Raw genomic sequence first — 106019 nt, forward strand, 5'->3', positions numbered from 1 at the left:
TTAAAGCCTGGACTCCAGAATTAGACAGAGTCTCCAGTAATGGCCTCACTAACGCTGTATACAGTATCCTACTCGCTATTCCCCTGCTTATGCACCCAAGGATGGCCAAAGGTCTGTTAGTCTTGCAATAAAGGGACCTGCCACCAAGGTCGATATGCCTTGATTATAGACAATAACCAGCGTGGATCTTGCTGGGTGACAGAATTCTTTCCAGCTAGTAAATCACTGATCTGAAGGATTCCTTTAGAGAGGAACAGGGAGGTGAAGTTGTTCTTGTGGTCTCCGATGTGAAGTGGCAATGACCAGAAGTAGTTTTATTTTACTGGGATCTTTCGGCAGAATGGGGAAACAATTCTGTATCTGCCTATTGTATTTTTATGGTCTCCATTACTGTAATATCTGAGCACCTCTCCCCCTTTTATGTACTCCTGGAAGTGCAATAACTAGGGCCAGTTACTACTAGAGAGCAGAGCAGACAAACCCACATTCTCATTAACGCAGCTTTTGGGGATTCCTACTATAACTCTGCAGACTGGGCAGACGCTCCTGCTTTTTAGTGTCTGCACGAGAAGTTTGCTGTCTGGATTTGACTTTTCATAGCATTTTTGTCACTCTGCTAGAGATGCTAGTTTTCCTGACTTGATGAAAATGGTGGATTCTTAGAGTTTTGTGGCCTCTAGTTCCGCTGCAGGATTGAGGTAGGCAGGCTGGGGCTATGCTTTGTTTTCTGAGCAGAGAACATGTGGAGGGGAAGGCGTAGACGAGGGTCTTCAGGTCATTCAAGTTCCTGGTGTTCTTCTATGGCTGCAGGACCCAAACAGGAAGCTACAGGCTGCATCCACGCTCCAGCATGAACTTGCATGATCCAGCGTCGAGGTGCTTCCCCTGGGGTTAGTCTCTCATGAAGAAGAGCAGCCACACTGCAAAATAGCAAGTCCTGTGTCCACACTGGCATTCTGCTCAATCATGTGTGGCTCCAGGAATGCTGGGAGCACACAGCAAGGGTGGCATCTGTCCCCAGAGGCACCCTGCAAAGCTCAATTCCAGGGCCCCTAGCTGTGCCTTGCATACACCAGGTGTGCACCGCATGGAGGGTGGTATCTTCCACCCAGGTAGGGTGTGTTCCAGCTCCACAACTGTGTTTGTCCCCAGGGATGAGTAACCGAGTCACCATCTCAGGGGGGCCCCTGCAATAGCATGGTTGCAGGTGCCCAAAGCTGCCATTTCCCTGGCCTCACTGGCTGAGCTGCAGCAGGCCGTACTCCCAACTCAGCAGCGTTTCGGTGTTGGTCTGTCTGCATGTAACATGGTAACTTTTCAACACTGCAAAATGTCAGGGAATGTTCCAGCCATCCATGGGCGGAGCCCTATTGATTTGGAGGAAATTGGAAAATGGAAACGGGTAGGGGTGGCCTGTCCATATAGGCGAACTAGGCAGTCGCCTAGGGTGCCAAGTTAAATGGGGCACCAAATTGGAGGGGAAAAATCAAATGAAAAAGAAAAATGAAAAAAAAAATGAAAAAGATGAAAAAAATTACAAATAAAATAACGAAGATGTCATTGTTTCAATTCCTGTGCATGTACGGAGGCAATATTAATTATAATTCATTTCTCTGCATTTCTGAGAATTTATTAAATATGTCAAATCTTTTGTTTACTGCAAAAATAAATAATATTTTAGCAAATTTTTTTTTCAATTTGCGACATAGGGTCAAGATGACCCACTGCGCAATTTTGATAAGCAATAACTCAGCCACAGTGACACACGTCCACCAGCAGCAAGCGCTGCAATGCTAGTGACACCTCGAATATAAAGGTCACATAGCCGGAAATTCATGTAGAACAGAGATATCCTGAGTAGATACATGTCAAACGGTCATTTTAACACATGTCACAGGTAGATGGTTAAGAATCAAGTGAATACTGTGGAAAATTGTGTTTCTTGGTGCCAAAGAATAAAGAATAACGTCTTTCAGCATTATAAATCCAAAATGTGAGCATCTTTAAGCGTTATTAAACCTTAGCATTATTATCGGGCTGTATAATTATGAACTCTTCTTTGTTATAACTGGTTCACATATAATAAATAAGGTCCATAAAAGAAAAGTAACAGCGTTAATGCTTAATAGACTGATGATGTCACACTCCAAGCGGGTAACCATGAAGAAGGGGATTACTTTCCAAACAACCGCTGTCGGGTTATAACGTCGAAAAAGGTCATTTTGTTTCCATGTAAACGCTGTAACTAACTGTTTTAATAGGTAAGTTAGTGTATGTTACTAATCATTGAACCTTTAGGCAGTGAAAAGACGTGTTGGGATGGCTGCAATGTGGTTTAAATCACCAATCACCAACCATGTCGTGAGCACAGTACATAACAATATTCAAATGCCCCATAGCAGAAAGAGGAAAAAGAAACCCCTCGGGAGCTGAGTATCGTAAACGAAAGGCTGAGAAAGAAAAGGACCAAGCAAAACAACAGGGATCCTTCCTGAAATATCTTCTCTTTAATCCAAATAAAGATGGAAGCAGTTCACAGCATCCAGATGAAGGAATTTTACTTGGAGGGGAGGTTAGCTCACATCCACATGGAAGCAGTTTGGAACATCAAGATGATGGAAATTTACTTCTAGATGAAGGCAGCTCACAGCATCAGACTGATATGGAAGTGGAGAAAATTTATTCACCTTCAGAGACACATGCATAAATTGAAGTAAATGAAGTAGAAGGAAGAAAGGATGAGGAAGTTACAAACAAATTACAGGATGGGGACCCAGCTTCATGGCCCAGATGTGATGACAGTGTGCAGCAAATTCTTGTGGAACATGGACCCGAAGAAGTTCATGAATTTCCCTTCCCTAAGGATGGAAATAAAAGAAAATTCTCTGCTCAGCATTACAAGAGGAAACTCATTAATGGGGAAGAAATTCATTGAAACTGGTTACAATATTCAGTGTCAAAGGACTCTGTGTTTTGCTTTTGCTGCAAGTTGTTTAGAAATCAAACAGTTGGTACATCACTTACTGACAATGGTTTGAAGGACTGGGAAAACAGATCTTCAATTCTCTCTTCACAGGAAAGAAGTACAGAACATTTGGAATGTTTTCAAAATTGGAAAGAACTTGAATTATGATTGAAAAAAAGGAAAAACTATCGATGAAGAAAGTGTACGTGTGATCAAGGAAAAAGAAGAATATTGGCAACAAACATTAGAGCGTCTGATTGCTTTAGTGAGAGTTCTCAGTGGGCAAAATTTAGCATTCCGCGGCCGCAGTAGAAATGAAAAATGATACACTCTCCAGGTAATGGAAACTTTTTAAAATGTGTTGAATACCTCGCTCTGTTTGATCCAGTCATGAAGGAGCAGCTACGTAAAATAACTGATCATGAAACACGGGTTCATTACTTAGGAAGAAACAAGCAGAATGACCTGATTCAAATCCTAGCACATGCCATTAAAAGAAAATTGTAGAAGCTGCCCATTCTGCAAAATGCTTTTCAATAACACTGGGCTGTACATCCGGTGTTGAACAAATGACGACGATCATTCGTTTAGTGGACATGGAAAAGTCTGCAGATGAAGATAATGCTGAAGTGCTCATAAAGGAACATTTTTTGGGTTGCGTACCACTGAAGGAGACGACTGGAGAATTTATGACTGAAACTATTCTACAAGAACTTGAAACAATGTCATTATCTGTTGAAAACTTACGTGGCCAAGGCTATGATAATGGCAGTAATGTGAAGGATAAAGACAATGGTGTGCAAAGGAGAATGATGGAAATCAATCCTAGGGCCTTTTTCGTTCCTTGCAGTGCGCATTCTCTGAATTTGGTTGTCAATGATGCTGCTAGATGCTATTTGGAGGCAAGCAGTTTCTTTGGCCTGGTGCAATGTGTTTATGTGTTTTTCTCAGGATCAACACGCCACTGGGAAATTCTGACTTGCCATGTGAATTCTCTAACTGTGAAACCACTTAGTCAGACAAGATGGGAGAGTCCCATTGATGCTTTGAAGCCTCTTCGCTATGAACTTGGAAACATTTATGATGCCCTAATTGAAATTTCTGATGACACTACCTTTACTGGATCATCTGGCAATACGGCACGTTGAGATGCAGAAGCTCTTGCAAATGGCCTTTCCAAGTTCAAATTTGTGACTTCACTCATTTTATGGTATAATATCCTTTTTGAGATTAACCTCACTAGTAAGCAGCTTCAGGAAAAGAACTTGAACATACATTCTGCTATTCAAAAACTGCAGCAAACTAAAAATATTCTGGAGGAATTCAGAAGTGATGAAGGGTTCAAAAGAACACTGGTAGATTCTCTCAAGCTTAAGAACAAAGAACATAAGTACATAAAAATGGCTATACTGGGTCAGACCAAAGATCCATCCAGCCCAGTCTCCCAACAGTGGCCAATGCCAGGTGCCCTAGAGGGAGTGAACCAAACAGGTAATGATCAAGTGATCTCTCTCCTGCCATCCATCTCCACCCTCTGACAAACAGAGGCTAGGGACACCATTCCTTACCCATCCTGGCTAATAGCCATTAATGGATTTAACCTCCATGAATTTGTCCAGTTCGCTTTTAAACCCTGTTATAGTCCTAGCCTCCACAACCTCCTCAGGCAAGGAGTTCCACAGGTTGACTGTGGGCTGAGTGAAGAACTTCCTTTTATTTGTTTTAAACCTGCTACACATTAATTTCATTTGGTGGCCCCTAGTTCTTATATTATGGGAAAAAGTAAAGAACTTTTCCTTATTCACTTTCTTCACACCACTCATGATTTTATATACCTCTATCATATTACCCCTTAGTCTCCTCTTTTCCAAGCTGAAAAGTCCTAGCCTCTTAATCTCTCCTCATATGGGATCTGTTCCAAACCCCTAATCATTTTAGTTGCCCTTCTCTGAACCTTTTCTAATGCCAGTGTATCTTTTTTGAGATGAGGGGACCACATCTGTACGCAGTACTCAAGATGTGGGCGTACCATGGATTTATATAAGGGCAATAAGATATTCTCCATCTTATTCTCTATCCCTTTTTTAATGATTCCTAACATCCGTTTGCTTTTTTGACTGCCGCTGCACACTGCATGGACATCTTCAGAGAACTATCCACGATGACTCCAAGATCTTTCTCCTGATTAAAAAGAAAAGGAGTACTTGTGGCACCTTAGAGACTAACCAATTTATTTGAGCATAAGCTTTCGTGAGCTACAGCTGAAGTGAGCTGTAGCTCACGAAAGCTTATACTCAAATAAATTGGTTAGTCTCTAAGATGCCACAAGTACTCCTTTTCTTTTTGCGAATACAGACTAACACGGCTGTTACTCTGAAACTTCTCCTGATTAGTTGTAGCTAAATTAGCCCCCATCATATTGTATGTATAGTTGGGGTTATTTTTTTCAATGTGCATTACTTTACATTTATCCACATTAAATTTCATTTGCCATTTTGTTGCCCAATCACTTAGTTTTGTGAGATCTTTTTGAAATTCTTCACAGTCTGCTTTGTTCGTATCTATCTTGAGCAGTTTAGTATCGTCTGCAAACTTTGCCACCTCACTGTTTACCCCTTTCTCCAGATCATTTATGAATAAGTTGAATAGGATTGGTCCGAGGACTGACCCTTGGGGAACACCACTAGTTACCTCTCTCCATTCTGAAAATTTACCATTTATTACTACCCTTTGTTCCCTGTCTTTTAACCAGTTCTCAATCCATGAAAGGATCTTCCCTCTTATCCCATGACAACTTAAATTACGTTGGAGCCTTTGGTGAGGGACCTTGTGAAAGGCTTTCTGGAAATCTAAGTACACTATGTCCACTGGATCCCCAGCTATGTAGGGAGAGGGCAAGGTGGGGAACACGGGCTTGGGGGGACTGGGGTCACACAGAGCCCCTGTCATGGAAGGGAATGGAGGGCACGGGTGAGGTGGGAATGGGGGTGCACACAGAACCATTGGTTTGGGGGGAGGATGAGGGACCCTGATATGGTAGGAGGGGAACATGGAGGTGCACAGAGCCCCTGGCATGGGGGAGGTCCACCAGAGGAAGCTGGGAAGGTGGCCAGGGAGCTGGCGGGGCGGGGGGGGCGGCAGGGGAATGGAGGGATACAAGGGGCCCTGGGTTTGTGCAATAAGCTCAGTCAACACAGGTGACAACATGTGCACTCCCTGGTAGAGGTGACCAAGAAAGGGGGCCTCCCAGGCTCCTAGTGCATGTGGGAAGTTGTTATTTCGGCTGCTCTGTTTGAAATGGCCTTTGATTGCAGAGAGTGTGTTGCCTGCGTTTGACTGCAGCTGGGAGCAGTATGGCTGAAATCCTTGGGGCTCGGCCCCGCCCATAGCCACTCCCATAACCCCCCTGAAGTTACCCTGAAGTTAACCCAGGTGCTGGAATGAGCAGTGTCGATTCTGGGGAGGACCCCAGGCTCACTCCTGCTCTCAGGCCACGTCTACGCTGCGGGGGCAATTGCGGCATTGCTGTAGGAACGCTGTCTCCCTGAACGTCAGTATCTCGGCTGGCAGAAGCATTCATCCCTCAGCCCTGCTGTGTCTCCTGCCGGGGTAGGCTGGCCCAGCCATAGCACACGGGGACCGGGGTGGATCTTTCACACATGCCAGAACTACTCCCCAGGTTTATGTGACCGGGTTCCAGGGGAGCCAACGGATGTCACTCCATTAGGGTGAACTGCAAAGAATGGGACCAACAATCTCCAAAGCTGGTGGATATTCCAATACTTAGATTTACCAAGCCAGCACAATACAGCTTCTGTTATACCTTACTGGCTACCCAGAAGCCAACAACACAGTTCCCTTAAAGCAACCCAGCCTTAGGCCTCCACCCAGACACCCAAGTGAAATATGATGAGGATTACTGAAAATCTTATTCATCATATGAAAAAGTTCTACCAGTCCCAAAGGATCAGACACATTACCTCCCAGGTTAATGAATATTCCAGATCTTACCCAAATACACGCTTACAATCAATCCTTATTAACTAAACTAAAATGTATTTAAAAAAGGAAAGAGAGAGAGCATAGGTTAAAAGATCAGTATACATATAGACATGAGTTCAATCTTGAGATTCAGATTCCTAGCAGAGATGGTGAGCTTTGGAGTTGCAAAGAGTTCTTTCAGAATTGGTCCATAGGTTATAGTCCAAATTGTATTCAGGATAGTCCAGTCAGAGTTGGGATCTCAATCTTGTGGTTTAAGCTTCCCCTGCATTGAAGCGTCAAGCAAAGTTTAGGAGGGCCGGTGTTGGTCAAGCAGATCTGAGATAAAAAGGATTGGGACCCTGTCATAAATATAAAGGGAAGGATAACCACTTTTCTGCATACAGTGCTATAAAATCCCTCCTGGCCAGAGGCAAAGTCCTTTTACCTGTAAAGGTTTAAGAAGCTCAGGTAACCTGGCTGGCACCTGACCCAAAATGACCAATGAGGGGACAAGATACTTTCAAATCTGGAGGGGGGGAAAAGGCTTTTGTCTGTCCGTGTGATACCTTTGCCAGGAACAGATCAAGGATGCAAGCCCTCCAACTCCTGTAAAGTTAGTAAGTAATCTAGCTAGAAAATGCATCAGGTTTTCTTTGTTTTGGCTTGTGAAATTCGCTGTGCTAGAGGAAATGTGTATTCCTGTTTTCGTGTCTTTTTGTAACTTAAGGTTTTGCCTAGAGGGACTCTCTATGTTTTGAATCTGACGGCCTGTAAGATTATCTTCCATTCTGATCTTACAGAGTTGTTCTCTTCTCTTTTTTTGTTCTTCTAATAAAGTTCTGTTTTTTAAGAATCTGATTGGGTTTTTTGGGTCTTAAAAATCCAAGGCTGGTTTGTGCTCATCTTGTTTATTCTCAAGCCTCCCCAGGAAAGGGGGTGTATGGGCTTGGGGGGATATTTTGGGGAAATAGGAACTCCAAGTGGTCCTTTCCCTGATTGTTTGTTAAATCACTTGGTGGTGGCAGCATACTGTTCCAGGACAAGGCGAAATTTGTGCCTTGGGAAAGTGTTTAACCAGAGCTGATAAAAATAAGCTTAGGGGGTCTTTTATGCAGGTCCCCACATCTGTACCCTCGAGTTCAGAGTGGAGAGGGAACCCTGACAGACCCAAACATCTTTATACAGTTTCAGGCCTTCTTTGACAGGTCTGTCTGTTGGCGAACAATAGGCAATTATGGAGACCTATTTCCTAAGCACCACCAGTAATTAGTTACACAAATTAACATACGGCAATTTATCCATTAGGCAGTCTATCACAAACTTCAAAGAGACATATAGACAATGACATTATTTCACCCAAGATTCATCTAAATCAGGGGTTGGCAACCTTTCAGAAGTGGTGTGCCGAGTCTTCATTTACTCACTCTAATTTAAGCTTTCGCGTGCCAGACATACATTCTGACATTTTTTAGAAGGTCTGTCTCTATAAGTCTATATATTATATAACTAAACTATTGTCGTACGTAAAGTAAACAAGGTTTTCAAAATGTTTAAGAAGCTTCATTTAAAATTAAATTAAAATGTTGATCTTACGCCGCCGGCCCGCTCAGCCCGTCGCCGGCCTGGGGTTCCGTTCACCTAGGCCGGCAGTGGGCTGAGTGGGGCCGGCGGCCGGGACCCCAGACTGGCAGTGGGCTGAGCAGCTCAGCCCGCTGCCACTCAGCCTGCTGCCGGTCTGGGGCTCCGTCTGCCGGCTCCTGCCAGCCAGGGTCCCGGTTGCCGGCCGTGCTCAGCACGCTGCCGGTCTGGGATCCCAGCCCTGCCCACATGGAGTGGGTACCTACCTTCTCCCTGGTTCTAGCCCATTCTCTTCCTCTCTCTCTGCACTGAGCTGAGGGTGGGAGTGCACTGAGCACAGGGCTGGGGGTGAAGGAGCAGGCTGGGGGTTAGGGTGCAGGGTCTGGCCAGGAGCTAGAATGAGGGACGGGGCTCAGGGTTGGGGCAGGAGGTTTGGGTGTGGAGCACTCACCTGGGCAGCTCCCATTTGGTGCGAGGGGTGCAGGTAGGAAGGGGGAGGTGCAGGAGCTCCCATTTGGTGCTCACAGTGGGGGTGAGAATGTGGGGGGTGCTAGAGTCAGGGCATGGGGTGTGGGGGGGCTGGATATGTGTGGGGGTGCAGGAGTCAGGGCAGGGGGCTGGGGGTGTGTGAGGAGGGTGCAGGAGTCAGGGCATGGGGGGCTGGGTATGTGTGGGGGTGCTGGAGTCAAGGCTGGGGTCGTGGGGGGTGGAGAGGTCAGGGCAGAGGACTGGGAGTGTGTGAGGAGGGTGCAGGAATCAGGGCAGAGGGCGTGTGAGGGGGGTGCAGGAGTCAGGGCATGGGGTGTGGGGGGATACAGGGGTCAGGGCAGGAGGCTGGGGGGGGTGCAGGGGTCAGGGTAGAGGGCTGGGTGTGTGTGAGGGGGTGCAAGGATCAGGGCAGAGAGCTGGGGTGTGGGGGGGGGGGTGCAGAGATCAGGGCAGAGGGCTGGGGGTGTGGGCTGGAGTCATGGGGGTGCTCCCAGCCCCCTGCCCAGAGCAGCTCATGGCAGGGGGCTGGAAGGGATATGCCCTGATTCCACCCTCACGGCCCCGTCCCCACCTCGTCTCCGCCTCCTCCCCGGAGCAGCGAGAGCGCTCTGGCTCCGCTTCTCCCCCTCCCTCGCAAGGGCCATCAGCTGATCGGCGGCAGGAAGGGAGAGGAGGGGCAGGAACCCAGCACGCTGGGGGAAGAGGTGGGGGAGGCGGGAGCTCGCCTGCCCTGCAGCAGCAGCCAGCAGGACCAAGCTTCTTCACCCTGCCCCCACGTGGGGGGTCGGAGAAGAGCGGGGCGGGGTGGGCAGGATTTTTAATGGCATGCTGTTGCCTGCTGGGGTCCTGGCCTGGGTTCAGCAGCAGGAGCTGAGCGGGCCGGCGGCTGGGACCCGGCAGGCAGCAGCGTGCCATTAAAAGTCGGCTGGCGTGCCATCTTACGCATGCCATAGGTTGCCGACCCCTGATCTAAATGTTAATATTTCCCTTTGATCTCTGAATCAATAGCTACAGTGACAGACAGGAACTGTCTGTTTACATGACTTGCATCTATAAGTAAACACACACAATTAGTATCACCTCTTATTCTCTGACAATAGAGGTTTGCACTTCAAAGTTGTAGCCTATCTAGGATAGAATGGCCAGAATTACCATTTGCATCTAATGGTTGAATCTGGGTCAATTAGTCTGCAAGCTGCTTAACCCTTTCCAGCCATGTGTCATGCTTTGTATAAGATTTGTTGCAATTATATAACAGTGGTAGCAACAGTGGTTTGCATGGTCATATTTTAATCAGATAACGTCACAGTTTAATTCAGCCCTGGGCCATTCAGAGCCATAATGTGGCATTTTAGTGCCCAGGGCAAGCAAGCGTATTTGCACACCCTACCTTTTTTTTCTGTTATTTTTCCACCCTATTCATAGACAACACGTGGGCACATGACCGCCCCTCAGAGGCTTTCAAAATGTGGGGCACACCTCCCTAGGGGGTGCAGAGGAACGTTCAGGGGGCAAGTGGCGATGCCAGGCAGCTCAGGTCAGCAACACCAGGTGGGGCTTGGTCAGGCAGGCCTGCATGACAGGGACTCGGGGTGGGGGTGCCACCTCCACCCCCCGATTCACCGCAGGTTAGGGGGGCACAACCAAAAATCGGGGGGGGCACATGAGCCACCATGACCCCCACCACGCATAGCCTCTGGCCCCATTTTTCTGCCCCCATGGTTTTGCGCCCCCCACACCCCGAGGGGGCTGGCCTGCTCACCCTGCACTGGTTATGGCCCTGGGGTGATTCCAGGTTCATTTCACCGATATTGCCCTGTGATAAAACGGGCGCAGGGCCAGATGTAACAATGCCCAGTGTCCAGCTTTGTGTGAAACTAGGACTGTCAGCCACTTCCTTTCCCGCTTTAAAGTTTCCAAATTAGTTCCTGGCCAGTTGCAGCCCGTGAGTGCAGTAGTGCTCCAAGTGGGTTCTAAACCCCAGGTGTGGACATGCTGAGACCATTCCCCTTCCATCCCGGAGCCTAGCCATGGGGGAGTCAACACAACAGGCCACTAGCCAGTCTTTAACAGGCAGGCAAGGCAACGAACCCTGGATTCAAAAATATTACATCTGCCTTACCCACTAAGCCAAAATCTTCCTACCACCCACTGGGCTGGCCCCAGTGCATGAAGCAGGTCCAGCGCCAGAGCAGATGCTCCCATTTGGCCAAGGGCGGATGTGAGAGCGCACGTGTGACCCAGGCTGGCCCTAGACCAAATGGCACCCCAGTCGAGGAGTGTTTTCAGTGCCCCCCACCCCTCCATTTGTTAAACTTTTGAATACCTTGTCTTATTGCATTTGTAGCCCATTTCACGACTTTGATGCACGATTTACATGCATGATTTATCCCTGTTATATAAGTCAATAAATGTGCATGCTAGGATCTATAAATTTGTATTTATTCATGCCATATATAAGTAAATAGAAAAATTGTTTCCTCTAAGCTTATGGAAATGTTTTAATTTTAAGAATAACTGAAATGTACTAACATCAAGAAATTGAACTGTGCACCAACATTGGTGACCCAGTATTAAATAGTGTTACTCTAGGTGACATTCATGTCGAATGTTTCAGAGTAACAGCCGTGTTAGTCTGTATTCGCAAAAAGAAAAGGAGTACTTGTGGCACCTTAGAGACCAACCAATTTATTTGAGCATAAGCTTGCGTGAGCTACAGCTCACTTCATCGGATGCATAATATATTTTGCAAGAAAACCAGAACACTTTGTCAGTTGATTTTGACAAAACTGGTGAATGCCAATTCAGTTTCTTACCATTCTCGAGTACTCTTTCGCAGTGTGACATTAAGAAGTGTCGATTCTGCTCATTTGCTGGAAATGTCATATTCTCAATTTTTCCCGGCCCGTTCAAAATTGTACGATCAAATATGGGCAGAGTTTAGGAGGGCCGGCCATAGAGCAGGATCTGATGTATCGAGTTATGGTGTGCAATTTTTCTCACTGCTGTTTCTGTCATCATGCGAGGCTGATTCTTCTTGATCATTACTCTCCTTTCCATGTAAGCCACATCCTTCTTTATCATCTCTCTCCTTCACACCGCCAGGAAAACAGGACGATTCTCCATCACTTTCGTCACATTTCCATTCCTTATCTTCAGGTAAATTTGCTAATTCCTTAGTAATAGGACTTTCGTCATTTACACTTCACTCCTCAATTTCTTCTGCACTGGGACAATTGCTACTGCCTAAAGCCCGGTCTATGTGGTTCTGTTTCAGATATTTTCCCATCAGATTTGCCTCTTTTGCAGTTGAGCTTTTCACTTCCTATTCTGAGCTCCTGAAGGCTTCTTTGGAGGCATCTTCTATTTTCTACAGGGGGAAAACAGACATTATTAGGGAGAGCAAAAGTCTATGTTCCACAGTCTTAGAAATTCATCACACATTACGTGTTAAGCATAGCAAAAGAAGTAACAGTATTTCTTTTATATTGTTGTCAGGGGTGAAAGTAACTTAAAGGACTTACTGCTATGCCGGAGTCCTGAGCAGGGGGCATGGCCTCAACAGGAAGAGGCGGGGCCTCAACAGGAAGAGGCGGGTCCTTTAAATACCCAGGCCCCTTAAATCAAGATTTAAAGGCCCCGGGGCTCCGGCTGCGGTAGTGGCGGCTGGGAGCCCCGGGCCCTTTGAATCACCCAGCTGCAGAGGCGGCTGGGAGCCCCGGAGCTCAGGGGCGATTTAAAGGACCCAGGGCTCCAGCCGCCACTACTGCAGCGGAGCTCCAGGCCCTTTAAATCGCCGACGGAGCCCTGTCGCTGCCACCCCAGGGCTCCAGCAGCAGGGCTTGGGAGGTGATTTAAGGGGCCCGGGGCTCCGGCCATTGCAGGGAGCCCCGGGCCCCTTAAATTGCTCTTGCCGGTATGCCGGACCAGACCGGACCGGACCGTCTTACTTTCACCTCTGATTGTTGTGTAGATAGGGGTTCGATGGATATCTCTTGCGTCTCATTAAATATGTCCTTTGTTAGTCACTACTGACACTCTTCAAGTCTTAAAACTCAAGTACGCTGTCACAATTACACAATAAAACAAGGTTCACAATATCACAGCTGGGCTTCCACTTCACTTTGTTCTTATATCTCACTGACTGACTGGCGACGCCCTGCCCTTAATATGCCTGCAAGGTTCTAGGAGGTTCAAGGAAAGTGTAGTTCTCAGAAAGTCTGGAAGGTTCCACAAGATTCTACAAAGGCCCAGAACATTCTAGGAGGTTAGTGAAAAATGAATCCACAAACGGAATATCTGCAACATTTTACTTCAAACATTTTATTTTCCCTTTGGTCACTAATAACAAAACAGCACCTTGAGCCCAGTGCCCCCAAGTCTGGCACCCCAGGTGGTCCCTTGTGTCACCTGCCCGTAAATCCAGCCCTGCGCGTGACATCTCCCACCCCTCTGGCGAGTGAGAGCCCTGGGGAGTCAGGGCAGACTGAGTCAGTCAAGAAGGGCAGGAAATGCGAGCTGCCAGAGCTGGGGACTGTGGTTCCTGGGAGAAGGCTGAAGGCAGGAGAGCAGTTTGCTGGCTGGTGCCCCCAGGCCAGCGAGCTGAGGCTGGGGAGGGCTGAAGGCAGGAAGAGCAGCAAAGGACCTCACTCACTAGTGGCTCCAGAGAACCCAGGGGAGTAAGATGCTCCCCTGGCAAGGAGGGTCTCCCAGCAGAGAAGCTGTGGGGTTGCTGCTGGAATACTGGCATTTTCAGGGCTCTGTACATTGGGGGTGATAAGGGCTATGGCTTGGGACTTTTGTTATAGACTATTTGCATTGTGTTTGGTAACAAACTGGTCCCCAGGAGGGCATTGTTTAAGGAAGAGAGCCTGAAGTGGCCGAGAGGGGAAACTGAGGTAGGTTCACATCATGCTGCAGCCTGTCACAGGAGGATGTTCCAGGTGGGGGCTGTCGGTTTTGTTCAATATCTTCATAAATGATCTGGAGGATGGTGTGGATTGCACTCTCAGCAAATTTGCGGATGATACTAAACTAGGAGGAGTGGTAGATACGTTGAAGGGCAGAGATAGGATACAGAGGGACCTAGACAAATTGGAGGATTGGGCCAAAAGAAACCTGATGAGGTTCAATAAGGATAAGTGCAGGGTCCTGCATTTAGGACGGAAGAACCCAATGCACAGCTACAGACTAGGGACCGAATGGCTAGGCAGCAGTTCTGCGGAAAAGGACCTAGGGGTTACAGTGGACGAGAAGCTGGATATGAGTCAACGGTGTGCCCTTGTTGCCAAGAAGGCCAATGGCATTTTGGGATGTATAAGTAGGGGCATAGCCAGCAGATCGAGGGACGTGATCGTTCCCCTCTATTCGACATTGGTGAGGCCTCATCTGGAGTACTGTGTCCAGTTTTGGGCCCCACACTACAAGAAGGATGTGGATAAATTGGAGAGAGTCCAGCGAAGGGCAACAAAAATGATTAGGGGTCTGGAACACATGACTTATGAGGAGAGGCTGAGGGAACTGGGGATGTTTAGTCTACGGAAGAGAAGAATGAGGGGGAATTTGATAGCTGCTTTCAACTACCTGAAAAGTGTTTCCAAAGAGGATGGCTCTAGACTGTTCTCAGTGGTAGCAGATGACAGAACAAGGAGTAATGGTCTCAAGTTGCAGTGGGGGAGGTTTAGATTGGATATTAGGAAAAACTTTTTCACTAGGAGGGTGGTGAAACACTGGAATGCGTTACCTAGGGAGGTGGTAGAATCTCCTTCCTTAGAAGTTTTTAAGGTCAGGCTTGACAAAGCCCTGGCTGGGATGATTTAATTGGGGATTGGTCCTGATTTGAGCAGGGGGTTGGACTAGATGACCTCCTGAGGTCCCTTCCAACCCTGATATTCTATGATTCTATGATTCTATGATTCTCACACACCCTCATTCAGTCCTGAAGGCATCCCAAATGACTACCCAAGGACACTACTTCAAAGAAAATTAGACTACTGGTGTATTTGGCAGAGGTGAGAATTTTTCATACCATGTTTCATCACTGGGTACTGGGAGGGCAGAAAGTGAACATCCTACCCCCAGTAGAGCAGCTGTGCTGCAAAGGGTCTGATCCAGCCCCTTTTGGAGTTAACAGGTGTCTTTCTATTGACTTCAGTGGGAGCTGGATTGGGCCCCAAATGGCTCCAGACACATGCCCACAGGGCTGGCTGGCTCACTGTGGCCTCTGCCCAGAATATGAAGAGGCACCAATGGAGGGATATGTGAATGCCGAACCCCAATGGTTTGTAAATAGTGGCAAGAACTTTTAATTGGCCCAGGATGTTACTGGGAGAAAATCTTGCTCTATTCCGCCACCCAGGCTGGCTGCACTGGGCAAAGAACCCCAGCTGTATCCCTGGAGTTTGGGGTTACCGGATGGTTCAGGGCATTGATCATGGAATACAGAACCCTACGCATTCAACAGTTTGAATTTAAATTGATCAGTCGCGACTGAGAGTTGGAACCCTGAGCTGGCTGTTTGGCACCTTCTTTAATAAGTGACTTGAATGGCATCAGTTAAAGTCCAGACCCCTAGCTGAAGTCATGGGGAGCTGCAGGTGCTCAAGCTCCAACAATCAGGCCCAAGTCTCCAGTTAACCACCCAAAACCTGAGGCACACATCACTAGTTGCTGATTCTGAATCTGGTGCCGTGTGTCCACTTCCCGGAACTCACTCAATACCATGTTGGAGAGACCAAGGCCTTAATGGGACACCGAGACTGAGCTATCTTCTCAACCCTACAGACAATGGCAGGACAGTGGGAGGAAACCTCTACCCACTGTGCACCACTCATTCAGTGGATCAGGGGAGGCCTACAGACTCCACGGCAAGCTGTCCAGCACTTTCCACCAGGCCAAATCCACTTCATGCAATGGGAATGTACACTGGGAGGGGAGTTTGGTCTCTGCTGTCCATCCAATCCTTAGTCTCTCAGCTGAGATTGCCAACAAGAGGCTGATTAATGGTGATGACTTTGTAACATGGACACTTGTCCACTTGAGACCTCTAAGATAGCACTAATGGTTGTTTTGCGCAGTTAGATGCCTATCGCACCCTCGCATTGTGGCTGCTCAGCGATTAGGTTCCTGATGCAGTGGTCTCTTTAACTGCCCCTCAGTGGCATGCTCCTCAGCTGGGAGTTATGACTCTGTATAAACACCCTGTTTCCCCATAATATTCTGCCTGTGTAATCCAGGCATCAGTCTCCTTTCCAAGGTAATCATCATTCATACCAACTATCACTCAGCATAGCGTGGGTGTATCAAATGAAAGCAAATACAAGCAAGGTGGACGAAATACCAGAACCCTTTGGAATTTTGATGACAGAAATGTTTCTTTAGTGTCTCAGTTTCTGAAGAATATAAACCAGGGGTCAGCAACCTATGGCATGTGTGTCAAAGGCGGCACACGAGCTGATTTTCAGTGGCACTCTGCTGCCCGCTTGGGGTACCGGCTGCCAACCCCCTGCCAGCTGGGGTTCCGTACAGGCCCCGCTCAGCCCGCTGCTGGCCTCGGGTCCCGGCCACCAGCCCGGGGCTCTGCTCCTGCCTCGGCCTGGTGCTCTGCAGCTGCGGCCCACTGGCCCCGGCCTGGGGCAGTGAGGGGTGCAGACAGGGGCAAGGGGGGGCGCAGCTCAGCACCCCCACCTTAAAAATTGTTCCAGCACCCCTGGGATATTTTTAAGTCCTGATTTGCTGCTTATACCACATCACGTGGAACAGCGCACTGCGTTTGACATTGTGCGTGCAGTCTGTCACAATTTTTTTCCCCGCTGTGAGTTGCGGAGTACATTTGACAAAATGTCAGCTCCTAAGAAAGCAAAGTCAGATGTCCGTTCATTTTAGCCTTCTTGGACAGACACATCTGGTTTTATTCAAAAGATGGACCATGCTGTTTGTGCTTTCTGTTGTGAAAGTGTTGTTTGTCGCACATCAAGTGTTCAACGATATTTTGAAACAAAGCACGAGAAAACCTTTCTTGATGACGCAGACAAGACTGAATCAATCAAAAAGGCAGTAGCAGGATATGAGAAGCAAAGCAGTGTTTTTAAATGCTTAATGTGATGGGGCAAGGCCAGAGGGCTATAGAAAAGTAGTGGGACATAGATATATTAGCTCCAGGCTAAACAAATCCCTGGTACCAGGATAAGTGAAATGGCAGCTGCTCCAGGTCAATTAAGACACCTGGGGCCAATTAAGAACTTTCCAGAAGGCAGGCAGAAGGCTAGGTTGATTGGGACACCTGAAGCCAATCAGGGGCTGGCTGAAACTAGTTAAAAGCCTCCCAGTCGGTCAGGTGGGTGCGGATGTCAGGAGCTGTGGGAGGAAGTTGAGCTGTTGGAGAGGCTGAGTAGTACACACCATATCAGGCACAAGGAAGGAGGCCCTGAGGTAAGGGTGAAGTGGAGCTTGAGGAAGTGAGGGCTGCTGTGGGGGAAGTAGCCCAGGGAATTGTACATGTCATGTTTCTAAAAGGTCAGCTACCATAGCTGATACTATTAGGGTCCCTGGGCTGGAGCCCGGAGTAGAGAGTGGGCCCGGGCTCCCCACACCCCCACCTTTGCCTCCTGATTAATCACTGAGACTGGGAGACAACAGAGGCTATGCAAGGAAGGATAATGTCTCCTCACCTCCCTTGCTGGCGTATGATGAAAATGGCTCAGTGGACTGTGACCCTTGTCTCCAGAGAGAGAAGAGTTACGTGGAGGGTCACAGTAAGCCTCTGAGGCTAGCGAAATCCGCCAGGAAACGCGGGACCCACGGAGGCAAGAAGAGAGCTTTGTCACATTAAGTGTAAGTAAAAGTCAAGCTACACTCGTAACTAGAATAAAACAACTGCCTGTCTCTGCCAGAACAGTTGAGAGACGCATAAGTGAAATGGCAGAAAACATTAACAAAAAGCAGACGACTGCATTAAAAGACACAGCAGTGTTTAGCGTTGCAGTTGATGAGAGCGTGGACATAAACGACGTTCCACGTTTGGCAGTTGTTGCAAGATATTGTGCTTCCGATGAAATCCAAGAGGAACTTTGTTGCCTAAAACCCCTGCATGGCACAACAAAGTGGGAAGATATAGTGCAAAGTTTTGTAGACCATTTTGAAAAACGAGGAGTTGACATCAGAAAAATACTTTGTGTGACAACAGATGGTGCTCCTGCCATGGTCGGAAAACAGAAGGGATTTGTAAAGTTACTTGAAGATCAGATTGGCTGCCCGACAGTCAAATTTCACTGTATCATCCATCAAGAAAACCTGTGTGCTAAAATTTCTAATTCAGAGCTTAATAATGTGATGAATACAGTGGCACAAATTTTGAATTTCCTTGTTGCTCGACCTGCTTTGACTCACAGACAGTTTCAAGCACTGCTAGACGAGATGGACAGTGCTTATAACGCCATTCGACTTCACAGCAACATTCGGTGGCTGAGTCGTGGCCAGGTTTTGGTGTGCTTTGTAAACTGTTTTGATGCAATCAAGGCCTTTTTTCGGAAAAAGCACAAAACTACCCCAAACTGGATGATGACAAATGGCTGTGTAAGCTCATGTTTCTAACGGACATCACTGCTCACCTAAACTCAACCTCTGTCTCCAGGGTGCAGGGCAAATGGTTCTGGATCTTTATGAAGCCTGGAAGGCACTTATTGTAAAACTAGCAGTTTTTTCTTGGGATAGTCGAACTTCAACTTTCTGCTACTTCCAACACATAGAAGAGCTATCGACATGTTGCACGGTCAGTGCTGATGAGATTGGAATGTACATGCAAGAACTGGAATCAGAATTTTCTGACAGATTTCAAGATTTCCAGCAATTTGGCCCAATGCTTTCTTTTCTAATTAAACCTGAAAAGTTCAACGAAAGCAACTTGGATTTGTCTGTATTTCAGTGGATGGGTGTTGAAGATTTTGAAATGCAGCTCATTCAGTTAAAAAGCTCAGAATTTTGGGCATCAAAATTTGGTGATCTGCAGAGTGAACTTGAAGTTACTGAGAGAGATCATGGGGCCTCTATTCTGACCTGCTAGATGTCCCTGCCAGTGAAATTTAACTGTTTGAAGAAAATTGTGTTTGCAGTGCTTTCAGCATTTGGATCCACATACCTGTGTGAACAGGTATTTTCACACATGAAATCTGTCCTCTGTTCCTCTCGGAGCCGGTTAACAACTGATTACTCAGAAGCCTGTGTGCAGCTTAAAGTATCCAAATATGTGCCAGACGTTGGAAAACTCAGCAAGAAAAAGCAAGGGCAAGGATCACACTAAACTGATAAGATCTGCGTTTTAATTTAATTTTAAATGAAGCTTCTTAAACGTTTTAAAAACCTTATTTACTTTACTACAACAATAGTTTAGTTATATAATATAGACTTATAGAGCGAGACCTTCTAAAAACGTTAACATGTATAACTGGCACGCGAAACCTTAAATTACAGTGAATAAATGAAGACTTGGCACACCGCTTCTGAAAGATTGCCGACCCCTGATATAAACCATTCCCCCCTTCCTCTCCCACACTGCCTTGGCTGATTTTGCTGAAGGGGTGGGGGTTCAGGTGGGTCAAAGGGCAAAACTCAATGTGCAGTTCATACTGCAGTAGCACCCACTGGTGCCAATCAAAGATCTGGGTGCTCTGACTCTCCCTTAGGAGTTATGTTAGCTGCCTATGGTTTGCAGCCGAAGGAAGCAAGTGTTAAGGACATTGTCGTACTCTCACTTCCTTCCCGTGAAACTTCCATTAGAGCTGGTTAAAAAAAGGTCAGTGGAAGTTTTAAATGCAGCTTTTTCACAATTTAAATGGTTTGCGGGAACATGCTGATTTTGATGAATTTTAGATGAAATGTTTCATTTTGACAGTCAAAACATTCAGACTTTTATAAGATTATACATAATCTATATTAGGAATACACAATCTCTATTATATTTAATATTTCAGTATAATATACAAGATTAAATGAATCAAAACAACATTATCAAAGCAAAGCGTTTTGGAATTTTTGTTTTGCAGGAAATTTTGTCTTTTTGTTTGGAATTGGAAGGGAATTTTTCCCAGATGTTGGCATTTGCTGTGGAATGGAAATTCTGGTTCATGACCAGCTCTCGTTAACATCATAGCTATAGTGTAGCTGGGCTGCGACACCACTTGCCCTCACTACTAGGTAAGACTTCCTCATATCTAACCTCTGTTTTTCCTGGTTCAATTTCCAGCCACCACGTATGCTTCCAACCCTGATAGTTTCACACAGTTTCTCTGGTCCCATCGCTCCTGACCTCTGCATATTAAGTTTCTTCTGATCCTTTAATTGCTTTCCCACCCTTCTTGGGATTCTCTCTGTAGCAAAATGCCCCAGCCTCTGCTCACTGATAACTGGAGGGGAAGCTGAGAATCCAGGGGATTATTAAAACATGATCTCAAGGTGCACATTTGGCTTGGATTTAGGGACCCCAGAGAGGGGTCCATGCCCACTTCTCCAACCGCAGCGTGCGGCTAGAGCCATGACCTGGGGGCACAATTACTTATTTATCTCTAACACAGCAGTTCTGGATGACAGGGATATTAAAATGCTGACTGATCTGAATGTGAGCTTGTGCTCTGCTGTGGCCAAAAGAGCTAATGCAATCCTTGGACACATAAGCAGGAGTAGGGAGATGGCTATTACCTCTCTGCAGCACTGGGGAGACTAGGACGGAAATACGGTGTCCAGTTCAGGTGTCCACACTTTAAAAAGGACGTTTTAAAAAATGGGAGAGGGTTCAAACAGCAAAGCGAGACTTACTGAAGAGGCAACTTGATCATTCTGTGAGAAACCTTTCTGGGAGCAGAGATCTGATACTAAGGGGTATTTTCATCTAACAGACCCAGAACAAGATCCGATGGCTCAAGGTTGAAGCTAGAAAAACTCCAACTGAAAATAAGCCTCAACTTGTTCCCTTGTTAACCCCTGGAACAGCAAAAACAATGAGAAGTCCTTATAACACCTTAGAGACTAACAATTTATTTGGGCATAAGCTTTCGTGGGCTAAAACCCACTTCATCGGATGCAGGTTACAGGGGAAGTGGTGGAGTCACCGTCATGCCAAGTCCTTAAACCAGGATTGGGCGTCTCTTTCTAAAGATACATTCTAGTTCAACCAGAAATGGGTGGGCTCACTGCGGGAATTGCTGGACGTCCTCTGGCCTTTGTTATAAGGGAGAGCAGACTAGATAGTCACTGCGGTCCCTTCTAGGCTTAGAATGTATGAATCTGCCTAAAACGCAGACACAGACACCACCACTAAGGCTAGAACACAGGACCTTAGGCTTAGAATCATAGAATCATAGAATATCAGGGTTGGAAGGGACCCCAGAAGGTCATCTAGTCCAACCCCCTGCTCGAAGCAGGACCAACCCCCAACTGAATCATCCCAGCCAGGGCTTTGTCAAGTCTGACCTTAAAAACCTCTAAGGAAGGAGATTCTACCACCTCCCTAGGTAACGCATTCCAGTGTTTCACCACCCTCCTAGTGAAAAAGTTTTTCCTAATATCCAATCTAAACCTCCCCCATTGCAACTTGAGACCATTACTCCTCGTTCTGTCATCTGCTACCATTGAGAACAGTCTAGAGCCATCCTCTTTGGAACCCCCTTTCAGGTAGTTGAAAGCAGCTATCAAATCCCCCCTCACTCTTCTCTTCTGCAGACTAAACAATCCCAGCTCCCTCAGCCTCTCCTCATAAGTCATGTGCTCTAGACCCCTAATCATTTTTGTTGCCCTTCGCTGGACTCTCTCCAATTTATCCACATCCTTCTTGTAGTGTGGGGCCCAAAACTGGACACAATACTCCAGATGAGGCCTCACCAGTGTCGAATAGAGGGGAACGATCACATCCCTCGATCTGCTCGCTATGCCCCTACTTATACATCCCAAAATGCCATTGGCCTTCTTGGCAACAAGGGCACACTGCTGACTCATATCCAGCTTCTCGTCCACTGTCACCCCTAGGTCCTTTTCCGCAGAACTGCTGCCTAGCCATTCGGTCCCTAGTCTGTAGCGGTGCATTGGATTCTTCCATCCTAAGTGTAGGACCCTGCACTTATCCTTATTGAACCTCATCAGGTTTCTTTTGGCCCAATCCTCCAATTTGTCTAGGTCCTTCTGTATCCTATCCCTCCCCTCCAGCCTATCTACCACTCCTCCCAGTTTAGTATCATCCGCAAATTTGCTGAGAGTGCAATCCACACCATCCTCCAGATCATTTATGAAGATATTGAACAAAACCGGCCCCAGGACTGACCCCTGGGGCACTCCACTTGACACCGGCTGCCAACTAGACATGGAGCCATTGATCACTACCCGTTGAGCCCGACAATCTAGCCAGCTTTCTACCCACCTTATAGTGCATTCATCTAGCCCATACTTCCTTAACTTGCTGACAAGAATACTGTGGGAGACCGTGTCAAAAGCTTTGCTAAAGTCAAGAAACAATACATCCACTGCTTTCCCTTCATCCACAGAACCAGTAATCTCATCATAAAAGGCGATTAGATTAGTCAGGCATGACCTTCCCTTGGTGAATCCATGCTGACTGTTCCTGATCACTTTCCTCTCATGTAAGTGCTTCAGGATTGATTCTTTGAGGACCTGCTCCATGATTTTTCCAGGGACTGAGGTGAGGCTGACTGGCCTGTAGTTCCCAGGATCCTCCTTCTTCCCTTTTTTAAAGATTGGCACTACATTAGCCTTTTTCCAGTCATCCGGGACTTCCCCCGTTCGCCACGAGTTTTCAAAGATAATGGCCAAGGGCTCTGCAATCACAGCCGCCAATTCCTTCAGCACACTCGGATGCAACTCGTCCGGCCCCATGGACTTGTGCACGTCCAGCTTTTCTAAATAGTCCCTAACCACCTCTATCTCCACAGAGGGCTGGCCATCTCTTCCCCATTTTGTGATGCCCAGCGCAGCAGTCTGGGAGCTGACCTTGTTAGTGAAAACAGAGGCAAAAAAAGCATTGAGTACATTAGCTTTTTCCACATCCTCTGTCACTAGGTTGCCTCCCTCATTCAGTAAGGGGCCCACACTTTCCTTGGCTTTCTTCTTGTTGCCAACATACCTGAAGAAACCCTTCTTGTTACTCTTGACATCTCTTGCTAGCTGCAGCTCCAGGTGCGATTTGGCCCTCCTGATATCTTTCCTACATGCCCGAGCAATATTTTTATACTCTTCCCTGGTCATATGTCCAACCTTCCACTTCTTGTAAGCTTCTTTTTTATGTTTAAGATCCGCTAGGATTTCACCATTAAGCCAAGCTGGTCGCCTGCCATGCTTCAGAAACCAAAGCCCCTACCTCCTGAATGAAAGAAATCTCTCAGCAGAAGTAGAATTTATATGAACTCTAACCACTGGAGGGTGACACGGATATACATGGGCAGATGGTACGGCTGGTCAAAACAATTTCCATCAATTTGTTTTAACAGAAAAGTGTCTTTGACTAAATGATTTTTTTGTGAAAAGTGGCTGCTTTCCATGGAAAATGTTGAATGTCTAAAAAGCAAATGCCTGAAATTATCAGTTTTTAGGGGTTAGGCAAAACTTTTCAGTATTTGAACTTTTGACAAAAAATTGAAATGTTCCATAGATAATTTAGATGAAAACTTTTTTTTGTTTGTTTTTCATCAAAATTTTCTACGAGTTGAGGGATATTTTCTGAGCAGCTCTAATATGGACTACACAAAGTGCCCTCAGATGCACTGAACAAATGAATAAATAGAATGAATTAATAATTGTTTCCAGTTACATTGGTTTTAAAGGAAATTTATAACCAGAATTGGTAAAATGTTTTCAGACAGGAAAATAACTATAAAGCTGATGGTGTGTTTTTAAGCTTGTCTATACTTACAAGTTAATTTGAATTAGGGCTGTTGATTAATCGCAGTTAACTCATGTGATTAACTCAAAAAAATTAATCGTGATTATTCGCAGTTTTAATCGCACTGTTAAACAATAGAATACCAATTGAAATGTATTAAATATTTTTGGATTTTTTTTTACATTTTCAAATATATTGATTTCAATTACAACACAGAATACAAAGTGTACAGTGCTCACTTTATATTATTATTTTTATTACAAATATTTGCACTGTAAAAATGACAAACAAAAGAAATTGTATTTTTCAATTTACCTCATACAAGTACTGTAGTGCAATCTCTTTATCATGAAAGTGCAATTTACAAATGTAGATTTTTTTTGTTACATAACTGCACTCAAAAACAAAACAATGTAAAACTTTAGCACCTACAAGTCCACTCAGTCCTACTTCTTGTTCAGCCACGCTAAGAGAAACAAGTTTGTTTACATTTATGGGAGATAATGCTGCCTGCTTCTTATTTACAATGTCACCTGAAAGTGAGAACAGGCATTTGCATGGCACTTTTGTAGCCGGCATTGCAAGGTATTTACATGCCAGATATGCTTAACATTCGTATGTCCCTTCATGCTTCGGCCACCATTCCAGAGGACATGCTTCCATGTTGATGATGCTCGTTAAAAAAAATGCATTAATTAAATTAGTAACTGAACTCCTTGGGGGAGAATTCTATGTCTCATGCTCTGTTTTACCCACATTCTGCCATATATTTCATGTTCTAGCAGTCTCGGATGATGACCCAGCACATGTTGTTCATTTTAAGAACACTTTAACTGCAGATTTGACAAAATGCAAAGCAGGGACCAATGTGAGATTTCTAAAGATAGTGACAGCACTCGACCCAAGGTTTAAGAATCTGAAGGTGAGGAAAATGAACATGTGTCGGTCTGTACTGCTTTGGATCATTATCAAGCAGAACCTGTCATCAGCATGGATATATGTCCTCTGGAATGGTGGCTGAAACATGAAGTGAATATGAATCCTTAAAAAGAAAAGGAGTACTTGTGGCACCTTAGAGACTAACCAATTTATTTGAGCATAAGCTTTCGTGAGCTACAGCTCACTTCATCGAAAGCTTATGCTCAAATAAATTGGTTAGTCTCTAAAGTGCCACAAGTACTCCTTTTCTTTTTGCGAATACAGACTAACACGGCTGTTACTCTGAAACATATGAATCTTTAGTGCATCTGACATGTAAATATCTTGCGACGCCGGCTACAACAGTGCCTGAGAATGCCTGTTCTCACTTCCAGGTGACACTGTAAACAAGAAGAGGCAGCATTATCTCTTGCACATATAAACAAACTTGTTTGTCTGAGCAATTGGCTGAACAAGAAGTAGGACTGAGTGGACTTGTAGATGCTACAGTTTTACATTGTTTTATTTTTGAATGCAGTTTTTTGTATATAATTCTACATTTGTAAGTTCAACTTTCATGATAAAGAGATTGCACTACAGTGCTTGTAATGGGGGAATTGAAATATACTATTTTGTTTGTTTTTTACAGTGCAAATATTTGTAATAAAAATAAATATAAACTGAGCACTGTACACTTTGTATTCTGTGTTGTAATTGAAATCAATATATTTGAAAATGTAGAAAACATCCAAAAATATTTAAATAAATAATATTCTGTTATTGTTTAACAGCATGATTAATTGTACAATTAATCATGATTAATTTTTTTAATCGCTTGACAGCCCTAATTTTGAATTAAGGTAGGGTGTGAATTTGATGCGCAGTGGCTATGCTGGAATAACACCAGGTGTGGACAAGCCCCAACATTAGTAACAGTAAATGACTTGGATAATGGAGCGGAAAGTATGCTTACAAAATCTGCTTATTATACCAACCTGTGAGGGGTTGCCAGCACTTTGGGGGACAAGACTAGAATTAAAAACAACCTTGACAAATTGGAGAATTGGTCTGAAATCAACAAGATGAAATTCAATAAAGACAAGTGCGAAGTTCTTCACTTAGGGTGGAAAAATCAAATGCAGGGATGGTCTAGGTTTACTTAGTCCAGCCCCTGGGACACACTCACCTGGCAGGTAGGAGAGTATTATTATCACCATTTTACAGATGGGGAAACTGAGACAGAGAGGGAGATGGGACTTGCCACCATCACATGGTGAGTCCGTGACAGCTCTGGAGATCCTGGCACCTGAACTCCGGATTGCTACCCCTTCCTGCTTCTCCACATGGGCACCAATGATACTGCCAAGAATGACCTTGAGCGGATCACTGCAGACTATGTGGCTCTGGGAAGAAGGATAAAGGAGTTTGAGGCACAAGTGGTGTTCTGGTCCGTCCTCCCCTTGGAAGGAAAAGGCCTGGGTAGAGACCGTCGAATCGTGGAAGTCAACGAATGGCTACGCAGGTGGTGTCGGAGAGAAGGCTTTGGATTCTTTGACCATGGGATGGTGTTCCAAGAAGGAGGAGTGCTAGGCAGAGACGGGCTCCACCTAATGAAGAGAGGAAAGAGCATCTTTGCAAGCAGGCTGGCTAACCTAGTGAGGAGGGCTTTAAACTAGGTTCACCGGGGGAAGGAGACCAAAGCCCTGAGGTAAGTGGGGAAGTGGGATACCGGGAGGAAGCACGAGCAGGAGAGCGTGAGAGGGGAGGGCTCCTGCCTCATACTGAGAAAGAGGGGCGATCAGCGGGTTATCTCAAGTACCTATACACAAATGGACGAAGCCTGGGAAACAAGCAGGGAGAACTGGAGGTCCTGGTGATTTCAAGGAATTATGATGTGATTGGAATAACAGAGACTTGGTGGGATAACTCACATGACTGGAGTACGGTCATGGATGGATATAAGCTGTTCAGGAAGGACAGGCAGGGCAGAAAAGGTGGGAGAGCTGCACTGTATGTAAGGGAGCAGTATGACTGCTCAGAGCTCAAGTATGAAACTGCAGAAAAACCTGAGAGTCTCTGGATTAAGTTTAGAAGTGTGAGCAACAAGGGTGATGTCGTGGTGGGAGTCTACTATACACCACCGGATCAGGGGGATGAGGTGGACGAGGCTTTCTTCCGGCAACTCGCAGAAGTTACTAGATCGCAGGCCCTGGTTCTCATGGGCGACTTCAATCATCCTGATATCTGCTGGGAGAGCAAGACAGCAGTGCACAGACAATCCAGGAAGTTTTTGGAAAGTGTAGGGGACAATTTCCTGGTGCAAGTGCTGGAGGAACCAACTAGGGGCAGAGCTCTTCTTGACCTGCTGCTCACAAACCGGGAAGAATTAGTAGGGGAAGCAAAAGTGGATGGGAACCTGGGAGGCAGTGACCATGAGATGGTCGAGTTCAGGATCCTGACACAAGGAAGAAAGGAAAGCAGCAGAATACGGACCCTGGACTTCAGAAAAGCAGACTTTGACTCCCTTAGGGAACTGATGGGCAAGATCCCCTGGGAGAATAACATGAGGGGGAAAGGAGTCCAGGAGAGCTGGCTGTATTTTAAAGAATCCTTATTGACGTTACAGGGGCAAACCATCCCGATGTGTAGAAAGAATAGTAAATATGGCAGGCGACCAGCTTGGCTTAACAGTGAAATCCTTGCTGCTCTTAAATACAAAAAAGAAGCTTACAAGAAGTGACAGATTGCACAAATGACCAGGGAGAAGTATAAAAATATTGCTTGGGCATGCAGGAGTGAAATCAGGAAGGTCAAATCACACCTGGAGTTGCAGCTAGCAAGAGATCTTAAGAGTAACAAGAAGGGTTTCTTCAGGTATGCTAGCAACAAGAAGAAAGTCAAGGAAAGTGCGGGCCCCTTACTGAATGAGGGAGGCAACTTAGTGACAGAGGATGTGGAAAAAGCTAATGTACTCAATGCTTTTTTTGCCTCTGTCTTCACGAACAAGGTCAGCTCCCAGACTACTGCACAGGGCAGCACAGCATGGGGAGGAGGTGACCAGCCCTCTGTGGAGAAAGAAGTGGTTTGGGACTATTTAGAAAAGGTGGACGTGCACAAGCGTTGCATCCGAGAGTGCTAAAGGAGTTGGCGGATGTGATTGCAGAGCCATTGGCCATTATCTTTGAAAACTCATGGAGATCGGGGGAGGTCCCGGACGACTGGAAAAAGGCTAATGTAGTGCCCATCTTTAAAAAAGGGAAAAAGGAGGATCCTGGGAACTACAGGCCAGTCAGCCTCACCTCAGTCCCTGGAAAAATCATGGAGCAGGTCCTCAAGGAATCAATTCTGAAGCACTTAGAGGAGACGAAAGTGATCAGGAACAGTCAGCATGGATTCACTAAGGGCAAGTCATGCCTGACTAATCTAATTGCCTTCTATGACGAGATAACTGGCTCTGTGGATGAAGGGAAAGCAGTGGACGTGTTGTTCCTTGACTTTAGCAAAGCTTTTGACACGGTATCCCACAGTATTCTTGCCAGCAAGTTAAAGAAGTATGGGCTGGATGAATGGACTATAAGGTGGATAGAAAGCTGGGTAGATTGTCGGGCTCAACGGGTAGTGATCAATGGCTCCATGTCTAGTTGGCAGCCGGTATCAAGTGGAGTGCCCCAAGGGTCAATCCTGGGGCCGGTTTTGTTCAATATCTTCATAAAGATCTTTCCTTCCCGTGGAAGGAAAAGGCCTGAGTAGGGACCGTCGAATCGTGGAAGTCAACGAATGGCTACGCAGGTGGTGTCGGAGAGAAGGCTTTGGATTCTTTGACCATGGGATGGTGTTCCATGAAGGAGGAGTGCTGGGCAGAGACGGGCTCCATCTTACGAAGAGAGGGAAGAGCATCTTTGCCAGCAGGCTGGCTAACCTAGTGAGGAGGGCTTTAAACTAGGTTCACCGGGGGAAGGAGACCAAAGCCCTGAGGTAAGTGGGAAAGCGGGATACCGGGAGGAAGCACAGGCAGGAATGTCTGTGAGGGGAGGGCTCCTGCCTCATACTGGGAATGAGGGGCGATCAACAGGTTATCTCAAGTGCTTATATACAAATGCACAAAGCCTTGGAAACAAGCAGGGAGAACTGGAGATCCTGGTGATGTCAAGGAACTATGACGTGATTGGAATAACAGAGACTTGGTGGGATAACTCACATGACTGGAGTACAGTCATGGATGGTTATAAACTGTTCAGGAAGGACAGGCAGGGCAGAAAAGGTGAGGGAGTAGCACTGTATGTAAGGGAGCAGTATGACTGCTCAGAGCTCCGGTACGAAACTGTGGTAAAACCTGAGTGTCTCTGGATTAAGTTTAGAAGTGTGAGCAACAAGAGTGATGTAGTGGTGGGAGTCTGCTATAGACCACCGGACCAGGGGGATGAGGTGGATGAGGCTTTCTTCCGGCAACTCACGGAAGCTACTAGATCGCATGCCCTGATTCTCATGGGTGACTTTAATTTTCCTGATATCTGCTGGGAGAGCAATACAGCGGTGCATAGACAATCCAGGAAGTTTTTGGAAAGCGTAGGGGACAATTTCCTGGCGCAAGTGCTAGGGGAGCCAACTAGGGGGGGCGCTTTTCTTGACCTGCTGCTCACAAACCGGGTAGAATTAGTGGGGGAAGCAAAAGTGGATGGGAATCTGGGAGGCAGTGACCATGAGTTGGTTGAGTTCAGGATCCTGATGCAGGGAAGAAAGGTAAGCAGCAGGATACGGACCCTGGACTTCAGGAAAGCAGACTTCGACTCCCTCAGGGAACAGATGGCCAGGATCCCCTGGGGGACTAACATGAAGGGGAAGGGAGTCCAGGAGAGCTGGCTGTATTTCAAGGAATCCCTGTTGAGGTTACAGGGACAAACCATCCCGATGAGTCAAAAGAATAGTAAACATGGCAAGCGACCAGCTTGGCTTAATGGTGAAATCCTAGCGGATCTTAAACATAAAAAAGAAGCTTACAAGAAGTGGAAGGTTGGACATATGACCAGGGAAGAGTATAAAAATATTGCTCGGGCATGTAGGAAAGATATCAGGAGGGCCAAATCGCACCTGGAGCTGCAGCTAGCAAGAGATGTCAAGAGTAACAAGAAGGGTTTCTTCAGGTATGTTGGCAACAAGAAGAAAGCCAAGGAAAGTGTGGGCCCCTTACTGAATGAGGGAGGCAACCTAGTGACAGAGGATGTGGAAAAAGCTAATGTACTCAATGCTTTTTTTGCCTCTGTTTTCACTAACAAGGTCAGCTCCCAGACTGCTGCGCTGGGCATCACAAAATGGGGAAGAGATGGCCAGCCCTCTGTGGAGATAGAGGTGGTTAGGGACTATTTAGAAAAGCTGGACGTGCACAAGTCCATGGGGCCGGACGAGTTACATCCGAGAGTGCTGAAGGAATTGGCGGCTGTGATTGCAGAGCCCTTGGCCATTATCTTTGAAAACTCGTGGCGAACGGGGGAAGTCCCGGATGACTGGAAAAAGGCTAATGTAGTGCCAATCTTTAAAAAAGGGAAGAAGGAGGATCCTGGGAACTACAGGCCAGTCAGCCTCACCTCAGTCCCCGGAAAAATCATGGAGCAGGTCCTCAAAGAATCAATCCTGAAGCACTTACATGAGAGGAAAGTGATCAGGAACAGTCAGCATGGATTCACCAAGGGAAGGTCATGCCTGACTAATCTAATCGCCTTTTATGATGAGATTACTGGTTCTGTGGATGAAGGGAAAGCAGTGGATGTATTGTTTCTTGACTTTAGCAAAGCTTTTGACACGGTCTCCCACAGTATTCTTGTCAGCAAGTTAAGGAAGTATGGGCTAGATGAATGCACTATAAGGTGGGTAGAAAGCTGGCTAGATTGTCGGGCTCAACGGGTAGTGATCAATGGCTCCATGTCTAGTTGGCAGCCGGTGTCAAGTGGAGTGCCCCAGGGGTCGGTCCTGGGGCCGGTTTTGTTCAATATCTTCATAAATGATCTGGAGGATGGTGTGGATTGCACTCTCAGCAAATTTGCAGATGATACTAAACTGGGAGGAGTGGTAGATACGCTGGAGGGGAGGGATAGGATACAGAAGGACCTAGACAAATTGGAGGATTGGGCCAAAAGAAATCTGATGAGGTTCAATAAGGATAAGTGCAGGGTCCTGCACTTAGGATGGAAGAATCCAATGCACCGCTACAGACTAGGGACCGAATGGCTAGGCAGCAGTTCTGCGGAAAAGGACCTAGGGGTGACAGTGGACGAGAAGCTGGATATGAGTCAACAGTGTGCCCTTGTTGCCAAGAAGGCCAATGGCATTTTGGGATGTATAAGTAGGGGCATAGCGAGCAGATTGAGGGATGTGATCGTTCCCCTCTATTCGACACTGGTGAGGCCTCATCTGGAGTACTGTGTCCAGTTTTGGGCCCCACGCTACAGGAGGGATGTGGATAAATTGGAGAGAGTCCAGCGAAGGGCAACAAAAATGATTAGGGGTCTAGAGCACATGACTTATGAAGAGAGGCTGAGGGAGCTGGGATTGTTTAGTCTGCAGAAGAGAAGAATGAGGGGGGATTTGGTAGCTGCTTTCAACTACCTGAAAGGGGGTTCCAAAGAGGATGGCTCTAGACTGTTCTCAATGGTAGCAGATGACAGAACGAGGAGTAATGGCCTCAAGTTGCAATGGGGGAGGTTTAGATTGGATATTAGGAAAAACTTTTTCACTAAGAGGGTGGTGAAACACTGGAATGCGTTACCTAGGGAGGTGGTAGAATCTCCTTCCTTAGAGGTTTTTAAGGTCAGGCTTGACAAAGCCCTGGCTGGGATGATTTAACTGGGAATTGGTCCTGCTTCGAGCAGGGGGTTGGACTAGATGACCTTGTGGGGTCCCTTCCAACCCTGATATTCTATGATTCTGATTCATTCCAATCAAGTTCCCAGTCTTAGGGAGACTATATCGTCTTACTGTACTCCCACCTCTGTCTGCATCTCTTGTGTTTTGTCAGATCCTTAGCCTGGAAACTCCCTGAGGCAGGGCCATCTTTTTGTCCTGTTTGTTCAGGCCCTAGCATAAGGGGGTCCTGGCTCAGGACTGGCACTCCCAGGTGCTGTGGTAACTGGCCAGCACTCTGCGACAATTCACTGCTTCTTTACAGACAGCTGGTCACTTTCAAAACTAAAAGGGATTGTTTTCATTTTATTTATTTCACCTTTGGCCCCACTTCCAATTCCATCCAAGTCAGGGGACCTGGGTCCAGCACAGGCCCCGTTTGTAGTGAAATGGCATTCGGATGCATTCTGTAACCAGGCTTAGACCTTGGCTGTGAGCCTGGAATTCAGGTTACAAAATGCAGCTTAGGGCCATGTACACTTAAAGTTTGGTATGGGGTTGTAACTGGGTCATGGCACAATTGTGTTGTAATTGGCTAGATTGTAATTGTAGGTTAGGCTGGTCTTTCCTCACACCATTAGACCCTGTTTTGCTTTGTTCCACTGATGCACAGACATGCTTGGTTGATGGATGCCTTAATGAAGCTTTGGGAAAGGAGTTGCTTACAATCAGCCATATACACTTAGTGCACAGTAGGTAAGATATTTGCCCAGTCTAGACCAGGGTCAGTAGGCAGACACAGAAAATACAAAGGCAAATGTAGGACCTGTAATTCACCCCTGTTGCAATGCCATTAGAGCTAGTGTAGATGGAGCTTTTAACAACTGTGTCATCGATACCAGGTGTTCTCAACCTGGGGGGCTGCAAACAGGTGTCCGTGGGTCATGACCTGCCATTCCCATATTGCTAAATGGGAGAAGAATTCAGGTAGATCTTGGAAAGCCTGGAAGGGGAGATCTACCGTGGGGTGTATCGCTATGGAAAAGCGAGGTGGAGCATGGAAAAGATTGAGAATTGCAGATCTAGATCTACTCTGAGCAGGGTTAGACAACAAGGTATTCCTGTATTCCGTCTAGTCTTGCGCCCTTGGTGAAGCCGCAGTGGTGGTAATGCAGCAGCAGGAGGTTTCATGAGTGCAGACAAACTTGTGGGGCTGATATAGATTAGGAGGGGAATTGTGGCTAATTTAGTGTCCTCAGATATCTGAGGATAAAGCAAATGTGTGCTTTTGTTTTGCTGAAGGGAGAAGTGTCATAATCAAAAGCTAATGGATGCTGGGCTTTGCGCAACGGAGAGCTGGGTCATTTATGAAGCCTGTTGGGATCAAAATTTATTTTCTTTCTACTTGTTTTTAATGTTAAAAAATGAGATCGCCTTGCCCCTGGCAGACTGTGGGCAGCTGGAAATCCAGTAGGACTATGACATCAGATATACTATGCAAGAGCCCTGTGATGAATAGGAAGAGGAAGTAATTTTTATTCAGACTTTTAAAATATTCAGTGAAGTGGGTATTGATTTTGGGTACCCAGCAAGAGACACCAAATACCAAATTATTTGGTCTGGCTGAGCTGGACTCAACACAGGGCCAGAGGGGTGAGGGGCAAAGGTGACTTTAAGCACTTTTACCCTCCCTGATCCTGAAGCTGGATGGGGCCTGGGACAGTCCACGGCAAAACAGTGTCAGGACCCTCTAATTTACACCCAGCTGCCCATAGCCCAAGGGGGCTCTGACAGCTAGGAATCTCGGGCATAAGGAGATCCTGGCCACGCTCCCATCTCCCCAGACACTTCCTTGGTCTCGAGGCTGAAGGGAGCCATTCTGTGCCGCCCAGGGATTCTTACACAAAGGGGCCGGATCCACCAGCTGTATACCGTCGCAGGGATGAGAGCCTGGCATCTCTCACTGGGTTCCCAGAATCAGTGGCCACTTTTCAAAATGTGGGCCCTTCATTAACACCTCAAATTCTGGAATAAGCCCCTTCCATCAGGAACGGAGGGACTCCCAGTCCATAGGAGAGACCTCCAACAATTCCTCCAGCCAAACCAACAAAGCCAGAAAAACAAGCAGAAAGGAAATCTTTTTAAAAAGCCTTTTTTGGCCCCTTTGTGTGTCATAAACCGGCAAACAAAGGGCACAAACTCATTAGCCTTTTGCTGGTCACCTTTGTTACTGGTGCTGTGCTTTGATAGCTGAGGAGTGGGCTGGGTGGGGGGGTTCTTTGGCACATCAGGAAAACTCTCCTGCCAGATCCTATCCCCCAAGTTGTGGGAGATGAATGGGGGGAGTTACCAGTGGAGTGGTGGGATCCCAGATGGGAGAATGGGAAGATCGCTCTGCTTAGCCCTAAATAGCTGTGATTGTGTCCTCTCCACCCTTTCCAGCTCATCCGCATGTGCTCGAGCTCACTTTTCCCACTCCTCACCCCACAGCTTGGCTCTGCCTAGGCTCAGCCATTGTCAATAAGACCTGTAGCAAGCTGTACCCTCCCTTTCCTGCCAAGGCCAAAAGCAGGTCATGCCTGCCTCACCCCCCTGCCTCACCGGCATTTATCTCAGTCCTCCCTCCTGCTTCCCCCTTGCCAGGTTGTTTCTCCCTGATTCTGGCTCCTATCCTGCCTGTTAAGGCCAACCTTGGGGCTAATCCCTCTCAATCTGCTGCAGATCCCTGCAGCCAGCGTGACACCTTAGAGCTGCCCTATGTGTGAATGGGCTGGCAGGGCTGAATGGGTCACATGTAGAGGGCACACGTGCAATGGCCAGGGCTCCGTGGGATGGAGAGGAGGGAACGGCCTCCTGGGAGAGTGAGCCTGGCTCACAGGGACTGGGGACATCATCCCCTCCTGCCCTTGCTCCACCAAAGAATGCTTCCTCTCATCATCCCCTCTGACTTCGGCCCACAGCCTCCCCATCTGGCTCCGAGTGGGGTGCTCTGCCTGGTGGCATCAAAGGTTTCCCTGTCTCAAGCCCCCAAGGTCTGGGGGGGCCCAAGTGCATCCCCTTGAGCCAGAGACTCCTCTGTCAGGCGTAGTGTCTGTCCAGGCCAAAATGGGGGCATCCCCTCGTCAGCCCCTGGGGCGGTGGCAGGGCTCCCCAGCAGCTGACTGGGGCTGCCTGCCCTGACTGAGGGGTGGCTTTGTGGGGAGGGGAGGCCTCGCTTTCCCGCCCTGGCTGCGGGTGGCGGGGGGTCCCTCCCGGGCGGCGGGGGTGACCGTCCCGCGCGGGTTCCGGTTTTAGGGCTGCAGATCCCCGCGTGGCGGGGCACGTTGCTCCCCGCGCGGCCCGGGGCTCCCCGTGGCGATGCCCCGCCCCGCGCGGGGTGTCTGTCCGCCCGAGGCCCGGGGAGGCGGCCGCCGGCCCGGCGAGTCCTCCAGGCCCAGCAGAGGGAGCGGGCGGCTCGCGGGGCGGCTCGGCTCGGCCCCGGCCATGGCCCGCCTGCTCTTGCCCGTGCTGCTGGGACAGGTGGCGGCGCTGGGCCCGGCGCTGGCGGGGCCGGCGGCCGCCCGGGTCGAGGTGCTGGCGCTGCGGGAGCCGGGGGAGGCCGCGCCGCGCTCCCCGCCCGCCGGGGGCTACACGCTGCAGGGGGCGCTGCTGGGGGGGCGCCCGGGGCCGCGCGAGGAGGCGACGGAGGGGAGCCTGGTCCTGGTAGGGGGGCCCCGGCAGCGCGGGCGGCGGCCCACGGGCCTCTCCCCTGTAGGGCACCGGGCCCAGCCGAGCCCGGGCCGGCGGGGGCGGGCAGCGGGGCCCGGGCAGGCCCAGGCGGGGTTTGGCGTTTCGCCTCTGTTCTCTTGGGTGGCCGGGGCGCCCCGGCGTGGCCCGGACCCCGCGGTGTCAGGCGCTGTACAGCCCGGCGCAGAGACGGGCCCCGCCCCGGGAGCAAGCACCGGACCCAGGGGCACAATGGGGCAAAGGGCTGGGCAAGGCGGGCCGCGGGCTCAGCCCCCCAGCCAGCCCTTGCCAGGTGCCTGGCAGGCAGCGGGGCAGAGGATGCCCCCGGCTTTGTGGGTGGTACGTGGAGCCGCTGCCAAGGGTGCGGCGAAGGGAGCAGGGCCGCTTTCTCATCAGGCTGCCCTGGGGAGCTGGCTGCGGGCGAGGGGCTGGGCCCGGGCCCTGGGATGGCCTAGGCGGCCCCTGACAGCGTTTTCTCCTCCTGCAGATGGGAGGTGTAGAGCCTGAGCTGGAGGGTGAGGGCAGCTGGATTGGGGTGGTGCCGGTGGGGGAGGAGCAGGCGGAGATCCCGAGGGGCAGCAAGGAGGAGTCCTTCACCGCAGCCGTGGTCAACAAGGTGAACCAGCGCTGCCTCAGTGGGCCGTCCTTGGGCCACAGCAGTGCCCACTGGGAGAGCGGCAGCAGGAGCTTCTCCATGGCATTGCCCCCTGGGTCCCCACCGCGGCGTCTGGCAGTGGGGATTTCCTCCCCATGGTGCCCCTTTGTGCATGCCAGGGTCTCCAGCACCGTGTGCTCCCTGTGATAGTGCCCCTTGGGACCTGCAGTGTGCCCCAGGGACCCTGGCAGTGGCAACCCTTTTATCCAGTCAGTCCCGTGCTCCCTAGGACTCTGCCTGGAAGCAGAGGATCTTTGCAGCCGCTCAGCGAGGGCAAACTGGAGCCAGGCTACTCCTGTCTTGGAGTGACTTCCTGGAACGCCAGCAGCGGGCTGGAGACCAGGACCCCTCTTATCACCACAGCTTGGCTCATTGAGCCTGAGTCAGAGGGTGACCCTCCGGAAAATCTCCTTCGGGGGTGGGAGGGGAAGGGGGAGGAATGGCTCAGTTGCCCACCCACCCTGTCCTGAGGCTGCTGGGCCAAGCCTCCTGTCTCCTTCCCTTGGCCTCCAAGTTTGTGTGTGGTTGATAGCGTGTGCAACTCTGTCTCTCCCTGGCCCTGTGCACTCTCCCCCCACAGATGAAGCGAGCCCTAGTTCTGGGAGCATCGGCCCTGCTCATTCTCGCGCTGAATCAGAACACGATCCGAGAGGTAGGAGCGTCACGCTGGCTCCCTGCGACCCTGTCTTGGGGGCTCAGTGCTGCAGCCTGGCTGGCTCCATGGCCTTGCTGACATGTCTGTCGCTTTCCTCCCTGCTGCAGTTGGATGTGTCCGAGGTGCTCTCCAAGCCCGTGATTGTGATCCAGACCTCAGACAATGTCACCCGGCTTCTCGGGGCTCTGCTACGGTAAGAGACTGACGGCAGGGATTGGTGGGGGCAGCTGGAGAGTGTCGAGGCCTTGCAGCGGTGTGTGTGTGTGTGTGCATGCACAAGCACTGTCAAGGGCTTCAGCAAGTGCTGTGTGTGTGATCTTTAGCCCTTGTAGCGTGTGTGTGTGCGCACACGCGTTACCCTGAGCTCCAGAAAAGTGTTGGGGGGTGAGCCTTAGCCCCGCACTACCTGTGCTGGTATGCACATGCTACCCTGGGACCCAGCCAGGGCTCTGTGTGTTCTCCTCTGCCCCCCTGGGGGCCCTGCTGGCCTGTGTGTGGTGCTATCTGGGCTGCATTGTCCTCCCATTCACGCGTGTCATTCTGAGAGCTATCCCTTGGGTATGGCGAATCAGGGTGACCTCTCCGGGCACCGCGCTCTGGGGGGCCCTGCGCTTCAGTGTGCGTGAGTCATGCGGGGGGCACTAGGCTAGCCCAGGGGGGTGGGGGTAGGGGTGCCTGGGGGGTTAGTGGGAGGCCTGGCACCGACAGCGGGGGTCAAGCTCGCACTCACTGGTGGGAAGCACGGGTTGTATTTCTTTTTCTTGCCTGCCTGCTGCTATACTGGCCACCAGCATCCTTGCGCTGCTGAACACTTGCCCAAGGTCACTCAGGGAGTCAATCCCAGCACTCCATTCTCTTACTGCCTCCCTTTTCCCCTCTGTGGGCATTGGGATGACCACCCTCCATGTGTGTGTCTTGGGCTCCCGATTATTTCCTATGTGGGTTCCATGGCTTCCTGCAGGCTTTTGTGCCATCCTGTGACCCAGGCTCACAAGCCATCCTCTACAGGAGAGGCAGGCTAGGGGGCATTCCTGGGGTACCTCAGCTGCAGCCGAGGTGGCAGGATGAGATTGTGGGCTGAGATCCCCTACCCCACAGAAAGCTGAGCTCCCCTCATGGCTGCATGACAGAGATGCCTGTGCCTAGGGAACCTGCTGGGCTAACACTGTTTTCGACTTTTGCTTACAGGGGGCTCCGGGTGACAGCCAAGATCACGTATCAAGCGGTGCTGCTGGAGAACCTGGTACGTAGTCTCAGCAGGGAGGGGACGGCGTGCGTGCATGCTCAGGGCTGGGTGCATGTTGGTGCTCTCTGAAGCTCAGACTGGGGAATGTGTGTGTGATCATAGCATCCTGGCCTTGTGCTTTTTCCAGCCCAGTGTGAAATGGCCTGGCCCAGCTGGCCTTCTGCCCTTTCCCTTGGGAGCTGATTCCACAGCCAGAGACACCTTGATACCCAGTTTATCGGGGTTCCACATTCCTGAATGTATTTCTCCTCAGAGATGGGGAAACACTATCTCCATTTTACAGATGGGGAAACTGAGGCACAGTCACTTGAATGACTTACCCCAGGTCACAGAGCCTGGGGTTGAATCGGGAATTGAACGTATGTCTCCTGAATCCTTGGTCAGTGCTTTACCCACTAGACCGTCCTTCCTTCCATCTCAACACCAAGTTTCCCTTAACTTCACCCCATTACCCTGCTTTCTGTTCCCTAGGGAGCCCCTAACTAACTGCAGACTCATGTCCTGTTGTCACTTAGCCATGTTATAGACAGACATAGGCTCCCTCCTAACTCGTCCGCTTTCACTGCTCTCCTCCAGGCTCCCTTTGCTTTGTCAGGATCTGTCTGGTAAAGCAGTGCCCATTGAGGTGACCAGACGCCAGGCAAGCCACTGCCCTCCTTGCTCTGTGACATGGTGCTGTCTGTGTATGGCCTGTTCCCAGTGCCATCTTGCGCTGCTATCTCTTGTTGCCCCTGCATGGTCTCACTGTTGTCTCCATGTGTTGGTGTTGCCCTGCCCTATCACTGGCTGATGCATGGTGCTGTGTTTTCTCTGCAGGGAGTGACTCTCACCCTGTGGTCGACCTGCGGCCTGTCCCGGGGTGGGCTGTATGGAGAGTGGCAAGGAGTTATCTGCACGGGCGAGAACAGCTCGCGGGTCCAGGTTTGTGTTGCTACTGGCTGAAGGGTGTCCCTGGGGCTCCACAGTGACAGGTTTCAGAGTAGCAGCCGTGTTAGTCTGTATTCGCAAAAAGAAAAGGAGTACTTGTGGCACCTTAGAGACTAACCAATATATTAGAGCATAAGCTTTCATGAGCTACAGCTTCAGAGAGCACCAACAGTACCAAAGAGGATCCCATCCTGTCCTTGGCTGAGATGCGGGTGGGGTTTGCTGGGGGGTGCTGCAGCTGCGCGGGGGGAGAATGGAGTCCCAGGTGTGTCCTAATGGCTCCTGTGTGCTGGCCCTGCAGAAGTACCTCCAGCAGCTGTGGAACGCCATCCTGTTCATCGCCCTGATCCTGTGCACGGGTGTGATCGTGCAGGCCCAGCGGCAGTCCCGACAGGGCCAGCCGGACCAGGACACCGAGGTGGGCTCACTTTTCTTCTCCTCTCCTCTCCTGTTGGGGACGTGCAGCTGGGAACTGACTGTGTGCTCTGCCTTCCCAGCTGGACCTCAAGCAGCACATCCTGCGGAGGCTGTCGGCACTGAAAACCCGGCGCTACCACCCTGGCAAACACCACTGGAGCCAGGCCCATGACATTGATAGCTGTGCTGTTTGCTTGGACCAGTTCCACAAGAACCAGGTAGAGCCTGGCTGGGGCAAGACGTGCTGGGGTCTTGGGACCAATGCCTTGTGCACCAGCCTTACCAGACTGGTGCTAGGGACAGACATAGGAGGTTTGTGAGAAGCCTGCTAGCCAGTGGCAGAACCTGGGCTGAAAAGTCACAGGCCAGTTAAAGCTATTGCCCCTAAACCATGGGAGAACCTGGGTATGGATTCTCCTCTAGGCACAAGAGTTCCCACCTATGTTCAGCTCCATCCCAGTGCTCCCTGTCTGGAGCAGTCCCCAGCCTCTGCCCTCACTTAGCAGACTGCCAGCAGCTCTGCTGTGCCTGCCCTTTTCAGATACTTGTATGGTGGTTAGATGTCTTCCCATGGCCATTTGGACACGCAGGGGACTCCACTCTCCCCAGCTGGCCTATCAGTGCATCCCACTGCAGCAGGAAGGCAGATACTGGGCTACCTGGCTCCCTGCTCTGGCCTGACACGTCTCCGAGGCAGGGTGCTAAGATGGCTGCTGTGATGCATGTATTTGTCCCGGACGTTCATTGCTTCGCCTTCTGCCCACAGTGTTTGCGGGTGCTGCCGTGTTCACACGAGTTTCACCGGGACTGCGTGGATCCATGGCTGCTCCTGCAGCAGACCTGCCCTTTGTGCAAGCACAACATCCTGGGGTGAGAGCGGAGGGTGGAATTGGAGGGTGGCCCCCTGTACAACTGCCTGTGCTGGCCCTGAGGCTTCAGGCCTCTCACTGTGATGTGGGCAAAGCCCTGCAAGCTCCTGCCCTGGCTGTGGATTCCTTTGATGCCCCCTCTCCCCCATGACATGCAGAAATGGGACAAACCCAATAAATGAGCCTCATAGCTGGGTAACAGGCTGTCCACACATTGTGGCCTAAATATGAGACCAGGTCTCCCAGCCATTGCCCCCCCCCAGGCCCCACCTTGGTGATCTCAGCATGCTTGCAGTATGGGTTCTGGGAGGTTTGGGGGATGTGGGCTCTGGGGGAGGGGTGCAATGTCTGGGGGGGGGGGGGTCTGGGAAGGTGTGTTAAGTATACGATAACTGCATCCTTGGGTTTAGAATCCCGTGGCAGCTTCTCGCCCTGTTTTCCCTAGGGAGAGCTCATTGGCAGTGAAGGGGTTACTGACCCTCCAGTGACACCCCTCTTGATCTCCCTTCCAGGTAACTGCTGCAGTGAGAGCTAGCTGGCCTATGGACATGCTGCGGGGACAGAGCCACCTACACTCCAGGGGCTGGGGGGTGCCTGTTGGAGGGGGCTGGGGACACCAGGAGTGTGGCTCCATCAGCAGAGCAAGTGGCTGAGCAGGGGGAAGCAGCAGCACTGTGCATGTGTCCCCAGGGCTGGGCAGACCCCCAGGGCTGCGTGCTCAGCTCAGCAGTTATCGCCAGGCAGCAGAGAGTGGGAACCTGAGCACTGGGGTGGGGAAAAGGTTCTGCTCCCTTTAGAGTGCACTCAGACAGCCCTGTTTGGCAGGGGTAGAAGGCAGGGTCAGTGTAGGGATGGATGTGGTCAAATTGTGCACTGTCTTAAATCCATGCAAGCCCCCTGAGACTAGGGAGGGCAGAACTTGGCCTCTGCGTATGTGTGTAGGGGGTGGGGGTGCATCTGGGCAGCTGATCTGTCGATATTAGTGTAGCGTCTTTGGAGGGGTAGGGGTTGTGGGGGCAGGTAAAATAAGCTAAGGAGGCATCTGAGACCCGCTCAGGGGAATAAGGAGGGGATGCCAGACTTCTTAGGCAAAGTCTTAAAGGGTTAGTGGGGAAGCTTCAGCTACCATGGGAGAGGCTGGTGCGAGCACTTTGCTGTAAGCTGATTTCCCTGTGCTCCCTGGGGCAGGCTAGTCTGCCCCCGCCCAGTGCTCCTAAGGGACTATTACTCTCTCCTTTTATAAATCTCTATTTTCTATACTCCCATGGCTGCTGCTAGGAGCCCCTGGGCTGGCTCAGCTCTCAGTTACTCCTTGGCTATCTCAGCAGGGTGGCCTGGGTGTCGCCAAAGGCAGCACTGAGCCCCTCTCATCCCTCATAGGGTGTTGGCCTGCACCTGGAGCAGGGGAGTGGGCCTGGAAGCTGCGTTGATCTGCCATGTTTTGATGTGCTTCCCTTCTCACTGGCCCTTGGGAGATCACCTTGCTGGAGGGCAGGGGCAGGAAGTGGGGAGGGTTTGAATGCTTGCTTTATTTATACTAACTTATTAGAGAGAATGGCATGAGGTAGCTGCAGGAGCAGAACAATATCTGTGGATGTGTTGCAGTGTCCAGGCCTTTGCTGGGAGTCCTGGCTGGGTCCCAGCCCCACTCAGCAGCCAGAGGTTGCTGGATTCGATGCACTGTACATGTCTGTAAAGCTGCCTGCGCTATTAAATCTAGAGCAAGGAGAAACCTGCACTGCTCTTGTTGCTGTTTCTTTTACGGAACAATCCAGCACTGATTCCCCCTCCTGCTCCCTGCATGGGTTCAGTTTCCCTCTGCCTGGCTAGCAAGCCCCTTTCTCTCCTAGTCTCCAGCTGCCATTTAGAAAGGGTCCCTCCCAAGATAGCAGAGAAGCCGAAAGGGGTGTGTATCATGGACAAGAGCCTGGCTTGATCCTTGCTGTGAGTTCAAGGCGGTGCCCTGGTTACTGCCTGGCTGCAGGTTCAGGGGCCAGAAAAATACTAGGGCATGGTATATACCAGACAGTAGTCTTTGCTCACAGCACAGGGATAATCTGATCTCCAGGTTGGACACAGCAGTCCAGTAACTTGCCAGAGGATGGATGTGGCCAAGGTATTAGCAGAGCTCAAGAGGCCCTGACTCCCAGTCCTATGCTTAGGCTGCTAGCCCATGTCTCTCTCCTAGAGCAAACCTTTGGGCACATAGCCAGCTCCCTTTGCCTCCCCCAGCTTCATCTGGATGTGCAAATATACCTACCCAAGGGCCACACTGGTGAGGACTACAGGAACCTGCATGCAATGCAGCCTGGCTAGTCTGATGAAGGATCATGGATTTCAAGGCCAGAAGGGACCGTTACGATCATCTAGGCTGTCTTCTGCCTAGTATAGTGCAGAGAATTCCACCAGAAGCCCACTGCATGCTGGGTCCTCTAGTTTCCACAGGGTGCATGCCATGACTTAAGCTGGGGAGTGTGGGATGTAGTATAGAATGCAGTGGCACGGGCTTAGTCCTCTAGACTGAAGTTAATGAACATCTGCTGAGCCTCGATTTGGTTCAGTTTTTACGCATCTCTACTGCTGATGAATCTTACTGTGGGTTCCAATGACACTTAGTCTCCCTCAGTCCAGTAAATTGGTGCTATGGTGTGAGATATGAAACGGGCACATGCTCCCTGCAGATGCACAGAGTTCTCCCTGCTGCTAATCTGTGCTGTTATCCAGATCAAGGAGGCATGTCGGCCTTTGCTTTAAAAGCCCTCGGATAAACAGTATTGCGGGATAAAGGTGGGAGGAGAAATTGCACATGCAATTTCTTAAGAGGGTGTTGACCAGCATAAATTAGGTGGTGGGAAGTATAACAAAGTAATTGTCAGAGGCTCTTTAAGGAATGGCTAAGCTTAAATGTAAAATACTAGTTTACTAACAGCACTGTCCTCTCTCTGAGAACCATGCCCTTTCCCTGCAGGGGCAAGGACAGTCTGATCTAAGCTAGTCTTTCATGTCTAACTTCTTGGAGCCTAACTTGTAACAGAGCCATTGAAAAGGAATAGAATAGTGTATGCTGTCAATGCCCACTGGAATTGTTATATAGCAGTCACTCAATACAGTCCTTCCTGTTCTCCCCACCCCTTTTCTTGCAGTCATTTGCCAACTGCAATCTTACTGGTTAAAAGTCTTAACTCTTGAATCTTTTACTGAAACTCAACTCCCTGCTGTTTCCTCCTGCCCTTGCAGCACAATGTGCTGACAAAACCCAACCAGGATGTGGCAGGGGTTTGCAGCAAGCGCTAGATGTTAAACCACAGGAGGGGGGGTATGATCCAGGCTGTGATGGAGCTCTTGATTCCTAGCTCCCTAAGGAGGAAGAAAAGTCCCTCTTGTGTCTGTACAAAATGGGGCAGTTCCTAGGTGGGAATGGAACGATGTCTCCTGCTGGAAGGTGGGAAAGCATACAGCCTTTTGTATGGGTTCTGTCTTCATGAGATCCTCTGGATCCCTGAGAGGATCCCTCAGTCCTTGCATCCTTCCCACCTCTTCCTGGGCAGCCTCCCTCACAGCAGCCGTCCTGCTGCTCCGGGAGGTCCGGCTGGTTTTCCTTGTGGAGCTGCCAATGCTCCTTCCTCCACCAAAGGAGATGCTGTTTGCAAGGCGTGGCGTCCCCAAGCTGACTGCCCTGACTCCAGCAGGTGGCCCATCCCAGTTAGGGAACAGGCGAGTGGCAGAGAAGCCCTGGGCTCCCATGTGACACAGCCCTTTTGCGGCTCTGTCACTGTCACAGACAGTAGCCCTGCTCTCGGAGGGAGCCTTGGGGAAGAACAGTAAATGGCTTTATTTGTGTCCCTGGCTGAACACCTCCGGCAGGGGTTGCTCTCCTGGGGTTCTATTTCCGGTGATTCCTGGGGCTGTGAGCTGAGAGGCCCTGGACTCTGGCTGTGCTGCCTTTCCCTTTCAGTCTGGCATAAATGCTGATGGCTGAGTTCTCGGCTGGAAGGGAGACGCAGGACATTGCCTTCCAGGACATTGCCTTCCACGTGGCCTCTGCAGAGGATGGCTTTGGCTGGCTGCTTAGCGGTCTCTGGAGGGCCGTGCTCTGGCTGCTGGCTTGGCCACTCGCAAGCCGGTGGGGTACTGTGCTTCTTGGAGGTCTGTGTGCGAGGTTAGGGTTGCTGTAGGAGATGTAGGACAAGGCATTAGAGATGCAGCCCCTGAGGCAGGGAAAGTCTCATAAAAACATAAGAACAGCCCTACTGGGTCAGACCAAAGTTCCATCTAGCCCAGTATCCTCTCTTCTGACAGTGGTCCATGCCAGATGCCCCAGAGGGAATGAACAGAACAGGCAATCATCAAATGATCCCTCCCCTGTTGCTCGTTCCCAGCTTCTGCCAAACAGAGGCTCGGGACAGCAGTGTAGCTGGCGGGGAGTGGGGCAGCGGCCGCTTTCCCACCGAGCAGAGGTGGTGCCTTTTTAATTTTTTGGTGCCTTTTTAATTTTTACTCACCCAGCGGCAATCCGGGTCTTCGGGGGCGGGTCAGACGGCGCTCCGGGTCTTCAGCGGCACCCGCTTGTACTCACCCAGCGGCGCTCCGGGTCTTCGGCGTCGGGTCCTTCACTCGCTCCGGGTCTTCGGTGGCACCGAAGGACACCCCCCCCCCCCCAAGACCCGGAGCAAGTGAAGGACCTGACGCTGAAGACCCGGAGCGCCGCCGGGTGAGTACAAGTGGGTGGCTTTTTTTTTTTTTTTTTATCTCCGCTCCCCCTGTTTTCTCCACCTGGCTACGCCACTGGCTAGGGACACCATTCCTGCCATGTAAAGTCTCCATGCAAACCAAGCCCTGCAGCTCCTTGCTGGGCGTGGGGGGAGGTTTAGAGCAGGCCTGCTCACCCTGTGGAAGCCTTGTGGAGGTCCATCATGCCGTCCTTGGATCCAGTCCTGGAGGAGGAGTGAGCCCAGAGCTGGGTCTGTGGGATGAGCTGGGGAGAAGAGATCTCGGGGTTAGAACCTCCCTGGTCACTGCTTGATGCTGGGAGCTCCCCCTGCATCCACAGGAAGCCATGGCTGGGATGCATCAGAAAGAATATTCCTCCCCATCGTGCACCTCGTTCATGGCGCTATCATGGCTGGTGTCTGTCGGGGACTGACTCAGAACTGGATGGGTGGCATCTAGGCCCCAAAGGCCTCCAGTGCTTGTGGGTGCCTGTGTTATCTAGTGTCAAGTGCTTTCCTTGCTCTGGGCCCAAGGAGCTCCAGGGTGTGGGGAAAGTCTCTCCTACCATCTCTCTGGTGAGAAACCACTCCATTCTGGGCTTAGTCTGCTCCCAGCTGGAGGCCGTGGCTTTGAATGCTCCTGTTTGATGATCGGAATGGGCTGGGCCATCGTGGAAAGGGCCTTGAGCTGACAAGATGACTGAAACTCGGCCTTGTGTAGAGGGCCAGCCCAAGGCCTGTGCTTCACTGGTCCAGAGACGTGGGGCTAATTCTCCTGGGTCACCCCAGCAGGGTGGGACCAGTGCAAGAGACACTGTCTGGACACAAGATGGAAACTGGTCTCAAGAACAGACCTTTACTGTTATTCTTGTCTACACAAACCAAGTTCGCAGCAAACCTGGTGTCAATCTCCCTTGCATTAGCCCACCATGCACTGAGTGCCCATGTGCACCCTGCTGCTCTGGACTAACTGTTCCACAGAGAGCTCTGATTCACTCCTGTTTCCGTGCAAGGGAGATCAAAATGGACTATGGAGTTTGTGCGCAGCAGGCTAGGGCGAGGTAGATTCACACCCTGACTTGCTGCCAACTTGGGCCTGGGCTACACCTAAAATTAGATCAACCTAGCTACAGCACTCAGGGCTGTGAAAAATTTTGCACTCTGTGCACAAAATTAGGCCAATGCAGCTAGGTCAATGGAAAAATTCTTCCATCGACGTAGCTACTGCTTCTTGGAGAAGTGTCTTAATTACTTCAACGGAAAAGCTCCTTCTGTCGACGTAGGAAGCTTCTACATACAGTGGCACAGCTGCCATGCTGTAGCTGCTGAAGTGTAGGCATGACCTTCATGTTCCTTTCAACAGGCCCCGAGCCTGATTGCTGTGGCCCATGACTGGACCCCAGAGCCTCCCCGCAGCTGTTGTGCTGGGCTCATCTCCAGGAAGAAGCTCCAAAAGGCCCAAGCTTTTCTTTCAGCTAGGACTTAATTCTTAGCAGCTGTGAGCATCTCCCAGCAGTGGTGCGCTAGGAGCAGGGTGCTACCATTGCAGAGCTTGTCACCTCTTCAAACATGCTGTACCTACCTCCCCATTGCCTTGCTCCTTATCCACTGCAAATGGGTGTGAAATGCTCCCAGTCTGGTAGCATTTGGCACTGGTGAAAGTGACAGCGTAAGGTGCAAGCCAATGGTGAGTCAGGCCCGCTGAGTCTCATGCCTTCAGCCTAGTGGTTGCTCTTTTAACAAGGAGAATGTTAAACCAATCCCTCCTCAAGGAGGCAGTCTACACAACACATAATGCAACTGTGGCCTGAGGGATGGCACAGGCTCAGAGAGCAGCAGAGAAGCAGAAAATACCTTGCTAGAAAATATCTTACATTAATATTCTTCTGCCCTGGTAATCGAGCTAAGGAACCCTTAATCACTAGGCTTGACTAACATGCAACTCCATCATCTGGTTGCAGTAGCCTTTCCCAGGAGTAGGGCTCAGGTTTGAGTTGAAAAGTGGGAGGGCTTAAATGAGAGGGGTGACCGTCCTATGTGCAATTACTGGGGGGGGGGGGGGGGCAGTCTGGCCAAACCTGGTATTGTTATTTATTTGTATTGGTGTAGCACTGTCCTGGGCCTGCACCGCTCCAACAAGGGGATCTCTAACCCAAGATTTACAAGCAAGTAATGATGAGGGCCAAGAGTACAGCAATAAGGGCTACTGTAGGGTGTGACTGGGGGGTACTAGTAAAGTTGGGCAGAGAGGTCAGGATGCGAAGAGCAGGAGAAGAGCGTTATCTTTCTCTACAGTTCTAGTAACAGCTCCTGTCTTACTCCTCCCTGCCCCGAGGGGTGATATTAATTCCTCACTTTTGTGAGTTCCAAAGGAGATCACAATTAAAGCTCAGACACATGGACAAGCCCCCCAGCAGTGCTTCTCTGAAGGCCTGGACAGATCCCCCTGCCCCCATGGGCTTTGGGTCAGGCGCTGTATGTGTCTTCGCTGCACTCCAGACATGGGTTTTCCTTGCTGTTTGTCTCTGTGATCACGGAGCCCAGGATCGGCCGCAGGGAAGGACCCCAGAGCCCCCCCGTGATCGCGGAGCCCAGGATCGGCCGCAGGGAAGGACCCCAGAGCTCCCCCGTGATCGCAGAGCCCAGGATCGGCCGCAGGGAAGGACCCCAGAGCCCCCCCGTGATCGCAGAGCCCAGGATCGGCCGCAGGGAAGGACCCCAGAGCCCCCCCGTGATTGCAGAGGCCAGGATTGGCCGCAGGCCCACATGAAGAATATTAATACAGAAATTGCTCTCTGGAACAGGTGCCATGCTCAGCGGAGAGCCTTGCTCCCGCCGAGGGCCATGCTGGGGAAGTAACAACAGAGATTTCCAGACTTGGGTTATTCTTCAGGAGACCTCAGTCCAAACACAGTGGCTCTTTAGATCCCGTTTTCCAGCTGAGCCAGCTGTCGAGCAAGAAAGTTCTGTGATGTCTACCCAAGGCCTCACAGCAGTTCTGGCACAGTCCAGCAGTCTGCACTCATTTCTGTTTTAAATTAGAGCCCGGACTCCTACTGGTTCTACAACTGTGCTCTTGTTACTAGACTGCATTGCCGCAAGGGGGAACAGAATGGGGCATATAAGCCTCACTGAGAAGTACAGGGAGGCAGCATTAAACCTACAGCTGTAGAGAACAGAGGTAGTGGGATTAGTCCTGGAGCACAGACTGTATGAAAACAGTTCTGAGGTTCTATCCCCCAAGAACAGTGGAGGTGTAGTCCCTCAGCCCCCACAGGGATCACGGGACGGATCGTCTATTCCTCAGCCTCCAGGAGCCATGGGACATATCTCCTATTCCCCAGACCCAAACAGGACGGGTCTCCTATTCCCCAGCCCTAAACTCTACTGGGAGTGGGATGTGTCCTAAGTCTCCCATTTGTACAGTCTCGAGGGAGCACAGGATAAGCCACAATCCCCCATCCCCAAAGTCTAGAGAGACCATGGGATTGACATCCAATCCCTCTGCTTCAGGGTCCCAGGGGCCATGGGATGGGTCACAGACCCTCCATGCCCAGTAGGGATCACATTGTTGCACTGACCCCCTATTCTGCCTGCATTGCCAACTGTCTATTGATGGCAGCTGGCCCCCCTTGCACTGAGAGGTGCCCTCTCCACCTGTGGCTGGGGTCAGACTCACCCTTAACGCTCCTTGCTGGGCCACCTCTTTCATTTTGGCTAGTGCGGTCCTGAGTCGCGAGTTCTCTTCCTCCAGGATGCTAATTCGGATGTTGTTCGCCTGCAGCTGCTTTTCCATGTCATCAGTGATGTTCCCAGTGCCTGCAACGAAACAGGATTCCCTTCACAACGGGGCAAGGGGAGTGGGTGTGCACAAATCATCTGGATACAGCAGGGCTGGCGCATACATGCATGCATGTCCGTCCCTAACTCCTCCTGAGAAGGACATCCCCATTCACCTCGTGGCACAAACAGCCCTGGAGCATGTGCAGGTAACTGCTAGTAATGCTGTAAAGCAAGAGCAGACTGCTGGTCGAGTCCTTTCATGTAGTCTAGGGATGATAATTATGCCACAAAAGCAGCAGGCCAGTTAAAAACGAAAGGCACAGACATTGCAGGGCCAAAGCAGAAAGGATGCAGCAATGGTAGCAAGAAAGCTGTATTCTCCTTAACCAGTATGTGATTCCTCTGGTAACTAAAGCGATCACTTGCGGTTGCAGGGTCTGTGCTGTGTGTAAGGCAGTGGGGAAATAGAGGAGGAGAACGGAGGAGTGGGAGACCAGCCTCCAGCCAGTGACTTTCCCATGGGTACAAAGCTAGTAAGAGAAATCATGCCCTCGGGGCAGCCAGTCGCAAGCCACATGACACAACCCTCCTGTGATGGCGTGTTGACCCCACACCACCATTGAAGGGGTTATGGTGGCAAGGGATGCCAATTAGCCATAGGCTGCACCTGCGAGGGAGCTAACTGCCAAGGATTCTAATTGAGAATGAAGCTCACCTGGGCAGGAACGGGTGGGGGCTTCTACAAAGCTGAGGAACTGAGGCCACCAGAGGTGGCAGGGAGATGAGCCTGCAGATGCACGCCCTGATACAAGGGGGAGAGCAGGAGCCTGAAAAGGCAGCACAGGAAGCCGTCCAGGGAAGGAGCAGTAAAGTCCAAGAGAGCACAGACCTGGACTGCTGGTTTGAGGGTGCCTGGACTAGAACCTGGCGCAGAGGGTGGGCCTGGTTCCCCTACCAGCTGCTGTGGGAGTGGAGATGGTGACTGCCTGAGACTTTGTGGGAAGAGACTGATGAGGCCCTGGAAGGGGAGGATGATGGTGACTTGGCTGGAGAGAGGCTACAGCTCCTGATAAGTGAGAGAGAGGCTGTAGATCAGTGGTCCCGAACATGGTGCCCGTGGGCACCCGCTGGGGTATTTCTGTGCACCTGCCGTCAGGACTGGCGCCAAAGAACAAAGAGGAGAGGAGCGCATCTGCCGGAGAACCAGCCACCGAAATGCCGCCGATGAGCGTTTCCTGCAGAGAAGCGGCCACTGAAATGCCACCGAGGAGTAAAGCCACTGGAGAAGCGTCGCCACCGAAATGCCGCCAAGAAGCGTCGCTGCCCACCACGCTCTTCTGAAGGCATGCCTGTGCTCTTTGCCATGGAAAGGTTGGGGACCACTGCTGTAGAGCAAGTGACTGAGGCAATGGAACAGACTATGGTGAGCTAATTCCCCAGCTGAGCCATGAGGAGGCACTGCTGAGCCGTGAGTGGCACATCCTATTACACCTCTGACCCTCCCATGCTACTCTGAAGGACAGCAAGAATTGCAAGGGTACTCATTCTTAGCTGAAGTTTGTCTCCACCACTTTGCCAGGATTGTGTTATCCTCACTAATCTCCCATTGTGCCCACCAGCCACCCTCTAATCCAGGGGTTCTCAACTTTTTTCTTTCTGAGGCCCCCCCAAACATGCTATAAAGACTTCACTACCCACCTGTGCCACAACAACTGGTTTTCTGCTTATAAAAGCCAGTACCAGTGTTAGGAGGTAGCAAGCATGGCAATTACCTGGGGCCCCACGCAACAGGGGTCCCCGCAAAGCTAAGTTGCTCAGGCTTTGGCTTCAGCCCCCGGTGGTGGAGCTCAGGGCCCCAGGCTTCGGCCCCATGCAGCAGGGCTTCAGCTTTCCACCCTGGGCCCGGTGAATCTAACATTGGCCCTGCTTGGCAGACCCCCTAAAACCTGTTCAAGGCCCCACACGGGGCCCCGGACTCCTGGTTGAGAACCACTGCTCTAACCCACAGCCTACACCCATGCCCAACACTCATTCAACTGTCTGTCAGTAGCTTCTGTGCTTCACCTGACCTTTAGGGCATTAGTGCCAGCACTGGAGACCAGGCTGAGTTCTTGAACCGTACCATAGACCAGTCTGAGTTCCAACGGGCCGCCATCTTACCTCTCCAGGGTCTGGGTGCCCAGCAAAAGCCTCCCCTGGAAGCATGCTGCTGGCTTCCCCTTTTAGTGACGTGACATCCCACCACAAAGTGGAACATGCTGAACAAGTGAACCAAGATGCATCTTCCCCCACCCCATTACATTCAAACAGCTTCCACGTGTCCTCAGACCAATCTCTTCCCTTAGCTGGAGGCTTTAGGACAGACTCTTTGGCTGATATGGCCACTTAGTATCTGCACCAGCTGCATCCTCCCCCGACTCTCCAGCACTAGGGGCATGTGAGGCCAATGGGTCCTATTGGGGGATGGAGATGGGCTGCGAGGAAGAAGGGGGCATGGTAGAGTGGAATGCCACTGGCATAAAGTCATTAACTACCTTATTCCTCAGCACCTCTACCTTACACTGGGACTAGGCATGCAGGATGGTGGAGCTGCTGCTCACTTCCTGAGGATGCTCCCTCCTTCTTTCCTCCACCAGACCAAGCTTGGATACAGCGGATAACTGAGCTCTTTGTTATGAAAGGACATTGGGTAGCAACAGTAACCATGGAGGGATGTGCCCAGTTACACTCCACTAAGCACCGTGCAACCCGTCAACTGCAGAACACGGGGGCAGACAGGCTGCTAGCAGAACCTTTCCAGGTGGAATTATCTTGTCCTGCTGTACTAGCGACATATTATCCTGATCTGCAGGGATGTTGTGTGACCAGAGGAACCTCTATTCCAGATCCCACCAAGCATCTCTCCTATGGACACATGGCCAGGATCAGCTGTAGCTGATTGCTAGCCAAAGATGGGTTGAGCGGGACGTAGACAGAATACACAGCTGCAGTCTGTAAAGGGTTAAGATGACCCTTAACATAGCATAGAGTCACGTGGTCACATCTCATAGTCACTTGTCTCAAGGGCGATCCCTCTGGACTGCAACTCTGATTTTTTCAGTGGGATGGTATTCCATGTTTAATTGCAAGTCTGATTTTTATATTCGTGTAATTCTAAAACAGTTGCTGGAATCGCACACTCCCATGCATGTGAGCTGGGGGAGATGCGCCCTCTAGGGCACTCAGTGCGTGAGCACTATTGGTGGCAGGGATGGAAGTCTGTTATCCATTCTGGTGTGTGCTACCCCCTGCACAGGCTCTTACTGTCTGCTGCCCTCTGCCCCTCCCCACACCCTCTCATACTCTCAAACTGCGCCTCAGCAGGGATGTGGAGGTCTGGAAAGGACACGAGCAACCTCTCCCTCTCCTTCAGCTCCTGGAGCAGCTCATCCAGCTCGGAGATGTTCCTGAGTAGTTCGGACGTGGACTGCTCCAGGCTCAGCTTCTCCTGCTGCAGGTTCTCCATTAGCTGCTGCACTGGACAAGAAGAGTATGGTTAGGTTTCATCAAGCTCCTTCCCTGCTGTGGTGCCAGCTCAGGGGCAGGTGCTGCGAAGTGGCTAGGAGAGGAGAAGAGATCATCATGCAGCTGTAACACTGCCTTCGGGGCTGAATCTGATCTCCTTGTCCAGTGAGCGGCACGCCAGTGTGATGAACCACCGGGTCTCAGTGTGATGTGGGAGCACCAGACAGATGTGGCACTTGTCCTGGAATGCCCACAACCTTCAGTGCCTAACAGGGTTCTGCTGAGAGGGCCAATCCCTGAGGCCCCTGCTCCCCCCTGCTACTTGCTTAGAACAAATTCCCATCAGTCAGAGGGAGAAGGACCGAGTAAAATGGAGTAGCGTTCTCAGGAGTGGCCCAGAGATACTAACCATGGACAGACGGCCTGGCTGGAGCCAGTGCAAGAGGAAGACATCTCAGTGCTCTTCACTGTTCTCTCACCCTCCATCATTGCACAGTGCAGCCTGTTCACCCACCCCCAGCACACTGGCACTCCATGGTGTACCCAAGTGGGGGGCATTCATTCTGAGCCCCTTAATGGCTCCCTCCCGTACTAGAGCTCCACAGTGCAGCTCTAGCTCCCATTTCACTGCCTCTCAAGGGAGCCCCTACTGCTGAAGGAACTTCTTGCTGCTCCGGGGACATTAACACTGACCTGCTGGGCCTCCAGCTGGCCCTGAATCTGCTGCTTCTCTGCCTGTGTCGCCTTCAGCTGTTGCTCCAGCTTAGCCTTGTCATCTTCAACTTCGCCTAGGCTGGCCCTCAGCTCCTCGCACTCCTGATCCAGGCAGTCCAGCTGTTGCAACAGGGTCCTCTGCTTGGCCTGGAGCGACTTCACAGAAAGAGGAAGGCAGATGATATGTACAGATGTCACCCTCAGCGGCCCAAGTAGCTTTAAAGCAGGAAGGGTAATAATAAAGAGGGGGGTCAAGGGACCAAACTGTGAGGGATGGGCTAGAGTGTGTGACAGGGGGAGGCATGAGGAGCCTAACTGGGTGTACAGCTTGGCCTATATCACGAAGGAAGCGTGTGACCCACTAGTAAGCCACAGCCTGTGACACAGACGCCAAGTCCGTGAGTGCTCCGGGCCTGGAGCACCCACGGGGAAAAATCAGCGGGTGCTCCACACCCACCGGAAGCCAAACTCCCCCCTCCTAGCCTCCTTCTCTCCACCCCCGCCCGTACCAGCGCAGCGTCCTCTGCTACTCCCCCTCCTTCCACATGTGATATAGGCCAAACAGCTGTTTGGCAGCGCTTAGGACTTTCCGGGAGGGAGTGGGAGGAGCAGGGACACGGCACACTCAGGGGAGGAGGCAGAGAAGAGGCAGGGCAGGGATAGGGACTTTGGGGGAAGGGGGTGGAATGGGGTGGGAAGTGGGTGGGGTTGGGGTGGGAAAAGGTGGGGTAGGCGGGGACTTTGGGGAAGGGGTGGAATGGGGGTGGGGCAAGGGCAGTGCAGGGGCAGTGGGTCGGGCACCCACTGGTCAGAGGGGAAGTCATGCCTATGGCCTGTGATGTGTGTAGGTAGCAGCAGAGGGCACCAGAGAGTTTCCTCTGCCTGCAGCATCAAATGGGCACCAGTGGGCAGAGTTGCCAACTTTCACGTGGTAAATAAGCACCCTGACTTGCACAATAAGCCAAAAATCAAGCTAATCCCATTTCAAAACAAGGCCAAAACAAGCCAATCCCTAAGAACCCCAACACTCTATGTGACTAGATCCCCCCGGCATGCAGTCTGGGACTGTAGTGCGCCCGGTGTGCACCCCTGACTCTCTCCCTCCCTTGCCTCTGTTTGCTCCCCCTTACTCCTGCTTGCCGGGAGCCAATCAAAAAAAAGAAGGAACAAGCTACAAGCCAAAAACTAGCCAACAAGCAACTCACAAGCCAATTAAGCCAAAAACAAGCCCAATTTCTGCATTTTTTTGTGGGTTTGGCATGTCTGCAGGTGGGCCTGGTTCTAGGGGGGGATCAGGCTTCTCCAGCTTTCACCAAAAGCATGGGGCCCTGCCTGCTTCTGCCTAGAGTGCTCCCTGGAATGCTGGAACTGATCAGTGGCCACTTTCAAAAGTGAGTGTGTTACTGACAACAAAATGCCATTGTACTGAGGGAATGAAATAGGCACAGAGGGGATGCTGATGAAGGTAAGTTGCAACAATCCATCAAACAGGCTGCTTTCAGAAGGCAGCTCCCCCGCAGGTCAGGGTGACGGTACACAAGTAAGATGGCAACATTGCTCAGGTGCACAGCACCTCTTTACCTGTCTGATACTCACCCCTGAAAAAAGGGATACCACAAGGTATTGCCAGGGAAGTACAAGCAAAGCAATGCAGGGCGGGGAGGGGAGCAGGAACACTGAGCTGAGCCCTCAGCTTCCCACAGAGACCCTATTTACAATCCTGGCATAAATCTTAAATGAAAACAAGGTTGGGTAACAGCAGAGGGAGCAGAACAGAAGAAGGGACGGGATGACAGGAGAGGTATGGATAGAGCAGCATGGACCAGGACCAGCCAGAGATGGCCTAGTGGAGAGTAGAAGGGAATTAGATTCGGGTAAGGTAGGGAACAACAGGTCCTGGTTCCTGCCATGGCCGCACCTCCTCATGCCTGAGCATGCTTTCCACTTTGGCCTTCTCCTTGTCTAGCTGGGTGGTGGCCCTGCTAAGCTCGTGGCTTGCGTTCTCCAACTGGCTGGTTAGCAGCTGCACTTGGTCTTCCAGCTTTGTCATCTGGCTCTTGTGGGCCATCTTAGTCCTCATCTCCTCCAGCAGGGTGCTTTTGGTCAGCTCTGTGAATACACAACATCCTGTAACCAGTGCTGTGGATGGGGGGAGCTCATAATGGTGGAGATGGGCAAGATGGGCTCTTCCTTCCCCAGGTTCCATGATCCTGTGGGAAGTGGATGAGAGAGGTGAGAGGAAGCTTTCTGGCATGACTTAAATTCTCTCATGGATGCCTCCCAGAAGGGGAGCCATCATTCCCACTTATGCCTGCAACCTTGTGAGTCCCAACACACGATGCTAGCACCCCACAGCTATCAGCCAGGTAGACAGGCTTCACTGTTAGTCTTTAAGGGCCACACTGTGGCTGGCTCTGCATGGGTGCATGAGATGCGGGAAGGTGGCACATGGAGCCTTCCCCTTGTGTAAGCAGGAAGCAGAGAGATTGCATCATGCTAGCATTAGTCTTCCCAAAGCTATGGGCCCACCTCTGTACCAAGAGCTGGCTTGGTGCAGGGGGAGCACTGTTATACCCATCTGATGGGTGGCAGAGAACAGTCAACCAAGAACCCTGGGAGGAATTTTGGGAGTCAGCCAGGAGTCCATTTGCAGCTCCCACTGCAGCACATCTTCTCCACACCCCTGTAAGGAATAGCCTAGCCCCAAGGCTTCTCTTCCTAGGGATTTCAAGTTTGCTGTTCCCTGTGCTGAAGTGGCTGAGATTCTGAGAGGCTCATGGGATCTTGCCCCAGGATTCTCCCTAGTGTGTTACCTGGGCAGTGGAGGTTAGAAGGCACTCAGATACGACAACGATGGAGGCCATTTAAATACATTGGTGCCGATTCTCCTCTCACTTACACCAGTGCTAATCGGGAGCGACTCCACTAAAGTCAACAGAACTACACTGGTGTAAAAACAGCGTGAGCGGAGAATAAAGTCTATGGATGAGATCAGATGGATGGATGAGCCCACGAGAATTCTTACCCAGCTCTCGCATGGCAGCTTGCTGTGACAGCAGCTCTTCTTTCAAGGTGGAAATTCTCTCCTCCAGCACAGCAGCTCCTAAACCAACCAGAACAAATGACTTAGCAAGGACCTCCCAGGTCCTTTACAGCACTTATCTACACATAACAATCACACCATGGCATTTCTCATCAACTGAGTGTATCATTCTATGCTTCACTAAAGGGACGAGCCAGGAAAAATGAAATAGCTGATCTTTATTATTTACTGAACTTCTGGTCTTAAGACACCTGGCCTTCCAGTTGGAGGGATATGGAAAATAGCACCTTTATGTGTTTAAAAAACTCTTGAAAAAAGTTGTGAAATAGTTTTTCTGGGAACAGATGTGCCACATACAGAACACAGGATGGGATGGGGTGAAGGTTTTATTGACACTCATTAGGGACAAGCTACATAATGCATCACTCATCAGCAATGCCAGCATCCCAATAAACTCTTCATATCATCACACCAAGTGGGCGGGGGGGGGGGGGGAAGTGGGCCTGGGGGAAAGAGAGAGAGAGAGATGTCACCCACTGGCACAGCTGAATCAACAGACTTAGGTCACCTGTGTTCTCACTCTTTAGGTTGGTGAGGATCAGGTAAGATGATCAAGCATATTGTGAAGATGCCATATTGACCCCTAAAGGAGGATGTCTCCCTCCCTTTGAATGGCCACTTTATGGGCTAGTGAGTTAGATACATAAAGCCTTATGGGGGGCACCGTCACAATGTAAATATACTTATGAATGTATATATGACATAACTAGAATGTGTTTTATGCTACATACGCCATGTAACATATCTCTGTAAAGGTTATGATCTACTCAATCTATTAATCCTATTTGTATGCATGTATCATTTTTGTATTCGAAGTTATGAATATTGGCTGCATACTTGTTTGATTCTAAGTAAGTTTTAGGAAGCAGTTGGTCAGCTTCCTGAGAAAAGACTATTCTCAGTAAGTGCCCAGTCAAGAAGCCCTTAAGCCAACAATGAACTTGGAGATGCCAATCCACATCTGGGCTTTCCCAAGAATGTGGCTTGGCTGGTAAGGAACTCAGTCATACATGGACATGTGACTTGCCCAGGTGACTCCAAAACTCCATTTTGTAGCTGGACGTTGCAAAGGAGAGAGTAGGGGGTCTCCACCCACAAGAGAAAGTCTATTTAAACCCCCGACAGACCCCTCCATTTGGTCTTCAGCTGGCTAAAGAGAGAGCCTCCCCACCCCAAGGATACCTGAAAGAACCTGGAACAAAGGACAGTAACTACAGGGGGTGTGAGTGATTGCTGGATCCAGACTAGAAGGAGACTAGTCTGTAAAAGGAAGCTTACTGGGTGAGGATTTTATCTGTATTCAGTTTTATTACTGTACTAGACTTAGACTTGTGTGTTTTATTTTATTTTGCTTGGTAATTCACTTTGTTCTGTCTGTCACTACTTGGAATCACTTAAATCCTACTTTCTGTATTTAATAAAATCACTTTTTCCTTATTAATTAACCCAGAGTATGTATTAATACCGGGGCAGGGGGGGGGAAACAGCTGTGCATCTCTATCAGTGTTATAGAGGGCAAACAATTTACGAGTGTACCCTGTATAAGCTTTATACAGGGTAAAATGGATTTATTTGGGGTTTGGACCCCACTGGGAGTTGGGTATCTGAGTGTTAAAGGCAGGAACACTTCTGTAAGCTGCTTTCAGTCAAGTCTGCAGCTTTGGGGATGTGGTTCAGACCTGGGTCTGGGTTTGCAGCAGGCTAGCGGGTCTGGCTCAAACCAGGCAGGGCACTAAAGTCCTAAGCTGAAAGGGCATGAAAGCTAAGTCTGCAGCTTTGGGGCATGTGGTTCAGACCCTGGATCTGTGTTGGAGCAGACTGGCATGTCTGGCTCAGCAAGACAAGGTGCTAGAGTCTCAAGCTGGCAGGGAAAGCAGGGGCAGAAGCAGTCTTGGCACATCAGTTGGCAGTCCCAAGGGGGTTTCTGTGATCCAACCTGTCACAGTGGCGTAGTCGAGCAGGATCTGTGCACAGCTGATTGCTTTGAGATACTGGTAGTGATTTTAAGTGAGTTTTAAGTGTGGTGGCTGGAGAACAGACAAAGTGGTTACTGTTTGTTATTTTCTGTTTGCTTATTTCGGGTAAGGGAAATAGGGACAGAAAAGGAAGCAAAATAAGTAAGAGTGAAGATCAGAAGAAGCTAGAACTACACAAGTTGCAAACTGCCCAGAAAGGCTGAACACTGGGTGCTGTGAAAGTCTCTGTTAACTAAGAATCCCCTGAGGTGAGTGCATCCCAGTTTCAGTGAACTACAGAGGGGGCATGGCCCAGCACAAGAAAGTAGGAAAATGACTACCAGTGAAGCAGCTAATAAACTAGAGCTGGCTAGACTGGAAGCAAAAGAGAAAGAAAACGAACATAAGAGACGGATGGAATTAAGACAATTAGAAATTAATACAGAGGAGGCTGCCCACAAGAGAGCTGTGGAGGCAGAAACATCCAAGGTGGAGGCAGAAGAGGCTGCCCACAAGAGAGCTATGGAGGCCCAGAAGCATGAACTGGCTGTTATGGAGTTGAAGAGCTGGCTCCACTTCCCCAAAAATCCACAAATGGGAGCGACTATGTCCCCAGTATGACGAATCCAGCGACATTGCCGAATATTTCATCACCTTTGAGAGACTGTGCACCCTCCATGCGATCCCTGAAGACCAAAAGATGACCACATTGATTACAATATTGACTGGCAGAACTCTGGACATATTCAACAAGATGCCTATTGATAATGCTTCAAACTATGGTAAATTTAGGGAACTGGTTCTGAAACAGTTTCAGGTTACACCTGAAACCTACAGGATTAAATTCAGGAGTCTTAAGAGGGGATCTGGATTGAGTAATGTGGCTTATGTAAATGAAATGTGAGATTTGGTAGACAAGTGGGTGAGGGGGAAAGGCATTACAAGCTTTGACGGAATTTGTGATTTGGTTACTCAGGAACAATTCCTGAATATGTGCAGTGATGATGTAAAACAGTATTTGTGGGACAAAAAGGTGGACGCAGTGGGTGAATTAGCTGGGTTTGCAGGCTCTTATGACCAAACACAGGCTGCAATTAAACATGAACCACTGGCAGAGGGGCACAGGGTTGGGGGAAAGCAGAACCACCGTTTTGCCCCTGGGAAAAAGGAGGCGGGGCGTTCACCTCCCCATTCCCCTGTGACCCGTCCCAAATCTCCTGTGCAAGCAGAGGCGCCCAAGAGGTGCTATCGTTGTAAGTCCACTGAGCACCTGAGGAATAAGTGTCCCTTGCTGAGTGGAAACAGGCAGCAAGTAACACTTGAAGCTGCTACTTCTCAGAGCCAGGCTGCGGCCTCTTTGCACACAGGGTTTGTAAAGCTTGCTTCTACACAACCAAGCAATGAGCGTATGCATGCGGTTAAAATCAATGGTGAAGTGCTTCTTGGATTGAGGGACACAGGTGCTGAGATTTCTGTGGTCAGGAGTGACCTGATCCAGGAGAAGGATTTGTCGCTGGGTAAAATGGAAGAATTAGAACAGGTGGGAGGTTACAAAGTCCTTGCACCTTTAGCTAAAGTACACACGCAAACTAAGGATTTGCAGGCTGAATTGACTGTTGTAACGGTGGCACACAATTTTGCACCGTTTTCACTGGGGAATGATTTCTTTAATGTGACAGAATCTGTCCCAGGGTTGGTTAGCAGTGAGAAGGAATCTTGTGCTAAAAGCCCAGGGGCCAGTTCCAGAGGGAGGGGCTGGACGAAGCCAGCTCCTGTCCCATGATCATCTCCATGGGGGAGGGGAATGTATTATCTTGTAACGGGGGGCCACCCCAGCCACTGACTGCTAGGAAGTTGCAGGTCAGCAGAGGGCAGGGCCTGCCCTGAGGTGCACAGAGACATGTGTCCCGAAGGTGGAATTTGGGGTCCTGGTGACCGCTGCGGTGGGAACAGACCCCCAGGACTCTGTAGCTGGAAGCAAGCCCAACCTGAGTGAAAAGGGGGGAATTTTGCTGGCCAGTGAAGGGTCTGTCATAGCTGGTAGTTGTGAGCCCACAGGTGGATCAGGGACACCTTCCCTTTTGGGGGACACAGGAGTGTCTGACCCAGCAGGGAGCCCAGAGAGGGAAGCCCAGACAGAAGGTGCCCACCTTTTGTAGGGAGGATGTTTCCCAGGAGGAGGGTGAAGAATCTGCATTTAAAATGCCAGACCCCTCTCCTGTGGAACAGGGTTTAAGGGAAAACTGGGGGTCAGATCTCCCGGAAGGGGGTGCCCCCCAGCTAACCTTTTAGGAACAGAAAGTGGGGTGTCCAAAGGGGTTTTCCCCATCCAAGGCACTCCCCTGAAAGATGTTGTTCTTGCTATGCTTGTAAGAAATAAAACTCTCTCCAAGACAGGAAGGGAAAAATCTCTGCATGGGTGAAACTTCACCAGGGAGTGGGGTCCAGCCCAGAGAAATTCCAGAGGGAGGGGCCGAGGGCAGGCATGGTTGCAGTACACCCTTTCCTTGCCAAAGCCCCAAACACATGCCTGAATTGAAAGCCTTCTCCAAAGAGGCAGAAGAGTCTGCATCAGAGTGCCTACCAGGGGGCACAAAGAAATGGGAAAACACAGTAGACACTAAACAAGCTAAATTGTGTGAACAAAGCTTGTCCACCATAGATATGCTGTTACTCTTGTATCTTTTACTATTTCATCTATGTGTCAAGACAAAGGAGTTAATACTTGTGGTTAACCCTTTAAAGATGTGGGACATACCTGATTTGTGTCCCCCAAAAGCCCAGATGTGGATTGGCATCTCCAAGTTCATTGCTGGCTTAAGGGCTTCTTGATTGGGCACTTACTGAGAATAAAGAAAAGGAGTACTTGTGGCACCTTAGAGACTAACCAATTTATTTGAGCATGAGCTTTCGTGAGCTACAGCTCACTTCATCGGATGCATACTGTGGAAACTGCAGAAAACGTTATATACACAGAGACCATGAAACAATACCTCCTCCCACCCCACTCTCCTGCTGGTAATAGCTTATCTAAAGTGATCATCAAGTTGGGCCATTTCCAGCACAAATCCAGGTTTTCTCACCCTCCGCCCCCCCCCCACACACAAACTCACTCTCCTGCTGGTAATAGCCCATCCAAAGTGACCACTCTCTTCACAATGTGTATGATAATCAAGGTGGGCCATTTCCTGCACAAATTCAGGTTCTCTCACCCCCTCACCCCCCTCCAAAAACCACACATAGGAGAGTGGGGTGGGAGGAGGTATTTTTTCATGGTCTCTGTGTATATAATGTTTTCTGCAGTTTCCACAGTATGCATCCGATGAAATGAGCTGTAGCTCACGAAAGCTCATGCTCAAATAAATTGGTTAGTCTCTAAGGTGCCACAAGTACTCCTTTTCTTTTTGCGAATACAGACTAACACGGCTGTTACTCTGATTACTGAGAATAGTCTTTTCTCAGGAAGCTGACCAACTGCTTCACTAAAACCTACTCAGAATCAAACAAGTATGCAGTTCATGAGAACACCAGGGAATAAAAGGAGGCCAGAAGGTGAGAGTGAGTAGGAAACAGCCACCCCTCCAGAAGCAGAAATGAAGTAGGGAGTCTGCAATACCTGGCCTCTCGGGCACCAGAAATACAGAGAAAGAAGAGATTTGTGAACAAGAGTTAATTTAAAGGGAACAATCAACTGTCAAGGGGTAAAATCCTAATCCCATTGAAGTCAATGGAAAAACTCCCACTGACTTCTGTGGGACTAGGATTTCACCAAGGACTCTGGTTGTGTTTAACAAAAACACCTATTGACTAGGGACAAGCTGGGACTGGCACCGCACCTGTCTGTAGATCTTCCTTGTCCTTCTCCAGTTTGGCTGTGATCTGAAAATTCTCTTTTATCTTTTCCTCCAGGTACTGCTCAGCCTCCTTCCTCTGCCATTCCTGGGTCTCAGTCGCCTTCTGAAGAAGCTTGTCAAAGTCCTCAACCTGCTTCCTCAGCTCATCCTTCTGTTTCTCAGATTCTTCCAGATCTGCCTTCAAAGGGTTTATCAGCTGCATCAGCACCCCAAGATGTCTGTTGATACGAGACAGGTCTTTGCTCTGTTCTGATGCCCAGAAAGTTATGTCCGTAGCAGTGAGTGGCTTGTTGCCTAGGGTCTCCTCAACCATCTCTTGGAATTTGCCCAGGGACGAAGGGATGTTCTGGCTGTGGCAGATGCTGATGATGGCTTTACCGACCTCCCGGAGGTTGGCCTGGCCACTTGCACATGCATCACAGGGCACCAGAGATGAATCAATTGTCTGAGAATGGACACTACAGACGTTCTTGGTGACACCATATGCAGACCGTGGCTGTGAGGTGTCTGAGAAATCACAGTCTGGCCCACGGATGGTTTGTGGTAGACATGACATGGTTGACTGGGCACTGGCTAATAATGCACTTGATTCTGAAATCACAGGTGAGCAGCTTTTCAAAGGCTCATTCTCAGCTTTCACATCTTGCAGGGTAGATTTCAGTGCAGAGATGTCCCTCCTGTTAGATTTCTTCTATTAGAGAGAAAACATAGGAGAATGAAGACATTTGCTATCATGTTTAAACAAGTTATTCTCAACTATCTTCACAGAACAGATGCTCTGAAATTGGCCTGGAAAGCCGGTAAAATAGTGCCCATTTTTTTAAATGGAACACAGGAAACGAATAATTCCTGTAACTCAATAGAGACCCCTTTGCTTCATGGCTGGTGACAGGACCAAAAGTACAACACCAAAAAGCCTGACTGAACACTGGCACATCCTCACTGGGAGGGAATGTCAGTGGGAGTCTGCGGTCAGCTATGGTAGCTTCACCTTTGCTACATTTTTCTGAGATTGAATAGGTTCAAAGAGGGGCTACAAAGAGACCTGGCCAGATTCCCTCGGGAGGTGGTCTGGCAAATACTGGGACTATTTATCCTGGGAAAGAAAATTATTTCAGGGAACATGACTGAGGAACAGTGTTAAGGTTACAAAGGGGACAGTGATCAGCGCCCCTTTTTTGCCCCATAATAGCAGAACAAAGGGTCACTTGAAAAAAGTAACAGATAAATTTCAAACAAAAGCATTACTCTTTTGGTACGATTGCTCAGAGCTCTAGTTTGAAACTGGAGAAAAGCCCGCTGAGAGTCCTTGGGTTAAGCTTAGAGGCGAGAGCAACAAGGGTGATGTTGTGGTGGGCATGTGCTATGGACCACTGAATCAGAAGGATGAGGTAGATGAGGCTTTCTTCGGACAACTAACTGAAGTTTCCAGATCAAAGGCCCTGGTACTAATGGGAGACTTCAATCACCCTGACATCTGCTGGGAGAGCAATACAGCAATGCACAGACAATCCAGGAAGTTTTTGGAGAGTGTTGGGGACAACTTCCTGGTACAAGTGCTGGAGCAACCGACTAGGGGCTGTGCTCCTCTTGACCCGCTGCTTACAAATAGGGAAGAATTGGTAGGGGAAGTAGAAGTGGGTGGCAACCTAGGCAGCAGTGACCATGAGATGGTTGAGTTCAGGATCCTCACAAAAGGAAGAAAGAAGAGTAGCAAAATATAGACCCTGGACTTGAGAAAAGCAGACTTAGACTCCCTTAGGGAACTGATGGGCAGGATCCCCTGGGAAGCTAATATGAGGGGGAAAGGAGTCCAGGAGAGCTGGCTGTATTTTAAAGAAGCCTTATTGAGGGCGCAGGAACAAACCATCCCAAAGTGCAGAAAGAATAGCAAATATGGCAGGTGACCAGCTTGGCTTAACAGTGAAATCTTTGGGGAGAAACTCAAAAAGGAAACTTACAAGAAGTGGAAATTTGGACAGATGACTAGGGAGGAGTATAAAAATATTGCTAGAGCATGCAGGGGTGTAATCAGGAAGGCCAAGGCACAATTGGAGTTGCAGCTAGCAAGGGATGTGAAGGATAACAAGAAGGGTTCCTACAGGTATGTTAGCAACAAGAAGAAGGTCAGGGAAAGTGTGGGACCCTTACTGAATGGGGGAGGCAACCTAGTGACAGATGATGTGGAAAAAGCTGAAGTACTCAATGCTTTTTTTGCCTCAGTCTTCACAGACAAGGCCAGCTCCCAGACTGCTGCACTGGGCAACACAGTATGGGGACGAGGTGAGCAGCCCTCAGTGGTGAAAGAACAGGTTAAGGACTATTTAGAAAAGCTGGACATGCACAAGTTCATGGGACCGGATCTAATGCATCCAAGGGTGCTGAGGGAGTTGGCTGATGTGATTGCAGAGCCATTGGCCATTATCTTTGAAAATTCGTGGTAATCAGGGGGAGGTCCCGGATGATCAGAAAAAGGAAAATATAGTGCCCATATTTTAAAAAGGGAAAAAAGAGAACCCAGGGAACTACAGACTGGTCAGCCTCACTTCAGTCCCCGGCAAAATCTTGGAGCAGGTCCTTAAAGAATCCATTTTGAAGCACTTGGAGGAGAGGAAGGTAATCAGGAACAGTCAACATGGATTCACCAAGGGCGAGTCATGCCCGACCAACCTGATTGCCTTCTATGACGAGATAACTGGCTCTGTGGATATGGGGAAAGCGGTGGATGTGATATATCTTGACTTTAGCAAAGCTTTTGATACGGTCTCCCACAGTATTCTTGCCAGCAAGTTAAAAAAGTATGGATTGGATGACTGGACTATAAGGTGGATAGAAAGTTGGCTAGATTGTCGGGCTCAACGGGTAGTGATCAACGGCTCGATGTGTAGTTGGCAGGTGGTATCAAGCAGAGTGCCCCAGGGCTTGGTCCTGGGGCCAGTTTTGTTCAACATCTTTATCAATGATCTGGATGATGGGATTAATTGCACCCTCAGCAAGTTCGCAGATGACACTAAACTGGGGGGAGGGTAGATATGCAGTAGGGTAGGGATAGGGTCCAGAGTGACCTAGACAAATTGGAGGATTGGGCCAAAAGATAGCTGATAAGGTTCAACAAGGACGAGTGCAGAGTCCTGCACTTAGGAAGGAAGAATCCCACGCACCGGTACAGGCTGGGGAGCAACTGGCTAAGCATCAGTTCTGCAGAAAAGGACTTGGGGATTACAGTCTAGTCTGGGCCCAATCCTTTCCCCAGGTACAGTCCTTGTTCCAGCTTAGGTGGTAGCTAGAGGATTTCTCATGACTGCAGCCCCCTTTATTCTGTTCCACCCCCTTATATATAGCTGTGGCACAAGGAGGGAATCTTTTGTCTCTTTGGGTCCCCACCCCTCCGTCTAAATGGAAAAGCCCCAGGCTTAAGATGGATTCCAGTACCAGGTGACATGGTCACATGTCCTGTGAGACCCCAAGCTTTCATTAAAAGAAAAGGAGTACTTGTGGCACCTTAGAGACTATTTGAGCATAAGCTTCATCGGAGCTGTAGCTCACGAAAGCTCATGCTCAAATAAATTGGTTAGTCTCTAAGGTGCCACAAGTACTCCTTTTCTTTTTGCGAATACAGACTAACAGGGCTGTTACTCTGAAACCAAGCTTTCATTCTTCCCAGTCTGACTCACAGGAAGGCCTGCAAGTAAACAGAGCCATCTACAGTCAATTGTCCTAGTTGATGGGAGCCATCAAGATTCCAAACCACCATTAATGGCCCACACTTTGTATAATTACAATAGGACCTCAGAGTTATATTTCATATTTCTAGTTTCAGATAAAAGAATGATACATTTATGCAAATAGGATGAACACGCTCAGTAGATTAAAGGCTTCGTAATGATATCTTACACGAGACCTTTTGCATGAAGCATATTCCAGTTACATTATATTCATACTCATTAGCATATTTTCATAAAATCATATGGACTGCAACGTCACACCTAGGGAGGTGGTAGACTCTCCATCCTTAGAGGTTTTAAGGGCCGGCTTCACAAAGCCTTGGCTGGGATGATTTAGTTGGTGTTGGTCCTGCTTTGAGCAGGGGATTGGACCTCCTGAGGTCTCTTCCAACCCTAATATTCTATGATTCTATGATCACACTGCATGTAGGCAGCCAGCAGACCTCCCTGCTTCAGCAGGCCAGAGAGCTAAATACAGTAGCTGGATTTTAAAAGGGGCTGGCTAATATTACAGCCACTAATTTCATTTTATCTAGTTCTGAGGATTAGATGAGGTTAATCAAAGCTCATGCTTCGAAGTGTAATCTGATCACTGAAGGTTCAACCACGATCTGGTTTAGTATAGCAAATCCTATATGACATAGGTCCCAGCATCGCTAGGCCACATCCTACCTCAGTCACTAGCTGCTGATGGAGCGCTCCCAGTTTCAACATGCTGTTCCCGTACTTCCTCACAGCCAGCCCGATGGACATGCAGGGTCCCACTGCCCGGGAGGGGGGCACAGCTTGTTCGCTGATGAGATTCTCCATGTAGCCTGTGAAGCTCTGAAGCAGCAACAGCAGCCTTTCTGACAGAAACAAACCGTGGCTTAGAGCTGCATGGGATTTCTTTCTGGGAGTGGGCTTTTTGCTGTCGGTCACTACCGCCCTGCAAGTTGGGGGACGACATAAGGAGGTGGCCCAGGGTTAGCATTTGGCACACAAAATACCCCAGAGGAAAACTCCAGCTTCCTAGGCTGTTTAGGGGTGGAAACAAGGCAGGGGGACCCTCTCTATCCCAGGGGGCTGGATAGTCGTGGGTCACCACTTGTGCAACTCCCCAGTTCTGGGTCACTCTACGGAGCAACATTCCTCCGAGTTCAGGGCCTGACTGTCCTTTCCCAGGGGCACAGATTCAAAGCCATCCCCTGTGCTTGTAGAAGGGGTATGTGGAGGTAGGTCCCCCTTTAGCCCAGTGATCAGGCCTTCTGGCTGGTGGGTGAATTCAAGGCAATCCTAAATGGGCCTTAACAAAGGTAAAGCCTTGAGAAGCTGCACTGAGAGTTACTTTTTTAAAATTAAGCACCATTTTACTTCAAGCCGATGGAAAAAGCACCCCAAATGCCTAGTGATTGAGCCATGATTTAAAATATAAAACTGACATCTGTATTGATAATTATACATGCCAAAAGTCAATGCAGGCTAGTGGATGATATACTCAAGAGATGCAGTTCTAGTCCCCGCTCTGCCATTCACTAGCTGGGCGGCCTTGAGCAACTCAGTTCACTTGTGCCTCAGTTTCCCAATTGGCAAAGAGGGGATAACTACACTCATCTACTTATTGTAGATGAGAGGCTGTGAGGATTAATTAATTCATGGCTGTAAAATATTTTGAACAAGTTAAGTGTTCTAGAAATACCAAGTATTAATGTAACTGTCAAATATGTACTCACAAACCTCTGTACATTGCACACAAAATCTACGTTAAAAGAACACTGTCAAGGTTGCAAAGTCAAGCACCCAAAAGTTAGGAAATGCCAAAATTAAGGTTGTCTACATATTCTTAATTTGGCCCCCTTGTGCCAATGCACAGTCCTTAATTACATGATCTCGTGCCATTTTTTTCCATAGAACCTCTGCCTGATTCAGTGCACATGATGGACAATGCTCACTGGATGAACTGCTATTCAATATTTTGTTTTATCCTCATTGTTTGATGTGTGGCCCCAGGCCTTGTTCACTGCACATCATTCAAACCCTGCTCTGAAGACTGAATTATTAATTTCCTCATAGACTTTTCTATGACGCTCAGCATGACAGTAGCTGCTGTGCAAACATTAACTTTTCCTCACAAGACTCCTGTGAGATGGGGGGTGCGCAGATCATCCCCATTTTACATATGCAGAGCTGAGACACAGGGCAAAAGTATCCACTAGTTTTCAGTGCCCAACTTGAGACACCTAGGACCTGATTTTTCAACATACTTACCATTATACAGCACTTTAGATGTTCAAAGCACAGCTCCCATTGATGTCAGTTGTAACTGGGAGTGCTCAGCACTAATGCAAATCAAGACCCAGGCTCTCATGTTGAGCACCCCGAAAATGAGGAGCATACTTAGGGACTACCTGTGAAAACTTTGGTTTAAGTGACTTGCCCAACACTGCATAGGAACTCTGTGGGAGAGGCAGGGATAGAATCCAATTCTCCAGGGTAGCATTCAACTCCCTTAACCACAAGGCCCTCCCTTCTCTTCCCACAATCCTCTGCCTCATTCACTAGACACCTTCCAACTTCCACAAATGAGACAGCAGGCTCCTTCACTATAGTCCTGATTCATCCCCAAAGCAGGTCCATTCTGTGCACTGAATGAGGCATGCACAGTCCAGTCACACCTGGGAACTGTGAGGGGATGGAGCATGCTCAGTCACTCTGGAGGGATGGCACATGCACAGCCTGGTCAGCACCAAAACCAGTGATGAGCTGGAGCATACTCAGTGAGAATGGACTCTTCAGAGATTTTAGTTAAACTCTAAAAAGTCTCTACTGAGCATGTGCAAACTGAGATTTTTCAAGGACTTATAACAGCCAAATTTGGGCAGATTTTCATATGAACAGCAAAAGGCACCTCCCTGACACAGGCCAAATTTCTCCCTGCTCCAAAGTATGGGGATGTTAGAATTTCTCAAAGGTCAACAACTGTTTTTGCCAAAACAACATATTTTTCCCTATCCTTGGAAATGGCTGAACCATTTTGGCTGAAGCTTCCCAAAAGATTGAGCCTGAGGCAGACATCCAGCACAGGAAATTTTAGCTCAAACAATCAAAGTTTGGTAAATGTATAACTAACTGAAAACAGGGTCTTATAATGGGAAATGTCAGGCAACCTTATACTATGTTGCTACCAACCCCCCTATAAGAAGAGAATTTCAGGGAAATGCTGCTAGATAGCTAAAAGCTGTTGCAAGTTCTTTGAATATACTGCACATACAGATCTATGCTCATGGTGTTAGGGGCAGGTATCCTATCGGTAGGATTCTGCAGAGACATTTCTCAAAGAAGAAATACAGTTGCTCAGCCATAGATAAGTGGCTGAATACAGAAAAGTCTTCCGTGCTTTCCAGATGCATGTGACTCTAAAGACCTGAACACAGATATTTGGTCTGTATGAATGTAGTGTTTTCCCAACAGGCATTTCTGAAAGGAGTTGCGGATGTCCACTGACCAACCTCTTAACAGATCTGAGATGTATTCATCCTCTCACCTGTCAATCACCAGTTCGAGGAGCATTACATGGGAATGCTGGGTAAATTCAGGGTCATTTTCCACATAGTCGTAATGCTCCAGCAAAGCCACCAGATCCAGATCACAGGACACTTTATTGGGGAACTTCCAGGAGGGATAACGCACTGCCCCAGCCCAGGAGAAGACATCAATAATGGCTCCTTGTAGATCAGTGATGTCCTTTCTCAAGCTCTCCATGCAGTTTGGATTGCCCAACAGGTATGCCATTCTGTCAGTTGACTTTAGGCCACCAATAGGAAAATGCCCTTCATTGGCAGGATGGATAGATCTGCAGCGGACAACAACACTGAACATCAAATTAACCAGCAGATTCCATAGGGAAAGAAAATCAAGGCAGGTCAGACTCATTACTGTACCTCTCAGCTCTTCATGACTGTGGGATAAAGTGCTGTCACTTCTGCTATGGCATAAAAGTTATGGCCCAGTGTATAGCATTGTAACAAGTCCTAAGACTTCACAGCTGTCATTATACCGCATGTTGTGCCACTGGAACTTCACAACAACACCACGAATAAAACTCATCTCCTCTTGTTCCAAATCACAGAATACTCTTTAGCTGTTAGTTGCATAGAGCCTCTGATACTAATCCCATAGAATTTAAGGCCAGAAGGGACCATTAGACCTAGTCTGACCTCTAGAATACCACACGCTATTAAAGTTCACCCAGTTACCCCTCTATTGAGACCAAAGACTCTAGTTGGAAAAAAGTATTTCAGTCCTCAGGAGCCTAACCTACCAGAAGCAGAGAACAGGAGAGAGCAAGGTGCCAGGCATCACACATAGGTGAACGTAGAATCATAGAATACTAGGGTTGGAAGAGACCTCAGGAGGTCATCTAGTCCAATCCCTTGCTCAAAGCAGGACCAATCCCCAACTAAATCATCCCAGCCAGGGCTTTCTCAAGCTGGGCCTTAAAAACCTCTAAGGATGGAGATTCCACTACCTCCCTAGGTAACCGATTCCAGTGCTTCACCACCCTCCTAATGAAATAGTGTTTCCTAATATCCAACCTAGACCTCCCACACTGCAACTTGAGACAATTGCTCCTTGTTCTGTCATCTGCTACCACTGAGAATAGTCTAGCTCCATCCTCTTTGGAACCCCCCTTCAGGTAGTTGAAGCCTGCTATCAAATCCCCCCTCACTCTTCTCTTCTGCAGACTAAATAACCCCAGTTCCCTCAGCCTGTCCTCATAAGTCATGTGCCCCAGCCCCCTAATCATTTCCGTTGCCCTCCGCTGGACTCTCTCTAATTTGTCCACATCCTTCTGTAGTGGGGGGGACCAAAACTGGACGCAATACTCCAGATGTGGCCTCACCAGTGCCGAAGAGAGGGGAATAATCACTTCCCTCGATCTGCTGGCAATGCTCCTACTAATACAGACCAATATGCCGTTGGCCTTCTTGGCAACAAGGGCACACTGCTGACTCATATCCAGCTTCTCGTCCATTGTAATCCCCAGGACCTTTTCTGCAGAACTGCTGCTTAGCCGGTTGGTCCCCAGCCAGTACTGGTGCATGGGATTCTTCCTTCCTAAGTGCAGGACTCTGCACTTTTCCTTGTTGCACCACATCAGATTTCTTTTGGCCCAATCCTCCAATTTGTCTAGGTCAGTGGTTCTCAAAGCCGGTCCGCCGCTTGTTCAGAGAAAGCCCCTGGCGGGCCGGACCGGTTTGTTTACCTGCCGCGTCTGCAGGTTCGGCCAATCGCGGCTCCCACTGGCCGCAGTTCGCCGCTCCAGGCCAATGGGGGCTGTGGGAAGGGTGGCCAGCACGTCCCTTGGCCCGGTCCGGTCCGCCAGGGGCTTTCCCTGAAGAAGCAGCAGACCGGCTTTGAGAACCACTGGTCTAGGCTACTCTGGACCCTATCCCTACCCTCCAGCGTATGTACCTCTCCCCCCAGTTTAGTGTCATCTGCGAACTTGCTGAGGGTGCAATTAATCCCATCATCCGGATCATTGATAAAGACGTTGAACAAAACTGGCCCCAGGACCAACCCCTGGGGCACTCCGCTTGATACCGGCTGCCAACTAGACATGGAGCCATTGATCACTACCCGTTGAGCCTGACGATCTAGCCAACTTTCTTTCCACCTTATAGTCCATTCATCCAGCCCATACTTCTTTAACTTGCTGGCAAGAATACTGTGGGAGACAGTGTCAAAAGCTTTGCTGAAGTCAAGATATATCACATCCACCACTTTCCCATATCCACAGAGCCAGTGATCTCGCCATGGAAGGCAATCAGGTTGGCAATCGGGCAAGCAGTTCTGAGTCCACCCAGGAGACAGCAGTGGCATGTACACACGTGTCAGAGACAAGTACTACACCTCACACGCAGACACAAGTAAGGGGTGTGCGCGCGTTGTACATGCCACCACTAGCACCGGCTGCCCTTCCGTCCCCAGACCCCCGGACACGGATTGGTGAACTGCAGACATGGCACCACCCAACTCCTGGGTCTCAGCCATTCCCTCGCCGGCCTGGACCCGCTCTGGACGCAGCAGCCCCGCGCAGCGCGCACGGGGGGCGGGCGGGTGACGCCCGCCTGCCCCCGGCCGCTTCCAGCCAAGCGCCCCGAGGCGCGCCGCGAACATGAGCGCCCGACGCGCCGCCCCGGGGCGCCCAGAGCCGGTACTCTGCCAGCGCCCGCGCCCGGGGCAGCGGAGCCCAGAGACCCGGCGCGACCCGGGCAAACCCCCGATGCCCCAGCCTGGCAGAGAGCCTGGGTGGGGCCCGGGCCGGGACCCGCGGACACAAGGCCCCGGGAGGGGAGGCCCCGTGAACACGGGCCCCGGGAGGGCCCGCGGAGGGAACCCACCTGCCCGCGAGCGACCTCCGTTACCGCCTTCGTCGCTACCCGTTACCACGGCAACCGCACAGGCCCCACCCCTCCGCTGTGCGGAGTGAACCATCTGTCCCTTGTCGGGGGGTAGCCGTGCCCGTCTGTGTCCACAGAAAGAGCGAGGAGGCCGGCGGCACCGTGAACGAACCGATTTATTTGGGCATCAGCTTTGGTGAGTAAAAGCCCCGCCGCTCCAGATGCGCGGGGTGGACGTTACAGGTGCAGACAGCCAGGTACAGCTGTCCACTGGACGGTCAGGAGCGCTCCCAGCTCCTTCCCCACAAGACAACGTCACGAGAGTACCCCCCTGGTTCCCTCCGTGGAACATTCCGAGTTCGCCCCCCTCGCTCCCTCTGAAGTACATTCCGCCGTCTTGCTGGGAACAAGCCCTATTCCCGCCCCCCGACACGAGCCCGAGGAGTTGCGCGCGCATCATTTCCGACTCTACCAACCCCGACTGGTATCGCTGGGCTGCGGGCACCCCTCTCTCCGTCCCCAGAGTAGAACATTCCAACTGGGCTACCCGCGCAGCCTCCACAGCCCGCTTCCTCGCCCGGCCTATGTTTTCGACGTCAGCAAGCCCGACCGCGCTGCGCGCGCAGCCCGCGGGGGTCGCCGCCATTTTGTGCGCGGCGGTGTCGGTCACTGAGCGGCTCGGCCCTTGCCGCCCCAGGACAAGCAGAGGCTGCCGCGGGCTGCTGAGGCGGCACCATGCCGGCTGGTCCGGTGCAGGCGCTGCCGCCCGCGCAGCCAGCGCCGCAAGAAGGCAAACAGGTACCGGGCTGTCCGGGGCGGGCCGAGGAGGCGGGCGTGGCGGGCCGGGCCCTGCGAGGAGGGAAGGCCCGCGCGCTCCAGCCGGCCGGGTCCCCAGCGCGGCCCCGGGCTCCCCGCGGGTCCCGAGCAGGCAGCTCCCAGCATGCAAAGCGGCGCGGTGCAAGCTGGGAGAGGTAGTTTCCTCGGGCACCAGGAGTCTGCGATCCGAGCAGGCTGACAAGCTAAGCAGGGCCTGCCCCGGTCAGGGCTGGGATGGGGGACCCGGCCCTCTCCCTCCGACCCGGAACCCCCACGCGGGCTGTGGTCAGCGCCCGCTCAGCCTGTAAGGGCAGAAGGTCTGTGCCGTCCGATCTGCACAGCGCAGGCCACAGCACCTCGCCCACCCACTCCTGTAATAGGCCGCTCACCTCCGGCTGAGCGACTGAAGACCTCAAATTATGGTTTAAAGACATCAAGTGGCAGAGAAGTCACCATTGACACTAGTTTAAACCTGCGAGAGATCTGTGCGCCATGCTGCAGAGAGAGGCGAGAAAGCCGCAGGGTCGCTGCCAATCTGACCTGGGGGAAAATTCCTTCACAACCCCGAATATGTCAATCAGACTAGTGGTCCCTAAGCTTCTGATGGTCCCTCTCCTCCCCCCCCACCCCCCAGCAGGGATGGGGTAAGGGGGCCACAGCTGGGGTGGATCTTGGGCTGGACCAAGGCAGGAGCGGAGCCACAGCTGGGCTGCGGTGGGGGCCGGGTGCAACTCTGCTGCCAGCCTCTGCCTGGGCTGGGAGCGGAGCTGCGGGTGGGAAGGGGCTGGGTGGCAGTCCCTTCCTTCCCCCTGTGAGGGCTGGGCTGGCCGTGCCACAAACCACTGCAACGTTCCCCGGTGCCCTCCTAAGGGAAGCACTCCACTCACTGGGGACCTCTGAGAGACCCTGAGCATGTGGGCAAGACCCACCAGCCAGACACCTGGGAAAGAATTCTCTGTAGTAGTCAGAGCCCTCCCCATCTAGTGTCCCATCTCCAGCTATTGGCGATATTTACTGCTAGCAGTTACAAATTGGCTATATGCCATTGTAGGCAGTCTCATCATTATCATCCCCTTAGTAAGCTTATCAGGTCAGAATAATTGATGCCAATTAAGTTTTTTGTCCCAGTGCTCTGCTAGGGGGCACTGTGCTGAGGTGTGCTCAGCAGGGGCTCTGACCCCTATGTGCTGCAGGGAGTGTTGCAAGACTGTGGGTGTGTAGGGGTGCTGATCTCTGTCAACACAAAGCGTTAGGGTGCAAGGCATGAATAAAACTCAGGCTCTGCCTCGCTTGTGGGTATTAAAAGCTCCCAGGCTCTCTTTGCTTGAGCCCTGTGTCCTGGAACACTGCCATTTCTGGTCTCGATGTCCCAGTTCCCTGAGTTCTTTGTGGAGTTTTAATGCATAACATCTTCCTTATTTCTTATCTTAAACTTTTATCTAGGTTTGCTGTGCTCTGTTAAACATCTACTGTCTTCTTCTAGAGAGGCAGTGTGGCCTAGAGTCTACAGCACTGGGATGTAGGAGACTTGGATTCTATTCCTGGCTTGCTGGGTGACCTTGAGCAAGTCACTGCCCTGTACCTCAGTTTCTCTATTTGTAAAAGGGGGATAATGATACCAACCTCCTTTGTAACGGTGCTTTGAGATCTACTCATGAAAATCACTATATGAGGTAGCTATTCTTACTACCTTCGAACTGGCTGCATTTCAGCACTGTGTGAAGTGAGTTATCTCAAGGTTTCTCACAGTGCTTGGCAAACTAAACAGGGAATTGCTTCACCCACCACTAAAATGCAACTCCTGAAGGCAGAAGCTGTTGAACAGCTCACTACAACCCAGCTTAATGCTAGTTCAGGACAGAATGCTAAAAAGAATAGTTTATCCACTGGAAACTGAAGGAGGAACAGGAGACAGAATTGTAGTATACAAATTGGAATTTGCCAGGAAATCTGGATTCATGAAAAGCTTATAATTGCTTGGGCTGTTGGCTCTGTACTGGAGGAAGAGGGAGAATATCACCTACAGAATCTCCTATCCAAGTACTGATCTGTACTATCTTTGCTTAGCTAGATATGGCTGCACACAGTGTAGAGTGATTTGATATTCAGAAGAGGGGATCTGCAAACATCGCAGAGCCTTATGTTTGACTGAAGGGAGAGAGAAATTCATTCTGGTGCTTACAGTTCTGGAAAAAAAATCTCTGACTCAAATTACTTAAGCTTAATTCTCATTGTAAAGGTTTTATTTTTCTAGATTGGTAAAATTCTGTTTGGTGCTTTCTGTTCCTGCACAGCTGACAGTGTGGACTAAGGAGTTTCACTTCGGTCAATTTTGGAAGACAGTGATTGGTTGCTCTTAAGAATTTTTCTTCCTACCTGCCCATTTGCATGCCTCTACAGGCAGCTCGTTCCCACATTCTTATATTCATCTTGTGCCTAAGCTCCCCACAGACACCTGCAACTCCTTATGAGGCAGTCAACCAGCTAGGCAAGCAAAAAATGCTGCATTTGTGTATGAGCCAGAATTCTTTCAGTGAAAGGCTCATGGTGGTGCAGTTGTGATGGCCTCTCTTGCTTTTCTTTGAATCCAAATGAAGAAGTCCGAGGCTTGGAATCCTTTCTCCTTGAAGGCAGAAGGGTCTGTTACATCCTGTTACAGCAAGGCTTGATACCCTAGCACTGAGATTACTCACAAAGACCCTAAAAGTAGCAGCAAAAGCAAAATCCAAGTGATTCCCTACAATGCATCCAGTTGAGATGCAGTGGCCCAGGTCATTTGGTTCTTTTTCTAACCTGGAATTTGTGACAAACATGGAAGAAAGTTCTCTAGCTCCTTCTTGATGTAATTCCCACCTGGAAGCTGCCATTAGCATAGCAGAAAGCAAGGTTGCCCAGTCAAGACCACATAAAGATTACTTTCAAGGCCACAGGTCTTCAAGATGTTCTCTCATCCCACTGTGTGGGATGGGCTAAAGTTACTGTTATTCAAACTGGTCCCATGAGCAAGATACTGTCCAGACCATTTTTTCCTCACTCATTCATCCTCTGACACATTCTGTCCAGCCCAAGGAGTCCTTATGGTGGTGAGAGGATTCTCACAGCCTGGTATTCCCCTGGATGATCCATGTTCTTCTCCTGCCATGTGGGTAGAGCAGTATCTTTTTCTCTACCCCAAGCAGGGCTTCTCATAACCAGAAGACAGCTGAAGATTGCATGAAATCCACTAATGATCTTGTCATGCCAATCTAATTAACCTGTGAAATGCTCAGATACTTATGTGATGGGTGCTGCTATATAACCCTAAAATAGACAGCAAAACTGTTCACCTGGCATTCAACATTCCAGGCCGACCAGAACTAACTCTGATGAATAGAAGCTGTCCCAATGTTGCTAAGAAATAGAAGATACTGCGGGATGCCAGAAGTAGATTCTTTTGCCACTCCAGTAAATTAGAAAGTTACCAAATTGTTTAGCAGGTTCAGGAAGCCACGGGTGCATGCAGTGGATGCTGCCTATATGAGATGGGCAGGGAGCTTGAAATACGGATTTCTGCCCTTTCCAAAGATGGAATATTTGTTAAACTTACCACTCCAATGTGACTTTGGGAGACTTGATGTTCCAACTTCCTGCTCTTAACCAGAAGCTTAAAATCATCTGTCTAGTTGTCCCATTCCTTCTGCCTCCGAATTCTTTCCCTCCCCGACCATGCACCAAAAAAATATTTCCTTAGCATTTTGGAGACTAAGTGGCACGTCCTTTGATACAGAATTATCAGATTTTTCTCCCTGGGATGACTAGTGTCTAGTAGACATCCAGTTTTCTTCACAGCCTGTAAAGGATGTAGGCAACTCTCTGTGCTGTTTGGACAAATACATTTCTCTAAACATGGACCCATTTGCTTGAAAGACCTGTAAGATTGAGTTAGAGTTGCATTTTGGGTTGTCGGCTTGAGTCTTCTAACATCAAATTCTTGTTCTCAGGGCAACAGGAAGGAAAGTAGAAGGGTTTATAGCAGTCTTTTATTCCCGTATCACATGTTTTATTTAGGCTCTATCCATCTGAAACCATTTTCACCCTGCAGTCCCTCAGTAGTCTACTCTAGAGTACTAATGTTTTTAAGTCTCCTTGTTCCTCCCTTTTGAGTCTATGACCACTCTCCCCCTACACTTCGTTTTTCTAAAACAGCTTTGCTTTGGCAATTTTTCCTTTGTTCAGGCATATTGGAGAGACATCTGTCCACTCCAGTAAATAACTGCTTCAGGTCTTCCACAAGGATAAAGCAGTTCTCAGGAAGAATTCTAGGGATTGTGCTCAAGTTAAGGTCTTTCTTTCATATCAGTCAGGAAATTGACTTACAAGCTTCGGTTCATTTCTTACAGAAGGACTTTTGGCACAGTTTGGAGAGGGTCAAAACCCTTAAGTCTCATTTACATGGAATTCATTCAGATTTTAGCTCCTTATTTGGGGTCTGAAAGTGTCTCCAAAAAGTTTCAAAGCTTCCAGATCTGCTCTAGCTAGATGGTCAAAGTCCTGTATTCTGTATATGATGTTGGGACTTCTCCCCCAGCAGCACTTAAAGCCCACTCTACTGGGCTGTGGGCTGAAAGGGAAAGGGCTTCAGTGAGAATTGTTTAAGGCTGCCACCTGGTGGCCTTTCATATATGTCTTGAGGCACTGTTCCTTTGATGTGTTATCCTCTGCAGCAGATGCCCTAGGCAGGTTAGTGCTCAGTATTGTTGCTTGGTAAAGAGCAGGGGAGCCAGTGGATGCTGTTACTTGGAGCCTAATGGTTCAAATTGTTGAATGAGTAGGAGCAAAAAGGAAAAATCACTTTATCAGTAACCTGAATTTGTTCAACAAAGCATTTGACAATCCAGCATTTGACCCTTTCAGGCTTTTAATAATATCTTGCTGTTCTATAGAGCTTTCCATTAGCAGATGTCAATGTGGCTTCAAAGGAGGTAAGTATCATTATTCTATTTTATAAATGGAGAAACTGCGGCACCGGGAGGTGAGGTGAGGTAGCTTGCCCATGGTCGCCCAGCAGGCCAATATCAGAGCTGGGAATAGAACCCAATCTCCTGAATCACAGTCCAGTGGCTACTACTTGACACTGCTAATTGGTCTCTGTCTCCCAAGCTCAAACAGCAAAAGGAAACCTGTTGATCCAGATTTGCTGTGCTTTGTCTCAGAACCTGATTAACAGATGATGAAAATCTCCCTTTCTGTTATCACCAGCTTTGATCTTGTTTGCTATAATTTTAATATCCTGACATGCTGATTGCAAATTCTACAGTGAAGAGGGATGCTTCCATACCTCATCTTATCTCCATGTAACCACTATGTACTGGGTGGCAGGACTATTGTTTTGGTTAAATGAGGTGGGAATATGGTAAGATTGTAGAAAAAGCTCTCATTTGTTCTTACTGCAGCCAGAAGATGAGCCAAAAGAGGAAGCGGCACCAGCCAAACCCGTTGTGGGAATTATTTACCCTCCTCCAGAAGTCAGGAATATTGTGGACAAGACTGCCAGCTTTGTAGCCAGGTAAGGAACACTAGATTGGGCTCTCATTTCATGGGATTTTTCAAGCCCTCTTGGGAATGCCACTCACTGCACTGATCCAGAAACTGGAGCAGGTCTCCATGTTAATTGGCATCAGAATGTGCTGTTCATTTGGTGGGGCTGGTGAATGTTTTTGTGCTGCCTTGCAAAATTATAATGAAAATGTACCAGTTGAGGTGCAAAATCTACTTGCTTGTCTTTGTCACAAGGAGGATGGTAGACACAAACAGGATTTTATTTCTCTGTCAAAAATTACACCCTCAAGGTAAGCTGGCGAGTAAAATTTGCGAAGGGTGCTTTAGCAGTTTGCATAATTGTTTTTATGGTGGATCACTCCCTGATCTGAAAGAGAACTTGGTACATTCCAGGATTCTAACAAAAATGAGAGACTAGTGCCCTCTCGAGAGATCAAATTAACTAGAGGTTCAGTGACAATATTACTTTAAACATCTTTTTCAATCTGCAGACCAAATTATAAGGTTTATAGAATGTCAAGAACAGACGTACCTGCCTCTTCCTTGTTGGGGTGTGAGGGTAATTTCCTATACTTACCAGTATATGGCTCTGTAAACGACTCAGTCGGTATGAAATGAGTCTACTAGAAGGGCATGCAAAGTTTTTGGGGTCTTAGTTTAACAAGTTTTTAAAAATTGAAATGAGATCTAGGGCTACTTGAATCATTGTTCTAAATGCTGACTCTCCTTGGTGCAGTACTTCTGGTGTAAACAGAACTAGTGCTAAGCATGATCGTGTGTGCTTGGTGGGGTGAATAAATGTAACTAGTGAGAATTGTTTAGGTTGTGATGGTAACGGAAGTAACTTTCTTCTGCCCCCTCTTTCCATTCTACCTGCTGCCCAAGAAGTTTGCATATGGTGGGCCCATTATGCTAGCCTGTGCTCCTGTAGATAAGCATCCTACTACACTTCCCATTGTTGTGGTGTGGTAGAAAGCAAATAGTGTAGGGCTCCAACACAGAAGCACGTTACATGGAAGTGATATTTGGTAGCGTGGGGAGGAAGACCATGTTCGTCCTCAGAGGGGAAGAGGGAAATTGGTGCATCAACATTACTTTTAGTAATTGTGAAGAAAATGGGTTTTTTACTTCAGTGTTGATGCTGACTCTTCTCAACTCACTTTTTTGCCTCCCCCCAGAAATGGTCCAGAGTTTGAAGCTCGAATCCGTCAGAATGAAATAAACAACCCCAAGTTCAATTTCTTGAATCCCAACGATCCCTACCATGCATACTACCGGCACAAAGTCAGTGAGTTCAAAGAGGGCAAGGCACAGGAGCCTTCAGCTGCCATCCCCAAGGTCATGCAACAGCAGCAAAGTGCTCAGCAACAGCTTCCCCAGAAGGTAAATGGTTCATGTCTGTTGTTAGCCAGGAGTTGGCTCATAGGGTGTCAGTTCTGATCTTGGTCTTTCAACCTCCTTGCTCAAACAAGCTGTGGGTTTGTTCTGTGTGTTCACATTTTCACAATGGAAATCAACACGGAGAGACTTTGAACTCTGTAAGTGCCTAGGCCTCTTCCTTTTGGGACACATAATGTATGCCCCTCGGTGCTCAGGGGTCATATGTCCTGAAACTTGACAAAGCTGAGAAGCCTGCTTGTATCTCAAAGAAAGGTAATTTGCTGCAGGTATTGATCACAACTGAATGCTGGCTTGACTAGGAATATTCCTGATCGGGTATTCATGTGATCGCTAGTCTTGTATATATCTAGAATATCCTGTCAGAAGTAAATTGCTTAACAGCACCCTGCAATCAGTGCAAGATTTTGCTGGTCTTGTGGTATGTATTGTTAATTCCAAGGAGGTTATTCCAAGACTGTTTTCTCCAGTTATGTTGGCTTCTCAGCAACATTTTGTACTCCCTACTACGTCAGATTATCTCAAAGCATGGACCTAGGTCAAGTATGCATTAGCTGACAAGGCCACTTGCTGAACCTACCTGCTTTGTGTACCCTGTACAGTCAGTGATCAGATGTTTTGTGGTTATGTCTGTTAGGAGATTACAGCTACATCCCATTTCTGCTTCCAGCTATGTTTTGTGTCTGAGTAAACTTTTGTCATCTTTTTGCAGTGGGCCTATTTAAATGACTCACTCATTAACTATATTATGTTACTACTGTTTCCCTTCCTTGCAGTTATGGCACCAGAGATGTGTTAGTGATTTTTTTTCCCTTCAGTTAATAAAAGCCAAACAGTTACTTAGGAGTAAGTAATGGCTTTCATGGGTGCAATTAGTGAGCTGTCCGAATTTCCCTCTGTAGGTACAGGCTCAGGTGATCCAGGAGACAGTCGTTCCAAAAGAGCCACCTCCAGAGTTTGAGTTCATCGCAGATCCTCCCTCAATTTCAGCCTTCGACTTGGATGTGGTGAAGCTTACTGCACAGTTCGTAGCTCGGAATGGCCGGCAGTTCCTGACTCAGCTGATGCAGAAAGAGCAGAGGAATTACCAGTTTGACTTCCTGCGCCCACAGCATAGCCTTTTTAACTACTTCACCAAACTGGTTGAGCAGTACACCAAGGTACTCTCTGGGCTTCTGTCTCTTCGTCTGAAAGCATTATTTCAGCATTATGAAATAGCCAGTCTAGAAAGAAAGAAAGAAACTTCTTCTAGCTGTCCTCTTTTAAATACCTGTCTTTGAGTACAGGGAGAGGATGTTTTCTTCTTTGTCAGAAAAAGGTGTACGGTGCCTAACACTATGAGAGCCCAAACTTGATTTGGATGTTCTGAGTGCTACTGTAATGTAGATAAAAGTTGTCCCTTTATAGCAAGAGAAGCAGGTGAAATGGCTGAGTGTGAGAATACTATACCTGAGTATTGGTGATAGCTAAAAATAGGGTAACAGGAGAAATGGAGCTTAGCTTCAGGGGATCTAGTCATAAGATTCATTTTTGTCTAGTGCAGAAAAAAGATAATTATGACAGCTTCCTTAATTACGAACCAATTTATATGATAGTCATCCATGATCTCCTGAAAATGTGTTTCAGATCTTGATCCCGCCTAAAGGCTTACTTATCAAACTCAAGAAGGAGGCTGAAAACCCTAGAGAAGTCCTGGATCAGGTAACTTGTGACTAATTTCCACAAAACTGCTGAAGCTGTCTTGTTCTCTATTATTTCTGGTTTTGAGCTCAGCATCTTTCTAATTATTGACATCACATGTAAGCACAACGAGAATAAAGTGTAGGAACTGGGCATTTCAAACAGTTTTTCAAGCATGGGAAAATAAGCTGGTCTGATCAACCACTTGAGTAGCACACTTTGTCTTAGTCCTGGGGAAATTCTGCACCAAAAAAATTAAAATTCTGTGCACAATATTTTAAAATTCTGCTAATTTTATTTGTCAAAATAACACTCTATAATCACGTTAGTTTCAATTATTTTGGTAATTTATTTCAAAATACCTGTCAGCAAGTATGTCCGTAGCAATACAGACACACAAAAATTCCCCTAGGAGTAAAGAGTTAAACCTCCTATGACAACCCAGTTCCTCTTTCTCTGCCCCCTCCCCCCTAGAGCTCAGCCAGGGGGCCGGACACTTTTTCCCGCTCTCTCTCTCTCTCTCTCTCCCTCCCTCCTCCCCTCCCCTCCCCTCCCCTCCCCCCCCCCCCCCGAGCCCGATCAGAGGGCACCCTGGCCCAGATACTCATGCTCTCTACACCCCCCACTCCCCCAGGCCCAGACACTCACCCTCTACCCCCCAGAGGTCAGCTGTGGGCCCACCGCTGGCCCAGATACTCATACTCACACCCCCTACCCTCCTAAGCCTAGGGATCCAGAGGGAGAAACAGTCTGATGCTGCGTCCTGGACATGCAGAGTTTCCTGCGTGCTGCCATCTCCTTCCTTCAGAGCATTCTGGGAACTGCAAATGCTGGGAATCCTCCAGTTCCCTCCCTTCCCCCTAGCCTTGTCTTCCATTTGTAAGCTGGGCTCTGCCAGGTCCAGCAGCCCCCACTGGTGGCCAACATCTCTGCAGTCCATTTCTGGTGGCTGGGGGGGAAAGGAGGGAAATTCTGCATTAATTTAATTATTATTAAATTATTATTATAATTATTATTATTATTAAACATTAATTTATGCAAAATTTTGCATTGCACAGTGGTGCAGAATTTGCCCAGGAGTAATGTCTTCATGAAGCTGTACTGCGTAAAGCATTTTCCCATCCCAAAGAGTTTACAATCTAAGATCTCAGTTGCTACTTGTAGGTTTCTTAATATACAGTACCTCAGATCTTTAAAAATTAAAGTTTTTTCCTCTATCAGACTATATTTTCAGTTTGGAACATGACTGCATGTTTGTGAGAAGTATGTCAAACATTTCCAGGTGTGAATCTGTCAGGATTTGAGATCTGTCTTTTGGAGATCTCACTATTCTTAATCTAAAAAGTTTGACATCTGCACAGTGCCGAACCTGCAGCCCATACTCAAGCAAACCACTCCTTGAAGGCAGTGGGAGTTTTGCCTGGTTGCTGCAGGATCAGATTCAATTTCTAAATTTTGAATTAACTGACTTCCAAGGGGTGCCCATGTGGCTGCCCTGGAGGCACTGACTGTGTTGGGTCTTACATATTTTGGAGAATAGAGGTGAACACTTGTGGGTGTTGTGACTTGTTTTATGATTCCTAATGGGTTCTCCTTTGTATACTCTGACATGCTTCCCACTTCTGTGACTCAGTGCTTTATGCCTCCTTGTGCAGGTGTGCTACAGAGTGGAGTGGGCCAAGTTCCAGGAACGAGAGAGAAAGAAGGAAGAGGAGGAGAAGGAGAAGGAACGTGTTGCTTATGCCCAGATTGATTGGCATGACTTCGTTGTTGTGGAAACAGTGGACTTCCAGCCCAATGAGCAAGGTAGGAAAACTAAGTGACACAACCGCTCTGTGACTCAGCTTCTGTTTGGTGGAGATGATACGTGCCTCTTGAGAGCTGCTGGAAAATGCTGTAAGTAAAAAAAAATATTGGATGGGTGCAAGGTAGAAGCATATGATGTCCCTTTTAAAATATGAACTGAAAAACTTTATCTGCTGAGTTCAGGTCCTGTTTCTTCTGCAGATAGTGATGTCACTGATACTTAATCAGTACTGCTTTCTTTGTGACTAGCAGCTTCCAGTGTCATCAACTGTTCCACTGAAAACCAAGATCCCTGAACTCCATTGCTGCATTAGCACCCCACTGTGGTAGCTGCTTCCCTTTCTTTGCTGCCTTCAGTCTGTGTCATAACATATCTTCATGTTGGCATTTAGATCAGTCTTATCCCTAGCCTTTCCCTTCTATATGCCTTTGCTCCCATGAGCCCATCAATACAACAATCTGACACACCACACACACACACACACACCCCCCCCCGTTAGTTTCATTAAAGGGGATTGGTGCCTGTGTTTCTTTGTTGCAGGGAACTTTCCTCCTCCCACCACTCCTGAGGAGCTGGGGGCTCGCATACTGATCCAGGAGCGCTATGAGAAGTTTGGTGAAAGTGAGGAAGTGGAGATGGAGGTGGAGTCAGATGAAGAAGATGAAAAGCAAGAGAAGACCGAGGAGACCCCATCTCAACTAGACCAAGACACGCAAGTGCAGGATATGGATGAGGTAAGTAGCTGGTGTGATAAAGAGTACTTCCATTGATAGGACTTTAATGTGGCTTATGGGGCTCTGCAAGCTTTGACTTCATAGAGTCCCTGTGCTTCTTAGTGTTCAATGACCATTATCCCTAAAAATGAGCTCAATCTTGGCCCATTAATCTGTTGGCTAGAAACCCTTCTTATCCATTGAACCAATGAGGAGGACTGTGTTTGCATGTTCTCTAACAAAGTACAATCTCCATGAGAGAATTCCAAGAATGTTGCTGTAGAGAGAACCTAAAAGATTTTGTCATATTAAATAGATCACTTTTCATTGTACAGTTGACACATTCAGAAGCCCCTGAGACGTTTACTTGTCAAACTACTAACTTAGCTGCCTTAAGGGAGAAGAGATGAGAGAGGACTATGGTTAGGTCCCTACCAAATTCACAGGCATTAAAAATGAGTAAGGGACCATGAAATTGGGTCTCCCCCTGTGAAATCTGCTTGTTTCTTTTACTCTATACTAGATAGATTTCACGGGGGGAGACCAGTGTTTCTCAAATTGGGGGGTCCTGACCCAAAAGGGAGTTGCAGAGGGGGTCACAATCTTGTTTTAGGGGTGTCGCAGTATTGCCACTCTTACTTCTGCACCTCCATCAGAGCCGGGCAGCCGGAGAGCGGCAGCTGTTGGCCGGGCACCCGGCTCTGAAGGCGGCGCCTCACCAGCAGCAGCGCAGAAGTAAGGGTGGCAATGCCCTACCATGCCACCTTACTTCTGCACCACTGCTGGTGGTGACTCTACCCTCAGAGCTGGGATCCCAGCCAGCAGCCGCCGCTCTCCAGCTGCCCAGCTCTGAAGACAGCATCACCGCCAGCAGCAGCTCAGAAGTAAGGTTAGCAGTACTGCAACCCCCTCTACAATAACCTTGCAACCTAACCATCCCACAACTCCTTTTTGTGTCAGGACCCCTACAATTACAACACTGTGAAATTTCAGATTTAAATAGCTGAAATCGTGAAATTTATGATTTTTTAAATCCTATGACCGGGACATTGACCAAAATGGACCATGAATTTGGTAGGGCCCTAGCTATGGTAAACCATAGCCCCCTGGTGCCAGAACTAAAGATGAGAGATGCAATTATTTAGAGAAAAAGGGGGTACCTGGTTCCCTCTTTGGGCAATAATTAGACTCTCTACTCTCCTTAAATTACAGCAACACTAGTGCTGGCACGCTTGCTGCTATTTTAAAAATCTCTGTAGAAGCATAGTGCAAACTGCTTGATTGCAGTGTGTTGATCTGACACTTCCATTTTTCTGAATGAGGTGTGGTCCCATGACACAACCTGCTAATAAAGATATTTCAAGTGGCTTGAGGTTTCCCATGGAGAAACTGTCAACAAATGAAAAATGAGAAGCTTAGGTATGCAAAGAAGAGAGCACGTTTCACTTCTGTAACGTGTACTCTAGAGCCAAGATTGTTTCAGTCGTGGAGTGACTGCATAAGCTCTGTTCACTTGATGCATAGATTTTTGCCCATACGACTTTCAGTGCTGTTGCTGCATATTCTGTGTTCTAAGATATTTGATCTGCTGTTAATAACTTGTAAGCATTGTTTTAATTTAAGGGCTCAGATGACGAAGATGAGAGTCAGAAAGTTCCACCTCCTCCTGAGACCCCGATGCCACCACCTCTTCCTCCAACTCCAGATCAGGTCATTGTGCGGAAAGACTACGATCCCAAAGGTAAACTAGAGTTTGGTGACAATGAGCAATTTAATTTCTTACTGAATAGTCGCACAAGAACTTGCTTCTAAGATGTGCAGTCAAGTTAGGCATTTTTAACAATGTGGTTTTGTTCCTTCAGCCTCCAAGCCATTACCACCAGCACCAGCCCCAGACGAATATCTTGTGTCTCCCATCACTGGAGAGAAGATTCCTGCCAGTAAAATGCAAGAACACATGCGAATCGGCCTTCTGGATCCCCGCTGGCTGGAGCAGCGGGATCGGTCTATCCGTGAGAAACAGAGTGATGACGAGGTCTATGCCCCAGGTTAGTCTGGTGCCCCTCACAAGCCTCCAAGAGTTACTCATTTAAAAACCCAGTACACAGTTTAAATCTAATTTAGTCATGTCAAACTGATCTGTATCAATGGGGACTTTGACATATCTTGAAATGGTGATTTGTGTACCGTGCTGGTTTAGTATACGTATTCTGATAGCCATCAAGAACGCTGAAGCTTTCCTGTAAACATTGTTCTGTGCCCACCTTATTAACTGAAGTTCATTCTTTAGTAACAGTGGTATTGGACCCATTGGTACTGAAAATATTCTGTTAGACAAAATGGATTAGAGCAGTGGTTCTCAATCTGTGGCCTGTGGGCCGCTTGCAGCCCAGTCAGCACACAAATGCGGCCCATGTGACATCCTCTGGGCCATACAGGTAGTATCTCTATATTGTGCGGATGTAGCCCACAAAACACACACTGAGCTGCATATGAGGCCCACAGTGGTAAATAGGTTGAGAACCACTGGATTAGAGAATTAAGCAGGACTCTGAGTTACCTTGTTCTGTTTTGTCATATGAGAGAAAATGTCTAACATCATTTTTCCCCGACCTCTGCCTGTCTGCAGGTTTGGATATTGAGAGCAGCTTGAAACAGCTGGCTGAGCGCCGTACTGATATCTTTGGTGTGGAAGAGACTGCTATCGGTAAAAAGATTGGAGAAGAGGAGATCCAGAAACCAGAGGAAAAGGTGCAGTGCAAATCCTGCTGTAACCTCGCCGCCCGCTGTCCTTAACCTGTAGAAATGGGAGTCTCCAGGGACTTGTTCTTGCTGTGAAACAGTAGCCCTCACTTATCTGCTAATCTGATCAAAATTTTGACAGTCTGATACGTTCTTCTGATTTCCAGGTGACCTGGGATGGCCACTCTGGCAGTATGGCCCGCACACAGCAGGCTGCTCAGGCCAATATCACCCTGCAAGAGCAGATAGAGGCTATCCATAAGGCCAAGGGGCTGGTGCCAGAAGATGACAGCAAAGAGAAGATTGGTCCCAGCAAGCCCAATGAGATGCCCCAGCCTCCACCTCCCTCGGCAGCATCGAATCCCCCATCTAATGCTCCCCCAATCGCATCTGTGCCACGCCCTCCATCGGTAAGCATTCTTGCTGTCAAGGACAAACAGCTGCTTTGATGCTAAATTGGAAGTAGGTTTTACTGCTGCTGAAATGGGTCATGGTAGGGTGCTGCTTGGAAACGGGAGTAGTAAGTTAAGAGATCAGTTTGCCAAATTAGCACTAAACCATAAAATGGATCCTAGAAGTAAGTTTAAAATGTATTCAAAATGGAAAACACGTTAGGAAGGAGTTTTCCAGCAGCTGAGGTATTGTAAAGAGGAGATGATGTTGAACTGGAGAGGAGAGAAATTCAGACAGTGACAAATGGGAGAGGAAGGAAGTGTGGGCTGGGGAGTCACTCAGAGGGACAAGAAGGTGAACTAGATTAATGGGTGAGAGCCAAGGTGGGAAGTGAAAGTAGTAATCTTAGGCAGAGGTGTAGGCACGAGAAATAGTGGTAACGGTGTGCAGCTCACTCAGCCCCACTGAAGTTGTCCTGATGTTTGAGGTCAGCAGCATTCTGCTCACGTGGCTCTGTTCAAAGAGCTTCTGTTTCTGAGACTACTTATTTTTTTAATGGCTGTGCAATGTGGCTCCTGAGTGTGGGGGGGAAAGTAACTACTGACTTTTGCTGCTACTGAGGCTTCTATACCCAATCCCAAACTTCCTGGGAATTTGGAAGAATGGCAGTAGCAACTAAAAGTACACACACCCCCAACCACTAAGCTTATATTCCTAAAACTGACCAGCCAAAAGATTCAGAATGTGACACTCTGCGGCTGTTGATCAGCTCTTGTGACCAGTATAAGAAACTGAATCCCTGAGTGCCTGGAGCTGCACCTGGTAATAAATGTCTTCTTTCTAGATGCCGCCTCCTGTTCGCACCACTGTTGTTTCTGCAGTTCCTGTCATGCCTCGTCCCCCTATGACTTCTGTGGTCCGTATACCCCCAGGCTCTGTCATCGCAGCCCCCATGCCACCAATAATACATGCCCCACGCATCAATGTTGTCCCGATGCCGCCATCTGGTCCCCCCATGATGGCCCCTCGCCCGCCTCCCATGATAGTACCAACAGGTCAGTGAGTCGAATAATTTTTCAGCGTAATTGCTCCTGGAAGATGCTTATATGAATATCCCTACTCTCTGGTGGGCCATCCCAGTGAAAATTAAAGCTCTGTGGCACTTTCTGAATGAGTCAGATAGATCCAAGTGACCTGGCCCGCATTTCTTGTCATTAAAATCCGTTCTAACTTCCAACCCTGTGGATGAGCTATTGCTGAGTGAATAATGGCTGTAGTAACTGCCTCTTACTGCAAGCATGGTGCGGGAGGTAATATCTTGTGTTGGACCAGCCTCTGTTGGTGAGAGACACAAACTGTCAAGCTTACACAAAGCTCTTCTTCAGGTCAGGCCGAAAAAAGAGCTCTGTATAAGCTCGTCTCTCTCGCCAACTGAAGTTGGTCCAATAGAAGATATTCTCTTACCCACCTTCACTCTCTAATATCCTGGGACTGATACAGCTACAACACTCTAATTACTGCCGTAACTTACCAGCCTCTAATTAGAGTACCTTTCAAACCAACTGTACGGTGAGGTCTGTGCTCCTGTTGACGTGTGAGACTGGGACCTTTTACTTTTCCACATGAGCCACAAAAATATGTGCTGTTTATTGGCTCCCCTGGTCTCTTCCCCACATGGGAAGGCCTTCATGTAGCATCATATGTTGCATGTTACCACTAAGTATATTAATTTCCCCCTTGTCTAGTGGTGGTTCCTTTAGGTTCTGTGCCAGTCTACTGCAGAAACGTGTTAAGGGAACTGTTCTTGAATGTCATGTGTAGATGTGTGTGTGTATATATAGCTGTTTTTCCCCTCCTATTTCAGCATTTGTCCCAGCCCCTCCTGTGGCTCCAGTCCCTGCCCCAGCACCAATGCCTCCTCACCCCCCACCACCCATGGAGGATGAACCTGTGTCTAAGAAACCGAAAAGTGAGGACAGCCTGATGCCAGAGGAGGAGTTCCTGCGCAGGAACAAGGTATATAATTTGAGTAGCACCACAGTCCAGCCGCTCGCTGTGCATTGCCGGGAACACTGACCACACTGGAGTATTCAGTCTCTCCCCAAAAGAGGCCATCTCCTCTAAAATGGAACCTGAATCAGGAGGGCAGCTGGTAGGCACAAGTGCCCCATGAGAAATTGACTGTGTCTCTATGAAGTAGCTCCTTCCTGTCACTCTGCCTAGAGCAATTGAGTTAATTTAAATTTACCTGAAAAGTTTTATGATTGTTTACAAAAACTTAAAACGTCCTCCCCTGGAGAGAAGGGCAGCATGGGGAAGTCAATCTTAAGGAAAGGCTAAGTATGCAGAGTAGCTTTTAGTAGTTCTCCAGTTAACACACACACGGTAAAGACCTATTAAAGTGTGTCCACTTCCCTACAAGGAAGGAAATGTCCCCAGATCAAGGAGACTTGGATATTAAACTGAGTTATAATTCCTTCCCCTTGTCAGTCACTCATTGCATCTTCTCTGAAAATGAGTTGTAAATTCTTCACGGTAGTGAATACTATTGTCCTGTACTTGTACAGCACAATAGGGGCCCTTTGTGGTAAGTGCTGTGTGCATGCATACAGTACAGTTAATGCTGTTTGTAGAAGGACCTTGGTAGTGTTCCCCGTGTCACTTGAGTCAAAACACCCAATGAACAGCCAGAAGTTAATAAGGAATAATTGGGGGGAGAGGGGGCAGACCAAACTCTTAACTGACTTTTGACAAAATAACTTGCCAAGTGAGAGTAATGAAGCAAATAAAACAATTAATGTTGACTCCCTAGTAACAGGGAATTGAAAGATGCAAGTTGGCGGCACCCAAAGGAACAGCAAAGTGGTTGCCTCTTGTCACCGCATCTGTCTCTATGCATAAAGGACCATCTGTGTGTGTAACTACGTTTAATTTTTTTCCTAGGGTCCAGTCACAGTTAAAGTTCAGGTTCCCAACATGCAGGACAAGACTGAATGGAAACTGAATGGCCAGGTGCTGGTGTTCACCCTTCCGCTCTCGGATCAGGTAAATGGCTTGTTAACCTGGCCTTAACTCCTGCTATTCCATTGCTGGGAGAACAGCAGCTAAACTACCTGGCTGAGGCTGTAAACTCAGGACTCTCCCCACATTGCAACAGTGTACAGTTTGTGAGGGAGGGAGGTGGGTGGAGCTGGCCACTTGTGCCGTGGCCTGGGCACTGGAGGGACTGAGCTCTCTCTGCTTGTTCTTAGGTCTCTGTTATAAAGGTTAAGATCCACGAGGCCACAGGGATGCCAGCAGGGAAACAGAAGCTGCAGTATGAGGTGAGTATGTGACAGTGTTAACCCTTCAAATGCTGCCTTGCTGCTTCCCTGCACTTTTTCTGTACAAAAAAAATTTGTAAGGCCCTGAAAGCTGCCTCACTCTGCCTCTTGTGTGCATGCAGTACAGGGCAATCTTTAATTACATCACTCACAGTTTGGGCAGAGGCCCTTCCCCATTTAGTGCACAGGCTGGATGGCAGACAGTGAATGAGAGAGATTCTGTGGATTTGCTCTCATCTTGTCACCACTGCAGTATAAATCTCTTGAAGCCAATGGGCTTTCTGTGAATTTACACTGGTGTAACTAAGCTGATTTGAGCCCTCTGTGTGTATTGGTGTTGAACACTGTACCATATAGTATGTACTCATTGAAGTAGCTTCTTGAGTGTATTCTTGTGTGCACTGAATGAGACTGTCTCCCTCTGCTTTCCTCATCTTTACTCCAAAGACTGTGTACATGTTGATTTACAGGGTTTGCCCATGAAAATTCCACAACTCATGCACATGTATGTGCAGAACATCAAAATATTGAGAAACTTTTTTTAAAAAAAACCACTTACTACAAAGTATAATCATGCATGAAGTAGGATTTTAAAGCCATTGTAACCCTGCCAACTCTAGAGAGACTTTTTTGCTAGAACACCAAAAGGAACATATCCCTGCCAAATTTCGGCCTTTCCTGCCAAGGCTGTAGAGCTATTTAAAAAAGAGGGGAAAATAAAACAAACTCCTTTCTTTTATAATGGCAGATATGTATATTCTCTCTCACACGATATCTAGGTTCTGAAACCAGTGATATTTCTGCTCTGATCTTTCAAAGAATTCACTTTTGGGCAAAACCTAAGTCTGTTAAACTTCACCCTGAAAAAGAGTAAACATTTGTCTCTGCACTCTAGCTGCAATGTGGAAATACTGTGACAGCACTGAAGCCTAACTCTTATTATCCAGCTCCTCCACATCATCCTTCTCTCTGGGAGACTGGGATCCCTCCTCTGTACACCGAACCACCTTAGGTCCCTCCTAGTTTAGTAGTGAATTTCCTGGTTGCCCAGATAGTTGAATATTTCTGGAGGGAGCACTGAGACCTGTTGTTTCTTGCAGGGCATTTTCATCAAGGACTCCAACTCTCTGGCTTACTACAACATGATAAGTGGCTCTGTGATTCACTTGGCACTCAAAGAAAGAGGAGGCAGAAAGAAGTAGGAGTCAGGGTGCCTACAGCTGTCACAAGCTCTGCTATTTGTGTGAACCCAAGGACTAGAATCCTGCAGCTTCTGGGGACACTGACAAGCTGAAACATCAACCTGTGATACTTACTAATCCCCCCACTTCGGAGCTATTGACTGTATTTTGGTCCTTAGTTCTGTATCCAAAAATCAGACCGTTACAGAGCTGGAGAGAATTCATATCGCCCAGACAAAGCCATGTAAACATTGTGATGTTGCGTATAATTTCACAGCTCTTGTGACGCTGCTAGAATGCTGGTCTTAATGATCACTATTTTCATTTAATTCCCTACAGCAGTGATGGCAGCATTTCAGTTTGAGGTCTTGTCCGGATTGGACTTTTAAAATCCATCTTCATTTTGCAGCAGGGTTTGTGATGACACAGGGAATATCACCTGCCTGACTAAAATGTTAGCCTTTTCACTTAATCTTTTTTGTAATTGAGAACTCCTTTATTTGGTATAATAAAGCCCTTGCTCCTTCTCTGTGAAATGTACATGTAAGAATCTCCTGCAGTAATTGTCTTTTTGGATTTTATCCTTCGGAATAACTATACGTTGCTGCTGGTTTTGATAAAGAGGCTCTGAGATTGTGTTTCTGATCATCCTGTACAGTATGTGACTTGTTTTAATAAAATTCTGATCTCAGTGGGGAATCTCAGCAGTGACTCTTCATTTCCTAGTTGTGGATGTCCTCTATATTGAGACCTACCCAACTCTGTAGCACTCCTACACTTATCCCAAAAGGCTTTTGAGCAACTTATATGCAAGCACTTAAGGTCTTTTCAACATAGAGCTGCTTTGAGCCCACTGTGTACTTCCGGGAGAGTATATCTGTCTGTCATTGGATCCTTCAGTCAGTTGTTGTCTGGTGCTTCAGGAGATCTTCATTGTTCGATAGCAATGATTTTAAAAGCTCAGAATTTACTATCTACTGCTCAGACATCTTAAAAAACAAAACTAGCCATGTCCTGTAAGTCTTTTTTTTTTTTAAATATCTAAGAAAATTCTTTTCTTAGAGGTGGCAGCATGAGGAAAGAGACTTGTCTTTTCATGCCCATTACACCAGGGGTCAAGGACAACCTAGGACATGCTCCCAGTCCACAAAGGGGTGGACAAGAGCAGATGATATTGCTGTAGAAAGTGGGCATGGCCAGAGCCCAACAGTGGTAGCTGGTAGCACTCCAGGCCCATGGAAGCCAGCAGTTACTGGTGGCCAACTACTCTTCAGCTGGCCATGTGTGGCTGAGAAAGTAGAGCAGCATGGTAGTGAGCTGGATGCACTAGACTAGACCAATGTGACCTATGCCATAGGGGAGGGACCTGTGCTCATGGCTGCTGAAAGCTGGGCGGAATGTAGTGTTGGGCTCATTATGGATGGAGGTGGTTCTTGCTTCTATCTGGGAGGAATATGGTGCTGACTTCCTTTTTAAAAAGGCAAAACAAGAAGACCATAGTTCGGTGCCTGGTCAGTAACCAATTACGGGTGTCTCAGATCTTCAGTGTTTGGGGAAAGCAGAGAGCAGTACCCCAGGTCACAGAACTGCAGGGGTGGCATACTCAGGAAGAGAGCATTAGGTGGGGTCTGATGGGCCTAGATTTGGGTGTTAAAACAACTGGCATAGCCAGGGGGTGGGGTTTACCCCAGAATCAACCAACAGACACTGGTATAACTCACTTTCTGGGGTTTTTAATCTACAACCCTGTACAGTCTTACTCATTACAGATTTGGAGAGTCATCTCTATGAAACCCATTTTCAGCTTGGGGTGTCGGGGATTAAGGTCTGGTGGGAATTATGTCCTTGTGAAGCTGTGACTAAAACAGCAGGACAGAGGAATGAAGAAGCTCCTGTCTTTCCTTAATGGTGTTTGCCATCTGATGGTCTGACCACCCCTAAATCCCACTGAAGTTCTGGGGACTGATCATGCCTAGGGGTCTTGCAGGGTCCTTGGCTAGTCTGGAAACAGAAGTGTCCAAGAATGCTTTACTCCATCTACACCTGGAAAGGAGATTGCACCCACGCCTGTTGCCTGGGGACCTTGCCATGAGTGATCTACACCGTCCAGTTACCGCCATGCTGGATTATTTCAACATGTGCTTTCTGGGACTACCACTGGGAAACCTCCAAGCAGTGCAGAACATGGCTGCCTCCTCACTCTTATGCAGGGAGTGTGAGACCTGGGTGCTCTGGACTTCCCTGGCTTCTGATTCTTTTCCAGGTGCACTTCAAAGTGTTGGCTTTGATCTAGAAAGCCTTTTATGGCTTCCATCTTGGTGACCCCCTCTCCCTGCATGCTCCATCCCAGCTGTTGAGAAGTACTCCAGCACTGAGATTGACCTCCCCGGTGTTTTTGCCTGGAGCAGTGTTTGTGGTGGAAGGCCTATGATACTGGAACTTGGTTGGACGTAGCCCAAGTTTGCTGACCTTCAGAGTATGTTGTAGGGACTATTTTTCAGAGACTGTTCTTGAGGATATGGAGATGAGGTGGTCCAACAGGTTTCTCTGGGGCAATGAGTAGTTGCATTATTGTAATGTCTACAAGCCAAGTCGTGCATTAGGACCCGCTTGTGCTAGGCGCTGTACAAACATCCATTCTCAATCGTCATTGGCTCAGTTATAGAAAGATCTAGTTCAACCATTGTTGGTACATTAATCTAGAGACCATGGTAAGTACATGCTTATAAAGTGGAAAAAAATTATTTGAAACATTGCATATGATTTAAAAATGCAACTTTTGTTGAAATCTTGTATCTTCTTCAATTGCAATACAAAGGGCAGCACATGAAAACTAAGGCTGTTGAGAAAAAGAGAGTGTGATCCAGTGGCCAGAAGTTGAACCGAGACACATTCAGATTGGAAATAAGACATAAATTTTTAACAAATTGGTAAGTTTGTTCCAAGGGTCATGGTGGATTCTCCTTCATTGGTAATTTTTAAATTGACCTGGATTTTGTTCTAAAAGATTTGGTCTAGGAATTGTTCTGGGGAAGTTCTATGGCCTAGGTTATACAGGAGGTCTGACGAGGTGATCACAATGATCCCTTCTGGGCTTGGAATCTATGGGTCTGTATTTATCTTTTGGCACTGATGGCATCAGAAACCACTCAAACTGACTTCACTCTTATACTTGTCATGGCATCAGGATCCCTGGATGTCTCTCTCTAGCCCTAACTTGCAGCTGAGACTTAGGAAGCGGGTGGTGATACATCTCTTCTATAGGAAATTCAGTCTTTCCAGTGCTATCCTCAGATCTCGGTGGCGATGAAGGATTTTATTTAGTGAACTAGTTTTATATCATTCCCATGGGCATTTTAAAGAATCGTTATTGAGGTTACAGGGACAAACCATCCCGATGTGTAGAAAGAATAGTAAATATGGCAGGTGACCAGCTTGGCTTAACAGTGAAATCCTTGCTGATCTTAATTACAAAAAAGAAGCTTACAAGAAGTGGCAGATTGGACAAATGACCAGGGATGAGTATAAAAATATTGCTTGGGCATGCAGGAGTGAAATCAGGAAGGCCAAATCACACCTGGAGTTGCAGCTAGCAAGAGATGTTCGGAGTAACCAGAAGGGTTTCTTCAAGTATGTTAGCAACAAGAAGAAAGTCAAGGAAAGTGTGGGCCCCTTACTGAATGAGGGAGGCAACCTAGTGACAGAGGATGGGGAAAAAGCTAATGTACTCAATGCTTTTTTTGCCTCTGTCTTCACTAACAAGGTCAGCTCCCAGACTACTGCACAGGGCAGCACAGCATAGGGAGGAGGTGGGTAGCCCTCTGCGGAGAAAGAAGTGGTTCGGGACTACTTAGAAAAGCTGGATGAGCACAAGTCCATGGGGCCGGATGCGCTGCATCCAAGAGTGCTAAAGGAGTTGGCGGATGTGATTGCAGAGCCATTGGCCATTATCTTTGAAAACTCATGGTGATTGGGGGAGGTCCCGGACGACTGGAAAAAGGCTAATGTAGTGCCCATCTTTTAAAAAAGGGAAGGAGGAGGATCCTGGGAACTACAGGCCAGTCAGCCTCACCTCAGTCCCTGGAAAAGTCATGGAGCAGGTCCTCAAGGAATCAATTCTGAAGCACTTAGAGGAGAGGAAAGTGATCAGGAACAGTCAGCATGGATTCACCAAGGGCAAGTCATGTCTGACGAATCTAATTGCCTTCTATGACGAGATAACTGGCTCTGTGGATGAAGGGAAAGCAGTGGACTTGTTATTCCTTGACTTTAGCAAAGGTTTTGATACGGTCTCCCACAGTATAATTGCCAGCAAGCTAAAGAAGTATGGGCTGGATGAATGGACTATAATGTGGATTGTCGGGCTCAACGGGTAGTGATCAATGGCTCCATGTCTAGTTGGCAGCTGGTATCAAGCGGAGTGCCCCAAGGGTCGGTCCTGGGGCCAGTTTTGTTCAATATCTTCATTAATGATCTGGAGGATGGCATGGATTGCACCCTCAGCAAGTTTGCAGATGACACTAAACTGGGAGGAGAGTTAGATACACTGGAGGGCAGGGATAGGATACAGAGGGACCTAGACAAATCAGAGGATTGAGCCAAAAGAAATCTCATGAGGTTCAACAGGGACAAGTGCAGAGTCCTACACTTAAGACAGAAGAATCCCATTCAGTACTTCAGACTAGGGACCGAGTGGCTAGGCAGCAGTTCTGCAGAGAAGGACCTAGGGGTTACAGTGGACAAGGAGCTGGATATGAGTCAACAGTGTGCCCTTGTTGCCGAGAAGGCCAATGGCATTTTGGGATGTATATGTAGGGGCACTGCCAGCAGATCAAGGGTCGTGATCGTTCCCCTCTATTCGACACTGGTGAGGCCTCATCTGGAGTACTGTGTCCAGTTTTGGGCCCCACACTACAAGAAGGATGTGGACAAATTGGAGAGAGTCTAGCGGAGGGCAACAAAAAGGATTAGGGGACTGGAACACATGAGTTATGAGGAGAGGCTGAGGGAACTGGGATTGTTTAGTCTGCAGAAGAGAAGAATGAGGGGGGATTTGATAGCTGCTTTCAACTCCCTGAAAGGGGGTTCCAAAGAGGATGGCTCTAGACTGTTCTCAGTGGTAGCAGATGACAGAACGAGGAGTAGTGGTCTCAAGTTGCAGTGGGGGAGGTTTAGGTTGGATATTAGGAAAAACTTTTTCACTAGGAGGGTGGTGAAGCACTGGAATGCATTACCTAGGGAGGTGGTGGAATTTCCTTCCTTTGAGGTTTTTAAGGCCCAACTTGACAAAGCCCTGGCTGGGATGATTTAATTGGGGATTGGTCCTGCTTTGAGCAGGGGGTTGGACTAGGTGACCTCCTGAGGTCCCTTCCAACCCTGATATTCTATGATTGTCTCTAATCTGTGGTCAGTAGGAATAGGTGGATGGCTCAGAGCTTTTGTAATGGGATTGCCTGTCTGTCACTGGTTCAAACCTAGCTCAAGTATAGAACAGTTACAGGCTGGTGTCTCTTTGGCTGTTGTGGAATTGGACGTTAAGTTCAGATCATGGTGGACAAGGGGTCTCCTGACTGACTGCAGTTGACCGTTTCAGCAAAGAGCCAAGGCCAGAGTAGGCCCCGAAAACTGAATTATTTGTTTTGAAAAAGTCTGTATCCCAGAGAAACATGCACTATTTACTTAAGCTAATGGTTGTTTGCCTGCTGACCTGTGGCAGCTTCACAGATTTAGTAACCAGTTACCTCCTACCTGTGTTGTGGAGTAGTTCTGTGCTTCACAGGCTTGAGTGCTTTGGCGGGGAGAGCTCGTTGATCCTCATCACCCTGGTGAGGGGGAGGGTTGGCCAAGTGGTGACAGGTTCCATCCAGTTATAAGTCTGTGAGCTCAGAGGAATGAGAGTTGCTCCTGCCTTCTGAAAGGCCTCTTTTATAAGAGGAGAGCTCAAAACTGTCCCCTGGGATGTGTGCTACACCCCAACTTTTAAACAGTCTTGGAGGAACCCCTTCAGTGTGCCAGACCCCCAAGGAGCCCCCTCCCCCTTCAGGGCAGGCCACGTGGCCTCACTACCTCTGAGACAGCCTCTGGAATCCAGTCCTCCTCCTTAACAGAGTATTCTGCCCAGCGAGTCTCCCTGAGCCAGGCTCCTGGGGAGAGACCTGTAGACTCTTCAGGAACTAATGCACCTCAGCTAGTGTTTGCAGAGACACCAAACAACCTTTTCAAAACAGAGCTGGCTTTATTAGTCCAGTGGCCACAGTATGGGAAGCCCTCAGGTTAGCACAGAGGAATGAAGGTGAAACATTGTCCATTCTGGCCAGGCCAACACAATTCACCATCTAAGCTGCAGTGAACTCAATTTCAGGGTCTGTCTCTGACTCCCTAGTCAAACCTAGCTGAGAAGAGCCAGCCCACAACACTGCCCTTTTCCCCCTTCTGGTCGTGTCTCTGTCCTTTGTCCTTGAGCTGGCGTCTCTGCGAGGTGGGGAAACCTTCCCATGATGGGTGGTTTGCTAGAGGTGAATGTTCTGATGATTGGGGCTTTCCATTGTCTCTCTTAGATTCTGCAGTGATAGGAGTTGCCTTCAGTAGGTCACAGCTACTTCCTTAACTGGCCCAGACACCAAGATGACACTTCCACCTCCGGTCCTGTGCTGCCCCTAAGTGTAGGCTTAACCCCTCTTCCTCCACTGGGTAACAATGCAAAGTACAGAGGGAAACTGAGGCTCGGGTAGGATTCATAAAAGATTCATGCTTGGTCACATCTCCACCTTTTACATTTGCAGCATAGTCTGATCTTAGGCTCCATCTTCCCAGGGGCTGGAGCTGGGTTTACTGAAATGTGATTTTGTTCTGGTTACTTGGTTTAAATGCTGTTTGGTGGGGCGGTATGGATGGGTCAAGCCACGCGTAAACTAGGTTTGGAAGCTGGGTGCAAGCCTGTGGGCCCATCGAACGAGTGGGGAAATTGAGGCTAAATATCAGTAAAAGCTTCCTGACAGCGATAGCTGCGAGGGCATGAGTTTCCCATTGGGGATGGGAGGGAAGCCAGAGACATGTGAGATCAGACCAAGCACTAGAAAAGGGGCTAGAAGGACCAGTCCTGCCGTGGCAGATGGAGCTGGACTAGGTAGATCAGCGGTTCTCAACCTTTAGCCTGTGGAGCACTGGACGCAGTACCTGACTTGCTGGTGGTCTGCGGGGAGCGGGCATGTTACAAGGGGCAGGCTCCTTGTTTGCTGTCCCTCCTCGCGTTGCCCAGGCACTTCATTGCAAAGACAAACCTGGATCCCGGTTTAAAAAAACAAAGGCAAAACCAGACTAGCTACCTCCACGAGTGGCGGCTAAATAGGAGAAGGAAACAGGAGCTGCCCTCGGGGACTGGAGGCAAGTGCATAAAACAACAAAATACCTTCCTTACATTCCTTTTCTAGGTAAGTAATGGTTGCAGTTCCCAAAGAGATGGTGTCACCAGTGGGACCGTGCTGCCTGGAGGGCCACACTGAGAGTGCTCGCTCAGGGCCGCAAGGAATAGGGCAGACAATCCCCCAAAACTGGGCGTTTATTCTATGATTCGATTCACCAAGCCAGTAACAATACAGCATCTGTAACACCACACTGGTTACCAGGAGGCCAAACTACAGTCCCCTTTAAGCAATCTAGGCTTTGGCTACCATCCAGACAGCAAAGTCTAATATAGTGAGAGGTTACTGAAAACCTTATTCACCATATTTAAAATTCTACCAGTCCCAAAAGACTGAATGCATTGCCCACCAGATCAATGAATATTTCAGATTTTACCCAAACACATGCTTATGGCCAATTCTTACTAACTAAATCTAAGAGTTATTAATAAAAAGAAGAGAGTTGCTATGGTTAAAAGATCGATATACATACGGATCTGAGTAAAGTTCTTACCTCCGTTTCATCGTAGCGAGAGTGAGGCTGCTGATTTGTAAAAGCCTTTCTGGAATCAACTCAAAAGGTTATAGTCCAATGAGCAGTCCAGGTGCAGAGTTTGTTCAGATTCTTCCATGAGAATTCCAGGGTGAATGCAGAGTAAACCTGGACACCTCAGTCTTGTGGCTTTGACTTTCCCTATCCAAGTCTAAGCAGATCTGAGCTTAAAAGCGTCAGGCCTGAAGCTTCTTTTATAGTTGAAGCCAGGGGGCTGCTGACAGGTAATCTCACCCCAGGTGACTTTGATGGAAGTGAACCGACAGTTTGTTCTATTCAGTGAGTCCTTCCACAGACAATACAGTAACTCCTCGCTTAACGCTGCAGTTCTGTTCCTGAAAAATGTGACTTTAAGCGAGATGATGTGAAGCGAATCCAATTTCCCCATAAGAATTAATGTAAATGGGGGGGGGGGTTAGGTTCCAGGGAAATTTTTTTCACCAGACAAAAAACTATATTATATATATACACACACACAGGATAAGTTTTATACAAACAGTTTAATACTGTACACAGCAGTGCTGATTGTGAAGCTTGGCTGAGGTGGTGAAGTCAGAGGGTGGAAGAGGGTGGGATATTTCCCAGGGAATGCCTTGCTGCTAAATGAAAAGGAGGACTCGTGGCACCTTAGAGACTAACAAATTTATCTGAGCATGAGCTTTCGTGAGCTACAGCTCCCTTCATGAACTAGCACGCAGCTGAGCCCTCAAGGGTTAGCACAGTGCTGTTAACGGAGCCTCACGCTCTGCAAGGCCAGGAACAGAGGGTGGGGAGACAGCCTGGCAGAGAGAGACAGAGACACACCCCCTGTGTGTGGGGGAGAGAGACAGAGAGATGCGCATTGCCCCTTTAAGTATGTGGACCCCACTCTAAGTACACTGCCTTTTAAAGTAGATCAGGAAGTTGAGACAGCGGCTGCAGCCAGCAAGCCCCCCCCCCCCGTCCTGTCCCCACCCTGCGCTATGTGGGGAACGGGTAAGCGGGGGGCAGGGGGACATGCCGACATTAGACCCCCCCCCGCGCAGCAGGCTCTGGGGAGAGTACAGGGCAGTGCGGGGAGGGACGGCCGAAGGGCCGGCAATTGGTAGCCCGCTGGGCGGCTGCCGCACAGGGAACTCAGGGGAGCTGATGGGGGGCTGGCGGCCCACCCTGGTTCCAAGCCCCCACCAGCTCGCTCCAACGGGCTGCTCTTCCTGCAAGCAGTGGACAAAGCAGGCGGCTGCTAAACGACCTTATACGGGAGCATTGCGCAACTGCCAACGAGCGTGTTCCCTAATTGGTCAGCCCTGGAACAACCCGGGAGGACGTTAAGGGAGGCCTTGCTGTACAGGAAGCCATTCAAATTACAAAAACAGCTCACAGGTAGTTTGCTACGTAGAATTACAAGATTGGAGGAAAGATTAGGACCATAATATCATTACAGCACAAGTCCCATCTAAATGATAATATCCCCTTTTGATCTCTGAAGCAATAGAATACTGTAATGAAGCATTGTGAGGCAAGAAGAGAATTTTAGCATCTGCAAACTAATTACCTCACACTTAACTTCTATCAAGATATAGGCAAAAACAGACAAATACAATAGCACGGTCAGGCTTGACAAAGCCCTGGCTGGGATGATTTAGTTGGGGATTGGTCCTGCTTTGAGCAGGGGGTTGGACTGGATGACCTCCTGAGGTCCCTTCCAGCCCGGATATTCTATGATTCTATGAGCGATCCTTTGGTTCGCTAACAATACAGGCAAACATATTAAAGATTCTAGTCTACTTAACAGGGCTTTGATAGCTATCTGCAAGGAATGGCCTTGTTTATCATTTCAGGACCTCCTGTTAAATTGTTATGGGTCACACACAGGTAGACCAGTCTATCAGTGTCACACCAGGAATGAGAGGGGAGGCGGGTCATGAATGGGGGCAGAGGTGGTGGTGGTGGTGGGGGGGGGGTCTGTGGAATCACAAATGGGTGGGAACGTTGGCCCAGGCAACTGCAAATGGGATGGGATGGTCTAGGTGGCAACGAATGGGCAGGGACGCAGCAGTCACAAATGCGGGGGAGGATGTCTGGGGAGGAGAAGGCTGATCTGCATGGTGGTGATAATGATGGTGAATGGGAACTGGAAAGGGAGATGGGGGTCAACAAGACACTGTTTACCACTGTCTCTGGTAAGGCTATGCCTGTGTTACAGAGCCTACACAGGCAAGGCCCTCCAGTGTAGACACAATCTACACCAACAGACGGAGATTTTCTGTCAGCGTAGGAATGCCGCATCCTGAATGATGGTAGCTGTGCCAACAAAAGCCTTCTTCTGTCATAGAATCATAGAATATCAGGGTTGGAAGGGACCTCAGGAGGTCATCTAGTCCAACCCACTGCTCAAAGCAGGACCAATCCCCAACTAAATCATCCCAGCCAGGGCTTTGTCAAGCCTGACCTTAAAAACCTCTAAGGAAGGAGATTCCACCACCTCCCTAGGTAACACATTCCAGTGTTTCACCACCCTCCTAGTGAAAAAGTTTTTCCTAATATCCAACCTAAACCTCCCCCACTGCAACTTGAGACCATTACTCCTTGTTCTGTCATCTGCTACTACTGAGAACAGTCTAGAGCCATCCTCTTTGGAACCCCCTTTCAGGGAGTTGAAAGCAGCTATCAAATCTCCCCTCATTCTTCTCTTCCGTAGACTAAACATCCCCAGTTGCCTCAGCCTCTCCTCATAAATAATGTGTTCCAGTCCCCTAATCATTTTTGTTGCCCTGCGCTAGACTCTCTCCAATTTGTCCACATCCTTCTTGTAGTGTGGGGCCCAAAACTGGACACAGTACTCCAAATGAGGCCTCACCAGTGTCGAATAGAGGGGAATGATCACGTCCCTCGATCTGCTGGCAATGCCCCTACTTATACATCCCAAAATGCCATTGGCCTTCTTGTCAACAAGGGCACACTGTTGACTCCTATCCAGCTTCTCGTCCACTGTAACCCCTAGGTCCTTTTCTGCAGAACTGCTGCCGAGCCATTCGGTCCCTAGTCTGTAGCGGTGCATTGGGTTCTTCCGTCCTAAGTGCAGGACTCTGCACTTGTCCTTGTTGAACCTCATCAGATTTCTTTTGGCCCAATCCTCCAGTTTGTCTAGGTCCCTCTGTATCCTATCCCTACCCTCCAGCATATCTACCTCTCCTCCCAGTTTAGTGTCATCTGCAAACTTGCTGAGGGTGCAATCCACACCATCCTCCAGATCATTTATGAAGATATTGAACAAAACCAGCCCCAGGACCGACCCTTGGGGCACCCCACTTGATACCGGCTGCCAACTAGACATGGAGCCATTGATCACTACCCGTTGAGCCCGACAATCTAGCCAGCTTTCTATCCACCTTATAGACCATTCATCCAGCCCATACTTCTTTAACTTGCTGGCAAGAATACTGTGGGAGACAGTGTCAAAAGCTTTGCTAAAGTCAAGGAACAACACGTCCACTGCTTTCCCTTCATCCACAGAGCCAGTTATCTCATCATAGAAGGCAATTAGATTATTCAGGCATGACTTGCCCTTGGTGAATCCATGCTGACTGTTCCTGATCACTTTCCTCTCCTCTAAGTGCTTCAGAATTGATTCCTTGAGGACCTGCTCCATGATTTTTCCAGGGACTGAGGTGAGGCTGACTGGTCTGTAGTTCCCAGGATCCTCCTCCTTCCCTTTTTTAAAGATGGGCACTACATTAGCCTTTTTCCAGTCGTCCGGGACTTCCCCCGATCGCCATGAGTTTTCAAAGATAATGGCCAATGGCTCTGCAATCACATCCGCCAACTCCTTTAGCACTCTCGGATGCAATGCATACGGCCCCATGGACTTGTGCACGTTCAGCTTTTTTAAATAGTCCCGAACCACTTCTTTCTCCACAGAGGGCTGGTCACCTCCTCCCCATGCTGTGCTGCCCTGTGCAGTAGTCTGGGAGTTGGCCTTGTTCATGAAGGTAGAGGCAAAAAAAGCATTGCGTACATTAGCTTCTTCCTCATCCTCTGTCACTAGGTTGCCTCCCTCCTTCAGTAAGGGGCCCACACTTTCCTTGACTTTCTTCTTGTTCCTAACATACCTGAAGAAACCCTTCTTGTTACTCTTAACATCTCTTGCTAGCTGCAACTCCAGGTGTGATTTGGCCTTCCTGATTTCACTCCTGCATGCCCGAGCAATATTTTTATACTCATCCCTGGTCATTTGTCCAATCTGCCACTTCTTGTAAGCTTCTTTTTTGTATTTAAGATCAGCAAGGATTTCACTGTTAAGCCAAGCTGGTTGCCTGCCATATTTACTATTCTTTCTACACATCGGGATGGTTTGTCCCTGTAACCTCAATAAGGATTCTTTAAAATACAGCCAGCTCTCCTGGACTCCTTTCCCCCTCATGTTATTCTTCCAGGGGATCTTGCCCATCAGTTCCCTGAGGGAGTCAAAGTCTGCTTTTCTGAAGTCCAGGGTCCGTATTCTGCTGCTTTCCTTTCTTCCTTGTGTCAGGATCCTGAACTCGACCATCTCATGGTCACTGCCTCCCAGGTTCCCATCCACTTTTGCTTCCCGTACTAATTCTTCCCGGTTTGTGAGCAGCAGGTCAAGAAGAGCTCTGCCCCTAGTTGGTTCCTCCAGCACTTGCACCAGGAAATTGTCCCCTACACTTTCCAAAAACATCATGGATTGTCTGTGCACCGCTGTAGTGCTCTCCCAGCAGATATCAGGGTGATTGAAGTCTCCCATGAGAACCAGGGCCTGCGATCTAGTAACTTCCGTTAGTTGCCAGAAGAAAGCCTCGTCCACCACATCCCCCTGGTCCAGTGGTCTATAGTAGACTCCCACCACGACATCACCCTTGTTGCTCACACTTCTAAACTTAATCCAGAGACTCTCAGGTTTTTCTGCAGTTTCATACCGGAGCTCTGAGCAGTCATACTGCTCCCTTACATACAGTGCAACTCCCCCACCTTTTCTGCCCTGCCTGTCCTTCCTGAACAGTTTATATCCATCCATGACCGTACTCCAGTCATGTGAGTTATCCTACCAAGTCTCTGTTATTCCAATCACATCATAATTCCTTGACTTTGCCAGGACTTCCAGTTCTCCCTGCTTGTTTCCCAGGCTTCGTGCATTTGTGTATAGGCACTTGAGATAACCCGCTGTCAACACAATGGCGTCTACACTGGGGTTGTTTTGGGATAGCTGTGTCTGTCAGGAGTGTGGTTCTTTCACACCATTGACCGTAGCTAGGTTGATATAACTTTCCAGGATAGATAAACCTTAGATGTGGTCTGTGGTTTGAGAGCCCTTTGGATCAGCCCAGGCAAACCCAGTAAGTCTCTTCTAGCTGTGAGTTCAGTGACTATATTGTTAGGTTGGAGGGAGGCCACAGAAACCATTTCACTCCACTGGTTCCTAGCCCAGTACTGACACGTCAACCTTTTGTGGCTGCTGTTCCAGTCTCCTCCACTCTAATTCAATAGTAACCTGTGGGGATGGGCCCCAATGTGATACTGCCTCTCCCCATCCAAATGCACTGGCTCCCAACCCACAATGCACTTAAGAATGTTCCAGACCTTAAACTATGTCTACACTACTGCGGTAAGTCGACCTTCGCTATGCAACTCCAGCTACGTGTATAACATAGCTGGGGTCGATGTACCTTAGGTCGAGTTACCGCGGGGGGTCGATGGGAGAAACTCCACAATTTAAAAAATAACAACTTTGGGGTGTTTTCATTTGTCTTCTGGTGTGGTAACCTTTAGATCCACGTCTCCATATTTTTCTCTGCAACCAATGGGAGCTAGAAATTTACCCTTTTATTAAATGACAGCTGAAATTCTCATGTAATCACATGAATCCTGGAGTTGAGGCTTTAAGAAAACTTTCAGATATCACAAGACTTGCAGTAAAATCACATGAGTTGGCAACTCTGATTTCCTTATGGTTTACAGTCATTTTGCTGTCAGGTTCTGGTGCATTAACACAAAGCCGCAATGTTTGGCTTGCCTATACTCTGGGGGGGAATTTTTGCTTGTTAATAGATGAAAAAGCCAATTTCCATTAGAATGTGAAGGGGGGAGGAAACAGATGGAAACATTTCCAACTGGCTTCAGTTTTGTAAAAGCTTATTTTTAAGCAAAATTTGGGGCCAGATTTGAGCTGCCCTTGTGCTTTTAAAGCATCACAACTTTCAGAAACACACTTGTTAATATCAACCCTGCAAGGTTTAGGATGGTGAGAAAGATTGAAGCTTGCTTTACACAGGTGCTTTGAACTTGACCTACCACAGTGGGTTAGGGGAAAGAACCACATAAAGACTAACCTAACTTTGGGCTATAGAAATCCACATGCTCCCAATCACTGGAGTTGCAGTTTTGATTAAAGGACTGTTGTATGTATTAATTACAGCCAATGATTACAGACTCTCATTGCCCAAGGTCGGGGGGAGGGATGGGAAGGGATCCATGGTGGTGTTTTACTTATAGAGGTTCCAAGACCAGAAGGGACCGTTCTGATAATTTCTGACCTCCTGTATTGCACTGACCAGAGACTTTCACTCTCTGATTCCTGCACTTAGTCCCGGAAATGGAAAGTTCC

General features: G+C 48.7%; 4 protein-coding genes and 1 long non-coding RNA gene across 6 annotated transcripts; 2 read left to right on the forward strand and 3 right to left on the reverse strand.

The window, feature by feature from the left end:
* Window positions 1–35129: 35129 nt before the first annotated feature.
* Window positions 35130–41918, forward strand: RNF215 (ring finger protein 215). The gene is made up of 10 exons (XM_074973187.1): window positions 35130–35348; window positions 35860–35988; window positions 36608–36679; window positions 36790–36875; window positions 37871–37925; window positions 38745–38849; window positions 39157–39273; window positions 39353–39490; window positions 40039–40142; window positions 40654–41918. Exons 1-10 carry the CDS (start codon window positions 35130–35132, stop codon window positions 40655–40657), a joined length of 1029 nt encoding a protein of 342 aa, XP_074829288.1. The 3' UTR covers window positions 40658–41918.
* Window positions 41919–43881: 1963 nt separating this feature from the next.
* On the reverse strand, window positions 43882–52954 carry LOC141999592 (coiled-coil domain-containing protein 157-like). Of its 2 annotated transcripts, XM_074973188.1 has the most exons (5): window positions 52831–52954; window positions 51976–52149; window positions 48530–48669; window positions 45028–45116; window positions 43882–44310 (listed from the first exon to the last, which is right to left on the reverse strand). In XM_074973188.1, the coding sequence occupies exons 2-5, from the start codon at window positions 52136–52138 to the stop codon at window positions 44025–44027; spliced, it is 678 nt and encodes a 225-aa protein (XP_074829289.1). In that variant the 5' UTR covers window positions 52139–52149; window positions 52831–52954; the 3' UTR covers window positions 43882–44024. The 2 variants fall into 2 exon arrangements, with proteins under 2 accessions (XP_074829289.1, XP_074829290.1); XM_074973189.1 differs by lacking the exons at window positions 51976–52149; window positions 52831–52954 and adding an exon at window positions 49780–50247.
* A 16053-nt stretch (window positions 52955–69007) lies between these two features.
* LOC141999593 (coiled-coil domain-containing protein 157-like) lies at window positions 69008–72600 on the reverse strand. The gene is made up of 2 exons (XM_074973191.1): window positions 72348–72600; window positions 69008–69320 (listed from the first exon to the last, which is right to left on the reverse strand). The coding sequence occupies exons 1-2, from the start codon at window positions 72515–72517 to the stop codon at window positions 69008–69010; spliced, it is 483 nt and encodes a 160-aa protein (XP_074829292.1). The 5' UTR covers window positions 72518–72600.
* SF3A1 (splicing factor 3a subunit 1) lies at window positions 72481–92154 on the forward strand. Its single transcript, XM_074973180.1, has 16 exons — window positions 72481–72669; window positions 78120–78232; window positions 79404–79608; window positions 80526–80783; window positions 81250–81324; window positions 82959–83109; window positions 83651–83844; window positions 85447–85564; window positions 85686–85871; window positions 86453–86574; window positions 86733–86975; window positions 87803–88013; window positions 88823–88974; window positions 89902–90003; window positions 90210–90281; window positions 91382–92154. The coding sequence occupies exons 1-16, from the start codon at window positions 72607–72609 to the stop codon at window positions 91481–91483; spliced, it is 2367 nt and encodes a 788-aa protein (XP_074829281.1). The 5' UTR covers window positions 72481–72606; the 3' UTR covers window positions 91484–92154.
* Window positions 82022–99433, reverse strand: LOC141999594 (uncharacterized). The gene is made up of 3 exons (XR_012642030.1): window positions 99377–99433; window positions 95535–95689; window positions 82022–82252 (listed from the first exon to the last, which is right to left on the reverse strand). It is a non-coding gene; the product is annotated as an uncharacterized LOC141999594 (long non-coding RNA).
* Window positions 99434–106019: the final 6586 nt, after the last annotated feature.

This window comes from Natator depressus, chromosome 15 (assembly GCF_965152275.1).
Source record: "Natator depressus isolate rNatDep1 chromosome 15, rNatDep2.hap1, whole genome shotgun sequence".
In the NCBI taxonomy this organism is placed as follows: domain Eukaryota; kingdom Metazoa; phylum Chordata; order Testudines; family Cheloniidae; genus Natator; species Natator depressus.

Coding starts and splice junctions, on each gene's coding strand:
- LOC141999593 (XM_074973191.1), bottom strand. CDS start 72,517: ATGGCGGCGACCCCCGCGGGCTGCGCGCGCAGCGCGGTCGGGCTTGCT. Junction 69,321..72,347: donor GCCCAGCGATACCAGTCGGG/GTTGGTAGAGTC, acceptor TGTCCGCTGCAG/ATCTATCCATCCTGCCAATG.
- LOC141999592 (XM_074973188.1), bottom strand. CDS start 52,138: ATGGAGAACCTGCAGCAGGAGAAGCTGAGCCTGGAGCAGTCCACGTCC. Junction 48,670..51,975: donor TGCTGAGGCGCAGTTTGAGA/GTATGAGAGGGT, acceptor GTTTCGTTGCAG/GCACTGGGAACATCACTGAT. Junction 44,311..45,027: donor CTCCACAAGGCTTCCACAGG/GTGAGCAGGCCT, acceptor CATCTCCTACAG/CAACCCTAACCTCGCACACA.
- RNF215 (XM_074973187.1), top strand. CDS start 35,130: ATGGCCCGCCTGCTCTTGCCCGTGCTGCTGGGACAGGTGGCGGCGCTG. Junction 38,850..39,156: donor AGAACAGCTCGCGGGTCCAG/GTTTGTGTTGCT, acceptor CTGGCCCTGCAG/AAGTACCTCCAGCAGCTGTG. Junction 39,491..40,038: donor ACCAGTTCCACAAGAACCAG/GTAGAGCCTGGC, acceptor TTCTGCCCACAG/TGTTTGCGGGTGCTGCCGTG.
- SF3A1 (XM_074973180.1), top strand. CDS start 72,607: ATGCCGGCTGGTCCGGTGCAGGCGCTGCCGCCCGCGCAGCCAGCGCCG. Junction 78,233..79,403: donor ACTGCCAGCTTTGTAGCCAG/GTAAGGAACACT, acceptor GCCTCCCCCCAG/AAATGGTCCAGAGTTTGAAG. Junction 88,014..88,822: donor TCCCATGATAGTACCAACAG/GTCAGTGAGTCG, acceptor CTCCTATTTCAG/CATTTGTCCCAGCCCCTCCT.